The 121,896-nt window shown below is 40.5% G+C and overlaps 1 protein-coding gene across 1 annotated transcript; it reads left to right on the forward strand.

The window, feature by feature from the left end:
- The first annotated feature begins 35,880 nt into the window (after window positions 1–35,880).
- LOC109640517 (cadherin-12-like) lies at window positions 35,881–121,366 on the forward strand. The gene is made up of 12 exons (XM_020104578.2): window positions 35,881–36,391; window positions 66,204–66,645; window positions 81,991–82,285; window positions 86,182–86,301; window positions 88,325–88,492; window positions 90,992–91,179; window positions 103,260–103,513; window positions 108,339–108,475; window positions 111,810–111,931; window positions 115,396–115,516; window positions 116,803–117,054; window positions 120,046–121,366. Exons 2-12 carry the CDS (start codon window positions 66,400–66,402, stop codon window positions 120,555–120,557), a joined length of 2,415 nt encoding a protein of 804 aa, XP_019960137.1. The 5' UTR covers window positions 35,881–36,391; window positions 66,204–66,399; the 3' UTR covers window positions 120,558–121,366.
- Window positions 121,367–121,896: the final 530 nt, after the last annotated feature.

Below are 121,896 nucleotides of genomic sequence, written 5' to 3' on the forward strand. Positions count from 1 at the left end.
GTTTTGACTAGTGTTTCGTGTAATGCATTCAAGTGCTGGCTGGAAGGTCTTAAATCAGTCGGGATGAAAGAGTAGAGTAGGGTCCATTACTACCAAGAGATCCCGACCAGCACATTACTGTAATTGCAGCACAGACTATGAAAGTTGCAACTTTGCTCAAAAAATAAGTTTTAAATCACGCTAATGCTAGATCAGATGAAGTCACGGTAGCTACCAGCCTCAACAACACACCACGCTAGAGGCTTCAAACACAGTAGTTTAAAACTGGAGAGTGTCTGAGTTGAGATTGACTCAGTCCACAAATGCAACATGGCATTAAAATCTATTCAATGACCATTCATTAGTCACTGAAGAAAACACAAATCCTCAGGCAGTTTTCAACATCTTAATGTGCTCACTTATGAACAAATACATTAGTGGACCATCCATATTTGATGTCACTGGCTTTCTGCCTTTTTTGGGTGATTATTTATACACATTTGTGTCCTCTCACTGAGGCCACCCCTCCCCCGGGAGATTGTTTTACAGGGCTGTGACGGCGAGGCGGCCGACGGGGCCATTAGAGGAGCAGTGAGGGGTCTGGAGGTTGGCCACCAGCTGCCTTGTCCACGCTCTCAGCCCTTCCTGCAGGCCCTGTCACAGCAGGAGCTCTCAAGTGTGGCAAATATAATTGAAGCAAACCTTTATCGCTAATGGACTTGAGATATCACTGCAATTGTCGGTGCAACTCTGTGTAGGTGAACACTTTAGAGGTTACGCAGCTGCAACAGAAATACTACTGAGCCTTTTTTCAATGTGGACTTTGCATCACGATATTAAAAATCTGGGGAAATGAAAAAGTGAAGAGAGAAAACTGAATGCTAAAAAGATTATCATGTGCTGACAGGTCAAAGTAAAGATGCAGTGAGTGAATTTTCAAAGAGCAATATATCCTAGAATTACTTTCAGTAATGAAGTATAAGTATTGGCATTAGCTACATTTCAAAATAATGGTTGTGTGTATCCAAACTTAATTAAATGTTCCATGTTTTCTATCTCAATCTGACGTCATCTATTCAGCCATCAAAGGGCAGTTTTTAAGAGTTTACTTTAAATCCAATTTAACAGATATGCAGTAACAATCTAATCTAAGTATCTCCTGACAGGATATTACGTTTTACATGGAACAGGTTTTTCTTCCATTCCAGACAGAGTGTTTTGGACTTTTGAAACCAAGAGGGAAGGTTTATTTAGATCCTGGTCATAGTTGAATCCGACAGGGCGATACACAGGGGGGGGTCTCATTCATCACTGAAATGTCCATCGGCACTTTCCTATTAGAACCTGTCAGGTGGGCTGGACTCATTATTACATCATCATAATGGTGTCATCCTTGAACTTCATCAGGGTAATTTCTGCCATTTGTCACACAGAGAGGGACGTGCCTGTGGACAATGTCTGCATCCATACAAGGCTCTAAAACATGTCCTCAATAATAGACGTTCAAACCATGTATAAATAGGGTATATATATATATAGATTTACAAATTCATAATATGAATAGGACAAGTTTGTAAAGCCTTTTTTTGCAACACACATGTAAAGAATTTGTAAAATATCTCTGGTTTATATAAGATTACTGGCACAAAATTATTATGGTGTCCCACAAAGGTCAATCTTTGGACAATTGCTCTCATATCATTCATTAACTACTTCATCTACGTATCCATCTATGGTGATTCATCCATGTTACCTCTACTTTAAGCTAATGAGTGATTGCAACAGTTTTTTTTTACATTAAAATAGTGAGTGTATATCCAAACTCTTGGTGTGGTTAATTATCTCTCTCTCAAAAAGATTTAGATCCACCAAATTAAAAATTAGGTTGGCAAAAAAAAAAATTAGACCTTTCTGGTTTCTAATATTTGTTAATTAAACTATAGTTTAACTTACACTTATATCCATGTTGCATTGGCAGCTACTTATTCCACCAACCTTATTGTGATACTTTATTTACAAAAGAAAGATTTGTCGGACTGAACACCACCTTGAATTTTCCATTTGCAATATAAACTAATATCTTACCAGTATTTTATCAAGGAATCGTGTGTAGCAGCCTGAGTTGAATCTCAAATTCATGATCCCACACAAATAATACAAGATCTGCACATCATTTACATTTCACAAAAAAAAAATCTGTCTTCACTCACCGGATTCAGGGAAGCACAGCTGCATGTGGAATAAATATGATCGTATTACAACACAATCCTCCTGTCAAACAAACTTTAAATTCAGGCTTAGAGGTAATTTGTTGAGCAACACAAGTTGGATTTATATTGTGTTGCCTCATTTGCAGGTATCCTATGACAGTGTTTCTTTTCTCTCACCATCACAACCTCTATTATACCTGTTTTGTTTTTAAGTATAACGTCTTTTTCTAAAACTGAAAATAAATTAATTAGTTGACAGATTCTATAACACACTCCTTAAATAAGAAGGATATTGTTAATATAGAAATAATCATTGCAAATATTTGTCTGTGGTTGGTTATAGTTTGTAGAAAGCAGGTGCACCAAATGTAATAGAACAGTGTAATGAATGTCCCCTTAAAATAAAACTATGGTTATCCCTCACATTGAAACTTTCAATATGTTATTCAGGAATTAAAGGAATATAAGGGAACTGCTAAGGTTGGATTAGTAATGTGGTCCACGATCCCTAATAGACTAACAAAGAGTAAATGGAGAAAGCGTAACTGTCACAAAGGGACCGATATGCCTCTTTGAACAAATCTACTGTGACAGGATGCCCTGAAGTGTGCAAGCGAAAACCAGGGTTAGATGCACTCAAAGAACCCATTTAGATATTGGCCCCTGTCACCAAAAACACTTCTGTGCTCTCAAAGAAGAATTAATAATAAATGTTCGTGGACACAGATGGTAAGTTTCCCTGCTGAAAAGGCTGCATGTATTTAAACACACACACCTAATACAGCTAATGCATTTCATCCCTCTCACTCCAAAAACATGCCGCTGACATGTTTTTTAAAAAGGAACCGTGTAAAGCTGGTGCATTAGGCTGGAGATGTTGACAATGCATCAACCGATAGGAAAATAAAAAACATCTATTACACTGTAAATGTGTTTTTAACTTGACGACTCTGTTTTTTGTCCATTATCACTGAATATTTTCCTTCAGCAAAAGCAAGCCTGATAATATTATGAGGCAAGGCAATTGTATTCATACAGATACAGAGGTAGATTCAAGAAGCTGTACAGGGACATTAAAAACATCACAAAGACTAGATTAAAACAAAACAATTTAAAATCTGACAGCACAATTTGAAGCAATTGCAAAGTAAAGGATTAAAACAAAGGCAAAATAAATAAAAAGGATGAATCTGTATCAACATTTGAAAACAAGTTGAGAGGGAAACATAATATATAATAAAATTAGAATATATAAATATAACTCAAACTACCTGCTGATCTTTTATTTTGTGTTTCTGTTCTCTGAATTGCAATCGTTATGAACTTGTGTCTTTACATTCATCGTCCCCCCCTGAAAAGCGTCAGCTTGCAGGACAGTGGCCCAAACATTTTCCAGATGGGAAAGTTTCCCCGTGCTTGAACACATTGATGTGAGCTAATCTGACAGCGGGGACAAGCTGAACTGGAGGCTCGTGTTTAAACTTGCCATTGTGACACTGAGAGGATCATTTGAAGGGTGTTAGGTGGTCCATTGTGTATTGCCCATGGCAACAGCTGTAACCACTGGTCTCATTTGGAACAGGAAAGACAAACATCTAGAATACGGAATATCTTTTAAATCGGTCCGAAACGCAGCTAGTACTTGTAAAATGAAATGAAATAATATGCTGTTAAGCTATATGTATATATCATCCATTGTTGTTTATCCCTCTAAATATCTGCCGGTGCAAATAGCTTGCACTTTTATCACAGTATCTTACTATGACAATTAAGCATAAATGAATAACCGTGTCAGACAATCATTTAAATTGCTTCTCCCGATGAATTCTGAGACATGCAGGTGAGGAGACAGGCGGCATAGTACCCGCTGACTTGGCTCGCTCATGCAGCCAATATTGTAAGCACACCAGCACATTTACAGCATTAGTCACATCGCTGCTCATGTGTCTGCCTGACGGAGAACCTGCAGAGATGAATGCGGCCGACCCATTTCTTTTCTCTACCCCCTCCATCTCTCTCTCTCTCCATGACTCTCACCCTTTATAATAAGGTCAGTGGGGATGCAATCATACCAACATCCATTCAGAGCTAAAAAAAGTAAGTACGTGTTTGACTCTCAGGTAAATGAAAATTCCCTCAGATCCCTCAAGTCGCATGTATTGCAGAGTTGAGCAGGGAGAGGAGCGGTCGATAATGAGGAGGATCCAGGGAGTATGTGGGTGGTGAGTAAGGGCCGGGTTGAAAGGTGGGAGGATTTTGATAGCTGTGTGTTTTCAGAGCTCTCGTAAAATCTGTTGTTTGCGTAGCTAGTATGAGAGTCACCGTCATCTATTATAGGTTTTAAGAAAAAAAACCTTGATTCATGAGAATTATCTTCTATTATTGGCTCGACGTGTTGCTGTCTCATAGAGGTGCGTTCTGCAGTGCATCACATTGACTTAATATTTCCTACTGACATACCCGTCACTGTTTGGTTCACTCAACCTGTTTATTTAAGAACTAGAATGACCAACTAGTGCAGTTTCAGTCCATCCAGTAGTTCCTCACATATGCCACCATGACCTCGATCTCTGACTTCTGAATACACAAATCAAATAACTTCATCTGCGAATCCAAGTTAATGTTGGTACCAAATTTGAAAGGATTCCCCGGAGGAGTTTCTGCAAAAATTGTGTTTCGTGAGATCTTGAAGCCCAAAAGACAAAGACATTTGTCTCAAGGGTGATTTTTGTCTCCACAGGCTTTCACTGTCACGTAGGCAAAATATATGTTTTTCATTTTTAATTACTAAGGAAATTGCTATGTTTTTTGTTCTGCTGAAAAGTGTGCCTGTCACTGTTTCGGCTAAAGCAGGAAGATAAGCTTCACACTCTTCTAACCTAATGGAAGAAATCCCTCAATAAACTCTTCTGACATCCATCAAACAATAGTTAGACGGATCCTGTTCAAGTTGATTTCAATAAACACTTCAAGCACATCGGTTTAGTTCTCTGATTTGCTCTACGCTGATGAACGCAAGATCCAGAAAATACACCGAGCACACTTAATTAAATCTTTGCTCTCTGGGAATTATCTCTTGAAAACATTTGCGTTCAAGCGGTTAGATTTTCAAACGTCAAGAAATTGGCAGAGAGAAAGCTGCTCGTTCAGCAAATGCCTTCGGCAAAAGAACAGAACACGGCAAACAACAGAGGAGGAAGAGGACAAACCGGCAGAGTGGGTACATGATTTACAACTCATCCTCAGCTACTTTCATGCCGCGGTTCAAAGTTTTCCAGAGGGGTCCTTAGATCCAAAAAGGTCCTGAGCTCATCTGATAGAGAAGCATGGGGGACTCCAAGCTATGTTTTATGGCATATACCAGAGACAGTACATAAAGATGGATGACATGATAGCTCCCTAAAAGTGAAGACAAATCATCTTGATTGTCCCCTGGTGATGGCTGCAGCACAGGTCATAAACCCTGCCTCTTCCATGTTGGTGGATGGGACGTGGACCAAATTAAACTATTTGATTCTGTCATTGTAGGTAGTTGTTATCACACTGATGTACGTTCAAGCGTTCATTGTTCCAGTAAGTTTGTTTTTTATTTGTTATTTGATGCTATGAAAACAGGACTTTGAAACCACAGCTAAACATATGATCACTACTGCACAGACTCTGTTGTCCGTCTTTATTTTTTGAACTATGGCATGAATCCGAAAAATAATCCAATATCTTTTGAGGGACAATAAGATACTCCGAGGATGTTTAACAGCTGGGGATATTTTTAAAATTTCCCCCCAAACCTGTGGGATTATACATCACTTCCTTCAGCGAACAGAAAATAAATAAATATATATCGAAACATAGAATCAGATATTAGCAATACACAAAGGCCTGCTGCACAAGAAACCATTAAGACAAGACTGGAGAAACACCTTTTCTTGTCTGTCTTTAGTCCCCTTGGTGACGTGCAAGAGCACTTAACCTGCCAGCAGGGTGCTCGGCGGGGTTTCCACCTGAACACAGGGCCTGTCACGGAAGGGAGGTCCACAGGGACAGAAAACAAAAGGGCATGGGCACGCAAGGCCAGACACAATCTGTCCACCTCTGCACTTACACAAGTAGACACCAGTGACAGGCAAAGAGGAGTTCATGTTCTATAAGACTGCTGAGCTCCACAAGAGATATGCCAGCGGCACATATAAACATCTGACCACATCACTGGCTGATATGTTTGAAAATCTTCCTGCACACACACATATACACTCACGCTACTGTTATTGTGTGAGTGAATGATTGATGAAAATAGGGTAAAAGCCACAGAGTCTTGACAGTAGATATAAGATTTTTTTATTGAATCCCTTGTACGTATGCCAGACGAATATTCAGTGAGGAAATCAGAGCAAAAGACAAAATGAAGAAAGTCTTTTTCAAGATTAAAACACAAAGGCAAAGCTTGAATGCCTGAGGTGATGAAACTAGCAGAGAGACCGTCCTAGAAAGACTTTAATCTCAATATAAAAGACTAATCTAATGGAAAGAAGATATTTGTCTTCTTTATATTCCAGCTTTGTTAAAGATTTTGCATATGGAACACACGCTGACACTTATTTCACATAACAATTGCATCTGTATTTCAGTACTGATCTACAAAGCAACAGACAGAGATATGGACACTCCACATCAAACTTTCCAAAAAAACCTCATCTTCCAAGGACATGACAGGGGCGTCAATATGTTGCAACAATGACTTAACCGTCTTGGCCCTAGTAAGTGCTCCAACAAATCAAACCATGTATGGGGAAATCAGTCGTAATACCAGATGGCTGTTGTGACAGAATTTCTCAGAGAAAGGCAGAGACGGGCAACATCAGCTGTCCCTCTCTTGCCAAGACTGCTGCAGAGAAGGGGACTCTGGGGAGGCTTGATGAGGCCGTTCAATCGCTGAGGCCGACGGCAGACAATGAGGATCATGTCTAGAGGACAGGAATAGAAAAAACAAAAGAAACAAAAGAAATAAAGGCGGCTCACAGCAGGCCATCTGTGGTTGTCCATGAGCCATGACTGTACTGCGTCAGATATTATAACAGTACAGTGAAGGTTACTAACAGAGCTTCTGTTACAAGAACCTTGCACTACAATTTGTAGTAGACACCATTGTTCCCCCTCTTATACTCTGTCTGTAAAGTATAGGGACTCAAACATGAATATTTATCAGTATTGCATTTGTCTTCATGTGTCATGCATTGATTTATGCTTTAAGTCTCTGTGTATGTACTTCTGTGTTTGTATAAATATATTTGTATGTTTTTAACCACCAACCTGTAAAATGGTGAATGGTCTGTGTTTATACGCAGCTTTTCTAGTCTTGTTTTACACTCACACACATTCATCTATGTGCAGCACTTTTTCTATCAGCTCAGCCGCCCGGAGCAATTTGGGTTCAGTATCTTGGCGTTCACAGTATGTTGGCAGAACGGTCTCCTCATTTCAGTATCAGGGATTGAACCACCGACCCTCTGGTTAATGGACGATCTGCTCGAACTCCTGATGGTTGAATCTGGCACACTACATTTTGGACTTAATGTTAAGAAATGTGCGTTGTCCCTTTTAAATACATAAATCAAAACATCGTTTTTACTTAAATTCACATTTCACTCTATACATGATGTTTCTAATTTCCCATGACCCATTGCTGGTGGAGGGGGATGGGGAGGGGTGGTTCATCATTGCACACGTGCAATTTCCGCTGGCAATAAAGGGGGAAGAGGGTGGGGGTGCAGACACAAACAACCGAGCCACGTTGATGCATTTTAAATTTAAATGATAGACTCAAATGCCTGGATAGAATTACAGAGAAATGTGTATGAAATGAAACAAATGTGCATCTCAACCTTTTCTGGTAAATGATAAAGTGGAGGCATAATACACAACTTTATAGAACCTGACGTTTTTGGGGCTTTGACGCTTATTGGAAAGTTTCAGGTGAGAGGTGTGAAGTGCTCTGCAATATCCGTTAAACTAATAATTGCACTAATTGCAAAAACATCAGCAAAATGTGTCTCGTCCAACACATCTCTGCTGCGGCCGCCTCCTTCTCCGATCCTGTCCCCTTGAGGTATGGCAGCCTGTAGTTGACACAAAAACACTTTTTTTTTCTTCCATGGACGGCATGGTTAAGAAACCTAATTAGACACAAGATACAACAAAAACGTAGAAGGACATCGCATCGTATCATGATGCAAAGGGCTGTAATAATAATCCTGCTTTGTGAAGTAGCTGTCTCGGCTTTAGGAAACATTGCTGTATCAGCCTTTCGTGAGACATTGTGCTTGCTTGTTGTGCTATTCTCTCTTTCAAATGACAAGCCAGCACGATGACAGGAAGGCAGAAGAGTACGGCATTACTGGCTACTAATAGTTGTAGTTATATATTAGTACACCATATTTTTTTCAGCCGCACAAAAATAACTGTGCTGGAAAAGAGCCATGCTCTTAAATATAGCTTATAGACACTGTGGGGCTGGACAGGTCTCATGATTACTCTTGTACCTTCCAGGGATCGTATTGACAAAGGCCTGGAAAGCCTTGAGGAATCCCGACACATTCAGTTTTGTCAATGTTCTTTTTTATGCAATTCTGAAAGCAACTTTATCGACTAAGGTGACTCTGCTTTCTTGAATTAAGTTAATTTAACAGCTTCTGATGTGCAGTAACTCTTCTGGTGAACGATAAAATAGAACTGCCTGGTACTGAGGATTACCACGATAATGACGACTTCCCAAATGTTCAGGGCTGTTTTCACACATGAACTCTGGAAAATGGGGTCCAGATATTCTCGGGACTTTGTGACAGCAGCTCAGGTCACACTACGAAGTTGATGAAAGTAACAAATGGATAGCAACAGACTCACTTGACCATCCGAGTACATTCGGTGACCCACTTTATTTTTTCCTGCTAAAGTGGGTCATGGATTGACTGAATAGTGGACGGAACTCCACCCCTCCCACTACTGCTGTTGTGCTTTTGTGAGACGAGCCAGGATTAACTGCTCAGATGATTGAAAAATAATTGGCAGATAAAGTGATATTGAAAATAATCATTACTTGTAGCCCTACTTGTCGTTATACCATAAAAACTAATTCACTAATCCATGTTGTGGCAAATTGCAACAAAGCAGAAGCGCGTTGTGTTAACATTAGCTTACACATGCACATTTTAGCCATTCGGGACAAATATTAGTTGAATAGAGGCACTTTGGAAACACAACGCAATTTCTATTCTATTCTTCATGATTCAAATTGGTAGAATTGATCCCTCTATGCGGATTTTGCAGGATAGCATATTGGAGGGCACGATGCCCTAACAGGATGGACGAGGCACGCAGATCTTGGCCGAGCTACAGACAAAGAAGAAAAGGCTGGAGGGGTTGTAATTGTGCAGCCAAGTCTGATTCATCAACTTTTACAGTTCAAATAAAAGTGTGTGCGGCTTGCCAGCTTGATTATCAGATGGCTCCTGCTGCATTAGAGAAGATGACATGCTATATTTTCTCTGATGTCTCTGCACTGCCTGGGAACCACTGGTCTTTTGAAGACGGGATTAAAGTGCACTCTGTGTCACAGCCTGCAAATATATATTTACTATTAACTAGAAACTGAGGCACAATTTTCCATAGGTTCCTGATTGGAGCTGAAGTGCTTTTGGTCTTTTAGTTCAAGTGCTTCCAGAGTTTGACAGTCTGTCATGAATCTGTCTTTTTTATGGCGAACTGTGGACATTTAAGAGAAAATGAATACCCAAATAACCATCAACCCTTTTGCTAAGTGTTCAAAATGTCATGTTCAACACTTAATATCATTAATCAAGGTTTATTTATGTGTAAGATTGGCACTATAGAATGGGTTTACCCTTAGTCACAATGTTGTATCTACACACAGTTAAATGAATTGTGTCACTGTATTGAAATGCCCCTTCACGTTTTGATTAATTATGTCTCTTCTTTAACTGTTACGTGGTGATGATGATGTAAATACACATAAAGAAGGAACAGCACAGGTATTACTTTCTGTTTTCTTTGTTCTGTTCTGTTTTACTGACTGCACACTGATGTAAATCTTTATAAGCTTTTACCTACTTAAAAATAATGCATTCCGACCACAAGAGTGAGATGAATGTGGCTTAACGGATACGAGGTAAACATAAGCCTCTTTTTTTTTCCTTTTTTTTTTTTTTTTTTAAATCACATCTTGTGACAGTTTTGCTGCAGCAGCAACCTGGAAGCAATACAAGGTCCTTAAGCACATCGCTTGGTAGGGAACACGGCCATGTATTGGCTTTTGTGACTGAACATTAACTGGGAATATTGACTTGGTTAACGACTGTTTATAAGTGAGTAAAAATGCCCGAGAGGCATTTAGCGCAATAAACTGGACGAAAAGTATTAAGATAAATAATGCACTTGCACACGTTCATACAATAACGGTAGTCTCTTCTTAACTAAAGTGCTCTCAATGTTTGTGCCTCCAGTTTTACAGCAGATACCTTTGCCTTTACAAATGGCGACTCGGAGAATGTTGAAGTGCCTCTAAAGGGCTGAAGGTTGAATAGAAGAGGATTCTTAGCACCGGCTCAGAGTAACATATTAAAGCTCTGCACTATGGGTTGTATTCGCTTCTCCACAGGATCCCACACCACACACAGTGGGGACCTGAAAATCACAGGCCTGGAAACCATGCTTGTCCAGAGAAGGTCATGGAGCGGAGAGTGTATGTGCTTGAATAGATGAATCCCAAGTACGAAGTTGTGTTTTATTTATCTCTTTTTGCAAAGATGAAACTTTTGTAATATTAAGCAGAAAAGATACAACCTCAAATAAAGTTATGGATAAGATGTTTGATAAACACTGTGGACAGGCAGACCAAATCAAGGACGTATTTAAAAAAACATTCTGCAACAGCAACACACCGCTGAACATATTCATGATGTCATCCTATCATGTTGCTTTCTGAGAGCAGCTTCACGCAATTTATCTGTTTGCACATCAGCTCGAACGGACATAACTCTGGTTTTGTACGAGGGAGCTGGCAGGGTAAAATCTGCTTAACGTCCAGTTTGATTGATTTAATTGATTTGGACATTTGCGTCTCGCACACAGCTCCTCTGGGTAATGTCTGGAAAAGTTCAGGGTTGCAGTAAATATCTGAAAGCTGTCTGTCACAAAGAGGACAGCCTCCGCCTGGGTAACAAACTACTGCTCAGCCTCCCCGCCACTCGCTGGACAGAGTGGATGCAGAGAGAGGTGTGTCTCCCACCAGCAGGGCAGGACTGGTGACTATCTACTACGGAAGGTCGGTCAAAAAAAGTTGCTTTCTTTGTCACCAGGTTTTTTTTTTTATAAAATGATATAAACTGTTCCCTACAATTGATTTTCAAAGAGCGACGGGGAAACACAATTCTCAGCTGGCCAAGCAGTGATGTAACTTCATTCAATGACAAAGCACTCAGCCTGAAGAATGGTCTCACTTGACCATGAACTTGCTGTAAACTTTTCTCAATGTCTGTTGCCGGGGGGGGTGTGTATGTGTTTCTTTTTTCCCAACTCCTTTCAAAACAAACGCACATGCTGTCTGGACCGAGGGTTCTACGACAACAGTGGAAACACTACTGCAAAATCGATGAAAATTTAAAATTAAAATGTACATTAGGTACATTTATCTGCATTTTTTTAGTAATATCAAGATTTTCATTATCAAAAGCTGGAAAGGTCATCAAGACCTTAATCAGCACCGATGTGCAGAACGACAGTTAAATAGAACAGGAACAGACACTGCACTTAGCAGTTTCCCACATGCTTAGTCAAGCTTGTAAACACCATGTAAAGAACTCCCATTACCTTGTATTTGTGTAGGGAAGATAATCCCATTATACTGGTATTAATGCACTCCCTTGGAACCAAAACCATTTGACAATTGAGTGAATAAGCATCACACTATGCTTCACTAATTGAAGTCCGACCAACTCCACTTGCGGCAAACCAATCACAAAAAAACAACAGGAACAACAGCATGGACATTCTAACTCAGGAAGCACAGGAGAGCAGGCGCCACTATCCTGTCACCTTAATAATCGTAGGACAAGTACAACTGGTACCAACACACCAATGGTCCCCGATCTCAGCAGCTCATTAGAAAGAAGCCCAGTGGAGCTCGTTAGAGGATGAGGGGAGACGCAGTAAATAAGGTTAATTGGCTGATCTGTCAGACCCAGAAAGATGCTCGCGCTGACACAAAACAACCGGAACATGATTTCACCCTTTGCGCCCACACCCGTCCCCTCTTGTTTGCGTTCATTACAATTTTTGAAGGAGTGTGACACAGTATGTAGCGGTGGAGACTGGACCCAAGTGTGCAATGGTAAAACCACAGGTGATGGAGGGGAATCAACCTGAGAGTTCAAACCTTTTCCATTCTGTATGATAGCTCTGTGTCACAGCCACTTACACACTGAGGGTTGTTTTGGAACATATAGCAGAGAAACACTTTGTGCTTTTAACTGGTTAGCGTTAAGAAGTAGTGCGGTAGATGCTTTACTATTAATGTCAGCAGTATGAAAGTTAGTATTGTCAAGGTTACCACTGATTTGGCGAAAATAATTGGCAAATGTGTTAGTTTTTGTTTGTGACTCACCACTGAAATACTATAGATGCCATGAGGACTTTATAATATTGTGAATTAAGCCCTCTCACCTGCTTTAGAGCAGAACTCTAACACAATTCACTGAGCAAAAGCACTTGAAAGAAATAGCCTCGGTGTTAATGAGACTGATATGACAATTACTTCCAAGGGTAACTCATTAGTTCTGAGTGAAAAGAGAGGCCAGGGTAGCGCAGGGCCGGATGGTTTAGTATGCATGACATAAGGATGCTCTGTATTCTTTCCTCTTCATGCTCTCATTTGTTTTCACACCGTCCATTGCATGAGTAAGGCATTGTAACGGCTAATGGAGGCTATAGTTTTGGTTGTCCTCGCAAGCCACCTAGATTTTTGGCTTCTCTGGTAAATGACAAAAGACTTAATTAAAGGTCTTGTCATGTGGGAAATGTATCTATCATCATGTTTACTGAGCCAATCACAGCCCTGCGAGGGAGGAAAACTCTGCAGCTCGTGTGTCTTGATTGCAGAGGAACACTGAGGAAATTATGGATTGATCTTTAAAGTAAAAGAGTAAAGAAACAAAAATGAGATTACCATCCCTGATGTTGACCGTAAAAAAAAACAACCTGTGTGCATTTTCTCTAAGACCTGGAACCCAAAACAAATTTACAACAGCACTCTAGTTTTCTCAATATAAATCTGTCGTGTGCCACAATCACAGCAGGAAATCTGCTCTTGGCTTTAATTGGATAAAGAAAGAAAAGCAAACACATTAAGCTCAAACAAGTATGATATGGTTAAAATCCCCCCTGAAGATATTCCGAGTCCATCTGCAACACTTTCTTAAGTTTTCCAATGAGCTCACACTCAAAGCCAGAGGAGCAAGAAAAATCTTAATGGTTTAGTTTTTTTATTTTAACTATTTTCCCAAAAGTGTTTAGCTGTTTCTCAGAGCAGTGACTGAGTTTCCATCCATCACAACACTATAGGTTCATCTACATTATCTTATTATTTATTTTGATTTTACCCACACTGGGTCATTTTCATTGTTGAGATATAATTCTGTTAAGGCGCTGCTGTAAACAAACAATAAAATGAGCTATGTTAATGTTATGGTAATGATATCATATTTACATTTCCCTGAAAACCTAACACCCTGGATATAACAGGGAACTCTGAAAGGTTCCATTAAATGAGGACTGTACAGTAAGTAACCATGTCCTACTTATGATAATCAAACTAATATATTCTCAAATATACGCTCGCAAATTATATACTGGAGCTTGAAAGACAAATAATGATTCCTCATTTTTAATGCATTTTTGATGCTGCATTGGCACCAAGTGTACATTTAAATCCCTTGCTAGTATTCATGTTACATGTACTGAAAGAAATATGTGCTCGATTTGCTGTAAAAATAATTAAAAATCAGGCCGAGACTTAATTATTGAAAAGAATGGGGAAAAAATTACATTTACTGAATTTTAACATGAGCTTTAAGGCATGCTCTTGATTCTTGTGGAATAATTAGAACAGGTAGATACCGGTGCAGTAATTTGACTTTCCATGAGTTTGGAGACAGTTCTATGGGATTCCCCATTAGCTGATATAGCTTTGATGTTAATTTATACAGCTGGAATCTGCTCGTCTCCTCTGAGTAGAAATAGATTTTGAACCAATGATCAAAGCACCCTGAAGAGTTCTTTCTCTCACCTTCTAGTGTCTAATCCTTCTTCATTTAAGAAGTCTGTGTAGAACAAAACAGCAGGTCACATCATAAACTTCAGTCTTGACCTGCAGTTACTTTAAACTTGGGAGTAATATTCTTGGATCAAGTGTCAGACCACTGAGAGAAAAGCTTCATGTTTATTTAATGTAAAAAAAGAAAATATAGCATGTGACTGTAGTTAGGATGCACATGGTAGAAAATATAAGACGACGGGAGCATATTGAATAAAAACACTCTTTCCACTTCAGGGCACATCAATATATCAGACGTCTCATTGCGTTATGAAATATGCATCCACAAGCAGATCGTATACTTTGACCTGTCGTGTCCTAAAGATACTGCCCCCTGGACGTGATGAGTTCCGCCCAATTAAAATGAGTGATTCACGAGTCAAAATGAAGGTTTGAGCTGTGTAGTTAATTTATGTCACCACAGCATGTACAGCCATTCATAACAAAAGCATTCACCTCCTATAGGACTTTAATGTTTTAATGTCTCCCATTATGTTGTATAGAAATAATGAACCTGGCTAAATGTGCCTCGTCCCAGATACCAAACTAAATCATTTTTTAATCAAGTGAGTGCCTTCTCTAATAAACACTTGTGCTGAAAAGTGTGAGCCTGTGTGTGACCCTTGGGTGGTGATGTATCCGCCAATGCTTTTATTTATGCAGCTATCTTGTGATCACGCCCCAATAAATCCTAGGTTAAACTTTAGAGGCATTCATGTTGAAAAGACTTAACTGTCACCTGACAGCGGTATAGGGAAGACTTTATGAGCTTGAGGAACAAAACCATATAAAATACCCCATCGTTTAATGACTAGTGGATTAAGAGGGATGCATCAATAGGGCTATTAAGACTCCCCCAAGGCAGACACTGCATGACTGATAATAAATCAATAGTTTGCCATAAATTGGCTATTCTTAATACTTTGGTATCAGGACTGTGCAATAACACTCTGAATGTTTGGCCTAAAGTGCTTAAAAAAGGAAAAACAAGATAAGCTGGCATTACTTCAGCAAATGTCACGAGTGTAGACAACTTGCAGGTAATGTCAGGACACGTTTTTTAGGAGCAGGTAGCTTGTCCTAAGGCATTATTCAAAAGCTTGAATTTATTAAAACAAATTATGCTGGATTTATGGTGATAATCCAAAAGTTATGGGGAAGTTGTACTCCAAAATACCATGTATGAATAATCAAAGTGCTTGCTAAAATTCACAACTCGCTGCTAAAACATGAGTGATACAGTAAACTTTGTATTGATGATGAAGTAGTTCAATGATCTCACCCCTGTGGGTGACAATAACACTAACTCGATAGCCCGTCACTTGCTTCCCTTTGGCACCATTTCCTTTTCAAAAGGTCAAATTCAAAAGGTGTAAAAAGAAAAAAAAAAAAAATGTCTAAGCTTAGTTAAACAACAGGAAGGCAGTCAGGGTCAGATGTGTAAGATTCAGGATCTTACTGTAAAGAGAGGCCTTTGTCAGTTTTACACCCACACTTAATATGGCCAGCATTCCGGTGTGGAGTGCCTCACCACCCACCCAGCGGATGACACAACACTGAATCTAAATCAAGTATTAGCTTCTATTTGGGAGCAAATCGTCGATGAGGAAGTTCAAAGTGTTGAGTGGCAGGAAAGCAAAGAGAGCAGATAAAAGCTGTAAAATATGCAGAGAGGAATTCACACTAACTGGATCTGAAAAAAAGTGCAGACAATCAATGAGGTGAAGGACTTTTCATTTCCAACCAAACACGGTGGGAGGATTATAAGAGGAATTCAACAAGAGACTGTTAATATATAAACATTTTTACACCACAAAGTCCCAACCTTAAAAAAAAAATACTATTCCTTCATGTTTTTATATTTAAAAAATGTTTGATGAACAGCAATAATTTGATTAATTCTTAGATATTTTATCCAGAAATAACTGTTCACACAGAAATAACCCGACACGAGAAAGAGTTCCGTGTCTGTGTGACACTGATGTGCAAGAAGTGAAAGTGTCACGTTACTGTAAATCTCTTTCTCATGCACCGGCTGCTGCAAATTGTCTTCAGTATTGAGATACATGGGGCTCGATGGCTGGAAGAAAGCATAGGCTCGCTGCAGTTTCTCTCCACTGTTTTCCAGTCAGCCTCAAATGGAACACCCTTGTGCTATTCATCATGCGCTACTCAATTATGAATGTCTGAAAACTTGAACGTGCTGCAGTAATATATTTGCAGGGGATAAGAGGAAGGAAGAGCTCTGCTCACAAAGCCGGAGCGAGTCATACCGATACTGGAATGCAGAATGGATTATTTGGGAAGTCGACTTTGAAATGATACACTTTCTCTTCTCTAACACATGGTGGCATTCACAGTAAATACAAATAACAGTTCTCCACGCTATCTTCTGTTGTTCATTTATCACTCCTCAGGATGTATGTAAGAATAGCATGAAATGCTGCTCAGCCAGAGGGTGCGACTGATAACACATTTAAAAGCAGATGCATTATGGTATGCACTGCCCCTCTGGTTAATTTTCCTTTTGATGCCTTAATATATGGCTAAATAATCAGGGCAGACTTATCATTCCAGTCATTGTCCTCTTGCAGGCCCAACTAATAATAGTGAATCAGCCAAAGCCATTGGGGCTCCCAGACTTAATTACTCAGGCTCTCTTTGTCTAAAGAAGCTCAATAGAAGATCTAAAGCAGCCTTAGATGTGTCTGATCTGATCTTCTAACTGTGATGAGATTTCACTTCCTTTATGGCTCTAATTACTGAAATTAGATCTCCAGCAGAGAAGTCTACTGTATGGAGCTGCAGCAGGAAGACGCTTTATCTCCGGAGCTGGAGCCAAGTCTTTTTGTTATTCGCTTCTTTTGGAATGTGCCCATTTTCTCAGGCATGCTGCATGATGGTTTCTATAAGATGGATCCTCGGTCGTGAAACAATACGTCAACCGATGTTACAATAAAGCATCTTTTTCTTTGTTAAGTCTATCATTGCTCTCCTCCTCATGTTGCTCCTCACTGGCCCTAATTTGCCCTACTTTTAAATATGAATAATAAGGGAAGGGTGTGATGCTTGGAAGTGAATGGCTGTAGTAGTCCTTGACCTGCGGTAGCAAAACCTTGCCATAAGCTTAATCATAGGCTCTCGTTATCAAGTACATACATAATTAAAATCTAAAAAAACTCCTGCTTCAGAACAGGTTCGTCCTTGGAGGTTTAACATTTTAATAAGATACTCAGAGGGCCAATCAGGGTCTTGCTCCCTTGCTGGTTTATTTTTAAGACTGACAGAATAGTTCATGCCAACATTTTATTTCCTCTGCTAAAGAGGTAATGTTTTAGCGTCTGTCTGTTTGTGTGTTGGTTTGTTTGTCGGCATTATTAAAAAAAAATACACTCCATGGACTCCTTCAGATTTTGGAGAGAAGATGTGATGGTCTGAGAAAGAACTCATTAAATCTTAGAGCAGGAACGGCTGGATACAGGAAATGTGTTTTTCACCTCCTTTAACATTTTTTGGACATTTTCATTGACCTTTCCTTGGTAATAATGCAGTGATTTGGATGAATCTTACACATTTAGAGGACGGAAATTTATGAGCATTGTGATGCAGCTTGATTGAATTCAAGGGCACGGCTGGGACTGTTATTTCAACATTTCAGGAGTTTTTCAGCCACTATTTTGGTTTGATAATAAAAATACACAGAACATCCCAGTGCTTTGATTTTGTACACAATTTTTAGTTGTGTCTAGAGTTTTGAAACCGGTTGTAGGCACATGTTTTTCTACAGTGTTGGAAAAACTCCACAATGAGCCGTAGTGAAAAAAAAATATCATCCAGCTCATTTTGCTCAAGCTGATTCAAAGCTTATTTTCCATTATTGGAATTTAAAATGTAAATCACCGCAGGCATTTGAGAATACAGCTACCAGCCTTGCCGTCAGCCAACACTGTAATTTATCAAACACATTCTTATTCATAAGCACACCTATACTCCGCTCACTGTTAAACGCAGTAGCAGCCCAACATCAGATGCTGTAATCTGAAAACTATGTTTTCTTTGTACAATTGAAGAAAGTCCAACATTCAGTCAGGCTGGTAACTCCAGGTGGTTGATGATGCAGATGTGTGTGTGTGGATGGGGGGTACAACATCTGGAACAACAAGTCACCTGAGCTCTTTTCTTGGCCTCTAGTTTCCACATCTTTTGTTTTTCTTTTGTCTGAACCCGTTCAATCTCCATTTCCAAAAATCCCTCTGTGTACTCAGTCATTCATTAAGGCATCCTTTTTTTAGTCCCCACATTATTAGCATTGTCTTTAAATAATCAAAACAATCCCTTTAAATGCATATTGAATCTGAGTTAAATTGTGATACATTTTTAAAAAACTTTCCTCCAATACCAGGCCCAAAAAACTATTTCATTACGTGATAATTGATTAAAGGCTGCTTTCTACAGTCCACAGATTTCTCCAAGCTGCTATACAGAGTCATTATTCACAGATACACTTGATTCAGCTGTGGTGATGCTTGAATGGGACTCAGTAAAATACACTCAACATAGATTTAATTCTATAATTTAAAGGCATGTTTGCAGCCGTTATGTTCTGAGAAGTTAGTTTCTACTATAGATGGTTTTCTTTATTACTTTGGTCAGTTTTGGCAGGTAAACAATAGGAGTGAGACGTAGGTGGCAGCGTATAAACCCACTGAGACACCTGTAAGTGATTCTTGGTTGTCCTCCAAAAGGACATGATTAAACAGTTTATGAGGGCCAAAGAAGCAGGTGGCGTAAATGAACCTAAGAAGTAATGACGGTTAATAACGGTTGTAAAATTAAGTAAACCAACATTTAAGTTTTTTATTGGGGTTGTGTACATAATGAAATTAAAATGCCATCACAGAATCTGGAGGAGCTGACATGAGGACCGAGCGAATATACATGTGTGTATTGAGATTATTCAAATCACGTGGCTTTTCAACACCAGCCTTCAGGGGACAATTTGTCTTCTTGTTCTGCTTTGTTAAGAGAGAAAATAACAAGCAAATACAAGATTTATTTATTTATCTATTCACAGCTATGCTGTAGCATATTTGCAATAAAAATGTGTCATTGATGTATATTTACTACAGCTGACTTACTATTCTGGAAAGCAATAATGTCTTCCACAGTGAAACAATTCGGAAAATTGATGGTATCAATATTAGACTACTTTTTCCTTCCCTCCGGTACTGAGTCAATTCTGTTCTCTCCTGAACAAACACTGTAGGTATGAAATAATAAGTGTCCCTGCTGAAGAGGTATCATAGGTAACAACATGGCTCTTGGTCCAAATTGAGCTTTACTATTCCTCTGTGCCGTGCTTTCGCTTCAGCTCTATTTGCCAACATGACTAAACATCTGTTACCCCTGTGACACCACTGTGTCGCAGATGTTTTGTTGAAAGCTGATGGTTGACACAGGGCAGAGATTAATTAGTTTGAGTGTTGCTGTTGACTTCTTCAAAAGGACTTATGTCCTTAGTTTTAACAGGCGAGAACAACCAATGTCACACTGTGGTTCTGCACCTACGCTAGATCACACTAAGAAGAATATCCAGCAAGTCTGTTTATACTCAAGAAATGTTATTTTTACTAAAAAGTCCCTGTTTATTCTGGTAGGATTAAACTTTTGGGTTCCAATCCTTCAGGCACAAACAAAAGAACCAAATCTTAGAGACCAAAGTGATTGATGTGTTTGAGACAGTTGAGGGACTGGATCCAGCAAGAAGACAAGAATAAGTAAACCTTTCAAGGAGCAAGTCAGAGATGGAAATTTTTTAGCCCAAAGCAAAAAATGTAGTTAAAAAAATCATTTTGGCAAAGGTTGATGTTCAAACTTCTAATCAGCTATTATTAAGTTTTGTGCTCTCAGAATTAATTGACAGGATTGAATGAACACTGTTGCTCTCTAGTGTCTCTGCGGCTTCCAAAGGCAGAAAGTTGATTCTTTTCAGTTTTATTGGAAATAAACAAACCAGTCAAGAATATTTGATTTACCAACAATCAGTCAGTCAGTAAGAACCGACAGAGAACTGTATCGCCACCGTTCGACTTGTGCTTGGCCAAGAAAGAAGCAATCACAAGGACCCTGTAAGGTGAGTTTCTACGTAACAAGCATGATTGTTTCAAGCCCCGGCAGCAAATAAGCTGCGAAAGAAACCAGCAGGCAAAGTGACAGTTTGATGAAAACCAGGCTTTAGCCAAACAACACTGTTGCTATGTTCTTTTTGCCCATGTGACTGAGTGATATGAACTTTTTCAGAACTAGGCACTCATTATTTTGTTGTGTCACAAAGAAAGTGTGAGGGTTGCTGACACAGGATGTTCAGCAACAATGCAGGAGGTAAAATCTAGCAGACAGGAAAAACTTTATTTATTTATTTTTTTGAATCTGTTATTCTGCAGCAAACCTAAATAAAAGGACCATTTCACAACTGTGTTACAGTCGGTGTTTAAAGTGACATTTCTAACATGGTCTTCATGCAGCTGTTTACGTACAATGCCAACTACCCAAATCCTCAATTACAACAGAAGACAATATATCACAGCAGACATTTTTAGTTTAACCCAAAATGACAGGTTTTTAAATTAGTCTTGCAGCTAATGAACCGCTTGCATTTGTCCAATAGGATCACAGTGTACTTTTGAAACTTTCTTGGAGGCACTCTGTGACTTCCGAGTGTCACTAACACGACAGGGCCACAGATAATGCCCTGTCTTCTTAAACACTCCCCGTCCAATATAACTCCACTTTGAAGTCCAGTCAAGGGATCAAGCAGAACGTTTTAAGTAGTTAATCCCTCGTTTTTAGTCAAATCAAAGTATCCACTTGATATTTACCACCGAGAGGTTTCTAATTGTCCTGCTTACTACTTCAAACTTAAAGCACCATATTGATTCTTTATGTAATGACATCATTGAATCGTAGAAGCGAGTGGGGTTGACAAATGCTTTCAAATGATATAATTAGCATACCTGTGAACGGAGAGAAAACAGCATCTCATTTTCTTTAGTTACCACCGGGTCGTGGTGTGTAAGTCGGGTGTTTTAATTAAATTTGCTGTCCGTAAAGTTTTTGAGGAACATTATGCAAATAAGATTTTAATTATTGCCCATTTCAAGTGTCATCAAAGCGCTTGTCTAAAAGAGAACAGAATGCCTTCACCAATCCTCTGTGATTTCCCCCAGCCGCATTTCCTCCCATAAAACAGGAAAACGTAAAAAAAAAAAATGAAATTAATTAGTTCCAGTTCATCACTACTGCAGAAACTTTACCCCACTTATTACTGTCTCATCGACTGAAAATAGCTTGAAGTCACTTTAACACCCACTGACTCAGTGAACTTCCAAGCCACGCATCCATTTTGCTTTTCTCATTGTGCTTGTGCGAGTACACTTTTATTTTTATTTTCTCCTACATATATTTTACTCCGTGTATTCATATATTGAACTCGTAATATTCAAGGTTCAACATTAGCTTGTGCAAATACAAATTGCTTGGTTCTCCCTGAGAGCTGCTCAAATCAGCTGCTAACCGTTTTTTCCGTCTGTCCTCCATATTCACATCGACGAGTTTAACTGTCTCACATTTGTATTGCCTGATGCTTACAAGGATTTTTTGTGTCTTGTTGTAGTTTTGCATTAATCGATTTGACATGTTTCGACGCAGCCACAATGTGATTTCAAGCATCGCCTGCGCTGAATGTTTTTTTCTCGTAACGTGGCAGATGTGTGGGCAGATGCCTTGAATGCATTTATAGACCACAATCTCTGGTCAATTCAAGTTACATGGAAGCTACTCATGCCTGAAATTATACAGTTCAAGGGGGCACCGATTGTGGCTGCACACCTAGAAAGTCAAATATTGGCAAAAGCTGCCAACCCAGTTTAAGGGAATTACACATCTAAAGGGGGGGGTTTGAAGTTAAAACAGGGGATGCGTAGGCTCTCATGACTGGGAGCTTGATCAAATATTGATTGTGTGGCACAGTGGGGAAGGTGAAACTGCTGAGAAATCCCAAATCCATACTGTGGAGTTTGCGAGACGTGGGCCTCCATTATTTAATTATCATTTTCTTGAGTGAAATCAACTCTCCAGTCCAGCCCTGACAGCTCCCCTTGAAAAGAACCTACCAGAGGAAGCAAGGACTTTAATTTGCAACTTTTTGCTTTTCTTTCATTTCCGTGTTACTGGTTCACCCTGAAAGCACAGTCGATTGAATCCCGTTACAGTGAAGAACACAGACCCATCCCAGCGTGAGTAATAGGCGTCGGTATTGGGATTTATCACCGGAGACACAGTGTAAAGTGTAAGATAATGCCTACTTTTGAAATGCTAAAGCAACAGCTAAAGGGAATTTGGAATTCAAATCACAGCACTTTATTGTTACTGAAGGTCGACACACCTCATTATATTAGCGGTATCCCATGGGTTTTATGTCTAAGTGCAAATTTTCTTACATTTTGAAAGTTACTAAGAATGTAGTTCCTTTTTCTGCAGGACCTCTTGATGTCGGTGAAGCATCACTTTATTTAAAGGGGTTTGTTTGTGTACGTTACATGCATGATTTGTTTGAGCTCAATCCACAGGACACACTAACTCACATATATTTTTTTAAATCTGTGTTTTTGGGAGGGAGACTCAAACTTAGATTTACAAAATTTGTCACAGCTTAGCCCAAGTAGGAGTATTATGAAACATCACTGTCATGCTTTTTTTTTTTTGGCCACGCCTACAAACTCAGAGACTTATTTAGGGTAAACCGGCGATTACACTGCCTGCATGTTTTCACTCTACAACAGATGGACAGCAAATGGGTCTGTTTTCCCTTCGATGACACTCAAGCAAAACAGGATTTATGTCTCATCAGATCAGGGAAATATGTGGAAGAGGAAAACCAACAGAGCTCCAGCTAACGAGGCTCAAGAGCGGCAGACGCTCTCTTTGATAGAACATACTGTAAAACAACTGTTTGTCTTAAACCTCCACAAATGCATCTCTTGTCTTTCGCTTATTTTTGAAGCTTGACATGAGGGAGACAGAGATTCTCATCGTTAACTTGTTCTGCATTCTCAATGTGTGTGTGGCAGATAAATATCTCAACACAAGTAAGGCTCTCACGGGGCCTTCATTATGTGGGGACCTCAGGTAATTAATGAACTATCAACAACCTCTGTGGTTTGAGAATTCTACAATTGTATAATAAAAAATAAAAAAATTAAAAAAATCTCAAGTTCCCTGGATACAAGAATTCTTTATCTTTTTATGATTCAACATGAGAATATGTCACATTTGTCCTGCAAACATATTCACTATCTGTCCACACTGTATTACACAATGTTTAATATTACATTAAATCAGATATAAGGCAATTATCATAATTCATAAAAACAGTTTAATAGACACTGAATTTCTAATTTAAGACATGTCATATTTATTTAATATTCATCCTTTAATATTCCAATTTTCAACACCCCAGGTTTGTATGAGTTTCTATAAAAATCCTCTGACAAGCCAAGACGGTATTTTACTTCTTTTGCACGAAGAATAAAATGAAGGTGACTGAAATTGTATTAACTTATACTATAGTGTAGCGTGACGTGTAAAAACCAGGAGACAAAATTAAGTTTAATAGACTGCACAGGAAAAAAGCTTGGTGACTAATATCGTGCAGGAAAACATGAGCCAATACTTCAGTTTTCCTTCTTTATGGTGGATGAAAGTTTAAAGGGTTAAAACTCATCAATTGAAACAAAGGTCAGGGAAGAATCCAAATAAAACAACGATAATGTCTCAAGGCAACTTTGGAGAATCTCTATATTAATGCTTACCATCAAATATCAACTTCTGTGTTGACGTTTGTCACTTGAGTCAACGCTTGGAATCAGCTGCCAATCCAGTTTCAGTAGAAAAAGTAATACCTAACTCCTTAAGGAATTCTGAATTGTCTTCAAAGAGGAAGACGTTTCCGCTGGCACACAACACTTATTGCAGTTTATGAAATATCCTTACCCAAAAGGCTCAGATGTCCATCCTGCACTTCCCCTGAACTGAGCCCTAAAAGACTAAATGCATGAAACAGATAAATAAGTAAACACACACTCAGCTTTATATTCTCGGGCTGTGTACGCCCACCTCCTTTCATATTGTTGGGACCAGCTTCAAACAAGGTGAGAAGAGATACCCTTCCAGACTTCAAAAGTGCATTTGATATCTCAAGCTGGACATTTGGCACATAAATAATAGATTGTGTGATTTTATTATTTAAAAAATGAATGGATGTCTTTTCTTCGAGGACTGCTTCCTTTTCATAGTCTTTATGTTACAAAGGTGTGAAAAGGGAGAAATTGGGAGAACGGCACAAACTGGTCTTCTTTATTTTGTATTTCATTTTTTTTGTTAAGCCGTTCTCTGTTTTATGCAATGGGAGACATAATGCATTTGTTCTCACGACTATGAAAAGGTGAAAAAAAGGGCAGTAATGGTGAACGTCTCACGAGAAATCCCTCGTTCACCATGAACATAAATAAGTGAATGGTTTGAAGTTGAACTGCATTAAAAACAAAGCCCCCAGCAGCTATGAGCTCCGGTCCGTTTTCATGCTACTATTAAAACTCTGTGTCCATCTTCGTCATGCGCCTCTTCAGAGAAGCAATCATACACAACAGGATGCGTTCCACTGAGCAGGCGAGTTATTCCCTGTTGTTTGCAGGTAAATGATGAGCGGCCATCGAACCAAGTCCGAGGTGCCGGACCACATGCATAATACGAGAAATCCTGTGTGGAGATAAAACAAGTGTGTTTGTAAAGATTTAAAAGACTTATGTTTTTAATACATCGTGAAGGTGATGCTGTTCTGGTTATTGTGTCGGGATTTACACAGCCAGCCAGCCAGAGTCAGCTAGAGGGGGGTCTATGGGTATCACGCCTGGAGAAAGATGTTGACGATAAAAGCCCACATTTGGTGGCGTTTGGTGTCATATATACTTAACATTTGCATATTTTAACGAGTTTGTGTACCTGGTTGTAAACATGGAGTTGATTCTTGTAAAGGAGAATAAGGGCCCTTGTGTGTTTTAGCTTACACAGTCTGTAAGTATCTATAAATATTTAAAAGCGATGAAAGTTCAGGAGAAATATTACATCTTTATACTTGTATTATTCTTTTTATTTATCTATTATAACCTTTAATATCAAAAAAATATCTTATTGTCAAATTATCAAACGGGCAAAAATAGTGAATCACAACTTGTTGAATAAACTATCTCAATGGGCTTAAATGAGTAACAGAAACTTGCCAGTTATTAGCGATTCACTGCAAGTAGAGTCTGGGTTCAAACCCCAGTTTGATCTATAAGTCTTCTGTGAGTCACCCAATGTCGGCTGGGATTGGCTCCAGTCCCCCTGTGACCCTAAAAGAATGAGCGATGTAGCTGATGGATTGATGTTGTTTGGCCTATAGACCCTTTTTAAAGAAATACAGAGAAAGACAACATTTACATTCTGGTGCATGAATGTTCACCAAAGGCAAATTCTTTCCTCCTTTCCCTTGGACTCTTGCATTATTGATTTATGTTTATCTGATTATTTACTCCCTTCTATGTGCCTGAGGAAAGGGTTGATTGCCCGCTTTGCAGCTTCCACATAAAAACACCACCGATATTAACCAGGTGTGTTTGTTCTCGCTCTCTCGCTCTGATCTCTACAACACAATCAGCAAAGAAAAAATAGCAGCACAAAAGTCGGCATATAAACACATTTTTAACTACAGTTTCTAAGTGGAGCAAAGCAACTTACAGAAGAAGTGAAGTGCTCTGAAGTTTAGTCAAAGAGTTTGGGAACATCGTTAGAGGAAATACTACACATCAAGAGTGAGTATGTATGTTTGTGTTTTTGTGTGTGTTCGATATTTTAGGGCATCATTATGATGAACTCAATGAATTGCTGTTATATTTGTATTTCTGTCAGGTTTTTTTGAGTGAACGTCTACTTTTGTGTTGTTTTGTCAACGTAAAACTTTAATCTCAGACTTAAGTGAATGAAAACTTTATTATTTCCTTCTGTATAAGGACTTTCAAGGTGCCCTGTATTTTTCACTACTTTTGGGTAAATACAAGTGTAATTCCCTACAAACAGATTCATCTACAAAAGTTCTTTTTTCAAATCTGATCACTGGAGCAGAAATTGTTGTTTAACTACTTACACAGAAAATTAAACAATCAATTCATCATTTAACATTAGTTTTGAAGCTAAACTTCTTGGTGGTGTTTTAAAAAGAAATGTATTATTTGCCTAAGTGAGGAAATGTAGATGAATTGATGGTGGAATCAGTAGTTGCAGGGGACCCACTGGGTGGTACATGGTATCCACGCCCCAATGCATACAATGCTTTACTGTCTATTTGACTCTAAATGGGATCATAATGTACAATATGGACATCATGCTCTATTAGAGAAAACTTTAAACTAGAGATTGAGATAATAAACTTCTTGACGTTAGAGTCATCGTCTCATTGACTTCTATGGAAACTGACTTCTTCTAAAACCAGTGGAGTCACCCTCTGCTGGGTTTGGGCACTTCCGTATTGGCTTCACTCTGCGGACACAGAGCCTATTTTTATAAACAACCTTTGCTGCCGCATACAGAGGTCATTAATATTCTGTATCGCATTTATTCACTCGTGACATTGCTTCTTTTCTCTTCTCCTCATGCAAATCCACTTATTTCCCCTTCTTAACGTTGTCCCATTACCCGAGTTCCTTCCTGAGCCTCGAACACTAACTGACACATTCTGGCCTTCCTGACAGAGAGCAATTAGTGAGCGTAAGGTTGAACAGCTTGAGGCCTCGGGCTGCCAACGCTACTTTTTAGTGCCTGTTGGAAGAAACCTTTTGATAATGATTCCGCACTCAAAATCACCATAAGCCAAGTCCAATAATGACGGGACCTCTCACCGAGCAGGCTGGACCTTTTATGACGGGTCATAGAAAAGTGTGTGTTGAAATGCTGTAAAATGACAATCATTCTTCAAACCCAGTCTTAGGTGTTGTGCAGTGTGCCGCATAATCAGCCCTCCAGCAGAGGCAGCGAGGCTTCACAGCAGAACAAATCTGTGTGATCTACGTTAGATGTAGTGTGTTTGTATGTTATGTGTTCTTGGATATGTCTAACGGGACTACAAGTGCAGATTAAAATCTTTGAGCCGCTATGAGCGTTCAAGCGATAGCGGCATTGTTTGTCGTCCAAAAGCCAGCTGATGTTAATGAAGAACGCCTCTGATTCCCATTGCCAATGACTCAAAACTACAGGACATCTAAAAACTGGATTTTCTTTGGCAAAAATGAGGAAATTGAAAATGCCCTTGCATGTAAGAAGATCACACACTGTAAGAGCCTGATTCTCAATATCCAAAGCCTGTTTCCTTCCTGCTATGATGCACAAATATGTGGCAGGGAGGGGAAAAAAAATGTCCAATGAATTATGTCCACAGCCAAGGACCATGTCGAATGATATTCCACTATTAGTTTACACATTCAGAGGCAACAGCAAGTCCCAGTAGACCATGGTGGAGATTACAGAAAGAAACCGGGTGGTATTTTTAGCAAGAATCTTTTGTGGTATAGATTTCCCTGAAGAAATTATATGACAGAGTAACATCACTTTATTTAATTTAACACATGTTGACCACTGATAAACCATGTATGCCTAAATGGATTGGACAACTCATTTAGTAAATCTCCTAAATGACGCATATGGTGTGAAAAGAGCAGCACATGCTTCTGGATGGATGTGTGGGAAAGTGTGTTCTGGGATGTGACAACCTCGTGGTTTTAAGATGTTGCTCTAAATAAAACACAAACAGCTGGCAGATTCAGTCAGTGCACTCACTGTGATGTGTTTATGAGTTGTACTAATGAATTACAGCAGGTGATACAAGTTTATGAAGCTCAGTGTGTATTCACAATACTTCAACGTCACTTTTTATTCATGGTGAAGTTTCCTGAAGGTGAAGACAGTAATTTGCTTGTATTGGGACCATAAGTCTTCACATAATTTGTGTTGCACACTCAATTTTTCTTTTGTGTGTGCAAATGTGCATGCTCTCAGCTGAAAATTATTTTAGGCAATGCTTGCCAAGGATGGTGAACGCAGCAGTACTACAACACCATCATTCTGGCTTTAATGACACACTGCCAAATTAATTAGACTGACTGCAATTTATTGACCCAATTTTCTTACAGAATTGCTGGAATCATCTTAAGAAAGAAAATTAGGCTTGGGATGGTAAATGCAGCAGAGCTATCTTAAATGTTTGTAATATCCAAGATACTCCTGACACATATTTGACTTTATTATTTAAAGATTATGAAATCACAGGCAGAGGCTCCATGTGTACGTGGGAACTTTCCCTCCCAATGTTGTGTACGATCAAAAAGCAAAACATTACAGAGAAATAGACATTTTAAATTACGTCTCTAAGGTGACTCATAAGACAGAGCTCATTTGTGTTTTACATCTGATCCCAGAACTGCAAGTCTGCTGAAACCTTTTTTATATCATGTTTGGCACTGCTTTTTATTAAATCCAATAATTACTCCTCCTTACACAGCACCTTCATCCTTTATGTCTTTTACTTGTGTAATGCTTGTTTATTCTATTATTTATATATCTTTTGTTGCTTTTACATTTTCCCATAATGCCTTTTGTATCTCATGTAAAGCACTTTGAATTGGCTTCTTTTGAAATGTGCTAAACAAATAAATGTCCCTTGTAGTTTTCAAAGGTGCTTCTGTGTTTACCAGCAGAGAATAAAACTCACTTTAATAAGTACACAATAGTGTATTTGCTCTTTCAAATCACACAAACGTTTGGGACATAAAACCAAGCATGGAGCTCCTTGCAAAAATATTCAAGGACATTTTAGTTTAAAATCATAAAAACCAGAATCAATAATCCCTGGTTAGATGGAATCTTGTTTCCAGGGTCCATTTGGACTTGCTCTAATATATTCCCCACAAACAATGTGTTGCTCTCTGTGACATTGAGGATATTTTTTCTCACTGAAACAACAACTCTACTACTGTATGAAGAATTCTACAGCAGCCCCACAGCCAAGTGAGAAAGCTAAAACACTGTCAGGTTTGTTGTTCTGCTGAGTTTAAACAATCAAATCTCAAACCAACAGATTTTTAATGATCTGCTCTGTTACATATTCATTGTTTATGAGGCAATAATGTGACTTAAATGTTAATAAGAATATGACTGCCTAACTGTGGTCTATGCAAACACCCACTTAAAACACAAACATCCCCCACAAAATACACAATGAGGAATTATTTATCCTTTTAAATGGTTTCTACTTTCTTTCCTGGACCATGCAGGAAGTCTGTGTTGACATTTTAAAATGGTATTCTGTTTAAACTGTGCAGAAGAGCAGCCACTGCCACCATGAAGACGATACCTGCATGGTGCGGCAAATGATTCTAATTACAATCCCAGCTTTGGCCAACATGAAGAAAAATGTCCGTTTGATATTGTAGGACAAAGCCTCTGCTCAGTGTCGGTCCCATGCAAACCTCACCTGCAAACAATACCCTGGCAATCATGACGGATTTGCCATGTTCGGCTACACGTGAGCATATCCCTGGTTTATGGGGAGGAGGCTGTTGGGAGGGAAGATAAAGTCTGTTTAACCACATCTGTTGATTGGCCACACCATGGGAATTCAGGGAATAATAACTCTGTGAAGGCAGTGGGGGAGAGATGGGATGAAGGGATCTAAATCTGTGCTGTGGACACAGAGGAAAGCCATTTCCCTGGCACCGTGCTTCCCTTTGAGATTACATGTCTCTCGTTTTCATCACAACATCCAAGTTGGCTTGCCACCATTAATAGGACAGACCTCAGTACTTACCTCATCACATCCCAGGGCCAGAAAAAAAAAAAAGAAGAAAGATCGACCAAAGCGGGGCAACTGTGTCACCTCCTCGCCACTGGGTCTTTGCAAATGCACAACATGCAACCCCGCAGTGCAAGCACGCAGCCAGATGTTTAGGTTTATTACTTCTTTACAAATACGGAAAACAACACAAAATCCTTTTCACAATTTACTGCTGCAGGTACAATGATGCTGCCTGAGTGATCTACTAAAATACACTCAAAGCTTCAAGTGTAAAGCTGTGGGCTGCTTTCAGGTCGACAGCATGAAAAGGTAATATACTGTAGCTGCAGAGCACAATTCAGAGCCTGCGGTGAGTTGAGGCAGTTTCTGCACCACAGCCCTGCTGGCTCTTCAGCCCATCCTCCACACTCAATTTTTTTAAATCTCGGGAATAATCCCTCTCGCATTATTAGCGTGTTTTTGTCTCAGATGGAGGAGAGAAATATCATCAGAGAAACATGCACTGGCCTCTCTCAAATAAGCATTTTTAATCTCTTTCATTAGGCCGGCATTACAGCTTCGAGAAACTGATTAGATGTCTCACTCCTGCTGCCTGCACTGATTGTTGTTAATGGCAACCTGTATTGCAGGGGCATTGTCGGACTGAGTGTTTGGCTCACTCCGTTCATGCAAGTCTCTGGAACACATGGTTGATGTAATTACCACTCCATTCAGATCGATGCCGCATCGGTACTGTGATCAGTATTCAGGATTTGAGTTTTCCTTGAAAATGCTCTTCACGTTACCACACAGGTCTTGTGATTGTGAAAAGTGTGTTTATCCAAGTAGGCTTCTTCTTCTTCTCCGATTCAACACCTGAACCTGAGACAACTGTTCCAACCAGGAAAAGCAGAGCTGTGAAAATCTAAATATGGATGTCAAACTTCCAGCTGGGCCCATAAATTAAGAATTACAAACCCCATTTGTTACTTACATTATGTATAAAACATTCCTCTTTAAAAAGTCTACAATAAAATGATCACGTATTAATGCCATATTTATCTAGATTAGGTTGTTTTAACCCTCTGATTGCAGATTTCCAATTGGTGGACCCCAACATTGTTGTTTGAACAATCCAGTTTAAATCAGTCTTAATGATAAAAAATCTAACATCTACAACAATCATTTTTTATGTACTATTGTATGTGTTGCAACATTTCAGTTATGTTATCATTTGTTATGGTTTCATACCTTAAATATCATTTAAGTTCAGGTTTTACAGAGTTAAGAGATATGAGGCATTTGAAGATTCTCCAAGAAATGCAGTGGAAATACAAATGCATATATAATGTGTAAAATACATGAAGGTGCACATCAAGATTTATTTAAGTCACTAAATATGGTCATTTGAGGTCATGTGTGCTGGGTATTTGCAAGACTGAATTAACATTGTCACCATTGTGTCACGAGGATATACTGTATCTGTGAAACCGGCAGGGGCGAGCTATTCTCGATCTAAATAGAACCACAAGCAGAAATCATGAGCCACAGATCTGGTGTATTTGTTACAGGATAATGCCTGTCTCTCTCCCGCTGGTAATTGCAGTGAGTCAGACAGGAGGCGGCAGACCGGAGCTCCAGATGCCCTCTTCTGGGCCAGACCTCCCTCAGGACAGCCTGGTCTTGTCTTGAGCTGCGGTGTGATCCAGAGAGAGGGGGCAGCGGACGAGTGATTCTATTAGCTTAGCCGCTAATAAGAGCTACACCTGGGTCCTTGTTGTCCAGCAGCTCATATCCAGCCCCCCTTCAAGCCAGACGGGCTCCAGGAAGATGAAAAATAAATAATTGGATTCCTCATCATTATATTGAATCTTCTTTGCCCTGTGTATTATGACCTATATCTTTATGTACTCAGGATGGGCGTCTTTTCTCTTTTCTCCATTCCTTATTTGATTTAACTTAGACATTAAGTTTGTATTCCAGCAGCTACTGTAGTCACTCTCTTTTTTAAAACAAAAGAAGAATGAGCCATCGCACTCCTCTGGTGGCCAATTAAAGTTAACAGATAAACCAGATGCAATTAATTCAGAATTATTACTGTGCATTAGTTTGACAGTGTAAAAGCTCCCATAGCTTATTAACAAGTCACGGGCATAATTCACCACACAGTGTGTTTTGATTAAAATACTGAAATATTGCTTACGAATAACAAATCAAATAAGTGTGGAATGGCTTTGTCCTGTGGATGTATTGAGGAAATCGAGCCAGTCTGGAGCCATTAAATCAGTTACACACTTCCTTATCTAATATTCAGCAATATTATTTATTTAAACAAGTCGGCCTACGTCTTTTTTAACCCATTAGAGGAAGTTGGTATTTTCATAGCTTTTTCTTTTATTACAACTTTATTGAAACCCATATATTTCCCAGATTTCATGTCCCCAAATTACCAAATCTTTTCCCATATCTCCATTTTTCTAACTCACTATAATGTTGATAAAAGTCCTTTTACTTCTTTATTCAAGTGTTTAACTACCATGTTCAATATATTGGACTATATATGAAATGCTACTTCAATTCAATTGAACCACAGACTGTATATACGAAAAACTGCCATCAATGACGTGACTTGGAGCCGTTTAGTTCATGTCCAATCTGCGAGCATGGAGGAGGCGGAAACTTTAACCAGCCACCAGGGGGAAACTAAGATGCCGTGGCTTCACTTTTAGGGAGCTACCATGTCGTCCATCTTCACGTTAAAGTCTGGGCTCTGAACTATGAGAGAACTGTTGAAGCGTACATGTGTGGCGTGCTGTGGATCCACGCTACGATGCATTTGACCATTTATTTGAATGAGTTTCTCTGCACCAGCATGTGTGGCCAGCATGTATCATGACCTTCATTTAAATGTCAGCCAGTCTTTTGTATGGACAACGGCCAATGCATCTCTCCCTCCCCCCCTTCTTTTCTCTCTCTCTCTCTCTTGTGTTTATACTTGTGCAGGACATGTTTGTGTCCCGTGCAGCAGCGGGCCACTCTGAAATGACCTGATTGACGCCTGACTCCGAGCATCCGTTCCACCTCTTGCTTAGCGGAGCCTGTGCCAAGAGGATTAAAAATGGAGTCCTCTAGGGCCGTGGCATGCCATCTGGACAGGGTTGATCTGGGAGCAGGGTTGTCAGCCAGGACTGCTGAGTGTATAAAATGCTGCATAACTACATTCAAATGCAGCTTTGGAGAATTACATGTTTTTTTTCACACAGAAAAGCATCATTTTCATACGATTTAGTGCTCAGTTTTCACATGTCGCTTTCTTTTCATATTTCTTCCTCTGACGAGTGAAAAGAGATTATTTGTATTGATTTGATTAATTTTCTGTTGACTATTTCTTCAGCCCGCTGCCACAAAAGAAGAAAAATGGGGCACTGGGTGTGAATGGGGAACTGTCCATGATTTCAAATTTGTTGTTTACTTTGCCTTTAGATTTTTATAGTAAATGAAAAGGAGTAATGTATTGTAACAAGCTATTCTAGAAAATGTGTGAATCTGTCCTGAAAAGGTACAAGGGGGTTTCCCATTCACGAATGAAAGAGAATTTCGTTTTTTTCCTCGGAGCCATGTCCAACTTCAAAATGGTCAAAATGAAATATAGAGATGACTAAATGGTAATGCCGCAATAACCTTTTCCAAAGAGTGATGTGTGCCACCTTTGATTCCCCCACCATATCAAGGTCCAATTTTAAAGGTTAAAGCTGGTGGTTGAACCTCAATATGCCAAGGAGAGACGAGATGACATCTGTGTTCTGCATGACCAAGTGAGGCGAGAAGCAGAGCATTAAATCATGCAAGACATGAAAATAAGAGAATTTAGGTCACAGTCAGCAACAACTGCCAGACTTCAGAGAAACCCGTGAAGTTTTGATGTTTAGATGATGTAATTCTTTCTCTGTGGTAATATCTGTTGGGAATAGACGGGGGGCTGAGGGGTGATGGGTTTCTTTATTAGCTCTCTCGCTTTGAGAGGTTATGGTATTAGCAGGAACCAGCTGAGGCCCCCCTCATCCACCTGGATTCCCCCTAAACCCCCCGACAGCCCACCCAAGGCCTGTCTGCTTTATCACGTCTTTCACAGCCAACACACATGTAAAGTCACATTTCACCACAACAATATATATAATGTATATGCACACATTCACATTACTGCACGCAGGGATTCCATAAAGTCCTCTAACATTTACCATCTTCTAACGTTAGCCATGTTCTGAATCTAATTTGAATCCAGATCATTTGTTTAAACCAAAAAAACATAAACCCGTCTTAATTTAAAGTCCATTTCTGATGACGATATAATATATGATTCTTGAGATTTGTGAGAACTTTACTTGGAATAACTACAGTACTATTTTGTAACATAAAGGTTTGACATTGGTGCATATCAATAAACATTAAAACCAATACTGATATGTGTGTGAAAGGCTATAAATCGCTCAATTTATATCAGTCAAGCTTTACCTCTTAAATACAAATAAAGGAGTATCTGTATATAAATACTTATTTAAGGTTAATCTTCCATTTGACCTTTTGACTCTGATTTAAAGGGTTTTTTTATGCTAATGCTACGAACTTGATACCAAATATATACTGACAAACTACACCACAAATGTTTTTTTTCCTGGAGTGACTCTCACATTAACAAAGAAATGCATCAATACATCATTAGAAGTCCCACCACTTTTAAGTTGAGTTATAGTTAAAATAGATTATTTCTCTGTTTCTAAATGCTGTGTTAATGACAAGGCCCCGATGCTTTACTTAAGGGACCAAACATGAAATAAAACTGCTTCTCAACAGCAATAAATTAAAAATAACCCTTGAATTAAAATTTTTGTTCCACGAAAGGGAACCCCCTGTGTGCGTCTTCCAGGAGGTTTGCCACTGGGTATCTACCTACTTAGACGGAGAACCAATTTGCATAACTCCACCACCATACCCTTCACTCCGCCTTCCCCAGAACATTTCTGGATGTCGCCCAAAAATAAGCAGATTTCTTTTCCTTCATCCTTTCCAAGAAAAGATTAATTAACTCACTTTCTACTGCACAGGGGGAGAAGTTCTCGTATTTCAGTTGGTTCTTAAAGGATCCACATGCACACTCGCTCTGGACAAAAGAAATCTATCCAAGCGCCTCTCCGATTAGAATATCCCCGGTGACCACAGCATGCACCACTGGTTCTGTTTGTGTGTGTGTGTGTGATTTGGGGTTGTGGTGCTCGCTATAGTTGGACGAGCCCCCAGCGCTCAGGGGACCTGATGAGCTGGGGGTGGAAGGGTGGGGGGGATTTGCTGCTACTGCCTAACGCTAATGCAATCACGACTGTCGCTTGCCACTGTTGCCACTGAGCCTGCAGCTTCTCTTGCCCACTCTCCCTCCCTCTCTCTCTCCCTTACACACACTTACTCTCTCACTTACTCGCTCACTCTCTAATACATGCACACACACACACAGCTTCCCTTCTCTCACTTCTCCGCTCGCGCTCTCTCTCTCTCTCTCTCTCTCTCTCTCTGTCAGTCGTCGTTCTGTTGCCGCACGGACACGCTCCACACTTTGGTGTGTTTTCTCCGGCTATTCCCGAAGCTGTTGTCTCAGTACCTCGCGCAGCTCTTGCACCAGCGACCGGCATCTGTTCCATTTCAGCGTGGGCTCAAACTGTACACAGAGAGCGGGATAATGAAAGAAAGGCGTCAAAGAGGAAAGCAGGGAGAGAGAGGAAATTAAAAGAGGAGTAAAAGCAGCAAAGGAAAGAGTCTCCTTCTCCTCTTGCGTAAAAGGTGGGAGGACAGTTTGATTCAGTGAATATTTGGATTAAACTGGCTGCGTCTCTGCTCTCTTGTGTCCCACTCAAGGTAAGCTTGTGTATCCTTCTCTAACCTATTCATACTCTGCCTGCAGGCGTTTCGCATGCATCCTGCTTTTCACCTTCAGAGACATTTAACTGATTTCCAGCAACTGAGCGTCACAGCACAGAAGGAGCTCTGTTCACTTTGTGTGACTGGTGTGTGATTCTCTATGCAAACACAGCTGAAGCACTTATTTCTAACAGCTCGTTAAGAGTGATGAAACGGGGGAAGAGCTGTGTCCTTGAACGTGTTTCAGCTAAAGGAGTTGTGAGGAAACAAGACTGCTGTTTCCGCACACGCTCGAGCAGTTGTGTTTCTCTCTCGTGGGCTTGCTGTTGTGGTTTGACGACTCAAGTGAAGATGCACTAAGTGTCAATTAAAGCAGATCGGTTCACATGTCAAGCAACACTTCGCTCTGTGAATGTGATGACCCCATTTATAGAGTTATTTTAGTTCATCTGCATATGAAAGGCGATGTAGCTTTTCAACTCCGTGTTGGAGAGTGTTCAGCGCTGATTATCACACCATGGCACGTCAAGTGGTTTTGGCTTGTTGATCTAAGCTGTGCGTGAGGTGCAAACATTTCCCACCACATTTCATTCTCTCTTTAAACATTACTGAAAATGGAAACATTATTCATTAACAGTCTGGTCCACATGGAAATAATGGCTTCAAGGACGGCAGGATGTGTTCACTTTAAATGTATCACATAGAGCAGTGTCTGTTTACACAGTGCAGTAATGAAACAGTGTTTTCAGTGGAGAGTTAGGGCACAGAGGGTCTGACGGCTCAATCACAGCCTCCAGATTATTCCTCTTGTTTGCATACACTGTATATGAGCAATTGTATTAGTGGGAAAGGCCATTCTCGTGGTTTGGAGAGGGATTAGAGGGAGGATATCAGAGAGGGCTGACAGAAATCAGATTTGCTGAGAAACGTGGGATCACAGATGCAACCTTGCCCCCATTCTGCAGCAGCAGATGCTTATTCAGATGAGCCAGAGAGGAAACGTAAGGGTTCAGAGTATAGACATGTACCCCTGAGCAGTGCTGAGCTACATCTGCTATTAACTTACACACTTGATTGTTACATCAGCAGCCCCACTGCAAGTTATTACAACATCACATTTGCATCTCTTCAAATGTTCCGAGGCAACGTGATATCGAGAGTTCTGATGCATCAAATGCATCTCACATCTGAGCAACTGGCAGTTGAGACAAACACAGTCCGATGACTGCTGCCACTTTGAAGACTTTTAAACCAGCGTGCATTTCTATTCTTAAACCCGGCACACTGCAGATTACTCACCTCCTATTCTCAGTAACATGATTGTGTGTAACGTTATTTCAGTCTGACTGAAGAGATACCTTGTGAATGCTAGCACCGCTTTTCAAAGTCAATCCCGTCTTCACTTACAGATAAGATAAAAAAAAAAAAAAAAAAGCTCTTGCCTTCCACTGCTTTAAGCACATCTAATGTAACTCACTTCAGTGTCAGAGGCAGAGTCCTCTTATCAGCATCCCGCTGAAAACACCTGCTTTGAAATAATCAAATTACGCTGCAAGGAGTCCACTTCCACAGGAAAAGAGGAGCTGGACGCTCCGAGAGTACACAGAGGCTACTGTGCAGAAAATGAGCATTCAGAGAATGAAGCCACCGACCAGCCAGGTATCATAACTGCATTAGACGGGATAAAAGAAGAGCCATGCATGTGATATTCTCCATGATGGAAGTGTTAGAGCCTGGTTCAGGTGCCCATCGTAACGGAAATTCAATTTATCTGAGGACAGAATGAAGCAAGAGAAAACATGTTTATCGATTTCACTTGTTGACTTACTTTTTTATATTAACACAACTTTCTGTAATTTGTCGACTGTTGTAGACGTTCAGTATTGCTCTTAGAAGATGAAAGCTTCTCTACAAGGACAGGAAGCAGCCGTCCATTGTACTGCATTATCCTGAGCAGTGACACGCCAGATTCCCTTTCACACTGTACCACACTGCATTCAGGTTGAATCAGGACTCAGTGGAATCATCTGAACGACTTTTTAACAGCTACATTTAATTAAACATCTCCGCACTCAAGTTTGATTATTTTTTAGGATTCACTAAACACTGTGCCAAAAATTAGCTGAATTATTTTTACCAGCTCATAAATGTCATTTTATTAAGCAAATGTTCATGATTCCATCTGTGACCAATGAGATTCAACTCATATTCTGTGCATTTTCCAGTCTTAACATTTCTGTCAAGCGGAAGAAACCTGTGGACAAAGTAAAACATGATGTTAGACTTCATCGTTTGACGTCTATAAATCTTTAACACTTGTCATGTGGTTGTAAAGTCGACCCACAAACTGTGTGCATGTATATTGAATGGCAGGACAGGGAGCTTTGTGTCTGAATTAAAGCTCACGTCCGCTCGGCTGTCAACACATCTCTGCGTCTGTTTGATTGGCTGAGCTGTTATTTATGGACGCTCCGTAGCCTTTATCGTAAGCAGAACTACAGCGATCAGTCATAGAGATGTGCCACCTATCATCGCATTTCGCAGCAAGTGTCCATCAAGAGCCTTGGGCTTAAACAGAATCAATACCTGAGATTATTTGGAGTCTCCAGACTCTCTTTACCGTGGGCTCTTCAATCTCCTCCCCCACTCGATGGACTTGACATCATTCCGCACTAAACGAGGTGCGTCCTACAGCGCCCATACGTGTATCTCAGAGTGTGTGTGCGTATGTGTGCATGAAAAGTGTGTCCGTCTGTCTGTAATTCTGCAGCACCATGAGATGCAATACGGTAACGGACAGAAAATTGCAAATGCAAATCAGACAGTGGATTGGGTTTGTTCCGTCTGGTTTCAAGGCCAATCTCAGCTGGAACTATTGTACTTGTGTGAACGTGCTTTGTGTCAGGATTCTCCCACATTCAGCAAAGACCCCCGCAGACCTCTAAGACAAGGTTCTCCGCTGCTCTCACACAATCATCAGCAAGTCCTAAACATCCCAAATTAAAGTCTTACAGTGATGGATGACTCTCAATCTCCAGGAGATATTGCACACGCTTCTGCTCTGAATGATGGGCAACTCCTCCCCACTCCACTCAGCAATTATTTATATAGATTTGTCTCTGTTCGTTTGTCAGTTTTTGGGACACAGTGTGTCTTCCTCCCAGTGGTAGAAATACCCCACGGAGATTAAACCTCAGTTTCTGTAGGCTACTGATGTTGAAGCTTCTCTAGAAAGCAAACAAATATTACCTTCCCTGTGGTAAATGTCTGTTGTTTGAAGTAGCACTGGGAAGCAGGAAGAAAATACCTGAAGAGTGTGCTATGTGACAGAGACTTGACTTTGAATGTATTCATACATACTTCTTTTTTTTTACATTCACATTCAATACATTCACAGGTATATGTTCAGGGAACTCCAAAGTGATGTCAGCTCAACGTTGCTTCTTTTCTTAGAGGACTTTATTAATGAATTTTCAACCGTAACTGTTTCGAATACTGCAGAGCAAAGTCTTTAAATATCCCAAAGAGACCTTGGGGCCTTTGTGCCTTTGAATTCATTTGTGCCAGCTCTGTGAGAAATCCACCACACATTCTCAGCCAACAGTGGGCAGGAATGGTTGTGGTCATAAAAACAGAAATCACTGGAGGCCATGTACAGGCACTAGTACAAGAGGATGATGGAGGGTTTTTCCTTGCCAATGTGTTTACTCTACTATTTATTAACTTATTCTTTGTTGTGTCTTCATATTTGGCAAGCGCTGAGTAGCAGGTCTCCATAGCTTGCCAGTTTCCGAAAGACAGGCAATTAGCAGGTTATATACTTAATCCCCAATCCTTTGCTTTGGAGATGGAATGCTTTCCACGTGACACACTTTATCATTGGGACTCATCCAAACAATAAACAGTCATCTCTGTCTCGACTCTATAACCTTAAACACAACCTCACCGGTGCCCAATGGCAACTTGGGAAAGATTTCCTGTCACACAGGTGAGTGACTATTAGTTTACTGACCCTAGAGGTAGAGGGAGATTGTAATGATTTCTGGAGAGGGTGCTGGGGGGCCTTTCATTATAGGGGCTGAGCAGCAGTGGAGCTCTCTGGCAGGAGAGTGTGAGTTAGAAATAGATATGGAATACTCCATTTTGGTGAATTGATTAAATCTTCCAGGAGACTCCAAGACCATTAACATGAGGTTTTTTTTATGAAGGATAATTGCTTCGAGGGATCGATAAAAATTCATAGATGTTTATACGAGTTGGGGTTTAATATGAGATGACCACAGTGATACAGAACTAATTATGGGGGTTGGAATTAAGGATGCAATTAATTATTACTGATTAGATGATTTGATTATTATTTGAGTAAATTATTACTTGGTGAGTCTCTAAATAGTGACAGAAAATTGAGAATGATGATGGTAGTTTTATGACAAGCAGTCCAAAACTCAACTTCCTCAGTTGACGATGACATTTCTAATGAACTTAAATGTTAATTTATTGCATTTTTGATTAATAAATGAAACAATGGTAAAATAGCCTGTTCGTTCATTCAGTCTCATGGATCTCATGTATGAAATGTATTAAAAGTCTTTGGTACAGTATATTTGTCATTATCGCTCTAATTTGTCCAACAATTGTCAATGGGGACAAGTTTATCATCATGAACGTTCATTAAAGGTGAAAAGCCAACACCATGTGTGATTGTGCTCAGAATAAACTTCTATAGACAAACACCTAAAGTAAATAAAAACAATTGCAGTTGGCTCTCCTTTCTATAGTAGTGACAGTTTCCCTTTTCCACTTTCCAAGATGCCTTTGCAATTAATTCTGTCCTCTACTGTATGCCACATAAAATGTTCACTTTTATTCATCCACGTCAAAACCCATCTTCATTTCATTAAATAAAAATGTGCTCCTTAAATCACATCATTTCCCAGTGCGGCAGACACCACCGTCCTGTGAAGTACCTCTCACAAAATGTAACATTTCATATTTTGCTTAATACACTTGAGCAAGTTGCCCTCCCTGGCATATAGAGTAGTGCCAGTGCGGCATAAATGTTTGCATATACTCTATAGCCCATATGTTCAGTAATGCCATCAGTGTGTTCAATCCATGCATCATTTCAGTCGTGGATAACATTGCGTGTTTTGTAGAAGCAAATCTATTCTGTTATTTAAGAAGAAGGAAAGAAAACAGCAATTGTTACAACTGACAAAAAAAAAAAGTATACACACATTAGAGAACTGCTCAGTTTGATTTACAGTATGTGAGGTGTAATTCCGAGTCTGTGTGCACAGAACGGTGTGTGGAGGTGCTGAAGTTTAATTTGAAATATTTACCAAAGGAAGTCGCTCCTACTGGTATCTCCTCCTCTTATCGTTATCATGGCACAGAGGAAAATTACATCATAACTTACTGGAGTAGAACAGAGGCTGAGCTAGCACAACAGCAGGCAATTGTTTGATATGGGAGGATGGCACCACAAAACTCTGTTGCTCTTACCCGTGAAATATCAGTCTCATTTTTATTATCATCATCAGGCTGTGAGTCTGTTCCAGGGTCAGACTGCCAGTCATGTCACCCACTGCTGATACGAGCCAGAGTTACATTCGGATAAACACTGTGGAACTTTACTGGCTCTTCTCTTTGTCCTGACTCATTTAATAACAGGAATTATTTTTGCAATGCATATATATGTGTATATATATATATATATATATATATAAAGATATGATAACTTCCAATCTTAGGTCTAGTAGTTCCCAAGTGTCTAAGACCATAAGGCTTTTTTATTTTCTTAGTTTTATATAATTTCATTTGAAACAACCCATTTTATGTATTTATTTATCATTATCTGATTTTCACAATGAATATTTGGAAACTTAAAAAGAAAACAATTGATGAATAGTAAAGTAACAACTCCTGTTGTTTAGCCTGCAAGGTAAAAAAAAAACAACAAAAAAAGACTCCAGTCAGAAAGTTTTGTTGGAGAATCAAAGTCTGAAACTGTGGTGTTTGATGAAAGCATAAGGACAAAGAAACACTTCCCTCTGTATTCATTCATGCTTATCTTCCAACAAATGCCTTAGTGGAAAATGTCATTGGGGAGATAGGGGGACATTGTCATCTATTTCTTAGTTTACTATTCAGAAGAGTGCCCATTTAACATAAAATCACCCATTCACTCCCCCTCACACCTAAATCACACTGACTCTTAAGGACATCTGTTTTGTGTACAGGGTTTTTGACTTAACAGCTTACCATTTCAAACAGGCCTGGCCCTTATGCCTTATATAAACCATGAACCCGGGGAGTGATAAAGCATAGCACTTCTTCGATTAAATAGAATAAGAAATCATCTTGACAGACCCTAGATCTTGGCCTGGGTGAGTCTTCTCATGAGCGAGACTTCCTCAAGGTCAACATGATCGCACTTTCCTCGGTGTGTGCAGTGCCTGTGATGAATAGGACAAGGTGTAACAGGAGAAGGTGGGGGGGTTGAAGATCCAGTGGGGGTTAATGTATTGTGTTTACCTGTAAATAGAGGCCACACAGAGTGTTTCTCAGCTGTTACTAAGATTAAAGAGGCAACAAGAGCCGAGTGGCTTTTCAATTGTTAATGTCACAAGATTTAGAGTGTGCTCACTTCCTACTTGTTTGGTGTGGTTCTTCCGACTTTTGATTTTTGTCCAAACCAAAATAACAGATGACTCGGACCTTTAATTTAGTCCAACCGAAAGAAGTGGCCTGGATCAAACTGTTTCGGACTCACTGCAGGAAGTTGAGGTGGTGTTGAACAATAGAAGAAGAAGAAGTAGAAGCTTTACTGGTCTCTCCAGGAACTAAGTGGGTCAGGCGTTCACAATTGTCTGTGGTCGTTGCCTCAAACAATATGATTGAACGAGAAGGACGTTCATTTGGTGCATTTGAATTAATGTCATCTGCTGCATATGAAGTTTGTGATGCTGATAGTAATATCATGATATTGCAGTGGCAAATAAATGAACGTAACGTCAGTCTACAAACCAATTTATGCCAAGTATAGGTAGACAAAGCTCACTAATGAATATGTCATATAAAGATCTTTAGTGTGCCCCCTGCATTACAACTGGATCAAAAGTAAACTATGGAACAAGCACATGAAGCTTGGTTCAGACTTGCAGGTGTAACAACGGCCCGGGAGAAATACATAGAAGTTAAACCACAGAAATCAAGGACCTGAAGTCACAGGACCTGTTAGAAACTCTAAAATATGCTTATTTGTTGAGGCCTTGAATAGATTTTAATTACTTTATGTTTAAGGACTCAACAATTCATTAGATATGAACCTCACAACAGTCAGCAAACGTAAATGTGTATCAGTAAATTACTGTTTACATGAGGTTGAGGCTTCATTGAATTACATTTAAGATAATTTTCAAAAATGCAAACTGCAGAATTTAATATATATTAAACCTAACTGGGAGACTTCATTTCTCAAAATCAACATGAGAGGCCAACAGAGAGTCTTCTGAGGTTGTGGATATATGAATGTTTGAAAAGGGAAATGAGCAGGGGAATGTCATAGACTCTGTTTACATGTCATGCATCTTGAATCGCCGTCTCCCTAGCTCTGGCTTGTCTGTGTTAAATTATTCTAGTTACCATGGGAGCAAATTTCCTCACCTTGAAGTCAGTGGAGTACCAACACTGGTCAATATTCAAATATTGCCAAAGAGTTACAGAGCACAGGAAGCCAGGGGTAACTATGAAGGGTGAGAAACATCTTTCTAGTGTGCTTCAAAAGATGAGAAGGTGAGACCTGATTTTGAAAATGAGAATCTGGACTCTCAAAGGCTTTGGCCAGTGCAAGATGGATAAAAGAGTGGCAACAACATTAGACAGTCCCTTCACAACCGAAAAACAACCAAACTGGATAGCATTGCTGGTGCCAGGCGGCCGACGGGGAACTAAAAGGTCTGCTTTGCCCAGACATATTTTTTGTTGGCCGAGTACTGAGAGTAAGATGTAAGACTTGTGGTTTAGGGGTGAAACTAGATGACTGTGTTGTTTTTTGTGCTTTTGTGTCTGCATACTCGGGGCGCCAGCCTGCATGCATTAGCTCATGCAGATGGTGCTGCTTACACAGGTGCTGCACAGCACTTTGTATCCTGCATCTAATATTAACAACTGCGGTGTAGTATCATCAGCCCTCATTGCTCGGGTCAAAGTTTAATTTATGAAGTGGCACTGCAGTCGAAAAGCAGTGGCAGTGCATGTACCAGTACACGAAGCAGCCCAGGGTTCAAGTCCTGCCGTGCATGATCTGTCACTCCACTGTCTCTATCAAATAAAGCAGAAATAATCAGAGAAAAACAAGTTTAATTCATGAGAACTCAAGTAGGAAATATCAAGGCTTAAATTCAGCAGCACCTGGGAATATAACCTCTGAAACTTCTGCTATATGACGGATGGCTGCTGATGTGTTTTGGCACGAAGTGCACGATGCTGCATTTACCCGAGTAAACATCTGCGTCTGTAAGTGTTCATGCACATGCGAGGAAGGCTGGGTGTTGCTGCAGAGTGCTTGTTTTTTTTTTCTCAGTGCCTTCGAGTACGATGAAAACAGACTCACAATCACAGGAGAGCTCATTGTTCTTGCTTAACATCCACAGGCTGTTTTAGTTTTCTTCATCAGAGCAGAACAATGAGTCAGAGGAAGCAAAATTCAAGACAAAACCCCCAAAGGGTTGGGGCTCTTAATTTGACAGCTGTGACTTAGTCTGCCGAGTTCTGCTGATGAGTAAGGGTCCCTCAGACTTCACGGTGCGGAGCATAAACAACCATGCGGCCAGTCATTCTTGTGCGAACACGACTGACAGATCTATCATCTCTCTTATATGGAGCCATTAATCACTCAGGTTATGTTCAGGAAACACCTTAACTGGAACGGATTAGTTTTGATTCAGTTCAGTTTAAGGAATTCAGAGGTAATATGTTACATTGTCATTTCGGGACAATGCAGAACAGAACAGTCGTGTATGTAAAACTGAGTGTGCAGGTTTTACAGTGATTCAAATGAGCTCATTTAGCATTTTTAAAGTACAGCCTCAGTCTTTTGATTTCTATCTAAACCAAAATGTTAAGACTATTTCCTGTTTCTGTTTTTGAAAATAAGGGTCTGACCTTGCTCAAGATGTACGACAAAAAAGAGCCTTCCTGGGTTTTTTTTTTTCCAATTGCTAATGCATTCTACCAGGTGGCACATTTACTCTTACTCCATCATGCTGAATATACACGGAAAACTATTCAAGTTTGTACTGATACTGAGGACAGGGACCATGGTTTAGATAGTTTGAATTCATATGTATGCTGCAAAACTGAATGAATGACATTTAAAAAATAACACATGTTGTTCTAACAGGCATTTTACATTCATTATAATGATTTACACTGTTTATTTCACTTGTGCATTAAACCATTTGCATGATACCATCAAGGAATATAGTTAGGTAAAGTGAGATATTAAAACATCACAGCATCATGCTTGATTTCTGCTTAACAGAACAAATAACTCAAAGACATGTGACTCGTTGGAGAAACACCTGGACGATCTGGCATCTTACCATATGAGCGTGAATTACATAATTAACAGTTGCTTTGGGGAAAATCATAATTTGAGGCTCGAAGCTCCTGATAAAAAAAGGAAGCAGGGGAGGATCGTCACGTCAGACAGACGATGTCTCACAGAAGCTGCTCATCAGGCCTTAATCAATTTCTGTTCCTGTGCATGAAAAAAATCTGCATATAGATTCATTTTTATCCACTTATACAGCAAACTGTCACTGATCCAAGACAGCCTTTTATACATGCCTTATTATCACTGTGTTTATAGATACCTTTTCTAGGAATTTAAAAGTGGGTACGTTCACAGGAATTTGAAATAAATCTGATTAAAATCCGGGAATATTAATTAAACATAAATATGACAAAGATTGGAAAGGGAAGTCAGGAAAAATGAAAATAATGTTACTTAAAACAAAAGGTGAAAATAAAAATGGATTACCTCATTGCATCTTAGTTTCTGAATACCTGAGCATATTTTTATTTTCACTTCAACTCACACAATTATGGATAAACAACTTCAATTTTCTGGAGAAGATTTCTGCATTTTTTTTTAACCTGCTCCAGTTTAAATACATAGCGATATCTTCTCAGAGTTTACTTGCTAACTGGCACTGAATAATGTAGAGGAGGAAAAATGCAGTATGTGAAGTTATTCATAAGCCTTTTATAGGCATTGTCAGCATTAGACTCCATCTATTCAATATTTCAATACAGCTTGCAGAGAATAAAGTACAAATGGAAAGAGACTGAGTGAGAAAGTTCCTCCCGGTGGGACTTTTAGGACCAGTATTGTTGCCACACAGACCAAAGATATTGCACACACTATCTGAAATACAGAATAATCCTCTCTAAAACTCAACCAGAGAGCTGCTTCCAATTCAAAACTGTAATAAAGACTTATTTTCTTCACCAAATATGCTACTTTAAATATAGCAGCCGATAGCTTGACTGTTAAATATAAAGCTGCAGTTGTCATACTTGTCACCAGTTGTTTTAAAACAGTGGCTCTCACTTCCTCACGCATAAATAGACAGAAGCAGTGAGAAATAAGGCTTTTAGCAACGGAAACAAAGTGCCACAGACACAACATCAGACAGAAAAGAAGCAGCTGCAATTATGAGCTGGCAAAATATTCACTTTTCACTTTTCCACTTAATGCACGGGAAAAATAAATAGTGAGTCGGTGCACAGCCTCGAAACTTATTTACCCCCCAAATTTGTATGCTGGACCATTATGCACCATTGACCCGGTGAGACAGAGCCATTACTGAAAAGACTAATTCTTAATCTAGGATATTGCTTTCTCATTATTCTCTCCCCCTCTGGCCTATTGCGTGATAACTGTTTGATTAAGGCAGTTATGTCACTTGAGAGCCTGAAAGAGCCCACCTTTTAATATTACCTGGCTGACTGATTATGCCAGCACTGCTTGAGGCTAATAATGCTGAACTGTGATGCTCGATTTTGAATGCTGATGAGCCCTCTGTGACAAAATAGCCCTTAGAATTTCTCAAATATTGAATCAATAAACAAAGCAAATTAATATTTCCCAAACACCACAATCTGGATCTCATTGCCAATTCATTTTTAATAGCAAGTACTGAGACAGACTCTGCGCATTTGTTTGCTTAATTCCAATGTCGGCTATGTAGGTTTGCAAGGTTGCCTTTCAAAACGGCACGTTTCATGTTGTATCATTCGTCTGCACTGAAAACTAGACTGTGCAGCACGGAAAAAAAGGAAGTGGTGCACTTCAGTGAAATGAAGAGACTGTCACACCTTCAAGAATGCTTTGATTAAACGCTCTGGGAATACAGCTAGTGCCACATTAATTAAGTGCTGAAAAACACAAGTGCTTGAGTAGCTGTCTGAATGCTTTTGAGGTCACAGTGAGGCTCAGTCGAGGGTCCATTAGATTATTTGTGATTTGAGACAAGGGGGGCAGGAGTGCCTTAAAAAAGGAACCTCGGGAAAGAGGACAGCCACGGCTCTGTTCAGAGATGAAATAGGGCTGAGTTATCGGATGATAAATAAAGACGACTTGTATCTTCTTATTTACTCACGAAATCTGTTTTCATTTCTAGACAAGCATCAGACTTATGGGCCATGCAGTTCCACCGAGCGAGGAGCGTGCTAAATATAAAAATACTTCCTTCCTAATTGAAAGCACATCACCCTTGCTTTTCCTAATGCTTTGTGCCACATATTGTTTTCCGTAATCAGAGGCAGATGACAGCAGACAGTGGAGGTGGCAAATAAATGAGATCACAACCGTTTCAAAGCACTAATCCGGTAGAACATCCACCTCAAAGTCTGGCTCTCAAAGTGACTCCTCTCCCATTTGCACAAAAGGTATCCCAGGTTAAAGTGGACCTTTTTAGCTGGCAGTGAGAGTAATACCGCCAGGCAGCACAGAGTGCATCGCTGCAAACATCAATAGCTTGCAGCGCTGATTGCTAAAGGGGAGGAAGATGAGATTCCATGAGGCGTATCCTTTATATCACATACTGTGGTCACCGAGGACGGCCTCAGGCGAAATCCTAAACACAAGTCTCTCCAGCTCACAATTGTTTAATCTGCATTAATTAATAAGATTACCGTTATAATTTCCAGTGTGTGCGATGTGCATAATGGCCCATTAGTTTGAGGTAAGGAGATCGGGTCACTGCAGTTTTTAAATACTCGCAAAGTCAGAGAAAGGCTTTAAGGAAATGTTTGTCATTCAGCACTGTGCTAGCTCTCCAACTCTAACTCTATAGACATGCTCACGTTGATGAACATGGCCATTAGGGTAGCACATACACATGGAAAAACTCCAACAGCCATTAGCATAACCAATGTGATGATCATAGCTATACATCAGTGAGTTTCAACCCTAATGCTTTTTGAGTTTATCTTTGCTGTGATAATGAGGCTCAGCTTAATGTGACTGTGTGCCTAATAACCCATAACAAAAACATTTTTTTGTCTCTCCCCTATAGTTTTATTTTGCAGCACAGCTGAGCGGAAAATGGACAACATGTAGGAGAAAATGAAGCAGCCATTTAAACACAAGGTTAAAAAAGAGCAAGTTCAAGAGGAGTTGAGGTTGACTGGAGGCCGCGGCATCGTAACCTTTCTGAGGTTGATTCACTCCCACCCCCTCTCCCCTTGACAGAGACTGGAGACCAGAGAGTTCAACTGCATCATTTTAGGTTCACTGACTTGGCAAAATCGTTTAATGAAATTAGGTCCAGAGTGCTTCGTCGGGAGGTTTATTTCAAGGACATAACTCCAATAAAGGAGAAATAAACCTGGTTGTGTTACTGATATATTCAGGCAACCACCCTTGAATTTTTTGCATTAATTTTCTCATTATTAAAAAATAAAATATGCTCTATCTGTCAAAGGGATTTCTACATCCAGAGGAAATACGTTAAACTCCCTACTGGAGGATAATACACTTCAGTGCACAGAAAAGTAATTTGATGGACAAATCAATATAAATCAAATGTGTTGTACACGTTAAAATTATCACGGCCCGAGGAAGAGTATTTTTTTTTAAAAAGCACATAAACACCACACCTGCTCTGCTTTTTATCTGTTGATGTCTCAGAAAAGGACGAGCGTCGGGCTGATAGACAGGAGCAGACAGCTGAAACAAAAAGGTAAAGCAAAGAGCATTAGAGCAGATGCACAAACGATGCCGCACTTGAGAAGAAAGAGAACAAATCAGGCTCCTGGCAGTTTGTTTTTTTTTTTTTTTTATGTGATCACACATGCAAGAGGGATTTATTTGTCCTTAGGTTAAATGCCTTTAAATAGAACAGCTAACCTGCAAATACACGTGTATTAGTTAACGTGTCAGTTGTCTTCTGTGATACAGCTTCGTAAAACCTGTTTGGCTTAACTGCAGCAGCCTGGCAAACCCAAAAGACAAAAAAGCTGACAGAAGCCAAATGACGATGACCAACGGTCGACCGGCCAAGAGATGCAACACTCACCAATGGCTGCCAGCAGATTGTATGCTGCCTTTGGATGGCGTTAACGTGCAGTTGTGACTAAGCATATTCGGGTAAAGCCATGTTAAATCATCACACTTATCTTTCCTCCAAAAAACACCAAAGAAGCTATTTTTTGGACAAACTTCAGATACTTTTACAAGTACTTAAACATGTTTTGTAGCCTTCCCCAGACCTGTGCTTGAACACAACCCTGTCTCTGCGCTCTGCAGGCAGTTCCTTCAACTTTGTTTTATTCTTGCCATTGTCAAACTTGTTTTTAGTTTTGTAACGGAACATTTTTTATTGTCATTTACACTTCTCACAGGAGCATAAAAGAGCTGCAACGTTGTGTTTTAGGCTGTTGTTTCATTTGTCCAGTTGTCTCTCTCTTTGAAACACATCAACCCGACTGGCCACCGGCCGCACCGGGAGAAGTCCTGCTGCGTTGTAGGGCTGAGCTCTGCATCTCATTGGTAAGGAGAGCTTTAGCTGTGTGCATTCCCATGATGGGCAGTTCTCAGCAGGCAGGCAGACCTCAGCATAACACCTGCCCTCGGAGTGCCTGTCAGGAGTTCACAAGAGCGTACTGCGTGTTCACTGGGCAATCTCAATAATCAACACTCCCAGCTGCCACCACATATTGAACCAAAACCTCCTGATAACACCGATGTGTGAGGCGTGTGCTTTACTAAATCATTTCCAACCTTTTGAATTTACCAAAGACAGACTCCAGTTGAGGTGTAAAAACATCTCAAAGATGAGTAAGAGAAAAAAGAGGCACCTGAACTAAATTAAGGATAAAGTGTCCAAGCATATGATCTAAATACTTCAATCATGATAAATAAATACGACAGTCAATATCAGTTTTTACTTTACAATAGCAAACATTTCTCGAGTTCACTTTTGGCTTGTAGGGCAACCTTTAATTAAACACAAGGCTGCAACATAAAAATATGAAAAACATGAAGGAATCTGAATAATTCCTGAATGCACTGTAGACCTTGCTTTCACAATTACATTTTTTTTATTGCTTTTACCGGTTTTACAAACATTTGAAAATGAAAGACTGAATTGCTCAGTTGGATTCTGGACTCCAGTGAATTCTGACAGATTGACACTTGTAGGAAGAGTTCCTTATCCAACCAAGATCTATATGACGTGAAAAAGAAATAAATATGCTGTGAAAAAACCTCATTACAGTCTGTGAGCCTAATACCTAAGTTACAAAAATAACACTTTTAGAAAGGTAGATGTTAAAGCATTCGTGAAATTTGCTACAAAAGACTTCATCGAATAACAAGATTGACATAACACACAGGTCCTTGTGATTTCATTTGATTCCTTTAAGACACAAATTTGCCGTGCTGACATTCTGACACTTTGTGCTGGGAGGAATATCGATTTGCAGACTCAGTGGGCATTGGTTTAACTATCCACGGTGCAACCACCACACTTACTCTAAAATCTATCGAAATTTAGAGTGCAGAAATCGCGTCTAATTCTCAATCAGACCAGGGAAGTATCATATTTCTGGGTTACACTGGTGTTTTATCATTTATCAGCCAGGCTTGTCATCTACCACTGATTGAATGGACATTTCTACCTGGCTGCAGCTATACAAACTTCCAAAGTTGATCAATTTAAACTTTTAAAAGGAGTTAACGCTCTGATTTCTTCAGTTACACAAACCACGAGCTGTACACTATAATCACAACAACAAAAGGTAAAGTTTTTATAGCTCCAACACAGTGAGTTTTAGTCTTTAGTATCATACAGATGTTTCAGGTAATTTATATCATACACAAACACTGAAGAACTGGATAAGTTGATTAAAGCCCCTACATGACAAATTAACAAGAGACTCCTCTCGTGTGTTGACATGTTAGCTTGTATTATCTTTTGATCAATGCCCCAATTTAACGACAGCAATCCATCCCAGCAAACCTTTTCTCGGGGTCGTATCGTAGGTCAGGGTCAGGTTTTCTCGGTTGTCCTGTGATAAAACAACTTTAACCACAAGAAAACATTTGATCCATACAAACATGAAATACTTTAGCCTCCTTTCACACAGAGTAATTAAGAAACACATTGAACCTACATACACGCTGATTAATGAATGTGTAAAATAAATTAACATGCTAATGTGCTGCTCCCTGTCTGGATCAGAGCAGACTCCCTGCAGTTACTATGCGTCTTCGTGATTATTTACTGCAACAGATGTGGTCCAACAGCAACGATACCTGTGGAGTTGGCTTATTTAGAGTTATTTACAGTTCATCTAGTGTAAGGCCTCATGAATCAATTTATTTGTGGTGACCTAATATGAAAATTGAATTCCACACATGACAAACACCGCTGGCTATTAGGAGCGGCAGAGGAAATTCTGCCATGGGTTGGTGGGCCGTCGAGAAGTTATTAACTTGTGTATTGTCCTGGCCAGTTTATTTACCAGCCTGACATTCGGGCTACACATGAGATTTTTTAAGCTGCCACTTGTTTGTATTTCCAGGAACGTGCAGTTGTTCATATGTTGATAAACAGAAAATAGATATGGAATTAGGGTGATTTCTTACATGTGAGAAAACCAAAGTGTTTCTACCAAAAAGAAATCAGCAGATTTAGCTGTTTCATTCACAGTGGATAAAAACTTCTGCTGCACAAAAATGTTCAACTCCTTATCCTCTGTTTGATGTTCGTCCATTTGATGTAGATGACTGAATCCATTTGAGGCATTAAATAATTAAGCAGACCTTTCTGAGTTAAGATTTATCCTAAATGCTTAATGGACTACAGCAGATATGCTCTCAAACATAATTATCATGAGAAATTATTAAAATGTTTGAATACACTAATTATTTTCTTTCGGGAAAGGGAAGCTCAACATGGTTATTCCGATAACGATTATTGGAACGTTGACAAATATTGACAAACACACTTTAACAGAAACTAGGATAACTTAGTCAGAGTTCTTGTTTTTAATTTAATGTTTCTAAATGTCGCCTTGAACAAAAAGGCTTATACTGCAGTACATTAGACATTTTTAAGTTATAGGAAATTCAACTTATTAACATTGTTCATGTCAGTGTGAGCATATTATTCTGTATTTCAGAGCAAAGAAATACATTCTGGTAGTTTGTGTCCAGCCAATTCCTCCTCTGCCTGTGAACAGTCTTGACTTCATTAAGCTTCTGCTACATGTAATTGCCAGTGCACCTTTAGGCTTGTCAGGCTGTTGCTGTGGTGCAGCAGTAGAAAGAGTTCTTTCACAAAGATTTTTTTTTCAATTTACACTTCCCTGCGACTATATTAGGTCCATATCCTCAAGTCACCGGAGCTCAGTCCTGCATCCTCATGTTCTGACAGCTCTGGTCGAGTCAGTATTCAGTGCACGATGCAGCAGTGTGTTTGCTCTTGGTACTGCACATCTCTCTGATCAGTGTTTACTCTACGTTAGTATATTCCGAAGCAATTCTGGTTTGCAACTACATTTCAAAATGTTGAAACATTAAATCCATCTTTACGTTTCAACAACACACACAGGCAGTACAGTTTGTCAGCGGGGACTGTAAAATGTGTAATTAGCCTCAGTTGAGAGTGTGAGAGCCGTCTTGGCCAGTCTTGTATCAGGTACCAACGATAATAGAGCCCGTAGTGGTGGACTTAATCATGTCTTTCAACCTACTGGCGACTGGCTACATAAACAAGTTGTGTTTTGCAAAATTAGCTCACACGGGTTGATTTTTTAAATCCAGCTTGAGAGCCCTCATTAGCAAGAAAGACTTTACAGGAGATAAACTTTGTCCCTGAACGGTGAATTGTTTCAGTAATTTCTTTACCCCAAAAAAATAAAAAGCTTGTATTCACCTGCTGACTTCATTGCTGTGTGTTCAGCCTTTATGTGATTGTTTGCTTTTCTCAGGTTCAGGTGATGATTTAGCATTTTGTTCCGAACTTTGAATACGGCAACACTTTCTGTACCTCCAGGTGCATTTCTTGACACGTTAAATTTATCAGTACAGACACAAAGGTATGATGTAATTATTTTTAGGGATTTTAAAACTACAAATATTGCTGACTCTCAAGAGGCGGTTATATTTTACTTTGAATAAATGTTGGCTTTTTCTAGGAGACACTGCAGAAATTAATGATGTGGGCACAGATATCCCAGAGCCTTCACTCTAATGAACTGGAGAGGATGACAGGGGCCACAGCAAGCGTCCCTGACCACGATGAAAGACTACAATCCGGTGTGGCAATGACAAAGATGCAACGTGCAGCAGAAGATTATTGGTATCAGACCACCGACACGTGGGTTTAAAGTTACACAAGGACGGACACGTTCGGCTCAATGGATGAATTTACAGTCCTGAGGAGGGGTGCTGATAGGAGAAAGCAACTCACCAGGTGTCACTCAGGACTATACCCATGCAGAGAAAATTGATGGCAGGTGCAAGAAGGAGGCAGGAATGATGAAGCCTTTCACTGCCACCAATCCATATCAGTGCATCCAGGATAGCTGTGGCATCACACCGTGTATGATGCTTTTTTTTTTTCTTCTCCCCGAGCAACGTTAGTAACTGGATTGACACGTTTTGCTTCAGATGGTAAATGCAGCAGGTCCCACAAGGATTGAATTTAAAATATTTTCTGTCGAAGAAACTGCAATTTGATTTGTTTCCAAATTAACATCAGGACTAATCGTAGAGTTCCAGCATGAATCCATAACTCAACTTACAGTTTTACCCCAGCTGACCGTCTCGTCCCGTAGAGGCAATGTTTGAATGTAAGGCTTTATTTCTGTTCAGCTAGTAACATCCTTTCTTTTACTATATGTCAACATGATAAGGAGTCTCCATCCAAGATCAAATTTTCCTGCAACAGAGGTAGAATAAGGAGAGGAGGCAAAAAAAAAAAACATCTCAATTCTAGTGCACATGCTGTGCCAGAAGCATCATCCTGGTGGAAAACGGGACAGTTAAAATTTGCATTTAGATTACTGTGGTAATAGAAAAACCATGGTGATGAATCTTGTTTCTGAAAAAGAGACTAATGTGGTTGTATTTTGAATACAATGGTAAAGTTAAACGCTCAGGGGTGTATCTGTATGAAAAAGATGTGTAATAGAACGGTCAATCAATCCATCATTAATAAACAATAACACCTAACATGTGGGAAACATCATGCATATAGTTTGATGAGGGCGTCATTGGACGTAAACTCTTCTCTACCTGTCTACCTTGAGTTTGACGTTGACTTGTAGAGATGTTCCAAGTTGTGTTATTGGGAATATCTGAATCGTTATATTAACTACCTTAACTGTCAAAAAAAGAAGTACCATACAACCGAAATACAGTAGATGTACCACATCCTATATCTCCGAGTCCAGAAAAGTACTTGCCACACATCCTGCCAAGTAGTGATTTTCATATTCATGAGCACCATGTTGTCCATGGTGCATACCAAAGGGGCTTCCATTTGTTTTCAGTTCTCCCCCGTCTTCCATTCACACAAGTGACGGCTCCAAAGCATCAGAGCCACTTAATTAAGCGTCGGCAAGCCTCTACACGCACATACACTTTTTAGAGCTGTCTGATACAATCAAATAAAAAGGCATTCATCAGGTGAGAGTTCCCCCATCAACTACAGTCATTACTGTGGAAGGAAGAATGCAAACAAAAGGAGATAAAAAAAACACAATGGAGCTAAAGAAAATGTATTCAGCATTAACTTATTCTGTACTTACTTTTCAAGCGGTGAGAGAGCTGTATGTTGCAGCGCTGCATAACAACAAGCCGGCTGTGACTCGGCACTGTTTGTCTTACCCACGCGATGCTGACACACATGGCGGTTTCAGGGGTTTTTAATTTCTCTGGCAAAGACTAACTTGTCTCATGAATGGCAAACACTGAAGTGTCAGATGTCGTTAGGATTCAGCTGAAAGCCGAGGTTAAGATGTCCGCCCGATTAAGCTTCAGTGAATAACCATCTTTTTATCTATATATCTTGATGTGTTTACTATTCATTTCTTTGTGAGAACTCAAAATGAACAGTGGGGCAATTCTACTCTAATAGATGATTGCAGAGTTTTTCTTTTCTTTACTTCACCAACCTCAGGAGATAGTTTTATCACTTGGTGTGAAATGGGAGTTATCTGTTCACTGCATCAACATGATAAGTAACAGAGGCTGCGGCTGATGTGAAGACTGTTACCGGGTGAAAACCTTCCGATCTAAATATTGAATATGACACAATATCAAAGCTGCCACGTATAATAGCTTTGCTTTTGGCAGACAACTGAAGAAGAGAACAAAAAAAAAAAAAACACACAATTAAATAAATCCCCCTTCGGATGAGAGGAAGTTCCACACTTGTTGATTAGAATATGGACTGGCACTTTCAAAATGCAGCAGAAGTGAAAGTGGCAAGTTCTTTTTTCTACCATTAAACTGGAATGGAACCCTGCCCGTTTGTTCTCCCTCTCTCTCTCTCTCTCGGTCTCGGTCTCATATCTAATTTAGAGCCATCTGCTCAGTCTGGGTGTAAATCCGAACGCGGGCTGACTTGCTCGTCCATGCTTTATCTGTTAACATTTAGCAATGTCTAATTAAGCAAAAATGGGAAATGTGTTTGGCTGAAAAATGCTGCGGCCGAATAATGACAGTCATAATAGCTTGGGATATATGTCTGTCACAGCGAGCAAATGCACTTATTAGATCAGTGTAATTAGAAGAACACAACAGCTGTAATCGGCAAAAGCTGTTCATGTGTGATTAAAGAGGCCAACTTGCAGTACATCAATTGCTTTCGCATAAAATTGCAGCTATGCAGATTATTGATGGAGGGTACAAATGCAAAACACCTCAAAACATTTTCCCCATTCACCAAACACACCGAGGGCTCGATAAAAACCTAAAAATACTCTTTTGGACAATCTGATAAAAACAACACTAATTAACTGCACTGGATCAGATCAACGATATTTAATCAAGGCTAAGTTGTTCAATAAACATTACATCCTCAGCAGCCGGCACCAGATTTCTCTACTTTTCTATACTGCATGTATAACCTGCCACCTCAATCGAAATAAATATGCAAGGTACATTTGGTATGTTTGATGGCTGAATACACATGTGATCAAGTTTGTGTGGCAATTAAACATACCAAAAGAAACAGTTCCTTCCAATAGTGTGTTTTTTAAGTATATGAGTAAAGATAAGTTGATATATATACATGTATATATATCCAATATCAAGTCAAACCTTAAGCAGACAGCGCTAAATTATGTTATTGTGTTGTAATCCTGCTGTTGCAAACAAGTGAACAACAAGAAACAACTGGGTTCAGTTAAGGTTTTATAGATTATTTATATGTTGTACACTCAATGATACAATATACTTTACAACAAAGAAAGTAATTCAAAGTTAACCCCTCAATGATACTTTAGCGTCTCAATTTATCCCTTCGTTAAGGGGTTTAACCAGTGACTTCATTTAATGTACCATATTTAAGGGGACGTTAAATCTCTCCTCTCCCTCACAAAGTGTGGGGATAACTGATGCATTTAATGCAGTAATTTAAGCGCCTCTCAGTTTATGTTGCATTAGGGAAAATAAAGACATTTGAATCTGGCTTTTTCGTTATTATTCCCTTCTCAACTTTGGTATCTCGCAGATTTTGGGACTCACACCATTAAATAAGCTGCACGATGATAGCAGGCGATTTGTGGTTTAATTGACTGAGTGAATCATTTATTTCGTGGGACTGTGGGAACTCAACGCATGTCTGCATCACTTGTTGTAGAAAATAAAATGATTACATGATTAGGCAGCTTGTCAGAAAACACCAATGGACAACACTCACATTCACCGATAGTTAATCAATAGTGTTTTTCTCCTAGAAATGAAGTACAATCACTCTGCTGCAAATCCACCCTTTGTGTGACATTAAAACAAAATATTATACGAGGATATTTTGGATTATTTGTGGCTTTTATCCCCATTGAGGACCTACAACCATTTCATCCTTTAGTTTTGTCAAGGGTATTGAAACATATTATAAGATTTTTAATGTGACGTGATAAAAAATTTAAGGAGATTTCTTTCTTTTCTACCTTGAAAAGACAGGCATTTGACCTTTCGCCCAATGCTACTGGTCTTGTAATAATCTGCCTCACCATCTTTTTTTCCTCCTCTGAAAAGAAATGACATTGCCTTCAGGAAAATTTTATGACACACTGTACAATGCCAACAGGGTTCAAAATTCAGTGTTATACTCTGTCTTCTCTTAGTTCAAACTGAAGCAGCAGGGGCCAAAGCACTATCTGAGTTTGCACTGAACACCCTGTAGTTGCAGGTAAAGCAAGACTTCCCCCCACCGTTAGTTTGGCTTGTGGGATCGTAGTCAAGCTGTGCGGTGACAGGTCTCCGCGTTCACACCTTTTAGTTTAATGTACATTTATACAGCTCGGATCAGAGAGCGGTGGCAGCTCTGACTCAAAGAACCAGGCATCGGTTTTTCTGCAGTTCCAATTTTGGGATATCTTTTTTTTTTTTTTTACTTTTTAATACATGTGAGTGCACAGATTATTCATAGCATCCAAAATAAGAGGAGGAAAATCTATAATTCAGATCCCGAGCATCTATGTGATGGTTCACAATTCCTTCTTAATCATAACCTTTCAACAGAGCCATATCTGTTGCATCATAGACTCTCTGTTGGCAGGGGATTCAGATATGTTCACGCTGGTGAGAGCTGAGTCAGTGTGGTGCTTCTTTATTGCCTCAGGCTGGTTTTGTCTCTCGAGCTAAGCCTTCCATATCTTCAGGGGGAAAAGTTCATTTTTTAACAGTGAGCCATTCTTTGTTCGGTAGAATACACACCTAATTTATTTATCATAGTCACTGGATTATACTCAAGGTGATCTCACGGTGTGTACACTCACTGATATGAGTTGTTCCTAGTTGGAGGAAATTGAACTTAAGAAGCTGTATCTGGACGGAATATGATCTGGGAGTACAATAGGATGTAGATAATGTTTGGATGCAACAGCAGCTCCTCTATCCTGCAGGAATACGTTTTAAGAGAGTAGGAACATGGCAGACATTTAGTGATTGTGGCTGCAGAAATCTCTGGAGAGTTTCTTGAGTGGTAAATTAAGTCGTGGCCTTAAAGAATTCTGGTTCAGTGAGAATCACTCGTGTTTCCTAAAACCCACGTCCATCAGCTGCACACCTCCTGACCTTGAAGAGTCTTAAAAGTAAAAAATAAATAAATGAATAAATACTTCTGTGTGGTAAACTTTCTTATTCCTGTTATCTCTCCTTCAGAACATCATACACCAACATAAGCAGAATTTCATCCCTTTAAGTCTTGCCAGTACAAAAAGATTGCTGTATATGTCTGAGTTTCCCACGGGAATCAAGCCATGTCCATTTACCTCTGCAAGGGACTTCAAAGAATAGTCCTTGTTTGATGAACCGTCCAGCAAGAGCGGGGAGGGAGAATGTGAAATGCAGAATCAAGGTCAAATGTGTTCCTGTCTATTTATGGATTCTAGCTTACATCTCTTGAAATCGCATTACAAATGATTGAATCGTTCCTGACTACGAATATTTGTTTCGATAGGTCTGTGAAGGCAAGAGAAACAGATCTGGTGTGAATGTTTCTTCTTCCTTTGCTGTTTGGCAGCACCGCAGACGACTGTAGGAACGATAAAGATTTGAAGTTATCCATATCAATATACATTCAATGATGCCAACTAGGGATGTCATCACAATATGACATTTTGGTGCCATGATTATTGTCATAGGGAACAGATTCACGATTGTCATGATTATTAATACTATAGAAGGAAAAAGACTATAATATATAATGAACTAAAATGGAGGAGGCAGAATTTATGACCTATACTGCAGCCAGCAACCTGAGGACTGAGGTTAATTTGGTTTCACTTTTAGATAGATGTCATGTCGTCCATCTTTATTTACAGTTGATAGGCATTTGCTTAAAGATGAAATCATACCATGGTACATTGGTTTCAAAATGCGTACTTGATACAAAAAGTGTGTATAGATGGGCAGGTCTATAATCATCCATCATCACAATATGTTGTGTTTCACTTCCAATCTGAAGCATTTTTTATTTCATCTATTTGCTTCTGACTTGCACACCGAGCAACAACAATAATTACGTATTGTGTTACTCCTCTAACACACCAGCAACACAGTGACTGAAAGCTTCCAGTGTAGACAAAGAGAACTGACCCTGCCGCAGGTCTGACGTGCTTTGAATAAGCTGCATTGGGTTTAAAACAAGGTGTAACAGACGGTGAATATCTGCTTTCCTCGTAGACTGTGTAAGGCGGCAGCTATCTAAAACAAAAAGGGAGCAAATGTCACAGGAAGGAACTGAAGAGTCCCTCATCGTGAGAGTGACCACCTCAAGACTGTTCAAGCAGCAAGTCACAGGGTCAAAAATTATTTGTAGCCGTACGTGCTTGAGAACCGTCTATCTGGATGAGAACAGTTGCCTGTGCACCAATGATGCTCGATGCCTCGGGGCAGCAGTGCTGCTTCATTTCATCTTTCATCCCAGTAGCTGCCCATCTTTCACTGCTCCAGAAGAGGATCATGTCTCCTGACTGAATATTTGTATCTGTCAAAACTTCAGATGTCATGATAAAATATGATAAGATGTGATAAAAGAGGGCTGAGCACGGCGTTATCAGTGTAAAGCACAACTGAAGGGAAGACAGATTTGTTGTGTTGATTCTGTAATGAGCTTTAATCTCTGGTTTAACTGTGTAAAAATGATAAGGTCTGAGTAAACTAGTCATTAATGTTGATTGATGTTAGAATATTATTAATTACTCACATTCTAAACTTAGAAATATCATTTTAAGATGGAAGTAAAGTCAGTATCTCCTCCGTCCTCCGTGATTTCTGTTAATGCGAAATAAGCGTTGCATTGTCTCGGGTTTAGTCTGAAACTATTGTCTCTGGCAGGAAGGTGTCACAGTGAAACCGTAGGAGTGACGGGAGCGACAGACGTTTCATATATAGAGAAAAAAAAAAAGAGTTGACATCTGTTGTATTCTTCGCTGCAACAAACCTAACCTTGTCTCGTTTGCTTTTATTGCCAGACTGTGCTCCCTGGCAGTCACTTGTCAAAGCCTTTCCATGTTGAACACCGTGCAAGTTGCCCAAACTAGGGATGTCGGGATCAACTTATTTTGGTCCAGAATCAAAGTCCTCTGACATTATAAATCTGCTGATTCCTAGGGTGAGACTTTGTTTATGTTTTCCATATTTATCTGTATCCGACACTGAAATATCCAATGCAGACGAGTTTCAAGAGTTACTTGATCTCAAGTTTTTACGTTGTTGAACGCACAGACCAGACTGGAGCTCTTTGACTAGTTACTGACTCCTGCTCACTTTTATCTGGTCAACAAATTCATTTTGGGCTTCTACCCATTTACTAGCAGAATTAGCATTAATCAGAACCTACTGATATGACAGTGGTGGAGTTGGAGAGATCCATTAATATTTCCTGTGCATTTTACATTGCAATTTCTAACAACCTATTAAAAATCAGTGATTAAACGTTTCAGTGATATATTTCAAATGACCATTTTTTAATTAACTACTGATTTTTAATAAAAAAAATTGATTTCTTGAGGGTAACATTTGCAGGCTGTAAGAAGCACACGCGCGAAGCAGCTTTTCCCCAACGCTACCTCAAACCCTCTGCAAAGTCCCGGTTCTGCTGACAGAGCACTTTAGTGAAGTAAGCATCAAGGCACATTTATCACAAAAATAGCCTTGGCAACAAGAGACGTCGCCATTTGTCACTATTAAAAGAATGTGTTTTGGCTTCCTGTCTTTGAGTTCTAATGAAATCAATGAAAGATAGAGGTGTTCCTCGGGACAAATCTATGGCTCCAAAAACTTGGATTCAACAGTGGTATCATCTCTTTTTCTCAACCAACACCAAGATTATTTATGGCCGAAATTGTTCAGCAAAGTTCATTTTAAATGCTGTGCTGGTGGTCTGAACCCCTTAATAATATATATAAAATAAATACACCTTTTTCTTCCCTACTTTCTGTGGGATAAACTTGAGGAGAGAAAACGTCTCATTGCTGCATTAGGACTTTAACTCAGAAATATACACACCCACTGTTTTCAAGGTCTGAGTGGAAATCCCAGTGGGAGGGAACAAAGTTATTATATTTATAGATGGAGCAGCATAAGTGACACACTGAAGGGTGACTTTGGCCAGGTAAAAACTCATCATATTCCTAGCATGACTGCCCACAGCATTTCATATCCACCACCAAGTTTAACAAAGGGCCAGATGTGATGTGAGTTGAAGGCATCCTTTGGCTCTCCCCACACATAATGTGCGTGGGAGAGAAAAGAAAGAAATGCTTCTACATTTCCTGGATGCAGGTTTTGTGCACAGGCCTGCAGGAAGCCACCTCGCCTAAATCGGATTTAGGCAAGGTGTCATTGTTCCTTTGTGAAAACGCTTTGCCAGATGTGGATAAAGCACATTGTTTGTACACCGAGTCGACACACTGGCTGAAGCTAAACTAAAGTAAATAAGTAAATGCATACAAGTAATTAACAAAGCTACCTTGTTCACTATTCATTACTGTGCTTGTGCTATAACCTACGCATGAAGTGCTCTCTGATAATTCAGCTTGACTGGCCAGCTGTGTTGTTACTCCCATTTTCATTACATCGCCCTCATCTCCTCTCCTCCCACTCCTCCCCTGTAGGATTTCATTGATATAACAGTCGTCTTTCAGTCTTAGCCAAACAAAAGAAATGTCTTCACAGTGATCTCCCCGAGTGACTAAGACTTTTTTTTTTTTTTCCATCATCGGCTCAGTGCACATATTTTCTCATCAGTCAGAGCTGTAGTTCAGAAGAGGTCACCACTGGGATCATTGAGGTGACAGAGCTGAACATCAACAAATCTGTTGTTATGAGAGGAGACCTTTCTGCTTCTATGACCAGATGTTCACAATGATATGATCTGTACTCAAGTGACACTGGTACTTGTATGTACATGCATATGCACATAAATATCTGAAGTCCTTTGTTTATCTTTCTTTCAATTGCAGATTTTTTGATGGATGGCCTGGCACATTTTAATGTTTATGAAACCAAGTGAATATACTGTATATGCCTGAAATATTTTTCACAAAGTACAAGTGAATGCAAACACACTCTTTTACCTTTATGAATTTTGGACTAATTGAATTTTAAAAGAAACCCCAAAACTTTGCTGTTGAACATTAACTAAAATATTCTATATGAGCTTATCAAACAAAAATAAATGTACACTAATAAACTTTTGCTCTGTATTTTATGACATGGCTCAAATGCCTAAAGACAAGTTCTGTAATGAATGCATTAACACTGATTCAACAATTGTGTTGGTCGAGTTCAACTTGAGGATAACGATCAGCTTTTCAAATTCAAATTTTTGTTCCCTTTAATGTTTTTACTCAAAGTATTTAAAAAAGTAGATAAACAGCAAAAAGATGCCTTTGTGTGAGAAAAATTTCATCGAGATAATATCCAGAGTCTGTTACTCACACCCCAGCTATCAGAGTCCAGGATATCTCCCATCGTCACATCCATCATCTCATCATGTAAAATGTTTTAGCTGGATTATGCAAAATTATGCAATAAAATGAATGACTGAATCATCTATATTAATTTCACATATTCCTCTCCATTTGACTACATGCTTTGGATGCATAATCAATCCTTAGAAGACTTTTGCATTTTCTGTGTGAAAAACCATCACATAAACCGACACAAAATGGTGACGACTCATTACATTCTGAGCATCCTTCACACTTACACCTTATGCTGTAGATATTGAGAATTACATCCATTTTTAACATTTCAAAAGCTTTTTGAAAACTCACTCAATGAATAATTCCTGCTCAAACCGTGAGTAGGCAGATCGGTGACCTTATTAAAACCACTATGACTTTTTTATGCCTCTGAATGACACGTCTAGATGCAAAACACGGCAGTTGTTAAAAAAAAAGTGGGGGGGGGGGGTGCCTCTGCCCACATTTCTATCAGGAAATGAACATCGAGAAAAAACAAGAAGTCTTTCCAGATGACTCAGTACTCCCATCCAATCTAGAAGTCAATGCCTACTTATTTGTTTGTCATGTTCATGGCAGCCTTGACGACTAATAACTTTCTGGGGGAGTCTCTCGTGGGTGGTTGTCTACACCAGCAGATCGGCCGGCCATATGTTCTTTGATTTTTGAAGGTGGTGTGTGGGAACGCTGTCAGCCCGCTGTGTCGTGTTATCTGAAGTAGACACGCGGGTCAAGGCTCACAACCGAAGGCCCGACACATGCTAATGAACTTCTCATAAAATATGCATCAAGCCCTCCCAGGGCCGTACAGTGGCAGCCGCATGATTTTGCAGGAATTATGGGAACAGTCATTTTCCATTATGTCAATGCTAAATGAGGAGTGACCTGCGGGAGAGGCATGTCTGACCCGTGTCCAGACAGTTCCTGCCAATTTTGCATGGAGAACTTTGCAGATCGGTTTTGACTTCTAAGATACTGTGGTGACAGAGAATAAATGGATACGGGTGCACAGCGTAACCTTGTTGAAGCCGTCTCCCTCTGAAGCCGATGTTCCAAGTCTGTACAATTAATCAAAGAAAATGATGTCAATGAGGGCTCCGGTTATGAAATTAGAAGCTCGCTGTCGTCCATTACTGTTCAACTTACAAGTGCATTAAGAGGAAGAGAGGAATCAATAAAACAGGTGTGGAAACCATTAGATCCATTCTTCAATCCAACTGTGTTTGCTTCCCTTCTTTTGTTGTCAGCGCAATTAACAAGTCCAGAGTTGGATGCTTGAGTGTTGATGTGGTCGCCAGGAATGCAAACAAGGTGTGAACAGTGTGATAGATGTCTGCTCAGTAATGAACACGGCTTAACAACATCAGGTTCCATGGTATTTATTTTTCTTCTATGCATCAACTGCATAATTACACATTTTAAAATGACAAAAAAATATATTTTAGAATAAAATACAAATATTTGTTTCAAATTGACAGAAGATACCTGAGCTAGTTGGGCTCTCATGACTGAAAGACAGACTTTGATGGATGTTTGCATCTAAATTGAACCGTTTTTAAAACTTACATTTATTGTTATAAATAAATATTATACACAGCGATTAGAGTTCTCTGAAATGAGTTCTGAGACAGGCACAAAGAAATTTTTTTTCTGTGACTACCCTCATGCTATACTCATGCATGCAAAATCAGACACAATGCCAAGACATGACAATGCCGTGAACCTGCCCATATTTACAGCTCATTGTTACGACCACTGAATTACAGTATAGACATAAACAACGCATACTGAAAGACAGAACAAATTAAATATTCAATTGCATATCTGTGAGCTGGATTACATATTGGTAATCTTCTGAATGAGTCCGCTTTTTGACAGAAAGCAGTCTGTCAGATGACACGCCGCAGCAAGTGGAACAATCTCCTGTGGCCGCGGCTGTCAAATCTGTTGTGCTCCTCACCAGAGTGATGTCTGAGAGAAAGCAAAGTATCTAAAAGAAATCAGTGTGAGCATGGTGCTTCGCACTGACACCTCATACAGCAGACGTGCCATTTTGATGTATGAACTGTCAATGCATCGCCCTATACCATCAAATGGTTGCCTGCAGCTGATGTAACAATGGTATGTTTTATTCAACAGTTTCAAAAGGGTTTTAACAAGGTTTCATTAAAATACTAAGACAAGTGCAGCAAAACTAAAAAGTTCATCTGCATCCTCTCATTAAAGCGTCATTCAATAAAACATGACTTTCACCCTTTACTGACAATCAGAGGAGAGCTCTTACCCTGACAGGTCTGTGGCATGTTAGGGGCACATAAATGACAAGAAATAAAAAATCCCTGTTCTCACCAAGACAAGTAATCTGACTAATATGATTTGAGGAAAAGTGTCTGATGAATATAATGTTTATTTTTATGTTTGAGACTATAAGACCTCATACTCACAGTGCATGATGAGCACATGTGCGATAAGACAGTCTCTAATCAGAAAGATCACACTGCATGATAAATAATGGAGCTAATGCGGAATGAGGTAACTCTGCAAACCCTTTTTAAATTATGCATTTTTTTGTTTCCTTCAGGTGATGAGCTCCATAAATCTCTGAGTGGGATCCTGACAGATCTGGGAAAACTGCTTTGTGGGTTCGCCACATCTGGTCCAGCCCCCCTCCGTCTTACTGCGAGCATTCCCCATAACGACCTTCACAAGTTGTTTCAGCGTGGCTCAGCTCTCATCACTGGACTTTAACTTGGGGGCCTGAACCTCACAGATCGCCAATGCTAACAAGGGACTGCCTGCTGCTGTTCCTGTGGATCCTTGTCAACGCAGGCTCAGTCTCTTCTTTACGTCCACCTTCACCGCCGCTGGGACGAAGCAGGACGGGGAGGGAGCATGCCAGGAGCTTGGTGGGCCCGATGAGGAATGGGGCAGCTGGATTTCAGCGGGTCAAGAGGGGCTGGGTGTGGAACCAGTTCTTTGTACTGGAGGAGTACATGGGGTCAGACCCGCAGTATGTGGGAAAGGTAAAAAGCCTTATTTTTTCTGTTATTTATGGTGTGGGTGAAGTCATAAATCACATAGTAAGGAGCTTGGGAGAAATTGAATTGGTGGTGAATGGAGGGAGCAGTAGAAAAAGATTAGAGAAATACACTGATTTAGAATAAGTTTAAAGCTATTCTGAGTACCTTATATTAAATATTATACAGCAATATATTAGTTTACATTGATAAGCAGATGTAAATGTAAACACTGGGGTAATCTTTTAGGCAAGACTGTCCTTATCCAATCACATGAACATACCCACCCACTGTCAAAGCAATTGTTGCAGGTTACCCATTTTCATTTTGCTTTTGCATTTGAGCCTGAACCTTCTAATCTAATAATGCCCTTATTGTAAAACTGTCCGTGCTTGTTAGTGTTTCAAGATATAAATGTCTCTGTCATGAGGAGGGAGAAAATCTATATATTTTAATGGAGCCCTGCCCGCACCTCAATGTTAAACCAGCTAGACTCACATGACAGTGAAAGGGTGAAAGAATCAATGGCGTGGTAGAAATAAATTTAAGCTACAGTTCTTGTAAAACTGTCAGAACATCATAGTTATGAGCCAGGGAAGATGCTGACAGCAATAAAAGGCCAGCAGAGAGAACCAATAACCTGAATTCAGACTGAGATATATACATGCATCCCATCAGACACACTTCTTTTTGTGAGTATCTCAACCTCAGACATCCATGTTTTTAGTTTAGGACTTTCTTTATACATATATTCTCTGCCGTAGCTTAAAACATTCGTAAAGTAACCTCTGTGGGGGTTTAAGGCTAAAGTTGTAATTTGGCCCTCCTAGCTTATACAGGATAAAAGTAAGACTGACTTATCTGCCCCAGTGCCACTGCAATCAGCCCTGACAAGACATGCTGTTTGTGGAAGTCTCTGAGGCTAAAAGTAGGGGGAGGGAGGCTGCTGTCTGCTGCCCTCCTAAGTCACTTAATCCTGGACCGCTGCACTGCTTCATAATAATTGACTGATTCTATGCCATATGAAAAGCATTTGGAGATGCGACCCTCCGTCTTTGTCAGGACAATCTTAAAGTGAAAGGCTTTTTCGCTTGCTCTAACAGGATAAAGGTTAAATAACGCCTAGAGACTGGGAAGGCAGGATGCCAGTGACATGTCATCCACGGAGTTATCAAGCACTATCTCAGAGGCCAATAAATGACCTCTAATGAACCATGACTCTTGCTGCAGTGAATGGTTGGCCTGTGATACAGTAATGCTAATTGTGGTAATTTGTGAACATGATTTCCGTTCATTGACCTGCAGAGTTTTGTGGGCTCATCAATATTGTTACTCGCGTTATTACTTGGTTTCAGCATTCATTTCTTTCACAGTCAGACTCACCACACTGTATTCACTTTGCAGCTTCCTTTCTTTTAAGTATAATGTACATTTTTTACCATCTGTAGTATAGAGATGGTTTCTTTTGGGTTGTTTTCTACATTAATAAAGTCTTGCTGAAATTCTGTGCCAATTTTAACCAAACTTGATCATGTCAACAACAATAACATCCCTTTCAAGAGTGTTAAAACTAAATGCATCTCTGCCAAGTGTAATTGCAACAGTCAAGTAACGACTAATTAGTGTGAGCCACTGAAAACGTAATTCATGTTACCAACAAGATGTGGTAGTTTTGGCAGACAGGAGACAAAAAGAAACGCTGATGGAGGAAGAGTGGAGGAGAGGAAGCAGTCTATTAAAGATGGAGTGGGGAGTCAGACAGCCTGTGTTAAAGATCAACTAGTTTGTTGACTGACTGGTGGCTTTAACCTGAAAGTGTCAGCGGTTGCTATAGTGACACTGTGCTTGAAAACAACATCTTGTTGGATGTCCAACGGTTTTCTTTTTCATTACAATTCTAAAAACAGTTACCAAGTTACCACACCTACGTCATTTGAGGTGTTGTGGCCCATTTAACACCACACCACAAAAATAATGGTCCAATACGACTTGACACCAATCACTTTCTCCACCAAACGGATGTGAACAGTATTGGGGCACTTAACAAGAATTACAACAACTTTGTCTTTGTGCATTACCCACCAGATTTAGTGGTTTGCATTGGATTGTATCTGGGTTACTCTCTGTGGCTCCACGCCGAAAAGTAAATTGAATAAAATTATTTCTTAAGCTTTGGAAGACATTGGTGTAACACATAAGTTCATCAGAAAAAGTAGTTCTGCTAATATGGATTGATTAAATTCATTTAAATTTTAATAAACACAGATTTTCAGTCATCAACTTGTACAAAACTACGATTTAATCAGAGGTAGACCTGACAACAACATATGAGGCTTATAACCAAGTACATGCCTGATCAAGGTATACAACATTAAATTATAAGTACTCACAGATAAATTCATTCATACATTTTTAAACAATGGACACAGCTCTTCTTGTGATGCATTAATATGAATGTTAGGTAAATATAGGCAAGAAAAAAGCAGAAGTAGCAAGAAGAACAGGAAAAAAAACCTTCTTTACATGCTGTCTGGTCTATTTTAGATTAATGAGTGCAAGCAAAGCAACATTCTGTTCCTTCTGTGACATCGAGTGGAAAATATGCCAGGTCTGCATTTCCACTTGTATGCTATGACTACAAAATAAAGTAAGAGATTTAATTTAGACTCAGCCTTTTATACCATTAAATGCATGTGACCTAATTTGAGAACAAAACCTCAAAGTGTCTATCTGTGAAAAACAAGAAGTGCTTTGATATATTCATATTGATTTTACAGACAAACAATACTCCATCTCAATATTCATGGTAGAAGGTATATATTCTTGCCTTAACAGCTTCTTCATCAAGGAAGTTGAGTTGACAGAAGCTGAACGTGAGAGGAATGATACGGTCACAACTGGGAGCTGTACTTACACTACTTATTTAATTATCCTCTTTACTCCCTGAGGTGTAAATAAGGTCACGACAAGATCCAACATGGTCCTCAGCTCTACTACTGCTGTCATTAATGTGGAGCAACTGCTCAAGGGCCACTCTCAAGGGCAAGTGAACTTCAGTGGTTTAAAAAAAGAGTCTGCAAGAGTGAAAACTGGTACTTAGAGTGAATCAAATTTACTTGTTATTGATACCACAATGGGCCCAAACTAAATAAAGACAAAGTGGTCTGGCAAGAATATTTAGAAAAGGTATTACACCACTTGTTCCAGGTTCAAGTTGTGTGACTGCCGAGTTCAAACGAAGAGAACAAACAGAGATTAACATTAGAATTTCAAGAGTGTTTCGCCCCACCAAAATAAATGATTAATAATCATTCTCTTATTCGAGATGCATTTAAGCCTTTGTGTAGTGAAACTTCTGACAATCTGCTGTTGACAACAACCACATTATTGCAGATTAGCAATTACAACCAAGAGGGCTTAAGGGGGTTAATGCAACATCCTGTGCACTCACAATTAGATAATGCCAAGGCCTTTCCTCCACTGAGCGTGATTATCTACAAGAAAAATCAACCTTTTGTGGCAGCCAGGCTGCTTCTTCTCACTCTGTGAAAGTCTGAATTCAGCCGCTATTCTCCAGCATCATCGCACTCTCACATAATGGTCATGAATTGCTGTTTGACATATTTTCTCTAGAATTAAAGCAACGTCGCAATTCAGAATCCACTTAAAGAAATGTTGCTTGTCATTTGATGCATTATAAATATTATAATGACCACTTACTACAAGAGGAGGTGTAATCAAAATGTATGTATGTCTCAGGGTTGCCATCACTAACAATGCAGGGACTTTTCTGAGTGGATGCTACAAAACACTGCATACAGGGTGTCACTGTGATGTATGAATGAACAGCACAGTAAAAAAGAAATAAAATATGTTTTGTACACTTTGTTTTGTTTATGAAAAGAGATAGAGATAGATAGAGAAGGGACAGAGAGACCTGAGAGACCATTTGTCAGTCATATCCTTCTCGCAATCTCGCTGATAAGCGGTTGGACCAACATATGAGTAACACAGTGTCTAGATTGTATTTTATTTATTATTCTTCCAACATAGAAACATGATAGCAAGGAAATGAGCAAGCCTCTCTCAAAGGGGACTAAACAAATTATACACTTGGCAAGAAAATGCAGTCAGGGAATCAGTTCCATAAAAATCACCAACACTCCAGCCATTAAGGTCTGAGAGCAAATACCATAGCCGTAACATCACATCACTGAAGGTTAAAGAGAAATCCAAATCAGTTTTTGATAGTCACACTTAGGAACCTAAAAGAGGACAGAAAAAATTTCTCCATACCCTTTGCTGCAATACAGGGCATGCCATGGCATGCAGTGGCATGGTCCAACGCCTCATTTCTTACACTTGCACAAAAGGTCGCTCATTTAAATAAAAGTCAATAAACCACTTTTGCTAGAAAGGGCAGCCCTGTTTTTCCCACAACTTGTTTATTCCATTGCTTCCTGCCTGACAAGGAATGGCCATCCTTCTTTTTATTGATGGCTCTTCCCGCCAGTCCCACCCCACACCTGGCTGAGATTTATCACTGATGTGGAGCCCACAATTTAATCTCTCAATAAGGACCTATAAGAAGGACATAAAAACCTTTTCAACAAGACTTACGCACCAGACCAGACCAAGAAAGATTCCATCATCTGACCACATGAAATTTACCAGCCTTACTGGTGATAGGGGTTCCACGTTGTTAAATGTAGCTCGGTTTAAACGCTCCAGAATTTAGCAGTAAAATGCTTCAAAACCTAAAGAGGCCCTTATGAAAGTAGCAAACCTGTTTACACGGCGTGATGATGATAGTCCCTGTTGTAAAATACTTGAGTGAAACAAAGTGCAAGCCAGCAGCTAATAAACACCAACTCCAAAATAACAGGCTTCATGACTTGATTGCTTCGTACTGTTCTGTGTTAATTCAGTGACCTATCGCTAAGAAAGGCTGCGGCTACATGTACCGCCTGAGCAAAATGCCAAATAATAATCTTGTTGTTTAATCAGTGATCCATAAAGCATGTTGAAGATCTGACACAAAGATACAGCAACGTTCAATCACAGAGACATTTAAAAAGGTAATAACATATACTAAGCAATAAGAATATAGTTTTAAATCGATGTGAAGAAGGAACAGAATAAATTTGATAAAAGTACTCTCCCTTTAAAATGCTCACAAATGATTTTATTCATCCAGAAATATGTTGCCTGAGTAATTCAATGTCAAAAGTAGTGTAATTTAAAAGGATGGCTCTCGTGAAGATTATGCATGAGGTGTGCCAGTGATTCAGCTGCTCGTTAGAACATATTAAGAGGTTGAGGACATTTACAATTGTAATGTACGTTGATGATGAATGTTGCAAGAAATTCTGGAAAGAACACCTGAAATAAAAGCTAATGATACCATTCATCTGTCCTGCCAAAGTAATACATTTCATATATTTTGTCCTCGTGGGTAATGGACTTTTCTCCTGAATTGCCTGGATCATATTTCCAAATGGTGGGCTAATGTCCCAATCTGTATCACTTACTAGCATGGTCAACATTTTTCCATTCAAATCTTGACATTGATAGGTAATATTGTTGTGATTCTGGGTAGAAAATTGCATTCTGTACGTTGTATCAATATCACTGTATTGTTTAATCAAGTGTGATATTAGAAAAGGGAATCAAGCCTTAACCCGAGTCTCCGAGATAATCAATAACAATTATGGACATTAATGTGATATATCAAAAATCATCCGTGCAACATGTTATGTGTTATGCAAAAGAAAATATACCATGAAACCAATAATTTAGTCAACCTCAATGAAAGATGACTCAGTAGGTCTTGAGATTTAAATAACAGTTATATCAACAATCATGGTTACAAACTTCCTCAAGCTGCAAAGAGTGAATGTAGTTGTCAGGATTTTCTTAAATTCCTGTTAACAACAGCAGGTGAGGTGTTCAGAGCGCTGAACTGCGCTAATACAGCTTTAGAGGTGAATATAACGCCATGGTTTCTATTTGTTGTCACACACCCTAGGCTTTATCTGTCAATCTATTCCATTTTGTCCTTTCTCCATCTTCCCAAGATTTCTCTCCCTCCCTCCCCCTCTTTCTCTCCTCTCTCTCTCACACATCCCTACACTCCAGTGCAAATGTGGGCTATTTTTTTTTTTTTGCCTCCATCCCTATTACCTGACTGAGGCATGACACAACCCAGATAGCGAGCTCGGAGCTGTCAGCAGCAAAGAAATAGCTCGCTAGCCAATATCGATCAGCTATAATAAGCTTGCCGCATTTGACAGTGTTTTCTTTCCATCAGCAGCTCACCAGAACACCACCTACCTGCAAGAACTTACCACTCAATCAGTAGTCATAATGTGGTATGACATGGCACACACACGGTCTGGCAATGCAGTGAACGAGCTATAACATGCAGCCTATATGCCAACATAACGCTACTCTGTCATCACAGCACTGGGTTTCTAGGACAGTGGGCTGCAGGACTGAAGGGTAGTTTCAGAGCTAAGAATGAATAGCAGTGTGAAAATAGATCTGCTCACACATTGATATTGACTGATTTACACGATATGAATCCGGACAGGAAACATACACTATAGATAGTATGTGCCCCAGTTTTGCTTAAAGTGTAACCCACCGAAAACATTTTTTCAATTTTATTCAAGTACGATAAAGCTAAATTAAAATGCTTTATGATACAAGTCAGAGGACATGGCTATCTTGCATAAAGGTACCAAACAAATTGGTTAATATAATGGTGCAGGGTTCCTTGGCCAATGTTGGTATGCCTTCAGCGAGGAGTTGAGTTTTCCATATGCATTCCTGAGACGGGCTCCATATAATCCTGGTTTGCAGAAATCCAATTACAGCATTTTCTACAGAGGCTTGTTACAAACTGCTGAAAATCACACAAGTGAATCAATATGCAAGTTTGCTGCATGGTCATTGTCAATGAGGGACCATGTGCTGCAAATCCTGAAGGTATTAAAAAAAATGAAACACCATCCTGTCTCAGAGTTGAGAATTCCCTGTACAGCACAATCATTACTTGTAAAGATGTGGCTTTTCAACAGCCGGTGAGAGGAGCCTCCATTTTCCTCCATGCAACCAGTAGTTGAGCAGCTTCAGTCAATTCAGTCAATAAACCTATATTGCACTGATGATTAATAGGAAATGAATAATGGGCTTGCCGATATTTTATTTGACAACAGCGCTGACGCACTGCACCATGACACTGCGGATGCAATGGCTGGCCATCGACATTGCCTCAACTTCTGAGGAGGAGGCAAAGATGGGGTATTGATAGAACATACTGCATACGTTATATTTCAGATTCAGATGAGTTCACCATGACTTTAACATTTGACCACTACTATGTAATCAGTTTATCTTTGATTCCAAGTGTTAAAGAGGTCAGTGAGTCCAAGTGAGCAAAGACTCGCTGGATATGTTCCTGAGAAATCATCGAGTTCTAGTGAAGAAGACGTTCCTTCAAGGTGTGCTAGTTCACAATAATGAGACAGACAAACTAACAAACAGACGAACGGACAACCCCAGCACATAATGCCTTCAGCGACTGGATGTCAGACACGCTGAGGCATACAAACCCTATACCCTGGCAAAACTCTAAACAACGTCAAGCTCCATGACACGTCCACGTGACAAAAGTTTTAACATACTGAAATGTTCACCTAAGATGTCTTACAGTGGAATTTTGAAAAAGAAATTAATCATTAATGCTAATATAATTACTCAAACAGATGGCATGAGTTCAGATGGTAACAGGAATCTTATTTCGTTTTCTTGCGCTTCCCGTTTCTTTTTATAGTCGCCGTCAACCGGTACCAGGACCATGTTGCTAATTATGCTTATCATGAAAAATGGAGTGTTGGGACATTTTCACTGTAATATATGTGCATATCATCACGCTCTTCTGTATGAGCAAGCGCTCATCCAGTCATTCTGCACATGCTTTATGCTAACCAGATATATGTGTGCTTGTTTGAATTTACATACACTTATCACTAACTCCATCATTCTGATTCTGCATGCATACACTCTATTTTGTTGATTCATGTGTTATAAATTGGAAACAACTGTTACAAGAAAGAACCTGACATTTTCTCTCCGTCTCTTTCGTAAAGTCACTTACTCTCTTTTGACACCTTTAATGAGGATGAGTCTTCCTCTTGTCTAATGAGCCCAATGGATGTTTTGTAGTTTAAAAGAAGCCGTTGTCTGCTTCCCTATTAACAAGTCCTTTTATTTAATTTATTGCCATTGTTAGAGTAATGGAATTTTTAATTAATATCAGTCAACCTCCAGCTCTAATTAATGACACAATGTGCCCATTCTTTTTTTATTTTCATTGGGTTTTCATCCTAAATTTTTCCAGGTAGCTCTCCTGGGTACTTGTTATTGTTTGTTTGTTTGTTATTGTCAGTCAAAGGACGGCCAATGTAAACTCCTGCTTAATCATGAATACAAATTGATAATTTATTCGGTAAACAAAATATGATCCGCCAGCAGCACAGATGCCCGATCCTGCATTGTGTTGCTTCAAGAGTCTGTCAACAACTGTTGTCAATATGAAAATTACTATCTTTTCAATAATCTGTGTCATTTTCTCTCCATTTGCCTCAAATCAGTCGCAAACGTGGATTCAGCACAACAGGGGTATAAACCCCAGTTAGGTGCTTATTATTTTGGAGTGAGCAGAAGAATTAGGATGGACATCTTGTAATATAATGCAGTTACAATCCCAATACATGTCAATACAAACGGAACATTGTATATCAAAATAGTGTTTATTGTTGTGTGCACCCACTGTGTGTTTTCTCTCAGTGTGATATTGTTGGCTGGGTCTAGTTAAAAGAATTTGGAGTCTATTATGACAACACTGTTCCAACAATCCGTCTGCCACTCTGATCTCTCTCGTAAGCCATGAGCGAACGGAGCGACTTCTTTCACAATGCCTGAGAATGAGATTGTTGTACGTTCTGTGTGTGTTGTCTCATCCGTCTAATAGGATGTAAAAGTTTGAGCAAATCTGCAACAGAAAAATCTTGAGATAATCTCGTATAATGAGGTCGAAGCTAACGGATTGCAAAAGATTACAGGATTACGAAACAATAGGAAAAAAGATGGATAATAGATGAACAACAGTAAACAAACGCAGAATTCCCAGCTACTGTTTCACTAAAATATAAAGAACTGGAAGACAGCTTGTTTTATTAAAGAAGGCAAACCTGACAACACAACTTTCAGGGGAGCACCTGAGGGCAAGGGATTCTTAAAACAAACTGCTGACAGCAAAAGCCCTGCAAAAATAGTTCCCTTTCATTTTGCGTGACTGAAAATGTAATTGTTGTGTTTTGTTTATATAATATTAAGCCATTAAAACCCATATCCTAGAGTCACAGTTAAAAGTTATATGAGAATCATTACAGACCTGTGAGAAATATCACTCCAACTCACAATTAGCAATTATTGCCCTGCAGCCTCACTTAAAAGCATGTCAGTGAATTTTTATTTCACACAACCACACGATGATGTGTTACTATGATGATTTCTACTCAAATTCACACTTCACAACTTTCCTGTCACAGGAACGATCATAGGAGGCTGTGGAACCATTTTCCAACAAAACAAGATTCAAAAATATAGAAAAAAAGATCAACCATCTCCAACAACAGTGCCGCAGGTCAACAAAAGCACGACACACACATTCATATGCACACATACACACAGGCAAGTACGGTGACCAGGATAATGGTACAATGGCCTCAACCCAAGAAGCATAGAAAAGAACAGATTGGAAAAGTGAATAATAGAAATGTATCTGTATGTAGACAGAAGACATGTTAGAGGCAAGAAGAGCAAAACCATCAATCTCACAGATCAACAATTACGCTCCAGACAAAATCACCACATCACCTTTACAGAAAACCTCGACTGAAATATTAAATGACCACAGAGTCACCATTTTAGTGACGCACCACCTCAAGGTTCAACAACCATTCCAGCTCAGAGCATTTCCCTGATTTCAATCAAAGCATCCATGAAACATCCCTTTGAAAATGAATAAATCAACAATCAGGCAGCAGGTGAGACAATAAAACCATGAGAGTGGTACGGCGACCACAATGAAAGCTTCTGTGGCCCAGCGGCACAGAACAGGACAGCAGATAATGAAATAACGTCCTACCTTTTGTAGTCAGGGAACACTTCGGAAGTGTGTCAAATCTGCCATCTGGTCTCCTGTGTGCAAAACCCTGAAAATGTCCTTCTCATGTTTACCGTGTCATCATGCATAATACCTGTACCTGTGTTTGTTTGAAAAACACGCTTTTGGAAATTCAGTTGGTTCATCAAAAGAGATTTGTGGAAGAAGAGGGGAAATAATACATTGCAGTGAAAGCAGAAAAACAAACTCGAGCACAAAAAGTTCAGTTTTATACCAAACATTGTCAGAGGCAAATTAGTAGCACAGCAGCCAAAACAAGTTTAATGGCACAGCGGCCAACAACCAAACAGCACAGCATGTAATAGAATGGAATAGAACAGAAGGGAATAAAAACAGCTTCAATATCAAATACCTTCCTGTGCATATGTGTACATTCACACAACCAAAAAGAGGCTGGGCAATACAACTTAAAGGAATATCGCAATACTAGAAATATTGTATTTTTGTATCATGAGGTCAATTGTATTAAAAGTTGCATAAACATATTAAAATTGCTCTGAATACAGCAACACCACACAAAAACATGAGACGTGAGTCTTAATTAAAGTCCATTCACTGTTCCCGTGTTTGTTTGAATAACTTGATTTTCGAAATTCACAGTTGGTTTATGAAATTGTGGAAGAGAGGGAAATTATACATTGCAGCGAAAACAGAAAAACAAACTCAAGCAGAAAAAGTTCAGTTTCATACCAAATAATTGTCAAAGGAAGATTAGTGCCACAGCAGCCAAAACAAGCTTAATGGCACAGCGGCCAACAACCAAACAGCACAGCATGTACTAGAATAGAATAGAAGCGCTTCAGTATTGAATACCTGCCTGTGCATATGTGTACATCCACACCAACACATAAGACTGGGCAATATAATTCAAATGAGTATCATTATATGAATCAGGATTATTTCTTATTTGTATCATGAGGTCAAATTAAACCAAAGCCATTGACATTAAATGCCAGAGACCTGGAAAAATGGAAAACATAAATTGAAATGTGAGTTTTCATTGGATTTAATTTACTTTTACTGTAATATTGTTTTTCTTTACATGACGTAGTGAAATAAAAACTTGAGAGAGAATAACAAAATGAAACTTCAATAATTAATTGATTTATAGCTCAGTCTTATCACACACACACACAACCAGCAAATGCAGTATAATACACAGCAGAGGAAAACAAAATGGTGTCCTACCTTTTGAAGTCCAGCCTCGTGTCCAACTTGATGTCCAACTTGTCCACATCCCTCCAGCTGCGATAAATAATCCACAATAAAGTCTCCGTGTTCTTAGAAACCCTCCATTTTGTCCAGTAAATCCAAGTTTGAGCCTCGCTGCTGTTCATCCAGGTGTGTGGCAGCATAGTAGCTTCCAGCAGCTAGCTGCTAAGCTAACTCCACCTCCAAACGACGAGTCCAGCTGTGTGCTGCGTGTTGTTTGTAGAGTCTCCATGAGGTGAAACTTGATATACATCACCCAGCAGTGTGTATTTGCTTCTCCTCCGTTGAGTAGCTTCTCCTCTTCTCCTGCCAACAGCAGGTTCTGAACATGTGCTAATGTTAGCATCAGTTAGCCTGAACTCCTCCTGTCAAACGTTTCCCGGCTCTGAGCACCTGTCGCTCCGTGACGTCACGTTTTTTTTTTCCCCTAATGTCAGTTTTCCCTGGAAATGAGCAGGGAGACCCCTGATTGACCCAAACAAAGATGGCTGCCAAGGTAGAGAGATAGTGTGACCCCTGATTGACCCAAACAAAGATGGCTGCCAAGGTAGTGAGGTAGTGTGACCCCTGATCGAATCAAACAAGATGGCTGCCAAGGTGGTGAGGTAGTGGACTGTGGAAGAGTGTTTCCTTCCCTTGTTCCCTCTTCTTGTCTCCTTCTAGGTACTGTACGTCCTCCTTTGTGATGTTTATCACAGCTCACCTGTTAGTTAGCTAGTTAGCTAGCTGTCTAGTTAATTGGTTAGCTAGCTGTTCAGTTAATTGTTGGCTAGTTGTTTAGTTAATAGTTAGCTAGTTCGTTTAGTTCGCTCCTATCTTGTCTCCTTTTAGGAAACTATAAAAAAATACCTCCCACTCTGTTCCTCAGTTAGTTAGTTAGTTAGTTAGTTAGTTAGTTAGTTAGTTAGTAGGTAGGTAGTAAACACTCCCTTGTTCCCTCATCTCTTCTACTTGCAGCATCTCTAAAAAACTTGGTATCTTTTAGTGTGTAGCCGACCTGTTTGTCAAGTTAGTTAGTTAGTGTACGTGAAACTTGAAACTTGACTCCTTGTTCCTGCATCTTATGTCCTTGTATCATCGGTGTAACATGCTTATTGTTCCAAGCGTTCCAAAACTCACCTGAACCCACGTAGCCACATAATCCTACACATTCATAAAGATATTTACATTTTTAAATCCGCTTCTTACTCTCAGCTACTTCACGGAGTGGCACCGTAGACAGGCTGTACTAAAATGAAAAATGGCCCAGAGCATATTTTGAATTATTTTAATTAAGGACACGTTAAAAAAAACCAGAAGCCCTAATTAATTATCATTTAGGCGTCCTGGAGAGAATGAAACAGGTCAAGCATGAGCTTCTTTGATGCATTACTGTTACAGGCCTTTTTTCACAGTTGCCATTTTAACATGAAATAGTAGGTGTTAATGAAGAACAATAATGGAGCTTCTATTTATGTACCCAACATAACTTAATGTGATTAGTAACACCTGCGTTTACCTCCTATTTCATGTCAGAATGGCTTCTGTGAAAAAGATCTATTGCTTCTTGCTCCCAAAGTTATGGCACTAGTTTTTGTTTTGTTTTTTATTGAATGGGTTTTGGCAGTTTCAGTGTAGTAAATCCCCTGTTGATGTGAAAAGGAATGTCTCGCTGTATTTTGGTTTTGGAGGCTCGAGCCACAATTATTTTGTCTTTTCTGTCTGCATTTCTTTTCAACGTAATGTCTGAGCAATGGAAAAGGCTACTCCAACCTTATATGGCATCAGATTTGAGCAGTGCAAGTCTAGGCAATTGTTTTGCAGCTGTCTGTATCTCACAAATCTGTTAATGTTAAATCAGTTGATACTTATTAATATATATATGTATTGTTAATATATTCATATTTTATATCACGAACTAGACCCATTAAAGAGCCACTCAGGTAAATAACGGGAGATAAATCCTTTCCAGTCTTTATGGCCAGAAGTCTGGACGTTGAGTAAATCATATGTTGCTATAAAAATTGTTTTATGGACATATTTACTAATAAGCTTGTGCCCTACTTTCCCATTGTTAATCATAAGTGACACATCATATTAAAGCTAATTAAACCTGGGCATCACTAGGGAACCTTTAAAATAGTAATTATGGTAATAATTGTGGCTCTTCAGCTCTGGTGCCCAACAAAAGCAAGTTTTAGAAGAAACAGATTTGAAATGGGGTGGATGGTGTAATGTACTGGGCTTTGTCATTGCCTGATTCATAATATTCTTCAGCACCAACTAAAATTAAAGCAGAATGTTTTGACGACAACATCTGCCTGAACATATAACAGGAATAAAGATGATGAATAAAGATTTCAGTATTTAATCTGTTCCTTTAGTTTATAGAGGAGAGATATTGTTCATGTTATTAATAAAATTACAATCTTTAAAACTATTTACAGGAAATGTTTTGGGCTCTAGTTGTGACCCAACAAGGGTCACGTACTGAAAGGAAAATGAATTGAATTGAATAGCAATAAATAATGCACCACGGGTGAGAACACTATCATCCCATGCTATGCTCGTTGGGTTACGGGGCAATTTGCCCTGAATCACCAATCACTCCCAGTGTGTTTCTGCTTGCATCTGCTTGTTGTTTTGAACCGCAACCTGCGGAGAATTTATCGCTGCATCTCAAACTTTCTCTCCTCGCCTTTCCATGGCCGGCACTTTGATGGAAGCTCTGTGGAAAATTGGCGATGTGCAAATTATTGCTTACTAGTGGGTTAGAGAGAGAGAGACTAAATTAAAAAAAGAAAATCAGTGTTAGGGTGGGGATCCATTCAGTCATTATGGCTGCAAGACAGTAATTAGTATTCAGTCAAATGACAACAGATGGAAAAAGAGAGTTCTCATCCAAGAGAAGCCAAAACAGTCACCATATCCATCCAGTTATAGCAGTACTTGAACAGAACCCAAACTCAATTACAAGTGAAGAATTAGAGCACAGGCTATGAAGAGGAACAAAACATACCCAGTTCTTTCAATCTTACAAAAATGAAACCGAAATATCCAGGATATGGGTGCAGCAGAAAGATTTATTCTGCACCTTCTTTTTTTTGTAGTGATCAAGGTGATTTGTCTTCAGGAGCTGTGAATAGATGCATCAGTGTGCATCCTGTAATATGACTGCTGTTCAACAGTGTTGTTGGAAAGTCCATGAGATTGATAAGAAGGGAAAAATCCATATCCATACCGTGGTGATGATCACTTTGCATTAGAGCCCTTAAATATTTAAAATGCTCTGAATTGCATAACTGATCTCTGCAGGGAGGTAAACATAACTATATCAATAGGCTTTCTGCCAACAGCACAGAATGTGTTTGTCTTGTACTAAGAGAGCCGCCCTGGATCTATATTAACAAAGCTGCTCTCTGACTGCAGTGGTGATATTTTTGCAACTGCGCTAAGAGTCATCTGGTCACAGACCTCGGCTGCCAGGTGAATGTATTAGAAACTGTTCTTGTGGGGAGCGAATGTTTACCTCCAGTTTTCTGATCTCTCCCACTTTGAGAAAAACCACCATCTCCTCTCTCACATAATAGTCATGCTTGAATAGAAATGAGCCCACAACGTTGAAGACATGTCACTGCAGCATAATTGCACTTCAGAGGGAATACATTATTTATTAGAGATTTAGCCTCATTAATCTGAGGGACGTTCTGGAAGTTTTTTCCTCATGACTTAGTGTTTTGCAGATCTCTGCCGAAACATGAATTTGCTCTTTGATGCGCAGTCACTTTCCTAGACTGTCTGTGTGAAATACTGTTCTTTGACAGCTCTCCCCCAGTGCTTTCAATGAATCATTATCTGTGCCAATGTTTGCACTCAACCTGTCTTTTCCCTCTTTTGTCTTGCAGCTGCACACTGACCTTGATAAGGGGGACAGTGTGGTGAAGTACACTCTCTCGGGGGATGGGGCTGGCTCTATTTTCACAATTGACCAAACAACAGGGGACATCCATGCCTTAAGGAGTCTTGACAGGGAGGAGAAGCCTTACTACACCCTGCGCGCCCAGGCTGTTGACATCAACTCCAATCGGCCGCTCGAGCCCGAATCTGAATTTGTAATCAAGGTTCAAGACATCAACGACAATGAGCCAAAGTTCCTTGAGGGACCGTACAGGGCCAGCGTCCCCGAGATGTCACCAGTAGGCAAGTGACCATCTGTAGTGACTTGTTCTGTACACTAAACATGGGACACCAGTGCTTTCATTAATGAATTGGAATTCCTTGCAGCGATAGCTTTGTTTCCTCCTCTTTAACTGAGTCTCAGGAACATCAGTGGTACAACCAGAGGGTCAACCAGCAAAATTTGATTCTTGGAGTGACCAGAGTATATTTCACAGCTCTCTCTTTATACACTCCCCCTCTTTCCTGCCTCCCGCTTCCTACCTCCACCCCTCCAGGGAGGACTGATCAAGCTAATTCGCTGAGAGAATGGTTCCTCTTGATCTGAATGGCAATGAAGCCCTCAAAAACTCCACAATCAGCGGTCTCTGGGGTCTGTGTAGAGAGCAGGAGCAGCACAGCCCCAGTCAACCCTTGAAACCACGCACCTCCCTGAAACTGTTATCGAGTCACAGAACCTTTTATGTTTATCAAAAACACATCTAGCGTGGCCACACCGCCCGGAGATGATCAATTACATGATTGGCAGAAAAATAATTAGTTTTGATTCAGATAATCACTTGTAATTTTCCAAGTGAAATTATTTCAAATTGTCATCTTGCCGTGGATTACGATCTTCTCTTCATCTTTTATTTTTGTTCAATTTCATGCTGGGCAGTCTACATAATTAATCTTAGATCTCCTCTTTAGTTATTATGAATGGGAACATTTCATTATCTTATCTCTTTTATTATTGGCACTCATGTAATTTTATTTGTCACTTTCACAAAGTTGTGGAGGTCAGACTATTAAATAATGTGAAGACATATCACGACTTTTAGTGCCTAGTATGAATTATGCACCTAAAACTCTAGATCCTATATTTCCCATAATGCAACTGGATATAATAAACATATATAAATCTTCACCAATCCACACTCTAACTCTGTAAAAACAGCTTTTTATTATGAATTCATAGTTTTAAACTGATTTGAAAACATTATACATTTGATTTTAAAGACTGTAGCACTTCTTGTGATGAGTAAAGATAACTTCACGTGTCTACCCCTTTTGATAATAGAGGGATAAAGTTAATTACGCATGATTAATTAAGGCAATTATTCATGTTAATTGTTTCATCCAAATTATGACTCATTATTTTTTAATTGGAGGCTAACTCTGAATGTACGGTATAGTTTTAAAGTTTTACTTTCTAAACAAATATTAACGAAAGAATATTCCCAGGGGTAATTTCCACATTAAAGAAAATGTCATCAAGATCTTTGTGATGATATAGAAACAGTTTAAATGCAGAAAATTGTCAGTGCTCGCGTGGCTGGAATTGGAAATGCCACAGTCTCAGAGTGAACGTATACCGCCAGGCAAATGAACAGCTTCTGATTAGAAAACTTAACTTATGAAGCCGTAGGTTTAGAAATAACCTTCACTGTCAAACATTACAGTTGCTACCACAAAAAACACATGGAACGCTGATAATTGCTGTGGAATTATGCAGAGCAACACCTCTGTTAAAAGCAGTTTTTTGTTGAGAATTCAATTGTGGGTTTTAAACATCCCTGCACAGACTGTGTGAGAGTTAACCTTTACTTTCTGTGCAAAAACTAACACTGCAGGAGAGAACCAAGTCTCTAATGCTATTTTATACCAGCAAGACTTGTGTAATCAATGGGATCATTAACTGTTGTTGTCTTTGGCTGGAATGTCTCAGTGGATGTGTTTTTTATGTGTGCGGGGCAAAACAAATACTAGACGGAGAGAGATGCCGAGCATAAATATGCATTAATGGTTGGTAATGAAGACTAATCTATGGCCAAACATTATAAACTGGCTAATGGCAATAATCCAGAGGCTCCTTTAGAGTTGTTAGCAATGAGCTTATCCCTGATTCATTTAGAGAAGTGACAAATAAAAAAATACTTAAGAGAGAGTCCAGAAAACAGCAGCCTGTGTAATTACCACAGGCTGTCTGTGGCTTGATTAATTTGTTGATTTCGCTCCTTGTCCACAAACTTGCCTTTTATTTTTTGTACCTTCGCAGTAGTCAGATCCTGCACTTTTACAATTCTTTATCTGTACATGTGAATTCAAGACGTGCTTTATACTTCAAATGTAGCCGATTAATGTGCATACATTAGGTTAATTTGGTTCCTCTGGATTGCACTGGAACATCATAGTAAAATGCCAAATGCTGTATTGTAAAAAAAATATTTAATGAAGCCAGATAGACAATCTATATTTAGCGAAACTCCTCTGTGCATTCATCTCCTGTGTTTACCAGCAGTGACCTCTGCAGCTGCATCTCTTCCAGTCCTTACTCACACAACTGAATTACCATAATTATGCAAATATATTTTATTTGACTTGTTTATAGTGTCGCACCCTAAGATAGGCCGTTACCTTTTGTCGCCGGGGAAAGCGCAGGCGTCAGCCGTGCAGAAAGGCTTTTAAACTTTCACAACATCTCCGCTCTTATGTGGATTTTCTCTCCTTTGGTGAAATCGGAGCGTGTTAATGTCTTATCTCATCTATTGTATACGTTCGTGCTGAACACGAGGATTGAGAGAATCTCCGTCACCTAATGTTTTAATGCCATTGTTACCATCTGCTCAGACTGCAAAGCCTATTTAATGTAAGCAAGTTCTTTACAGGGAACTAAGAGCTTAGCAGGATTTTGAAATGACGATGCCATCCTGCAATTTTACAAAAATCCTGCAAAAATATTTTACATAGCAAGTTTTAAGAGGGTTTGGTGATTGATAGTTGTACATATGGAAACAGAGCTGTATAAATCTAAGAATCACCAGGCCTGTGTGTTTGTCTCTTAAATTAATTCATACAGATTTTTGTTGGTTACTCCAACTGGATATTTGTGATTGAATCTGTTGGATATAAATGCACAGTAAACTACAATGGCAGCCAGTCGAGTATGTACCTCCAGCAAGGCCCAACAGTCCCTTTAAATTCTGCACGAAATCCATCAAGTTTATTTGGACATAAATAACCTGTTGATTCCAGACCGAATCCACATCTCAGCTACACGTCTGTGTTAGTTACAGGTTTCTAACCATATTTCTTACCGTACAGCAGTTAAAAACAAACTTTGCCCCTATGAAACCAGATTCCACTCCACTTGATCCAGATTTGTATTTGGATGCACATCAAATTGCACACTCATGGCCTTAATATGCCTGATATTAATTCACTTAGAGATGCTTGAGTCATTTTGCTGTGGCATGAGGTTCGGTCCTCACCCGGACCTTTGCTGCATGTGCAACCACACCTTCTTCACACATTTCATTCATAGCTGCCTGTCAGTAAAGGTGAGATATCATGAGATGAGATCAAAAACAAAAGCAAACCAATAAACAAACCTCCCCATAGTCCCTCTGTGGTGGAGGTAATAAGCAGTGTGTTAGTGGAATGATGTTTTCAACACCAGCTAGTTAAAGGAGATGAGTCAAAACTGCTGCAAGTAATTATTCTGCCCCCGTTAGTGCAGGAGTTTGGAAGACTGCCATCTCAATACTATTCTTTATTTTCTTAATGGTAGTGTTGTTTAATGAATGGTTGCACTAGAGCATTTTTACTCTTGTTAATTTATTTATTTCCTCTAAATAATAGTCTCTTAGTAATGCTATGAATGTGCAAATAGAAAAAACACACACACACACACAATCACGACAGGAAAATGAAACAACTTCTAAACACATTCAGTCCCCTCCGCACTCCTCCTCTGTGCACTCTATCAGGGACTCTGACTGCTCTGCATTAGCCGTACCTTTCTCAGTTGTGATTCACCGATCATTAGTGTCAGCTGAGATCATTCGGTAAACTGATGAACTTCAAAGAGTTTGGATTTCAATCTCACGAGGAAACCAATTAAGTCAAAGTCGATAAGTCTTCCCACCGTTTTCCCACAGGGACGTATGTGACGCAAGTGACAGCCACAGACGCAGACGACCCCACGTACGGAAACAGTGCGAGAGTGGTGTACAGCATCCTCCATGGCCAGCCATACTTCTCTGTTGACCCCAAAACTGGTAAACTACTTATCCTTCTTTCTGTTGTGTATTCATGTGACAAAATGGTGATTTAGTCAGAGTAAAGTTCACAAACATGTTTCTATTTTGTTTAAAGATATGCGACTCAGACGTGACAGAAAATACGTGCTTATGTTTTATGGGCACCTGCCGACAGCGGTGAGGAAATCTCGCTGTGAAATAAGGTTATCTAGGTCATTAGTCTGGAAAGATATGAATGATTGAGTGTCTTCTAAACAGTGAGTGTAATATAATGTGGACTTGCGGAACCATACATCAGGACAATAAAACAGGCTCATGAATTGACCCCTGAGACACAAAAGGACACATGCTCTCAAGAAAAGACAGTGAATTATTTATTTGACAGCTATTAAATAAAGAGTCACTTGTAGCAGTGAAATGAAACAGCACTGATATCAAGCATACACCATTATCGGTGGGATAAATGTAGACTATAATAAATTTTATGAAAGAAAGATTGATATTAAAATATATCAATATAATCCTTATAATTTGTTTCTGGTGTAGTGGCTCTAAGGAGCTCGGTCGGTGGAAAAGCGGAATCACAAAACCTTATGGATAAACTCATCTGAGACATGTTTGCCACAAAGATACTGAGGAGTCAGTGTTTTATAGAGATGGTCAGCAAACCTTATCGTAAATTAAATCACAGAAAGACAGTAATAATTACAATTATATGAAATAATTATAAAATAAATTGGACAATTTTTTCAAAATAATATTGGGGTTCAGTGGGCTGATTTTTTTAATGCTGAATTATCGAAAAAAAAAAACAAATCTCTGACAGGTTCAGTTAGTTTTCTCTTGAGCTCTGACGGATTCAGAAAAATCTCTGGTGGAGATGCGTCGTCCGTCTTCAAGTAGAGTTCACGATTGCAAACAGACAAAGTAAGACAAATAAAACAATAACATTTCATGCAGAGACTTTAACAGTGTTAGCGTTAGTTTTCACTTTATTTATATCTACACTCTGCTGGATGGTGTCACAGGATAAAACTGACAGTAAAAAGGTTGTGGAGTGGCAGCGAGAGGGGGCGTAGCAGACGACTGCTCTAAATCGGAAATACCTTCATAGCACCGGTGTTTGCCGGCAGTTGGCTGCTGTTGACTTACTATTTGGGACAGTTCAAAGCATTTGAAAATAGGTTCATGCATATCACACGGGCAGATCCTGTGGAATCTGTCGCTGATTATGCCACTTACAGAGCACATCCTGTGACTGCATTTCAACCTGACGCTGGGAAAAAAAAAATCAAACTGTTAAAGCAAATGTTTGCCCTGCTGGGCCTGCATCCATTTCCAAACACACGTCAACAAACAGTGGGAGGAAAAAGGTGAGTTAGAGGGAGGGAGGGGGACGGCGGTAACAGCATACGTAAATCACAGCGCGTGTCATGGTAATTATCTCCACCAGCGACAGACAGTCCTCCTCCAAACAAAAAATTTGACTGCCATTTAAAAAATAACCACAGTCTCTCATTTTTGAATCACACAGAGTCTGTGGATGAAATAGGACATCCTCACGTCTCTGTCGTATTAAATGGATGATGAGGAGGGGGAAAAACCGCAGATCCGCCTATGCTGCCCGCTTCCTCTTAGCCTGCCAACCTCCCACTGACCTAGCCGTTAATTTGCAGTACAAACGCTCTCTGATCTCAGGGTTTCTGATCCTCAAGTGAATCATTATATGGCTTCACCAGAGTTCCCTATTGAATGTCAAGTGTCTCCAGTTTGTGAAATGACCTCTATTTCAGCCGTGGTCAGAGACACACGTGCAGCGTCTCACCGAGGAGCAAACTCCTTTGGTGGAAATATATTGTGCACGTTGAAGTAAATTGTGTATTTGGCATCGAACGTATATCAGGGGATTTTTATAGGTGCTGCTTCTTTTTTCACTTTTGGCTTTTCGTCTCGCCATCTCTGTCTCTCACCATCTCTTCTCCTTCCTGTATTTCTGCCTCTTTTATCATCTGTTTTTCTCATCAATCTTTCCGCACACCAGGGGTTATAAAGACAGCCTTGCCCAACATGGACAGAGAGGTGAAGGAACAGTACCAGGTATTAATCCAGGCCAAGGACATGGGGGGCCAACTGGGGGGGCTGGCCGGCACCACCACCGTCAACATCACCCTCAGCGATGTCAACGATAACCCGCCCCGGTTCTCGAAAAGTAAGTCGATGTTTTTAAATATAACGGCAGTTTGACAGCATCAACTTAAATATTTTGGAAAGCAGAAATAAAGCTGATGACCTCTTAGCTTGACACATTTTATGATAACGAGATAAACACTGAGCAATTACAGCAGGGCAGGGGGTCTGCATCATTTCTACTCTTTGTAATTGGTTTTCATTATTTGTCATTATGCTTCATCGTAAGCAAAGGTCTGTTTATTTAGCGTGATTGCATCTGCAGCTACTACTCCGGGCAAATGAGTCAGGATTGGTGTTATTTCACTCTCTGGGCTTCTGTCTATATTTAGATCAGGTCTGAGTGTGATGGTGCTGCACCGGGGATTGAGTCAGTGTATTTAAACACTGTATTTTATCCCATATTTTATATAAGCTGCTAAAGCAGATTAATTTGATTGCACTGTTCACCGCAGGTCACGTAAAAAGCCAAGCTGGAATCACAGCGATAAACTCATTGATCTGTGAAGGCCTTTCTACATATATTTAAAAAGCAGAAATATTAAACTCTGTGCAAAATGTCTTCCTTTCAAAAGCAGCAGGAAAAGCAGAAAAACAGCTCTGCACTAACGCGCTCCCTGCAGGTATTGTGAGATGACACCGGGTGGTTTCCTCTGAATGTAAATTCAGGCCGTCAGATGGTCAAGCTCCTTTGGCCGTGTGTAAAAGATGATATTTCCATAATGCTGTCACAGCACAGAGGTCTGGGCCAAGTGTGTTGGCTCCTCTGCCCTGTCCCAAAGCCTCTCTTTGTCCTCTCCTCTGTCTGCAGACCCCCTCAGATGTTTCAGTTTACATATTTCATAGTTGCAGGAAACCTCCGCACATCTCTCTTTCTCTCTCTTGTTATTATAGATTATGCATTTGCGAACAGTCAATCTCTTAAACCTCCATGATGGCACCAGAGGGGGTTGCAGCTGCCTGCAGAGGTCATGAGTAATGGTGGTGTATTGTGCCTTAATCTGCCTGTGCCTGATTATCCTAGAAGCTTGTTTACCTACTGACTGACTGAATGATGCCATCCAGGCAGCTGCTTGTTAACTTTTCCACTTTGACACTGGAGCTATTGAAAAGAAAAGTTGCCGTTCTTCTCCTTGCAAGGACATGAACCTTAAAGGACTTTTTAAAAATTAATGCATGTCCTTGAATGTACTTGATTATTTATTGAAATTATAGCACCCAAATTCATCCATATGCCTCGGCTCCCCTCTCTAAATCCCAGGATAAACACGGAGGAAAAGCCCAAGATCCACAGAAAAATGGTCGAATGGCAAATGAGCAGTGCAATTACATGAACGGTACATGACAGGGGGCGACCAGGTGGTGGACCACACACGGCTTGAGCAGCAGGTCGCTGGTTCGATCCTCTCTCTCACCCCATTCCCTGTTTCTCTTTCACTGTCACAATACAACAAGTCAAATGGAAATATCCCAAAGAATGGAGCATGATGGCGACACCAGTCTCTTGTGGTGAAGCACGACCCCCATCATGTTTTCAGAACAGGTTTGATTTGCTGCGTTTTGTCGCTTGTTGTTTTCTCCTTTTTAATGTGCGGTCTCAGTGCTGCTAGGAAATCAGGCTGGACCCCTGACGTCATGAAATAGACTCTGAAGCAATGAATAAGGGCGTTTTGGTTTTGTTTCATTCATTTTAGTTTAGTCCTTGGCTGAGCCAAAGAGAAACATCCTCTTTTATTCTTTCTTCAACCCGCTGACACTCTGGATTATTGTCATCATTTTTTGATCATCCTTCTCAAACTCACCTTTGTGTGTCAGAAAGAGAAGAAATTAATAGAGACCAGCACATTCCTTTCTCCAGGAGCCTCTTTAAAGACTCTTGAAATGTCTCTCATTTAATCATAACTGATTCTCAAGTCAAGGTGGTGCGATCTCTGACATCGCACCACGAAAAGTAAAGTTAAAAAGTAAAGTCTCAATGATTCGCTATGTCGAGTCTTATCCAAAAGCATTCAGAGTCCTGAGGGCAAAGTAATATGCTGCTTCCCACAGCTGCAGAGGCAGACGTCATTGTTTGAACAGCTGTTCATTGCAGAGAGTGAAGAAGATTAAATCCTGTCCATTGTCAAGTGTAAGTGATAATCAAGCAATCCAGTGTTTGTTGGTTTGCAGATTTCTCTCCCCTAAGTCCTCAGCAGTGATATCTGTTATCAGGGATAGCGGAGCCCCATGGGCCCGTGTGCTTGTTGATCTTACAGGTTGAACCAGCCAATTATAAGGAGCTGAGCAGCCTTGATGTCCAGACACATAAAAATTGAATAATGTCATGCCTGTAGCTACAGGCCTGACTTCAGACAGAGAGCGTATCCGCTACTTGCCCGTGGGTGTATAAGACTTCCACTGGTGGGAGAGAGACTACATAAAAGACAGAGGATGGGAAAACTCAGTGTTTCCGTGTGATGTCAAGAGATGATCATGAATGAGTCGTAGTCTGGTCTGATTGTTTGTTGTGTAACGTTCACAGGTTTCTTTCACCTGAGAGTTCCCGAGTCGTCTGCAGTGGGGTCGGCCGTGGGAAGAATCAAGGCCCATGACCTGGACATCGGGAGGAATGCCGAAGTAGAGTACACCATCGTGCCAGGTGATGGAGGTGCCATGTTCGACATCACCACCAATAGCCACAACCAAGAGGGGATCATCATTCTCAAAAAGGTATGAAGACACAGGAAGTTAAAGCTGAAAGAAAGTCTGAGTAGACAGCACAAAGAAATAGAGGTTGTTAAAAAAAATCTATCATGAGATTTAAATTTCATGTAGAGCTCACAGTCAGTTCAGCAATAATTCATCTGTTTTTTCAGTCTTTCCTCTTTTCTTTCTTCCATTTGATATTAAGCTGCTGTTGATGAAGACCAAAGCTTCCTGTTGACCTTTCATGTTAAAAGCCCACCAATATATGGGGAGTAATGAAGGCTTTTAATGTGAAATATTTGCTTTAAGTGTGACACATTGTATGAAATGGTTAAAAACATGCTTTTCAGTTAGAGAAGAATAACGAAATCCTAAATCCCATCAGACCTTGATATATTCATTTCAATTAAATTGTATTTATCGCACTAAATCATAATGTCCATTATCTCGGGGCACTTTACATAGTGAGGTCGAGACCTTACTATCCTAGCAGCATGTTATCAAATCTGACAATGTGAAAAATGTAATTAAAAATAGACGTATAACAAGGTGTATCACAGAATAATCCCTGAGAGCAAAGGGAAATGAAGGACAATTACTGCTGGTGACAAATGATATATATATATATATATATAACTTTCCATACATACATAGCCTACCTCAGCAACTTGGAGGAGGCATGTGTTCTGCACCTGGGGGATTGTGGGTGTTGCTGCTCTCCTAACACCCCTTCATCCCACAGGTATGTCATCCTATGTGTTATATTTACACCTAGAAACTGCATAGTGTTACTACTCCACTGTGTGCCACTGGAGCCCCATGGAACGATACCTTTGGAGTGTATTTTAGTGAGACACATTTTACAATTTACATATGGATAGTAAGAATAATATATAGAAAATAAATTATAATAGCTGTGCAGAAAGTGTCTCAGCAGGAAACTTGGATACGAGGACTGAACTATGATCCTTCAGTTGTGTGATGTTGCGCTCTAACTATTTGTCTCCTTGCGGAACGTACCTTAAAGCACAGTTCTGAGCAAAGGCATTACTCTCTGTGAGCGACTGTGCTATATGAAGCATTCACTCAGCGTCTCAGGGCTCATTTACCATGCCACATGTTCCTTTTGCGGCGTGGATTAATATATCCAGCGTGGAGTGACCCACAGCAAGAGGTCCTGGTCTGTGGTTGTACTTTCTTTGAAGCACAGAGAAAAAACTGTCTCATTTAATACCAACTTTTCACCACATACGGCATCTGCAGAGCCACGATATCACTTCACAAAGTGGCAAGTGGCACAAAAGCATGGTTGATATCAGGGAGAAATTTATTACTCCTCGGTTAATCCCCTTGAGATCTTTCATCTCATTTTCAAAGGGGACCCACGACTGCTAGAGGTGAAGAAAAAGGACGTTTCAGCCACAGCCTAAAATTAGACAGCGGAATAGAGTGGTCCAGTCACTGCAACGAGTACTTATCTACTAAATAGCTCGGCTATAATAAGATTTCTTATGAAATCAATTATTAACTTTAGCCTATATATTAAAAAATTATAAAGCTCTGTTCCAAAATCCAGTTCATTAAATAATATCATGACCTTAATGTCCTCAGGACCATAGGACTGAATTAATGACTGAAAGATGGAGGTTTTATCTAAATAATGCCAATAATAACTGTACAGCTTCTGAAGTTTGATAAGAAGACATTGAAAGTGCTTCACAACTGCTCTATAAATAAGCCAGACAGTCGTCTTTTATAAAGTACTCATGATGTATTGGTTTATTTTGTGAAAAATATCCCCATTAAAAGGTGTTCCCCTCATTTGTGTACATTCCCAGCTCTGTCGAGACACTTTCCTAGTCAAAGACTTGACGCTCCATCATGGCCACAAACACACTAAATAAAAATAATATCATTGTTCTACCCACGGGCTCGACTGTGCAAAGCAGGAGTGGGATATTATGTCTCTTTAGACACAGAACGCTTTCAGCTCAGTGACAGTGGGTGGGTAATGTGCATTTATGAAAGCTGCATGGGAAAAAGAATGAAAGAATCCGTGTGGGGTCTCGTCAAGGTTTCAGGGGGTTTATGCTCTTAAGACTCACACCTACTTCTACAGCTGCGGAATAAAAGAGTATTGATTAAATAATTTGTATTTATAAAAATCATCCTTAAACCGGCTTCTCGTGTTCGTTTGGTCGGATTAATCTCAATGCAAGACGAATCTTGAGAGTTTTAAAAGCTATTACGTCTCACTGCCGTTTCCTCAATGTCTTGAATGAGCCGTACTATGTAATGCCAAACTATACGAGTGCACCTGACCAATTCCTTGTGTCCTCGGCTCTCACACACGTGCAAAACACGCAGAAATTGAACCTTTAAGTCTGCCTTTGTGTTACGTTCTCAGACGGACGACCACACACAAGCCCTGGCACATTGATTCCTTCATTCTCTACACTGCACTTCCCTTTGGCAGGATGCTGTAGACCCCCGTGGTGGGTTTAAATGCCATTTGTTGTCAGCGCTATTTAGGTTCAATGGAAGAAAAGAAAAGAACTGCAGAGCAATGCTACGTTTGCATAACGCAACAATTGCAAAATGTCAGTTTGACGAAGGAGAAAAATATAAACGTCAGGATGGGAAGTTGTTTGGTGAGTGATGCTCTGTGGTGCACCAATAAGATGGATTTACCTTCCTGGAAAGAGTTCTCTGCTTATTTTCACAAAATACTGTTTGAGACTTAGGTAGAAATTATATCTTGAGATTGTGTCATCGTTTCCAACAAAATGAACTGATGTGTAATTTTATGAACGACTCATTCTGCTTTCCTGTGACACCAGCAATAATTTAGTGAAAGCAAACATTCATATTTACCAATAACTATAACTAATATCATTTTAATTTGTTTAATCATGCAGCTGTTGTTGCTCTCATTCAGTACCAGGCCATTTGCTGCATATAAAGATGGATGACATGTGTCCACTTGGCCCAACCTCAATTATTAAGTGTAATAAGGCACCTTCTATTTGTCTAGTTGTACAAAAATAAAGCCCAAAACTTCAGGATACAGGTTCCACCATCTTGTATTTGGTCAATAAAACTGGAAAAGCACAATATAAACACATTTAATTTCCTATTAATAGTGTGTTTGTTATTATAACCATGACAGGGAAGGTCCTCTTACCTTACGGACTTACTTATTTAACCAAAACATGATAATCTCCTAAACGCAACTGTGACCTTTCCACAATCCATAACCATGTGTGCATTAAGTGCTGCTTGTATCTATAGGTTGCATCTGATGTTAGGGACAAAACAGAAGTTTAAGATTTAACAACTTCCAACAAACTGTTGTATTTTGAATGCAGAAAACAACAGCTATCAATTGTATTTACCACAAAACCTCAAAACTTTGAGGCTGTTTACACAAATTCCCTTTTGGAAGATAAAAAAAAAAGTGTTTTTCTCATTAAATCTGACCTTTTCCGTTCAAATTAAAAAATAATTTAAAGCAGTGGCTGATATACGTGTTTTTGTCACTCGGGTCATTTTCAGACAGACACCATAATTTTATATGATTGCAAAAGTAATAGAGAAAAATGTTTTTACTACTTCTATGTGGGTTTGTGTCTTTCAGGCTTTTTCTGATGTAAGTGCCTCAAATGTTTTTTTTTTTTTTTTTTTGAAGGAGAATGCAAATTAGCATTTGTTTTTCTGATCTATCAGACTAAGGTATTCGTTAACTGGAACATTTTTAGAACATGCCCCTGCACACAAGCGCACAAAAGGTGTGTGATTCTTTGATCCCACAAAAATATGCAGCTGAGTGGATAATTGGTTCTCAGCTCAGCGTCAGACCTCCCTCAGTACTCTCCTACAAACACCTCTGTCTGTAAATCATGCATGTGTGCATGTTTACACCGCACTGAATTTATGAATGGTGCTTATAGTCACAGCTATATATCACGGTATAGCGACCTTCTCATTTGGCACTAATGGAATAACAGAATGAGACAGAAAGCAATTATGATGTAAATGAATACAGTTATTTGTTTGTGTCATGTATACCCTGGATGGATGGCCAGGATGCATCTTTCCTCTAATTGTTTTACTTCCAGTGTTTGATGCGCTGCCATAACGACAATGAGGCAGTGTGATATATTCCCCACAGTGGGACACGGCTGCACAAAGCCATTGTTAGTGAGGGACATTGTAAGCCACTTTAACTGACCAAGCACCCCCTGCGGTGTGACTTACCAAACAACATGTGATCCTACACATGTGAGCGTGGGATATGGCAGGACACGGAGAGCTGTAAGAACGAGAGGAGGAGAGGAAGAACGAGCCGTGCCTGGAAAAGGTGCTTGGAGTCGGTAGCTGGAGATGAGTTGTTCACTGTGTTCCCAGAATACTGACCCGCCCACAGACTTGTCTTATTTCAGATTGGTAGAATATCCCCAGAGACAGGTGTGCAAATGTGTGCAGACAATCTTTCTCTCTACCGCTCTCCCCCTCTCTTTCTCTCTCTCTCTCCGTCTGTTTCTTTCTCTCTTGACTTGCCTCCCTCAAACACACACACACACACACACATACATTGATAATAAAAACACACACGCACATGGGGAAAGAGACGAAAGCCACATTGTACACAGAATTTGGCAGACCCCAAATTAGAGACTCAGGAAGGTTGGTTATGATAAGAGGATCAGGCTGAGTAATGGGTTCAAAGGATGATCATCTGTTTCCCAGTCTGCCGACACAGAAGGGGAGAAAAAAGAGGCACGGCGGCATGGAGGGGGTTTGCACATCCCATCTGCAAAACATAAGATTATACGAGACAATAGGTAAATCCACCAATGAATTCCCCGGGAACGTGCAGACAAATGTGCACACACAGAGCGACATACTGTACATGAAAAAGCATGTGGAAGCACAAGGCTGTGTTCAAACGGTGCCATACATGAGTTACAGGGAGAGCCAGAGAACTCCCACACCTTGAGAGGGCCCAGAATGATAACCTTGGGTTGTGTTAAAGGAAATTGTTTGTCGTATTAAATGCTGTTTGTCCTTTTGCATGTTTATTTACCTCCTCTGGGGAGAGTCAGAGATGGTAGATATGCGTAATTGAAATTTGCTCCTCTGAGTCTGAACGAGTAGCATTGTTTGATGACAGCATGTATGGCACGACGCTGGCTGGCTCACATTCAGGGAATCCCATTTTAAAACATGACTATATCTCACTCTCTCACTTTACAATGCACCCGGCGCCCACAGTGCATTAAATAAAGAGCATTTGCTGCAGACCTCTGGCTCTGCCTCCAAAACCATTGGCCCACAGTGTCACAGGCATTCAAAAAAACAATGTAGAGACGTGTGAGTGACTTGCATACTACAAACTGACGCATGCATATCAGCGTCTGTATGTTGAGTTATATTTGCTTGACTACTAAGTAAAGACAAAGTGCTTTACAAGGCATCGAGGCAAAATGTCCATACAAATTAAGTAAAGCAGCTGCAATGTAAGAAATTAGAATTTGATTTAAAGGTAAAATGGTGGATGAAAAGTCATCAAATCATAAAAAGTGTTGTGAGGTTATTTCCTGCTTTGTTGCTAAGGTGTTACAGTACTCCTGTGATCACAGCGGTTGCTATAGTGTTGCATACTGTGACTGTAGCTCACTTCTCTCGTGTACTTGAACACAATGCTCTTTAAACCTCATCATATTACACATGAGGGACACGATGTGATCATATTGAACGAACGTGTAAATGTGACGGTTCAGTTTATACATTAAAATCATATTTGGGTCAAATGAGACACACAACAAAAAGTTATATAATCAATTTATCAAGGTTCGTGGTTGCTCTGGTTGCCAGCGTTATCATTTGGGTGTTACCAAAATGAAACTGTGTATTTCAATAAATTAAATAGCCGACTCCAGATCAAGTCGATGATTCGAGGTACAAGTACATAACTGGTTTACCGATGGAAACTGATATTGGAGGAGGTAACAGTCTAAAAAAAGTATGCAGTGATTCATCCATCTTGCATAAGGTGACATTTCTTCCACTCTCCAAGAGCAGCACAGTAGGTGATTAATGCCACGTTGCTGTGTGACATTTAAAAAAAGAGCTTGTCGCCAACAGAGTGAGAAGCTGATAAACATTTGCATGTAAAATATATGCAACTAATTGTCTGGATTGCCTCAGACTCCCCCCTCCTCCCTCAAAGTCACAGCCACTGGCAGTATTGAGGCAAGAAGGCTTTTGATCCGTCCTGCCATCAATTAAGGACTTAATTTCACTAAAACCAGACAGTGACTGCAGTCTAATTTCTCTATCAGAAATGTCATTACTGGGCTGTTTGAACAGTAAATCATTTCAGAGAATGGAGGCTGTTACGGCCTTTTCAGTCTTGATGAGATACGACCAGGAAGTTAAAAAAACGAAGTACTGGCCAAATGACAAAAGTAATGAACGGACTGCGAACTTGACTGAAGGCCAGAAAAACTGAGATATGTTGGCTGAATACTAAAGAACACAAAGGGCTGTTGTGCAATACAGGAGGCTTTAAAATGTCCTTACCTTGAGAAAGTCTCTGAAACTCATATGTAATCTCCATATTGCCACGGGGTAATTGAAGGATATTACATCTTTACAACTGATAGCCCTTCTATCTGAGAGCTCATCCAGCGGCATGATAGCGACTTGCGAGTCTTGCTCACAGACAGGAGTTGAAACTAATCTATTGATTATAGAGCTGAATGTTCCAGTGGGAGGCGAAATGAGTTATTTTAGGCCCCGACGTGAAAGGAGTCAAACGAAGGAGGAAAGACAGGAACAATACCGCGGAACAGCAGGAGCTCCAGGTGCCCGGCGCAGATGAATAACACCTCACCAAGCAACCGGGCGGGGAGCAGCGAGTGCGCATGTCTGTGTGTGCTTGTGTGGGAGTAGGAGTGCAAAGAGTAAAAGAAGAGAGACAGAAGAGGGGAGAGAGAGTGACAAAGAGGAGGCTGAGGTGGTGCTTGGAGCCGATGAAGTGACTTCCCCCTGGTGGCCTGAGGAGGCGAGGGTGTAATAGATTAAACCAGTGTCTCGGGGCTCATCCCGTGGTGAACTCTGTCCTATTACGAGTGGCTGTGTGAGTCTTTCACAGTCGCGACACGCCGCTGCAGTGTGGACACGGCTGCTGGCAAGGCCCTCGGATGGCATTCCACTGTTGTGAGCACTGGCGTGATGGAGATGCTCGGAGGCAGCCAAGGACACAAACCGATGTGACTGATGGCAGCACAATAAAGTGAGCGTCTCGTCTGCACAGTGTTAGGACCCCCCCCGGTATTAAGAGGGACATCAAATGGCTCTCTGGGGCATGTAAGCTTTTCTCTTCTCGTGATAAGCTCATTGTGCTCTGTGGTCAGTTTGACTGCTAAAGGTCTTTATCCCCCTACTGCATGGCGGAAACTCAAACTGTCAGTCAATGACTCCAGTGACCTTATAAAGAAGTCCTTCATTCACAACACCGATATTAGTCCTGACTCATACCACTGAGTTATAATTGCCTATCTCAGAATCTCAGAGAAACTCTCTCACTGTGGCAGCTTTGCATTCCAGAAATAATGAGTTAAGCTTATCGGGGCATTGTTAGGACTATTAGAGCTTTACTGCAACCCAACAGGCAAATCTTCAGCTTTCCGATGATGGGTGCTGTCATGTGGGATCAAGAGGTTTTGCCCTCGCCGGAATTAAGCGACCAGTCATGTCCAAAAGCTTCTGCTCGGAGAAATAGGTTGGGCTTAGGCGGCTGCAATTAGAAATGTGCGATATCCCAGGCATGTTTTGCTGAGCTTTGATTTGCTCTCAGGGGATAAATCGTGTGAGGGGGTGTTAATGATTCATAAGTTGTATTGTAAATACATAATACTGTGGTTAAATGGATTTAAGGCCGCCCTGCGCATCACAGATTAAACAACATTTGCAGTGTTTTTCACCCCGTTTTAATCACCAGCCTCTTCAGGTAAAACCTACGTTCAGCACAGACGAAGGGAATCAGCCTGCTAATGACTTGCTGTGCTGTGATAATGACTCTTTGAGTCGGAAAGTTGAGACTCGCCCATGGGTGTTGGTAAAAGACCGTGCCCCATATCAGTGGTTTGCAAAGAATATTGAACTCTGCTATTGTACTACTCAAGTGAACACAAACAAGCTGAGATCTTATTAAATATGCATATCAGCCTGCATCCCCCATCCCCAAAATAACCACCAGGCTGAAAAAAAAAACCAGATGCAACAAACACTTTATCCTGAGAGGAGAGGCCGCGGTGACGGAGGGACTATGAAGTTTCATGTGAGAAACATATTTCATGGATTTGCTCCTATTATATCTCACTATAAATCATCAACAAGCTCATGCATTGTTCTGTATCCACATGTGGACGAGGCCACGCCTGGACGTGTGAAGTGTAAAACTGTACCTGCGAGACTGCGATGCATTGATTAGTCCCCTTTCCCTAAATTAACAAATTCCCTTGGACTATAACAGGTTCAATTGGCAGGGAAAAAAAAAAAAAGTTCCTTCATTCAGTATCACTGCCAGTGCAATGAAGGTGCACATTTACATATCAAAGGGCGCTGCACCATGTCTAGAATTTCAAGTGCGTTCTGTTGTGATGTTGAAGAGCAGCAGCACTGACATGAGAGGAACTCGGTCTGTCCTCCTTACAAATTCTACCGTTGATACACTTCCTTGTTGTGTCCGCGGCAACCCATAAAATGTGCATAACAACCGAAGCTGTAATGAGACACTTCAAACGCGTAATTGAACGTGCACAGGTGTCTACGACGCGTTTAAGGATAACACATGTGTGCATACGGGTGAGAGTTATGCACACAGCGCTGGTTCTGTGTGCGTAAGTAGGGCATCTTCAGTGACGGGGAGAAAAAACAAGAAATGTTCCACATAGTCTGAGGATAAGTGACCATTTCTCCCTTCCAGGGAAATTTCCCCTATGGCCTCCAGATCAGATTTGATCCTCAAGTCAAGTGTTGACACATTAGCACGTCTTCTCATTAACTGGGAGTTTCTCATCACCCCCTTCTGGCCTCATTTCATTCCTATTTAACAACAGATATCCCAGACACACTTGGAACCGTCCTGCATCTCAGACATGTTGAACAGGCAGCCAGGGACTCCACAGTTTGCGTCCCAAAACGGAGTATGTGAATTAATCTGCGGGATTTGCACGACATTTAATCATGTGGTGGTCCATGCAGTGTTCCACCGGTGTCAGAGAGGCCGCTCCCTCCTCCATCTGCTGGGAAAATGAGCTCCAATTTGTTCCTGCGATGTCATCTCTTTTCTTTGCTGTAAATTAATGATCACCTGTTTAACACATCCTTTCAGTCCTGATGAAATACTGCAGCGTTTACTAGACTGGCTAAATAAATCAAAATGAGCTAAGTAAATATTATAATGAGCGGCCATGTAATGATGAATCAATGTAGGAATTCACCTGCCAAAGGTCTGGAGACCCTCAAATGTGGACGATCATTTCACACACATGCTTGTCAGGCCCTCTGGTGGCCACGTTGAAGGGACTAAAGAAGGAATAGTCTGGGGTTTGCTGATAAGGTTAGATTATTAACTGGCTAATCAAACATCTGGAAAACAAAAACAACACTTGAATCAGACTGAGGGCATGTGATTTACACTGTAGTGACAGTATCTCACTTCGTTGGCTTGCAGTTGTACCCCGGTGAAGTCGTTTTTGCGAAATACTGCTAACAAACAAACAAACAAACGCAAACTAGTGTGTTCCAGAAAATTGACCGATTTGCTGCTCTTTACGATCCAAAGTTCACTTGAGCTGTTTTGCGAGCTAGCTCTTGATGTCTCATGTTGCTGAATCTGCCCGCCATCCAATTATTTCAAATGAAGACATTTGCTTTTCTCACACGTAATTATTTGTCAGCTGAAACCCTTGGATTCCTGCTTTTCTTGCTGAGCCGGACTTATGTCAAAACTAAGTTGTGCTGTTGTGTGAAAACAGCACCACACTCCTCCAGTCTTCTGCTAGCTGAGGACTACATGAAAATTAGACAGTTATAGAGGGTGAGGGTTTGGGCCTTGTTCCTAATTGTGGTGATGCAGCATGTTGAGATGCAGGGCAGGGCCTCGCCTCAATCCCGGTGAGACTCACAGCTAATGAAGCTTGGTGTACACCTCCTGCTGTCCGCCTCCCCGGCATCGCCTTCCCTCCTCCTTCTCCACCTGTGCATGTGTTCCAGCTGAGCCATGCACGGCTGTCTATATGTACTAATCTGAGCATGGCGTGATGTAGCCTTCAGCACAAGCGGGCCTGCTATTGGCTAGTATTTATGTTACTCTCTTTTCAAAGTGGTTTTGAAGACTCCAAATTGCGAGAATGCCCTGATTGTACGATTGATGCATTTGTTGGCGTCTCGAGAACTTTGCGGGAAAAATGCATTGAGTTTCTATTGATGCAGAGCACTTCACAGGAACCAGCAGGGAGTTCGGAAATCTGAAATAATGACTGCTGTGCATTTTCAGCCACTTTGTAGGTGTCGCTTGGCAGGAAGAGTTCAGATTTTAATGTAGGGATCAATTTGAATGACGTCCACAATGAAGTGAGTATTTGTACCGGACTGGTGCTTCAGAGAGCCTCAGTCTTCTTTCAGTGTTGTCACTTCTTGGGAGAGATTGAAAGGGACAGAGTGTATTTCCTGTTGAGGGATCTTATAGCTGTGCTTGGCCAGTTGCATCTGGCGCACTGTAATCAAACCAATCATGGCGGTTGATGGTCAGTGATTGGTTTCAGATTGGCTTGCCTTCACATAGCTCTCGTTTTTTTTTCTTTTAACGGACACCTGCTGCTGCAAAGAGACTGTGAAACCATGGAGATGGATGAGAGACAGAGGGCTTGAGAAGCATCTGCTATCTCTGTGAAATCATGACTGCACCGTCTCTGATCATTTCTAGTAGTTGCACTCTAATTACACCGCTAATTCATGTGCATTTAATTTGGACAGATGATTGGTCATATTTATCTTGCAGCACAAAAAACGCCTTTTCTCTCTCATCTCACATTCGCCGTCTCTTTGCGCGAGCACATTTCACAGAGCTATCACCAGCTGTTTTCACTTTGTGTCTTTTGGAACAACGTGCCAAGAGAAGCTCAAGTCCTGGGGCGGAAAGATAGCATTGCTGCCGTAGTGCTAACATGTTAGTCAATTTGAAATACACCGAAAGGAATGTCTCTCATGTGACTCCAGGCCGGTGGAGCATGACCGACTGCAAGCTTGCCAAGTATGGTTGGTCACACATGAGACGGCAGGAGACAGGCAGAAGCACGAGCACAGGCGTCACTGCTGTCGGATGTTTATACCTCAGCGCTAGACATGCCGAGGATGCCAATGCCTCCCCTTGCTTTTGACTAATTGACCCTGAGCTGATATGTCAGGGGCTTGAAGGGGTAGAACGTACGAACACCCTGAGCTGTTGTCTGAAGAACTCTTGTACGGAGGTGAATTTCTGCTGAACCACGCAAGCACCGGCTTGACTTTCTCACCGTGGCGGGGCAGAACATTAACCTGGTCATGACCTACCAGGAGTGTCTCATGTGTCTGGTGTTTACTTATGTTTGATAATCACCTGTGATGTCACACTTCAGGCTGTTTTCACACACGTCTTCTTCTCCTTTGTTTCTGCTTTTCTCTCAGCTGAGAACAATGGGATTTGAAAGTGTTTTGTGCCACGTTAACGTAACGAAGACATTGGAAATCTCCCAAATCCTGGAATCTGTCGGATACACGGGGGCTGACATCTGATCGCAGTTACTCATCCCTGAAAATGCCAGAATAGCAAAAGTGAACCCAGGGCAAACTGCTGTCAACACTGATGCTCTTATTCAGTTACAGTGTTTCCTCGAGAGCTCTTCGCTGGTACAGGATGAGCACTTCACAGAAAGTGAATTACAGTAGGAGTGCTGACACGTTCTAGGCTGTGACACAATTATGATTCCAAAATAAACTGTCAGTGTGAAACAAACTTTAACTGTTCTCTTGTCTGTTGTTTTGTCTCGTAGCCCCTGGACTATGAAACCAAGAAGGCGTACACCTTTAAAGTAGATGCCACCAATGCTCATCTGGATCAACGATTTCAGAGCTCTGGGGCCTTCAAAGACACAGCAACGGTGAAGATTAACGTTTTGGATGTGGATGAGCCCCCGGTGTTCAATAAGCCTTCGTATGTGATGGATGTGCATGAGGACACACCCGCAGGCACCATCATTGGAGCGGTGACGGCACAGGATTTAGATGCCAGCAGCAGTCCAGTCAGGTAGAGTTAAACTCATCTCTCTGAAATAATCATTGCGCACACGCACACCTGTTGTAAAAACATTCAGGCAAGTTTTCTACGTCTTATTCATGAGAAGAATAATCATGTGTCTTCTTGTTGAATATAAAATTGCTTAGGTTCCATTGGTTTTATGAAACCACAGGAGCAAAGGTTTGATTTTTAACACCAAGATTATATTTAGCAGAAAACAAAATCGCCTTTTAAATTTTAAAACAGTAAAAAATGTAAAAAAAAAATGTAAAAGTTTGACGAGGAGCAGAAATACTTCAAAAATAATTTGGGGATGATATCAAAGTCTGTCTCTTTTGGTTGAAAAACATATTTCATTCATTTTCAGTCTTAAAAGATTCAGTTTCAGTGGATTTTTCAAGTCCATTCTCATTATGGACTTTCACAGACGAGCCAAACATGAAAATCCAAGTAAAATCAATTAATAATTTGTTGTATATCTTAAACTTTATACTGACTATACTAACTGGGTTATAAATATCTGCACAGGGATCAGCACGAAAATAAAAAGACAAACTGCATCAATGTGTGATCCAAAGTTTGTAAAACCAAGTTTACGTAAGGAGGGGTTATGTGAATCATTTTCATATAATCCACAGTGGCTAATAAAAACTTGAAGTAGGCCTGGAACTGAGTGCACATCTTCATCTTGAGAGGCTTTACCATTCAACCAAATCTCCCTCGTTACTCCCGCGAGGACAAAGGAGCTTAAGAGCAAAGTACTGTGATAATGAAACCAGTGATTGAAAGTTTTAAAACTCTAATGCATTCATCAACGTCTCCAGTCTTCATTCATCAATGTCACCATGGTTTTAATCTGGAGAGTATTGCCCGTTTTACCCGTCAGCTCGAGGACTAATCAATCTATGTAGAACATTTGACATTGTCATGTAAAATCCTGCTGGCGTCATGTCTTTGCAGGTCAGGAGTTGTTGGTGACGTTGTGCATCAGAGAATATCATCAACGTTATTAGTGCTCCTGTATTTGCATATCTCCGCACCTGATGTATTCACTGTGAAAATGAAAATCTACATGAGAGTGCAGATATTATCTGGCTTCAGTTTGACAACGACTGATACAAACTGTATTAAACTTGCATTTCAAATTCATTCAAACTGTACTTTAGCTGCAGCTGATGTGACTCACGTGTTTTTTATTGGTGCTGTTTGGCTTTACAGAGCGGTGAGACGGATGCAATCAGATCTTGTCTTTGTTCCGTTGTCCAGTTTTCTCGTTGTTGATTGAAATGGACTAAATGAAGGACAGGGATTTCCAAATGTCCTTAATTTAGTGTCAAAAAAAGAGTAAGAACACAACATTTTGGGCTCATTGAAACCGTATCGTTTTGTACAGATACAATCTAAATAGAGTGTGAGAGCTGATAAGAAGTGGAAGCAGTGGTGTAGATTTGCAGCCACACAGAAGCAAAGGAGGTAATGATTAAGGGAAACTCTACCGGTTTAATTTATATTGCACATGAAAATTAATCTGGGCCCAGTGATGCAGTGGTTCGCACGGTTGCCTCACATCAAGGAGGTCCTTAGTTTGAATCCCAGCTTGGCTGCAATCTGCATGTCTTTGGACTGTGTGTCCAAAGACATGCAGACTGGGGTTAGGTTAATTTGTTGTTCGTTGCTCTTTATGTTGGCGTCTTCGCTGCCTTCCTTTCCACTGTGTACTCCACCTCTTTGCTCCAGCTCCCCTCGGATGAGCCATATAGATAATGGATGGATGATAATAAAATCCCTTTGCTTTGATTTATCATTTTAAGTTTTTTTTCATGGAAATTAAAATTGATCTCTAACACTCATGTTTAACAAAAGACTATAAACACTGGGCTCCTGTCCCCGGTCTTTAGTTAGTACTTATGTGGTGAGACATTCAAACATCATTACTTCAGTTTATAGATCTGAAACGCCTTGATCAACACCTGATTTATACTCAGGCCAAGTCATTCTCAGTCTCTGTGTGTTACTGTTACATCACAAATACCCACACACACACACACACGCTATCCTGACATACAACCTGAGTGGTAGATAACTGACTGTCTTTCTAAAAGACAAAAAGAAGTGCATTAAAAAATGAATGAGCCTTTTGTTTTTAAAATCTATTAGCCGCTGTAGCTCAGGCAGATTGCTTTGTGGTAATGGTTCCTCGAAGATGTATTGCCGGAGCCTAACGCAAATAGCAAAGATACCTGTTGCACTGAGTTGTTTTATTATGAATATTTTATTCCGGAGACAACAAAAGAATGGGAAAATGCAGATATTTGTTCAACAAAAAGCTTATGCCCTCCACTCTGCGGATCCCCACTTTGTCTCCAGCACTTTAAATATTCATCAATATCACAGCTGACATTGTTCATTTGTGTGCCTTCAGAGAGCAGCCGTGCATTCTTCACATCAGAACAATAGACCCAATGACCCATCATGCATAGGGAATTATGCTTTTAGACTTTAGACTCTACTGATTCTGCTATTTAACAGTATAGCGCCGAGTTGTCTCTTGGGAGACAAAAGGGCATCATGAATACTGCATTGTTGGACGTTTCTAAAGAGCTTCCCCGAGTTTGAATGAGTTTTAAACTACGCACTTTTGGCCTCTGTCTAAAATGGTAATATCACAAATCACGAGAAGAAGAAAAAAAAAACCTGAAGAGCCACAATGTCCTCGGGCTGTAAAGGCTCAGCGGCAGAACCTTAAACTCTAAAAATCAATAACTGTGGAAAATAAACTCACATGTCTCTTCTCTTTCTCTTGAATGACCTCGTGCATTGTGCGTAATGGTCACTGGACTGAATTAACATCACTGCAGTCCGAAGCAGGAGATAACACTAATTAATTTTCACATGTGCAGCCTTTGGTACTGTGATGTCTTCACCCAGCTGCTGGTGAGCCCTGTTCTCTTTAATTAAAACTTGAGGTTGAAGTAACAGTAATACTTTTTTTATGTTAAACTGAAGCAAATGAACAAGTGCAGTGTCCATTGTAAACCTGCCTGTTTGTTAATTTGGGTTCTCTTGTCCTGTGTTCATCCTACCTGGTTCATCTGCACTGAAGATTTTATAGTCAATGTTGTTGATTAAATGAAACCAAATTTAATATATTTATTGTTCAAATGTGTGGTTTGAATGATTTATTCAACTTATGTTTTATTCATTGCATTCAGTTTTTTCAGGTCTGTTTAACAACCAATCTTCAAACTTTTTCCAAATATAAACTTTGTTATTAAGCATTACAGCAACAAACAAACACGGTGCTTTTACCTTTAAGACAACTTGCTATAGAGGAAATGATTCTTTGGATGAGAACGAATTATCACAATGATCTGGCGGTGATTTGTCCTGAGGACATTTATTCAATTATTTATATTGAAGGTAGAATGTGACCAAAGATAGCACTGCACTTCCTCGGGCAACTTAAAACACACCAATGCCAAATGTGAAGCCGATAAAATAACTGGTTTGATAACACAGACATACATACGGACATTTGCAGAATTAGTAATTAGATATAAAAAAAGAAGACATTGGCATTTAGCTGGAGAGGAGAGTGAGCTGCTGGGGTTTGTTGTCTTGTTAAAGGAAATTTCAACACAATTACACACACTGTTTGTGACTCAGCCTTTAATATTCCGGTTAAGAGGCAGGACCACACTGACTGTGAGCGTAAATACATCAGTAGCAGCTTGACTCTAAAAACAAAAAAAAGAGAGTTTTGCCCTGAGGAAAAATTGCAAGCCATTGATCTCTTGAACTCTTGATGGGGAGTTTGGCTGCAGAATTTATCAAAGAGACTCACACTAAACTATTTTGACACGATCATGTTCGCTTCAAGGCTGCACGCTACACGCGTTAAAGAGCGGACGTGGACAAATCAGGATTGAAACGGAAAATTTGACGGAACGAAAGCTGGTAAAATATTTCTGCTGAAGTGGGGTCTGAATGTAGGCGAGGCCTCTTCCTTTTCATGCCTGAGTCGAGTCCAGTTTCTTTTGTATAAAAAAAAACAAAAAAAACATTTGTGATAAATATTAACGAGAAATAGCCTTTTTAAGATCAAATAGCTTTGCCATGTGAGAGAACAAAAAATGGCAGAATGGTGGCATTCTGCCTTTTGATTTGAAAGGCTCGAGCCTCAAGCCCATGAGAAATTAAGTACCAGTCCTGTGGAAGCGTCCAAGAGCAAGGCACTAAAACCCACAACCCCTGACCTTCCCTGTGAAGCTCCATAAAAGACAACATCTTTTTTTCTCCTCCGGGAGCGGCATCGACGATGACAACAAAATTATTAATGAAAAATCGCCTTTTAAGTTCAAATAGCATGCCGTGATGAATGGCGCTGTCAGTGGCACGCCGTTTGGTTTCAGATCTCTTTTGTGTTTCAGTTTGCATTCAGAGCCACTGTGGGCAAGACCAGAGACGCATTTCACAAAGAAGGACGTCTCACCCTCTGTTCTCAGACACCAAACCAAGCATTTCAAGCCTTTGGTTCCTCGTCGGCCGAGAGAGATTGATATGGTTTCAAAAGTGCCTAAAATTCATTTATGTTCCCAAGAAAAGCGTTTGCTCAGCATCGCCAAAGTACATGTGCCCCATTACTAGATTGGAATGTTTATGCGATCCTCAGCACATTTTCTGAAAATGACCATTCAGAATGAGTAATGAAGGCTGTGCCAACATTATATTACATCTAATTCATGAGCCCAGGGGGGGAAATCATGGTGGTTTAATTCTCCAGTTTATGTTGGAAATGAATGCCATTAAACAAACATATTTTTTTTTTCTCCAGGTATTCCATCGACTGGAAGAGCGACATGGACAGCTACTTCGACATTGATCCAGTGGAGGGAACGATTTCCACCAACGAGCTACTTGACAGAGAGAGCATCGCCCAGCACAATATCTCCATCGTGGCGACCAAACTTAGTGAGTATGACAACAGGATTGATTGTGATTCATGCAGGTGTCACTGTCCTTTCCCGGCCATAATCTGTGTGAAGGATTTAACACACTTTTACTCAAGTCAATACTCAATCCCATTTTTCTGGAAAGGTTTATAGGTGACCATAAACCATGATGACTCCCCCGGAGGAATGTATCTTCAGGACATTTTCTCCTCGAGCACACTCGCCAACTCTGTTTTCATTTTTAACTGCCTTTTTCAACACGTTTGATGACATTGGCATTGGGAGGGAGCTCCCCTTGCCAGAGTCAACTTTTACTTACACTGCAGTAAAATGGGAACCTTCCAGAGATTTTACAGCCGGCAGATGCAGCCGCGTCGCAGCGTGTCGTGCGCCCGAGCCGGAGAAGAGCGAGCTAATGTGGAGCCGTGGCTTTAAGACATGTCATCAAGCTAATTATGTTTTTATGAAGGAAGTGGAGCAAATTTCCGGATAAATAAGCAAATCCATCGTCATCAAGTCATCAAATCTGCTAAGAACCGTCAAAGTCATTATCCCAGAGGCAGGCTGGTGCTCAATCAAAATTACCCACGCTGTATATTCATTAGGACAGACTGTGAAATATGGGCCGTTAAAACTCGAGTCATTGTCGCCTTGGAAACTGATGTTGATCACTTCCCCTCAAGGTCACGGCAGTGACATGCTAATTTTGTTTTCTGTGCGTGTGTTGTCTCTTTGTGTGCTTCACGTGTTCGAGCATCAAAGAATTGGAGGATGAGATAAACTGAAAGAAAGATGGAGGTGGTTTTAATGGGGTTCTCCACGTCTTGCCCTCGCACACCTGCACCTGCGCCTCACCGCATTCGTATTTTGTCCAAAGTCAGCCTCTCAACCACCCGTCCTGCTTCTCCTCATCTCTGATGTTTGTCTAGAGACAATCCCCCCCGCCCCACCCCCACCCCACGACAGAAAAAAAAGGACGATCCCCTCCATAGCCAGTGTTTAAAAAAGTAATGGTTGCACTGGTGCAGCAGGCAGTGAGATGAAGCCGACTCCAGGGTTTGAGTCCCAACTAGTGAGTTCAAATCCGTTTCTGACCTTGAGTGAGATTTGGCAGAACTTTGTGTTCCGAGTATTGGATTGTTGTTATGGCTCCTCTGTGATACATTCCACTATCGTCGCTGTCTGTTATTCGGGTTTTGAACCATGAACAACATCAATACATGCTTGAAAAAAGATTCCTCTGATGCCCGTACACATAATGCATTGTTTGAATGAAGAGAGGTCATGCTCACACACACACACACACAGACCTACTTTCTCTTTTCCACAGTCGTCTGGAGCATCCTCAGTTGGCAGCAGTTTTCAATACACAACAAATGATTGCAGACCTCAGTCTTTGACCCGTCTCTGCATCTGCTGTTTGTCCTTGATTCTGTTCTGTTTTAGCATTTATCCTCCCACACCTTCCACACCACAAAGACCCAGAAGGAAACATCCAACAATATGAGACGTCTGATGACATTTTCCCTTGAATAACGCTGCCTCTACCCCCGCCGTGATTAGTACAACACCTGAGATGGAGACTCTTCACCGACACAAAGCCTCGGAGATTTGTGCGGTCATCGCTAGACACCGCAGTCATGCAGCAAAATGAGAGCAGTGTGTGCTGCTCTCCTGGGACACAGTACACAGCAGAAGGCTTGTTAAATAAGAGCCGGGGCTAGATTAATGGTCCGCTTTTTTGGCATTTAAGCCCACCGGCAATTTTTTAGGAGTCAAAGAAAGAGGAAGATCTATTTAATGCGATAATAACCTTGGCAGGAGGCAATAAGCAAGCACATTTTCCATCTATTTACAGCAACTGAATTTAATTTCACACTTAACATTTGCGTTTGGGAGTTTTTTTATTTCTTACTTAGTGCGGCCGCAGTTGCATTTTCAACAGATTATCATCCACAAGGAATCTGTCTATCTCTGTTTTCCAGCAGACTTCATAGATTTGTAGTTGAGTGAGGTTTTTTAATTAAAATCATCTCAATTAAAAACATTAATATCCAGCATTAAAGCAGTATAAGGAAGACAACTTTATAGCTGACCACTCAAGCAAGCAATGCAGGATTCTGCTTTAGTGAAAAAAACAGAGCACGTGTTACCGGGCTGAGACGCTGACGCTCACATGTGAATATAACCACGATACCAGTGCTCCATCTAGTGGGCTGAAAGAAATATCACTCACTGGGAGTCAGGCAACAGTTTCATACATTGTGACGAGACGAAGAGGAGCTGATGAATGATTGTTTCAAGGACTTCTGGACTCTGAGGACAATTTTTTTTTTTTTTTTTTTACAGAATCCATTGATGTGGAAGATTTGAAGTGGCTGCAGATTTTTTAAGGGCCAAAGAATTCAGGACCTCGCTGACAGAAAATATCTGTTTTTCCGCTGGCGAAGCATCAGTGTTAGTAGTTCAGTCTGTGCAAAGCAGCAAATCCCATGCTCAGTGTCATTTTTACCTCTGTGGGAAGATTGCCTGCTCCATCAAGGTCAGAGACAGGTTACTAACTGAGCCTGCGTCTCCAATCCCCTTGAGACGACTCCAAAGATCCCACCCCCCCACTGCATTCTATTCAAACAGCCACCTACACACAAGCCTTCGCACCCACGCACCCGTGCACTCACACAAATAAGTGCACATAAAGTCCCCTGCTGCAGAGAAAAGCCTATTCCCGCATCAAATCCATAAAGTTTACCTTTACTCAGGCTTCCACATAAAAAGAACATTTCCCCACTGTGCCCCTGCAGTGAGGAAACACTGTAAAAATAACCCTGGATTCAAGTTAGTTCCCCTCAAGGGGGCCTTTACACTATAATTAATATGGGCTGCACATCTTGTGGCTAAAACCCATAACACAACCTGAGAATAAAAAAACTTGTAAGGAAATGATTCTCTCCGTGGAGCCATATTCCATAACGTGGGGCATGCTTTATTTGTTGGCAACGCATGGGATGCATTTATGTTTGTTTTTATTTAATTCTCCTTTTCATCATCAATCTAAAGCGTCGTAAAATAGCAGAGTCCAGGTGCAGTTTACACAGCGACGGGATCCAGGCACATCAGGCGGTTTCTAGAGTTTGACCAGAGCGTCTTACAGGCGGCTGAAAGACTCTCTGACTGGACACCAGGGCACGAGGGCCGCTATAACCACTCAAAACCCTTTTATACTTTGGCTCATAAGGAGTCAGTACTTACGGAATCCACATGATGTCAGTGCTGTGAAAAAAAACAAGCAGTCCAGTCCTACTTGCAAACAAAAATGTGATTTACTGGATCTGTTTTGTGTGTTTCTCTTTCAGATAGTCCCGTTCTGACCAGCCGAGTGGCCGTCACCGTCCACGTCTTGGACATCAACGAGTTCCCGCCTGAACTGTCCAGTCCTTACGAGACCTTTGTGTGTGAAAATGCTAAAATGGGACAGGTAACGTCTGCATAAACACTCGCATCACACAAAACGCTGGAGATTTCCCTACGTTAAGTTGTGTCGATTTTCCAGCGAGTTGACGGCCGTAGATCAGAGCGTTGCTTGTCCTCTCATGGAGCTGATATGGCTTCAAGGTGGCTGTTGAAAACTATGAAAAGGTGTTAAATTGAATATGAGAGGTGTTGATTCATGTAAACGCTGGCAAAGAGCCTTTGTTCACACCTGGGCAGGAAACAGCTGATTCTTTGGAGTGTGGAAATAAAAAAGTCAGTGATGTTTCTCTGCTTTGTGAAACATTAGTTCTGATATTGACACGTCACACAGGGTCGGTTTGCATCGTTTTAACACAAGGTCACTTGAATAAAAACCTTTTGTTTTTCAAGGGGTTTTGCTGAGAACCGATCAGCTCGCTACGAATCTAAATCTCCCACCGATTGTGTCACAGAGTTGGATTCTGCAGGAGAGGCAATCATAAAGCGCAGCGGCAATTTGCATATCAGCAACCTGGAGCACATTTCCCGATGATGTATTCGAGATGCAGCGGAGAATTTGCCCGTGTGCGTTGTAAACCACCTGTGCCTGTAAATTAGCCCATTAACTAGCATCTATATGCACTTAGCGTTGCGAGGGAACAGCTCCTTTGGCAGTCAATCAAATTGCTGTTGAATCCTCATCATACGCAGCGTGTGATTTTCGCCGGTGACGGCTGTGCCCTCCGTCTGGAGGCGTCTGTGTCTACCTGTGAATTTGCCGTGTTCTCAGCCTTCAAGGTCGACTCTTAGAAGAGGGGGGAAGAGGCTCATTTGACGCAGAAAGACAAGTTAAATCACAATGCGGCAATAATAACAAACATTTTCTTTTGATGAGCTGCTGTTTTTTTAATGGAATAAATTAAAAAAGAGAACATGATCTCTACCAAAGAAGATGCTGTAAGTGCTTTAATACATCAGACAAATTAAATCATGTAGGATTGAATCCACTCGGCTGTTTTACCTGCTTCTATTCTCCAGGTGCAGACAAATACATGTTGTTAACACATTTTGAAAAATACAACAAAGACACAAAGACGAAAGCAGAATGAGTGAAGACAACACACACCTGACATCTAGATCAGCTGTAATTACCACACACCATGTGTCTTGTGTTTATAAGTCATCCTCATCTCTCCTACATCCTATTTCCTACTCCCTCACTCTAATCTCCTGCTCTTTATCTCCTCTCTCCTCTCTTGCCCTCCGGTGCTGAGTGTACACTTTCCTGCAGTGTTTCCTCAGCGTGATGCCTCCAGGTGTTGTGCACAGCTGGTGGATGTTGAAGAATTGCAGATCCTCTCTTGTAAAAATCAATCACCTTTCTCCCTTAATGTTTATCTGCACTGTCGCTGCAGAAAAATACACAAACCACCGGATTCTGAGGCTCATGCTGCGGCAGCACAACCTCCCAGGAAACAAATATGTATCCAAGAACATAAGATGTGACTGAGTTCTGTTGGGTAAATGTGTGGAAAGAGAAGAAAAAAAGAGTGTGGGACTAACTTTCACTGAGCAACAGCACCCTCTGCAGAAAACAAACCAACTGAAAGGTAGATATTACCCATAATCCCCGGCTTTCTGACCCAGAAGAGCTGCTGCTGCTGTAACAAATTCAAATGTGGACAGAGACTGTTTTAAACAGTGAAACGCCGAAAAAGTTTTATTTAACGCAGCGAGACAAGCTCAGTGCTGCAGTGATACAGTAGAATTCTATTTTTTACTTGACTTTATTTTGTGTACTTAGCAGCCTGACCGGTCAACTGGTCAAGTGTGAAATGAGAAAAAGCCGCCACAAAGAAAACACTGTGGCGTTCTTCACTAAGGACAAGCAGTGCTGTCACGTGCTCCTCGCTCTTTAATGTGTTTCCTTTTTAAAATGCCACATTGGAATGCTCACCAGCTGAATCAGTTTGTTATGCTGGGATAATTGCATTTACATTAAGGCCATTTAGCTGGAGCTCTTATCTAGCTTAACTTACAATGCAGCTGAGTGCAAGAGAGGAAGACGCTTAAAACCATTCCACGTGCACAAAAGCAGGAGATAATAATAAGCAGCTGCAGCAGGCACAGCTCCACTTGTGACTGGGAGGAGATGGGAAACACATTAAGAGTGAGGGAAAATCTGTACTTGAACATAACAGATGATTCTAATTAATATAGAAATTAAAATATACAACAATTCTTGTTGTTTTTGAAGCTGATATTTTCAGATTTTTCCCCAAACAATTCATGTTTGTTTATAGAACAAAAAATCATCTGTTTGATAGGATGTATGATTTCTTTGTATTTTCTATATACACACAGTTAATAGAGTTGGCAGACAGGGTTATGATGAATCGAAGCTGAGACACTGCAGTTTTGTTGGATGCAACTTAACTGCTCTTCCACTGGGACACCCAGCAAAACATGTAATTTTGATATATGGACTGTGGTAAAGTCTGATGGGCTGTATTTATTATTTCTAACAGAATTGATTTACCCGAAAAAATTGGTTTGACAGATTACATGGAAGTGTAATTGTTGCTCTCGATTTATTCATCACAAGCTAATTTCGTTGTAGGAAATCAATAGTGTGAAGTTTACATCTGCTGCGGGGAACACAACAAACACTCATCACACCTGGTGTCACGTTCACTCCCCCTCGGGGAATTCTATTCAAATACAGAGAGGTGAGAGAAGCACGGAGCAACATCGTCAGGTTAATGGAACAGGGCAGGAGGGCTGATTAGTTGCCCCCTTGTACGTGGGGGGATCCGGGGGGTGCCGGGCAGGGGGATCAGGTCTGCAGGAGGTCAGGCCCAGCAAGAGGTGAAGAGCCGACGGGCGGCACAGCTGGGCAGGAGAGACAGATCCAGAAAAAGCTCAGAGACCTGTGGGGAAAAGAAGAAAGTATAAAAGACCGTCAGCAGTCTGGTGCAGAGGCGGCTGAATCAGCAGTCTGTCGAGCACAGGGAAGTTTGTGTGAAGTCGGCTGGGTGTTGTTTCAATAAACACATTTTCAACACATGATGATCGAGTTTGTTGTCGGATTAATCAAATCCCGTCTCTTTCTTCTTTTATTGTGGTTCGTTCTGTGGCTTACAGCAGGCGTCAAATAGAAACAAGTGTTTTCTGTTTTCAACTCTTGAGCAAGCTCCATCAGTTTGAGATAAATTTAATCCATCACACTGTGAGTCCAGATCATCCAGAGACTTCAACAAGTTATCAATCAAGGGACTGAATCCAGAGAGAGAGAGAGAGAGAACAGTTCACTGCCTTGTTTCTGCACTGACAGGTCTGACATGCAGGAACAAATTGACCTGTAACAATGTTTTCTCCATTAATACAACACAACTATTGTACACTGATGCACCCCCAATGGAGACAGGACCACAAGTGTGACGAGGGCCAATTTATAATCGAATGTTTCTTTCCTTATTATTTCAACAGGTGATTCAAACCTTTGGTGCAAAAGACCAGGATCTCCCGATGTCTGGGCAACATTTCTCCTTCAAATCACCAAAAGAAGATTTTAAAAGCAACAAGAATTTCACAATCCGAGACTTTGGAAGTAAGTTTTTCTCTCAGTCTGAGGTGGAGAATCAGTGAAGAGTGAAACAGTAAAAAAATAGAGTTGAAGATTTTGCCTGCAACAGAAATGATCATCAATAGCTTGTTACCTGAGCAACAAGAGTGGCATGGTTCAGTTTCAGCTCTGAAAGTATCTCACACACATGCAGCGGTTTTTATGGTTCTTATGGAACTCTGCAGTGTGCAGCAGTCAAACCCTTTGAAGTCCAACCAGAGAGATTGGTAATGAAAAGTGAGTCGTGGCAGGATGAGGCCGGGGAAACGAATGCGTTCACCATCCCTGACAGGCCCCGGTCCGAACCTCTGATCCAGTTTTACCTCTTGGACACACTGTCTTACAGTTCCCTGACTGCCGGGGGGGGGGGGGGGGACTGCGAGTACACTCTGCAGATACAGAGTGAGATCTGATCGGCAGGGACAGGAAATACAAACTCCACGGGCACGGTGCACAGGTTTGGCAAGAGAGGGAGCAGGGAGCACCAGCAAAAAAAATTGCAGTTGTGCACAACATGCAAGGTGTGCTAAAACGCCTGACCTCCTGTCAAGAAAATGTGCCAGGTTTCGTCAGTGGAACAAACTCGGCTTGACAGGGGTCAGACAGTCTCGCTGTAGCCGGCAGAAGCAGGCAGGTCGGACCTGACACGTTCCCTCTCTCTCGTATGCATTGTCGACCTCTATTCCACTCGCCATCCACACACCTAAGGCTGTCTCCCCAAGTTCTCCCCTTTGTGAGTGTGTGTGTGTGTGTGTGTGTGTGTTTATCTATTATCTCTCATTGCTAAACTGCTGTTTCTCAGGAGCGAAGCTGCCTGCACAAACAGATAGCGAAATAAAACAACACATCTAAATAGTTCTCACCGTGCTCGCAGATGGAAAAGGCTCTGCAGTGTTTCAGAGGATGATGTGCCGCGTGTGATTCCGCTCTATCAGCGTTTGAAATAAGCGGCGCAAAAAAATGGCGAGAGCTTTGATAAGCCGAGGCTTTGATATGTTGCAGTTCTTCATCACATTCAGAGAAGCTCAGCTCGTATCAAACGTAAAGAGTCATCAGACCTTTTAAAAGTTTTATCTTTTCTTGTACTTGGACCTACGGACTTGTAATGTGGCTCAGGGGGTTTTCTGACTGATGTGAAGTTTCTGTTGCTTTGGTCTGAACTCTCTAACCTGCACCACTTTAGGCCTCTGTGCTCAAATCTGCAAGATTCTTTCAATCCAACACTGAATATGTTTCCAAGAAAAACACTCTCCCTGTCCTCCTTCCTCCAGATAACACAGCTGGGATCGTGACGAAGCGGAGCGGCTTTAGACGGCGTTTACAGGAGATCTATTTCCTTCCTGTGGCGATTGAAGATAATGGCTACCCCCCCAAGAGCAGCACAGGCACCCTGACCATCCGTGTATGTGGGTGCGAATCAGATGGATCCCTGTTGACCTGCAGCGCAGAGGCCATCTTCCTGCCCGTGGGTCTCAGCACCGGCGCTCTGATTGCCATCCTTCTCTGTATCATCATCTTGTTAGGTGAGACCTGTCGCCTCCTGGCTTGTAAACATTCCTCGTTTCAGTATCACAGCACACAGGGAACCCGATAGCTCCTAACTTATAATTTTGATTTAGAGCCTCAACCTTAAAATACGAATGTCAGCACAAGTTAAAAGTGAGTATACCTTTTAAGAACTATATCGTGCACTCTCCTCTTTTTCGTTGGCGATGCTGGGTTGCAGCTTTTGTTTTTGAAACTGTAATAGTGACCTGAAGGAATTGAAGACCTGCTGCTGGACTCTGCAGAACCGTGACGCTGCACCACCTCTGCTGCACACAGAGCTGTTCTCCTGCTTATTCAAAGTTCAGTCGAGCTCGACTCAGGGAGCAGAACCCAGAGCTGTTGTTGTTGCTGTTGTCGACAACGTCACTTAGAATCCCAGCCGCCATTTCTTCAGAGCGCTGGTCACCTGCTGATTAATATTGAAGGTATCATGTGTCAAAATCGCACCATATTCCACACTGCACTTCCTCGGGCCATTAACAATACAAACTCCAAGTGTGCGGCTGATAAAATGATCGGAGCCACATACAAACAGAGATTTCTGGAACAAGTACATTGGTCCCTGGTGCAGGTTTTAAACGTTAAGTTTGCTTGAAATATGATATTTAAAATACTATTTATATTTAAATTGCAAATCTATTTTCATTTAGCCATGCTTCAAATGTTTGGCAATTTCTGGCAGAACCTGACTCCAAACATACTGAGCTCGGTATCAGAGTTGGCTGGCATCTCTCTGGGAGTGTACACAATTAATTACTGAGCCCATATGATTTTGGTCATTCAGTGAGACATTTAAAATTGGAGGGAGGGTCGCTTGGCTCCATAAACTAAATCCAATTTTTCTGCCCTGTGGCAGCTTCCCAGGCTTTTACTGTGCATTTCCCACAAGGTCATAGTTGTAAAACTCCTCTTTAATTCCCTGCCATTAATGTCCAAACTCATCTGCATAGCGAGGAAGAAGTAAATGTAGGTTTATGGCATCATTTTCTAAATTATGAATGTGGGATGGTCGGTTGTTAAAGAAGTTCTCATTTTACAGTGGAAGTCAAGGGTGGCCATGACCTTTGAATTGAGCTGTAATTACTTTGCTCTCTGTCACTAATATATGGCTTAAAAAGACTCATCCATGCAACTGCGACTGTGCTTCAGCATTAATCCTCTTTTTGTTCACATTCATGTGAAATATCAGCTTCTGTTTCTTTGTTTAAAATGAGGGGGAACATAAAAGCACTCAGTGTGTCTCTGTTTTCACTTCAACTGAGAAAAGAAATGTTTTCAAGGCTCCAAGTCGACTCGCACCCGAGGGTGAGGCCGCGGCGCCAAACGCCGTCACGCTGTCCCCGCGAAGGAATGTGGCGCCGAGAATCAGAACTCACAGGGAGAGAACATTTGCATAGAGCCACTTAGTTCCTGTGCAGGATTTGTCAGGATGACCCAGTTGTCGTCGTTCTCCTGTTGCGCACAAATGATGAGGTAAATTAAACAGACCGTCACAGAGACTTTCATCTGCTCGGCTCTTTCCTTTCACACTGATGTGGATTGGGCGCTGACGAGCTGTGTTCAGCCACTGTGACCTACGGTCTGTCCCGCTGAAGTCTGCGTGGAAGCCACTGGGGGGAGCTGACACACTATCTGTACGCAGGTAGATAAAATCAGAGTCAAGGATGGAGTGACGGAAAGAAGGGAGGATGAAAGTAAGAGACCCGCTCAAGAGTTATTTTCCCCGTCTGAATGTATTTATTGGACTCTTTCATTTGAATGACTCTAGTTTTATCCTGGCCATTGCTCTTCCTCCTCCATGTAACCGTATATTAAAAACCCAGAGGGGGGAAAAACACATATTTTACAGCATTTTTCACCGAGGAGACAGGGAGAGAGACACCGAGGGAGATAGACGGAGGGAGACAGATTGCACTGACAGGAGAAAGGCAGAGGAGGAAATTTATTGTAGCATTATGTGTTGGAAATCACACGGCGGTGCTGCGGTGCCCAAAAATATGCAGAACCTCACGCAACCCCTGAAGGGCTGCGTGCTAAAGCAGTAAACTGTTGCGTTGGGTATATTCTCAGAGGTAAGAATTTACCCCCCAGCCGTGTTTACGGCTCCTGTGTGTGCGTGCAATGCTGCCACTGCACATTATTTGCATTGTGCTATCAAAGCAATTAAACTTAGAGGGTTTTTTTTTCTATTTCAGGTATCTAGGTTGCAAACAGAATTTATTTGACTGTGTTTATCAGCCCTTTATCACTGAGTTCATGTCACAACCTACAGGACTCAGACCTGGTGTCAACGTGATCCGATCACAGACGTGAGAACAGACGAACTTAACGCTTGTGGTCGGATCCTTCATGAGGCTAACAGCTAATCTGAGCCGTGACAGTGGCTCTACGTGAGGCAGCGGGTACAGATACAGTGATGCTAATTGCTAATACCAGAATGCTAACTCACCAACAACGACATTGAAAATGTAAACACGCTGATATTTAGCATGTTCACCATCTTCGCTGACGTTTGCTGATCGACATTAAACCAGGTGCAGCTGAGGCTGATGGGAAACTACTGGATATGCAATTTATTGATGATTAAATGTTGAGGGACCTGAACATCATCCTGAGGGAGACGTGAACATCTGTAACATCTGAACATCTGTACCGAGCGTCACGGCAGTCAGTCCAACAAGTAATCAAATGTTCGTCGAGAGGTTTCACGCACAAACCACAAATGGCACCAATGAATGTCAAACCAAACGTTGAAATATTTTACATTCAACCAAACTCACAACGTCATCTCTGCTCCAAAGGCTGAAATCATCTGAAATCTAACAAAATGTCACTCTAACCTTAAAAAACAGTTGATGTCTTCTGAGATTCAAATCACTGCAGCATCTTTCTTCCTCTCAGGTTGTCTGCAGCGATTTCTCTCGACAATGGTCTAACACTCACTCCTCTCGATTTATTCCCCAAAGTGATCGTGGTCCTCTATGTGGGCCTGAGACGGCAGAAGAAAAAGGAAACTCTCATGTCATCTAAAGAGGACATCCGCGACAACGTCATCCACTACGACGACGAAGGGGGCGGCGAGGAGGACACGCACGCCTTCGACATGGGAACGCTTCGCAATCCCAAGGTTGTCAAAGAGAACCTGTTCCGCAGGGACGTCAAACCTGAGATGAAGCGAGATCCCCGGCCGCCCGTCTCTCAGGACAGCGCCGACATCCGAGATTTCATCAACCAGCGTCTGACAGAGCACGACATGGACAACTCGGCTCCCCCTTACGACTCCCTGGCCACGTACGCTTACGAGGGCGGCGGCTCGGTGGCCGAGTCGCTCAGCTCCATCGAGTCCCTCGCCGTAGACCTCGAGGAGGACTACGATTACCTCAACGACTGGGGGCCCCGCTTTAAGACTTTGGCAGGGATATTCGGGGAACAGTCGGAAACTCAGTCGGACTCAACAACCACAGAGAACACACACTGATGTTATCCACAGACTTTGAGAGCAAATATGTAACGACGTTCTTTTGGTTGAACACACACGCAAAGGTTCCAGCATTGTTTTTCCTCCCATGTTATCTGTTTTCATATTTTTTCCAGCTCACTGTTTTCTGTTTTTATTTGGTACTTTAACATGCTCAGTCCCAAAATTGTAAAAAAAAAAAAGAAAAAGAAAGAGGGAACGCGCGGTCGAGACGAGCAAAACAAACATTCAATTATCACTCTATCGAATGATGTTTCTTGTCTTACACTTGGTTTCCTCTTGGGGAAAACGCATACACACGGAAATGTTGTCATTTCCTACAACATCCTTATAAGTGCCTCAATATAATTGTTCTTTCACTTGCTATTTCATGCCACATATCCAGTGTTGCTCCTTAGAACCCCAGAGGTGAAGCTGATTGATTCAGGATACAGCTCTGTGCTGTGTCTGGCATCCACCGAGACCAATGTCAACCCCGTGGGGACGATGAAGTGGCCTGAGTTTGGCCAAAGATGTTTTGAATGTTATTTATTGTTCTATTTATTTATTGGCCGATTGAGTTTGATTTATTTTGTGTATTTATCTATTTATCTCTCAGTCATCAATCTGTGTTTTTTATTTTTTGGAAAAACACTCGAGTAATTTTGTAATTAAAATCAAGGCCCACATGAAAATGTATGTTTCTGTTATAGGTGGGTCATGTGAATAGACTTGTACTAGAGTTGTAAAAAGACTAATTAGGGCTAAATACTGCAGTTCAGTCGTGTAATAAAACACTGTTTTCTTAAATAAACCACACTGGGACAAAATGTGGTTCTGTGTTTACATATTTAATTCAAATCATAGCTGCGTCACAGTTCAGGGGCCGGATTAAGAATTTGACGGTCGGGATGATTTTCTTCCAACCGAATCCCAACAAACGCTCGGTACAACCTGTCTGACGGAGAGAGACAATCCTTAGGAAATCAACAAATAAAAGCCTTTGAAAGAAAAGGGTTTCCACATTCTGCCAAAATTGTTTCTGCAGAGTCACACTGATGCTCCAGTAAGAAACCAAAATGTTCCCAATTTCCACAGTCATCGAATAGAGTGGCTGAAACCTTTCTGGCCATGGTCTGCTGACGACGTAATGGAAGGTCTGGATGAAAGCCAGAGACACACAATGCGGAGCGGTGGGAAGTGATTCCCCTCTCTGTCTCTCTCTCTCACTTTTTACAGACAGACCTCGAGGCTGAGCTTCAGTAAATGTGCGCTGATCTGTTTGAATGGACATTAGGTAATTTATGACCCTTGCAGGCGGCAGTGAAAGAAAGTGACATAAGTTTACCTCGACTCCTTT

Source organism: Paralichthys olivaceus, chromosome 17 (assembly GCF_024713975.1).
Source record: "Paralichthys olivaceus isolate ysfri-2021 chromosome 17, ASM2471397v2, whole genome shotgun sequence".
Taxonomy (NCBI): Eukaryota; Metazoa; Chordata; class Actinopteri; order Pleuronectiformes; family Paralichthyidae; genus Paralichthys; species Paralichthys olivaceus.

Coding starts and splice junctions, on each gene's coding strand:
- LOC109640517 (XM_020104578.2), top strand. CDS start 66,400: ATGCTAACAAGGGACTGCCTGCTGCTGTTCCTGTGGATCCTTGTCAAC. Junction 88,493..90,991: donor CCCGCCCCGGTTCTCGAAAA/GTAAGTCGATGT, acceptor TAACGTTCACAG/GTTTCTTTCACCTGAGAGTT. Junction 111,932..115,395: donor AAAATGCTAAAATGGGACAG/GTAACGTCTGCA, acceptor TTATTTCAACAG/GTGATTCAAACCTTTGGTGC.